Source organism: Erigeron canadensis, chromosome 3 (genome assembly GCF_010389155.1).
Source record: "Erigeron canadensis isolate Cc75 chromosome 3, C_canadensis_v1, whole genome shotgun sequence".
In the NCBI taxonomy this organism is placed as follows: domain Eukaryota; kingdom Viridiplantae; phylum Streptophyta; class Magnoliopsida; order Asterales; family Asteraceae; genus Erigeron; species Erigeron canadensis.
Window position 1 is genome coordinate 858,186 of NC_057763.1, and position 144,179 is coordinate 1,002,364.

At 32.8% G+C, this 144,179-nt stretch overlaps 13 protein-coding genes, 2 long non-coding RNA genes, 4 other non-coding genes and 2 pseudogenes across 35 annotated transcripts; 15 read left to right on the forward strand and 6 right to left on the reverse strand.

Annotated features, from left to right (window-relative positions):
• The first annotated feature begins 5,438 nt into the window (after positions 1-5,438).
• Positions 5,439-11,367, forward strand: LOC122592991 (probable amino acid permease 7). Its single transcript, XM_043765321.1, has 7 exons — positions 5,439-5,672; positions 7,132-7,368; positions 8,310-8,403; positions 8,596-8,810; positions 9,812-9,945; positions 10,039-10,263; positions 10,648-11,367. Exons 1-7 carry the CDS (start codon positions 5,576-5,578, stop codon positions 11,047-11,049), a joined length of 1,404 nt encoding a protein of 467 aa, XP_043621256.1. The 5' UTR covers positions 5,439-5,575; the 3' UTR covers positions 11,050-11,367.
• Positions 11,368-12,372: 1,005 nt separating this feature from the next.
• Positions 12,373-12,532, forward strand: LOC122594746. Its single transcript, XR_006323102.1, has one exon. It is a non-coding gene; the product is annotated as a U1 spliceosomal RNA (small nuclear RNA).
• Positions 12,533-14,358: 1,826 nt separating this feature from the next.
• Positions 14,359-14,518, forward strand: LOC122594703. Its single transcript, XR_006323076.1, has one exon. It is a non-coding gene; the product is annotated as a U1 spliceosomal RNA (small nuclear RNA).
• A 7,761-nt stretch (positions 14,519-22,279) lies between these two features.
• Positions 22,280-22,422, forward strand: LOC122594705 (annotated as a pseudogene).
• Positions 22,423-31,709: 9,287 nt separating this feature from the next.
• LOC122594696 lies at positions 31,710-31,868 on the forward strand. The gene has a single exon (XR_006323071.1). It is a non-coding gene; the product is annotated as a U1 spliceosomal RNA (small nuclear RNA).
• A 1,136-nt stretch (positions 31,869-33,004) lies between these two features.
• LOC122592872 (plasmodesmata-located protein 2-like) lies at positions 33,005-35,131 on the reverse strand. The gene is made up of 3 exons (XM_043765191.1): positions 34,061-35,131; positions 33,407-33,523; positions 33,005-33,307 (listed from the first exon to the last, which is right to left on the reverse strand). The coding sequence occupies exons 1-3, from the start codon at positions 34,893-34,895 to the stop codon at positions 33,300-33,302; spliced, it is 960 nt and encodes a 319-aa protein (XP_043621126.1). The 5' UTR covers positions 34,896-35,131; the 3' UTR covers positions 33,005-33,299.
• A 7,613-nt stretch (positions 35,132-42,744) lies between these two features.
• On the forward strand, positions 42,745-43,748 carry LOC122590734 (annotated as a pseudogene).
• A 779-nt stretch (positions 43,749-44,527) lies between these two features.
• LOC122591301 (probable amino acid permease 7) lies at positions 44,528-47,802 on the forward strand. Its single transcript, XM_043763542.1, has 7 exons — positions 44,528-44,659; positions 45,267-45,524; positions 45,877-45,970; positions 46,049-46,263; positions 46,426-46,559; positions 46,650-46,877; positions 47,363-47,802. The coding sequence occupies exons 1-7, from the start codon at positions 44,590-44,592 to the stop codon at positions 47,744-47,746; spliced, it is 1,383 nt and encodes a 460-aa protein (XP_043619477.1). The 5' UTR covers positions 44,528-44,589; the 3' UTR covers positions 47,747-47,802.
• Positions 47,803-47,886: 84 nt separating this feature from the next.
• On the reverse strand, positions 47,887-49,400 carry LOC122591302 (3-oxo-Delta(4,5)-steroid 5-beta-reductase-like). The gene is made up of 2 exons (XM_043763543.1): positions 49,262-49,400; positions 47,887-49,147 (listed from the first exon to the last, which is right to left on the reverse strand). Exons 1-2 carry the CDS (start codon positions 49,298-49,300, stop codon positions 48,014-48,016), a joined length of 1,173 nt encoding a protein of 390 aa, XP_043619478.1. The 5' UTR covers positions 49,301-49,400; the 3' UTR covers positions 47,887-48,013.
• Positions 49,401-53,171: 3,771 nt separating this feature from the next.
• LOC122594381 lies at positions 53,172-54,302 on the forward strand. The gene has a single exon (XM_043766847.1). It carries the CDS (start codon positions 53,288-53,290, stop codon positions 53,990-53,992), a length of 705 nt encoding a protein of 234 aa, XP_043622782.1. The 5' UTR covers positions 53,172-53,287; the 3' UTR covers positions 53,993-54,302.
• A 6,008-nt stretch (positions 54,303-60,310) lies between these two features.
• On the forward strand, positions 60,311-65,602 carry LOC122593788 (KH domain-containing protein At5g56140). The gene is made up of 7 exons (XM_043766237.1): positions 60,311-60,709; positions 61,762-61,847; positions 62,808-62,959; positions 63,635-63,754; positions 63,841-63,957; positions 64,431-64,574; positions 65,052-65,602. Exons 1-7 carry the CDS (start codon positions 60,600-60,602, stop codon positions 65,199-65,201), a joined length of 879 nt encoding a protein of 292 aa, XP_043622172.1. The 5' UTR covers positions 60,311-60,599; the 3' UTR covers positions 65,202-65,602.
• Positions 65,603-65,962: 360 nt separating this feature from the next.
• Positions 65,963-69,389, reverse strand: LOC122593789 (probable calcium-binding protein CML21). The gene is made up of 5 exons (XM_043766238.1): positions 69,192-69,389; positions 67,819-68,039; positions 67,289-67,491; positions 66,773-66,947; positions 65,963-66,380 (listed from the first exon to the last, which is right to left on the reverse strand). The coding sequence occupies exons 2-5, from the start codon at positions 68,015-68,017 to the stop codon at positions 66,265-66,267; spliced, it is 693 nt and encodes a 230-aa protein (XP_043622173.1). The 5' UTR covers positions 68,018-68,039; positions 69,192-69,389; the 3' UTR covers positions 65,963-66,264.
• Positions 69,390-73,931: 4,542 nt separating this feature from the next.
• LOC122594476 lies at positions 73,932-80,291 on the forward strand. 3 transcript variants are annotated; one of them, XR_006323015.1, is made up of 10 exons: positions 73,932-74,167; positions 75,809-76,107; positions 76,192-76,259; positions 77,021-77,226; positions 77,661-77,774; positions 77,855-78,108; positions 78,233-78,342; positions 78,632-78,764; positions 79,353-79,629; positions 79,824-80,291. It is a non-coding gene; the product is annotated as an uncharacterized LOC122594476 (long non-coding RNA). The 3 variants fall into 3 exon arrangements; XR_006323017.1 differs by having other exon boundaries at positions 79,857-80,291; XR_006323016.1 differs by having other exon boundaries at positions 79,869-80,291.
• Positions 80,292-86,160: 5,869 nt separating this feature from the next.
• Positions 86,161-90,576, forward strand: LOC122593244 (ubiquitin-conjugating enzyme E2-17 kDa-like). Its single transcript, XM_043765630.1, has 5 exons — positions 86,161-86,260; positions 88,132-88,219; positions 89,325-89,452; positions 89,594-89,698; positions 90,275-90,576. Exons 2-5 carry the CDS (start codon positions 88,150-88,152, stop codon positions 90,416-90,418), a joined length of 447 nt encoding a protein of 148 aa, XP_043621565.1. The 5' UTR covers positions 86,161-86,260; positions 88,132-88,149; the 3' UTR covers positions 90,419-90,576.
• A 17,815-nt stretch (positions 90,577-108,391) lies between these two features.
• On the forward strand, positions 108,392-112,777 carry LOC122590760 (phosphatidylinositol/phosphatidylcholine transfer protein SFH13-like). Its single transcript, XM_043762934.1, has 13 exons — positions 108,392-108,585; positions 109,389-109,523; positions 109,641-109,944; positions 110,059-110,158; positions 110,258-110,524; positions 110,624-110,701; positions 110,781-110,935; positions 111,019-111,118; positions 111,215-111,313; positions 111,403-111,516; positions 111,609-112,094; positions 112,185-112,259; positions 112,467-112,777. The coding sequence occupies exons 2-13, from the start codon at positions 109,517-109,519 to the stop codon at positions 112,482-112,484; spliced, it is 1,803 nt and encodes a 600-aa protein (XP_043618869.1). The 5' UTR covers positions 108,392-108,585; positions 109,389-109,516; the 3' UTR covers positions 112,485-112,777.
• Positions 112,778-114,365: 1,588 nt separating this feature from the next.
• On the forward strand, positions 114,366-115,822 carry LOC122590763 (GPI-anchored protein LLG1). Its single transcript, XM_043762937.1, has 3 exons — positions 114,366-114,575; positions 114,680-114,742; positions 115,235-115,822. The coding sequence occupies exons 1-3, from the start codon at positions 114,485-114,487 to the stop codon at positions 115,609-115,611; spliced, it is 531 nt and encodes a 176-aa protein (XP_043618872.1). The 5' UTR covers positions 114,366-114,484; the 3' UTR covers positions 115,612-115,822.
• Positions 115,823-115,979: 157 nt separating this feature from the next.
• On the forward strand, positions 115,980-117,794 carry LOC122590761 (pentatricopeptide repeat-containing protein At5g66520-like). Its single transcript, XM_043762935.1, has one exon. It carries the CDS (start codon positions 116,013-116,015, stop codon positions 117,534-117,536), a length of 1,524 nt encoding a protein of 507 aa, XP_043618870.1. The 5' UTR covers positions 115,980-116,012; the 3' UTR covers positions 117,537-117,794.
• Positions 117,795-117,824: 30 nt separating this feature from the next.
• LOC122590762 (actin-related protein 8-like) lies at positions 117,825-123,154 on the reverse strand. Of its 2 annotated transcripts, XM_043762936.1 has the most exons (12): positions 122,627-123,148; positions 121,929-122,008; positions 121,593-121,663; positions 121,399-121,466; positions 121,242-121,303; positions 120,954-121,051; positions 120,586-120,667; positions 120,283-120,425; positions 119,623-119,771; positions 119,035-119,168; positions 118,658-118,776; positions 117,825-118,136 (listed from the first exon to the last, which is right to left on the reverse strand). In XM_043762936.1, the coding sequence occupies exons 1-12, from the start codon at positions 123,004-123,006 to the stop codon at positions 118,059-118,061; spliced, it is 1,464 nt and encodes a 487-aa protein (XP_043618871.1). In that variant the 5' UTR covers positions 123,007-123,148; the 3' UTR covers positions 117,825-118,058. The 2 variants fall into 2 exon arrangements, 1 of the variants encoding a protein (XP_043618871.1); XR_006322595.1 differs by lacking the exon at positions 117,825-118,136 and having other exon boundaries at positions 118,686-118,776; positions 119,576-119,771; positions 122,627-123,154.
• Positions 123,155-129,962: 6,808 nt separating this feature from the next.
• LOC122590764 lies at positions 129,963-132,803 on the forward strand. 9 transcript variants are annotated; one of them, XR_006322598.1, is made up of 6 exons: positions 129,963-130,213; positions 130,519-130,916; positions 131,718-131,795; positions 131,898-131,960; positions 132,096-132,160; positions 132,442-132,803. It is a non-coding gene; the product is annotated as an uncharacterized LOC122590764 (long non-coding RNA). The 9 variants fall into 9 exon arrangements; XR_006322599.1 differs by having other exon boundaries at positions 130,527-130,916; XR_006322600.1 differs by having other exon boundaries at positions 130,673-130,916.
• A 2,726-nt stretch (positions 132,804-135,529) lies between these two features.
• LOC122593273 (guanine nucleotide-binding protein subunit beta-like) lies at positions 135,530-138,251 on the reverse strand. Of its 6 annotated transcripts, none has more exons than XR_006322815.1 (5): positions 137,901-138,251; positions 137,252-137,368; positions 137,003-137,079; positions 136,645-136,913; positions 135,530-136,084 (listed from the first exon to the last, which is right to left on the reverse strand). XR_006322815.1 is itself a non-coding variant. In XM_043765661.1 (4 exons), the coding sequence occupies exons 3-4, from the start codon at positions 136,652-136,654 to the stop codon at positions 135,688-135,690; spliced, it is 369 nt and encodes a 122-aa protein (XP_043621596.1). In that variant the 5' UTR covers positions 136,655-136,913; positions 137,003-137,079; positions 137,252-137,816; the 3' UTR covers positions 135,530-135,687. The 6 variants fall into 6 exon arrangements, 1 of the variants encoding a protein (XP_043621596.1); XR_006322816.1 differs by having other exon boundaries at positions 137,252-137,373; XR_006322814.1 differs by lacking the exon at positions 137,901-138,251 and having other exon boundaries at positions 137,252-137,875.
• Positions 138,252-142,157: 3,906 nt separating this feature from the next.
• Positions 142,158-142,229, reverse strand: TRNAW-CCA. Its single transcript has one exon. It is a non-coding gene; the product is annotated as a tRNA-Trp (tRNA).
• Positions 142,230-144,179: the final 1,950 nt, after the last annotated feature.

Consider the following 144,179-nt stretch of genomic DNA (forward strand, 5'->3'; position numbering starts at 1 on the left):
AACAGTTAAATTAATTAACTTCTGAAAGAAAAAAAAAAGATTGCAAAGTAAAATACGGTTGTTTATGAGTAAATTTAGGAAGAGTGTGAGTAAATGTAGAAAGTAACTACACGGTTAACAAATTCATTACTTAGTCCATTACCCCAATTTAGTGAGTAATGGTATATTACCCAATATTGGCCAATGATTACTTAGTGAATTACAAACTAAACACCACTAATGATAATCAATTCTATTACTTACCTATTAATACCACTAATGAGGCATGCCCTTAGTTTTTTCTGATACATGAATGACGATGGTGTTCATAATTGTTTTTTAAGACTCGAAACTAACGTAACTTTATTATCAAGACAACAATATATGAAACACTAAAAACAAAACGTATATAGGGAAATAATAAGACGTGTTTTCATTCTTGTATATGATACTCGTAATAAAAGGTAAAACCAGCTTATAATAATATCGGTTAATTAATTTAATATGAAAGACAACGTTGCAACATTTTTCATTCTTTTTGTCGAGTTTTCATCTTTTAGCAACTTCTTGAACGTTATTGTATCGGAAGCATGTCATTTTGGACATATGGTGAAGCATATTGAATACGTTGTTAAGACGTTCTGGTATATTCATTTCACTATATGCTTTATATCATATATGATCTTTAAAAAAAAATGAATACGCATTACTTCCTAATGTTGTAAAAATATGGCAGAAGTGGTTATTTATTATTTAATACGTGTACTTAACTTTACATTCAAATGTAAGTATGTTGCTAAAATGGTTGGAAAGTAATCTTGTTTCATCAAAAAAAATCGGAAAACTAACAATTAGATTATTAACAGTCATAAATGGGTGGAAATTTAAGATAAAAAATAGAAGGGCAAATTCGGTAAAATATAAAAGATGATGGTGACGACGATGTCGAGTTGACGGCAGAGAAAGACTGGGCATTCAGACGAGCCGCCCGGTGTAATTAATTTCAAATGCTAACTCTAATTAGAATGTAATGTCATAATTAATGTTTCTTACATATGCCCTTAGGGCATATATTAGAAAAGCCCATTATTAAATACAATTGATATGAGATATCATTATAGATTTTGCATTACGGTAACATCTTTATTGGTTTTTCTATCAATCTCTACACCTTTTTTTTAGCAACGGAAGTTGAACTTTTTTTTTTTGTGGCTTTCTTTGTTTACTTTTAATATATACCCTCAAAATTGTTCTCGTTTAAGGTTATCAAAAACCTTAAGCCTGTACTAAATATATGACAAAAGGAAAAAATGTGGTTTTTATTTGTCAATACCAATTCATTAAATACGCCTATACTTATGAATTTTAAAATTACTACACTATAACATATACAGTGATACTTTAGAAAAGACTATAAAAATTAGAATTTTTATAAACGTAATTGTTATGTCATACGAATAATTAAGGGCAAGGGTGTAGTGTTAAAACTTTGGAAAATTGGCTAGTTTGACAAGTTTTCGACGAATGAAAAGTCGACACGTGGCTTTGCCAAAAACTAGGCAAAAATTAGCGGTGTAGCAACAAAACTAGCCAAAACTTGCCAATTTGATAACATAAAAAGGTAACCAGAGTTTATAATCAAACTTGGGCTGTCAATTTGGGGTCGGGAATTTCGGAAGTCGGAGACGCTATGGCTGCTAACCTGAAGGTTTACCCCGCCAAGATACGTCTCGGGTCATCCAAATCCCATTTTTACGAACATTTGTATCATCACCGTCCACTTAACATAACACCAGCAACCTAACTGTTCAACGATAACATCATCGACTAAAACTACTTTTTCCGGCTACCTATTGCTTTAATGGAACAAAATCCGGCAACGCTACCAAGGAAAAATCCGGCAACGCTACTGCTAAGTTAACACTACCAAGCTAATCACAAACATGCAATTAACAGCAGTGTAAATAAGATAAATATACGTATAAGAGAAAATTTCTCGGATCGTCCCTGTGGTTTACCCTAAACATCACGTTTCGTCCTTTAGTTTTTAAAATGACATTGGTAATCCTTTATAGGTGGATAAGGTTCTGATCCAGTCCTTTATGTTAACGTCTGTTTACTAGGCTCTGTTTTCTCCCTCACATGCATCCCATGTGAGGCTATTTTCATCATTTTCACCCTTAAAGGACTAAACTTGATATTTTTTCAAGATTTCTTTTTCTTCCTCCATCATTCTCCAAACAAAAACATATCATTTTATCCGGATCTAGAATTTCAATCTATCATCAAATCCACAAAATATCATATACATCGTCTCATTTCAAACCCAAATTTCAATCTTTAACCAAATCCAAAATTATATATATATAGATAGATATATTGTATATACACATTTTTATAACCAAAATGTATATCTATGAAATTTTATTTCTTTTTCCATACCAAAAAATTTGCAATTGAAGATTTGATGAAAAAGTTGCAACCGTGAAAACCCATCTCACAAAAATGATGCTTGATAGAACACTATTTTGAACTCTTCAAGACCCGATGACGAAACTGCTGCTGTTACTTTTGTCTCTGCCTCACCTTCAAAACAGATTTATAACTGAAACTTGATACGTATATTTATGCTCAACGCAAACAGAAACATCAGATCCTGGTAGGAGCGATGCAGCAACAGATTCTGGCGGCGACAGCAGCAACATATTCCGGCGGCGGCGACAACAACAGATTCCGGCGAAACTAGATCTAACACCACCAATATATATAAGTATATACACACAAGATTGAAGCTCCATGCTTGTAGCAAAAAATATATCAAAAACGATGGGTTAATACTTGATAAGTATAGAATTATTATTATTATTATTATTATTATTATTATTATTATTATACAAGCATCGTGACAAAATATGATGTTTAGCTTAATCTATTTGGTGTTGGTGTTATAAGAAACAAGAGGTAGCAGAAGATAATGTGAATAGATATAAATCGCTCTATATGTGTATTCTAATAAATTGTTTTATATACTAAGGATTTTTATGTATTTGGGTAGGATTTATTGAAATTGGTTTATGGGTTTTATGATACTGTGAAAAATTTGAGATGAGTTCTAAAAGAATTAGATTGATAATTAAGATTTGAAGATTATGTGTGTATGTGTATGAGAAATATGAAGATCTGGTAGTGAAGAATTGATATTTTGGTTTTATACAATGTAGTAAGAAGAAAGGATAAAAGCATTAGGTTTAATCCTTTAGGGGTCATAAAAGACGTAAATACCCTCACGTGGGATGCATGTGAGAGAGAAAATGGAGCCTAGCAAACGGACGTTAACCTAAAAGACTGGATCAGAACCTTATCCACCTATAAAGGATTACCAATGTCATTTTAAAAACTAAAGGACGAAACGTGATGTTTAGGGTAAACCACAGGGACGATCCGAGAAATTTTCCCATACATATAATCATAAGCATATGCATATGCAACAGCAGCATACCGGAAAACCCAAAGAGGGCTTGCCGAAATATATACAGCTGCCGTAAGCAGCAACAACAAAAGTCAACCTGAAAATCCAAGAAAGGGATCGCCAGAAAACCCAAGCAACATGCAACATCACCCGCAGTTCACCGAAAAACCAAACAAATAAAGCAACAGGAAACCCTAATCGAAGCAACAAGTAGTCAAATAGCCAACTTCACCCCTGCACAAGCCAAACAAAGTTTTGGCCGTTAAAAAAGTGAACGGTTTCGGCCGGCAATCACCGAAAACCCCAAAAAGGGGTTGCCGATCTCACCGGAAAGGACGATATATAACGTTAGGAGCATCGACAAGTTTTATCGGCACGTATTCCGGCAATAGAATAAAAAAAACATAGATCTAACCTCAAAATCGAAAACCCCCAATTTTTCCGGTTAGGTTTCCGGTGAAGTCGAAAGATTAGCACAAGAACAAAAAAAAATGGTCACAAGTACACGCTCTCAACGTTCACAAGGATCGGCCAAAACATACCGATATATATAGCCAAAACTAGCCGATTAAACTTGTCAAAACTAGCCGATGCATGTGCTATAGGTTTGCCAAAGAGCCGATGCAAGTCGATGCTTTTTGCCGATATATATATATAACTGACTACACCCTTACCCCTTAAATTGTATCAAAACATCTAACATTAATACTAAAAGAGCACCCTAAATTCAAAGATGAAAAAATATGAACCATTGGATGAAATGTCTTATTAAATTTAAACCATTGGTCAAGAAAGATGATATCATGTTTGACTAATCTTTTAGTCAAAACCAACTTTAGTCCATCAATATCAATAGTTTTATTTAACCCCAAATAAATAAATTATATTATAGAATTAACTATATTATGATATTTTCAAAAACTCTAATATTTTAACATAAAATTTTCCAACTTATTTCATTTATGAAGTTCAAGGTATACATCTATTTTAAGTTAATGATTCGTACTTAAAAAATCAAATTTCTACAATATTAAATAGACTTAATTAAACATTAAGTATTAAATATATATAATATTGATATATTAGAGGTCAAATAGTTAAAATGTTTTAAAATGAATTTATTAACGCATTATGAAATTAAACAACAGACGATTATGAAATTATTAACGCATTATTTTGGTATACATTGACACATTGATGTTAAAATGAATTTGAAAAATGTTAAAAAAAGTTTAAAATATTATATTTAAGGCGTATAAAAAAATTGTAACTTTCGTATCAAAAGTGTACTTCCTTAATTTTATTGAAATATATAACTATTGTATGCATATACACTTTAACTACAGCCAAAATAGAAGATAATGAGACTATTAATGCATGAATTATTATTATTTTGGGTTTGACTTCTTTTTATTGTATTGTTTCACCTTAGATCTTTTGTTTCATTTTAATGTTACTCGCTTTGAACAATAAGAATACGTTATTTAGTAAGGATAAACGCCAAAAACTTTCGGTTGACTTCGCTCAACGTCCTTGATAGGTATGTATGATAAGAAATTATAATGTCAGTACATTATAAAGTTGATTTTTTTATTTTACATTCATTGTTATGTTGACGTCTTAATTAACAGTAAGTGCAGGATATTCTTCATGTAATAATATAATAAAGGTAATTCTTAAGGTTTACGATTATCATTGAATATGTGATTAGTTAAATAAGTTAGTCGCGTATTACGCGAGTCATTAATCTAGTAAAAGATATAAATAACAACTTTTAAAAAGTTATTTTCATATCATCACGTATAATGCTTTTAGCCACAAGCCCACAACACATAAATAATCAATCATTAACGAAAGTATCTAGTATAAAAAAAAGTAACACGTGTTTAAGTCGCTCTACTCACGCTGACCCCATCAACACAATCTGTCATTCACTTTCACTATATATACCCAAAAAAAAAAAAAAAACAAATTCAGCAGAGCAGTCCATTTGGCATTTCATGATTTCTCATTTCTTCCCGAAACCTCCACTCTCACACGACTCCCTCATTCTTCTTCCTGCTATACATATACATTCCCATTATATATATATATATACATAACAAACACACACAAAGAGTAATTTCCATGGCTGAACAGAAACAATTTCACTCTCCGTTACTTCAACACGCACATTCATCATCATCGTCATCTGATGAAGAATCACACACCACTCACAGAACTGGTAACTATAATTTTATTTTTATTTAGTTCAATATTTTTTTTTTCTTTTTCAAGTTACTTGTATCTAGACCAGGTTTAATTAGTACTTTCTTATTTCCGGTTTTATCGGAGTTTGAATATTTGATCTATGTATATTAAAATAATAATACTAAGCTTATTTAATTGTGAGCTGTACAAATCACATATGAACTGAACAAATCTATGTATATTTTATATTAGTACATTACGAGAGCAAGTACCTGCGCGTTGCGGCGGTGAGATGGTGGAGGTGATAGGTCATAGAGTGTGATAGCCAAATGTCTTAACCGTACGGGCTCCGTCCTCGGATTTAAAAATTCGTCGAAAGTATATCGAATGACATCTCTATAAAAGAACATTAAATTTTAAGAACACCCATACAATTTTTATAATTTATCGATGTACGGTTTTTGAGATAAAAGATTTTGAATGAGTTGGAGGAAAAAATGATTTATGAAGGAGAGAGAAAAAAAATGATTGGTTGAGATTTGAGGAGAGAGAAAGAGTGTTAGGTAAATATAGAATTGATATATGGGCATTTTGGAAAAGTAAATATTGAAACTTAAAATGTAAAAGTATAGATAAGTATAGATATTATATTATATCATATATTATTATTGTATTATATATTTGTGTTTGTGTGGCACTTGTGTACTTGTGAACGACCTTAATAAGATATAAACTAACACATATTTTTTTGTCTATATATACTAGTCATATGCCCGCGAGTAGTGGTGGTGTAGGTGGCGAAATGGCGATCGGTGTAGTTTATTAATGTAAAAAGGATAATGAATTTATTTTAGGAGTTAAAAGTAGATGTTGTAAGTTAATTTCATTAAATATATTATAGGTATTTCAAGTGGATATTATAGGTATTTCAAATGGATATTATAGGTATTTCAAGTGGAGATGTTTGAAAAATGAATAAAAGGGAGGGGCATTTTAGGGTTATCTACTACTAAGATGAAAAGAATGGAGGGAACAAATGCTTTATATTAACATGGTACCCGTGCATTGCAGCGAATACCATCGACAGGGAGTCTCATGTCGTGATTAATGGGAAGTCATACGAATATGGGTGTTGTTATATAATGTTGATGGCATCATTAACGTAGATATGCTTCTACAAGTATGAGATTGATATTTGCTAAAATTTTGGAAATAAGTTGGTGGTGACGAAATGGATTGAAATTTGCCAAATTTTGAGAAATTAAGTTATTTGTCGGCAAAATCGTGTTGGTGGCAAAAGGGCAGTCTAGACTGTTCATATGTCCTAATTCACGTAATTTCGAAAAGGGAGAGTAGAGATATATATATATTTATGCGTGTGTTTATACAAGAAACACATAATTTTGTAATTCTAGTGGCCTAATTGGACTTTAACTACTAACTAGCTGCTTTTGAAAGTTGTTAACCTTGATATTATATTTGATTGTATACAGGGACGATATGGACTGCTATAGCGCATATAATAACAGGAGTGATGGGAGCAGGAGTTTTGTCTCTTGGATGGAGTTTAGCACAGCTCGGATGGATGTTTGGACCTCCTGCGATAGTAATTTTTGCTTTGGTTACTGCAGTTTCGACGTCTATATTGTCAGATTGTTATCGGTCTCCTCATTCTGAGCATGGGCCAGATACGAATGCTTCTTTTTTTCAAGCGGTTAGCTATTATTTAGGTCAGTACTTACTCTACTGTTAGTCCGTTGCATTAACCTGTTATGCAATCCATTTGTTAAGTAATCGTTTAGATTTCAGTTTACTATAGAATGTAGTGACACTTTGGTATAGATTGAATAATATATGTATCTATGGGTGTCAGTTAAGTGTATGTAAGTATAAGGGCAAACTATATAGAAATGTATCAAATATATAAGCTTTGGATGTAACAGCAAACTTTCAGTTTGCTAATATGTCTCTGACCGTATAAACTTTTAAATGTTGATGTGGCTACAGTTTCAATAATGTAGCAATTTGGATAGTTGCTATGTCAGCAATAAATCGAAAATTTGCTGCTTGCTTGCTGAAAAGATGGCACAAATAAGTACATCAGCAAAAAAATTGAATGGTTTGTACCTTAAAATGTAAGTTTAGAGTTCAATATGTTGACACATAGTAAGAAAATATAGCTGGTTCAATTTCCTTGAATATAATGATCGATTGGTTAGTTAATCGAATTGGGTGATAATTTTCTTCAACTATCAGAAACTTTCAAATTTTCTTTGAAGTACATTCTATATAAGTGTGATCAGAAAAGAATGCGTGCTGCATGAAGTATTAGATAGTATATCTACGATGGCTTAAGCTGTAGTTAGTTATTCTTGAATTACTAGTTACTGGAAGGTAGTTACAAAGATGACAGTATCTGCAGTTAGTTAGTCTTAAGTTAGTTGCTGCAAGCTGATGCCATTAGGCTGTTTTAGTTGAGGAATGATATGGTGGAAGGTGTGCACGATTAGAATGTTGCATCACGTTGTTGACTTTGTCTTTGACTTGTGTTGATGCATTGGAAATGAGTTAACAACGTGTTTTAATAAGTTTTATGCTAATGCTTAGAAGCAAAGTGCATCTATTCCATTAATGGTGTTAAATTTGATCTGAGATAAAGTTTGAAATGCAGGGGAGAAAAGCCAGAGGATTTGTGCAGTGTTATTGAATGAGAGTTTATATGGTAATACTGTTGCTTACACTATTGCAACTGCTACCAGCATGAGGTGAATCCAATTTATTTTTTATTTGAAAAAAATGATTCTTTATGTACTTGAAGCAGATTGATGTTTGTTTTGTTGTTATTTTTGATGTATGGATTAGTAGATACTGTTTTACTTTGGTAGTAAATATTGGTTAAGCTTGACATTGGGACATCATAATAGTGAATTTTATAGCAGCTTACGATGTTGATGCAGGGCGATACTGAAATCGAATTGTTATCATGACAAAGGGCATGATGCAGATTGTAAGTATCCAGACAGCCTCTATATGATGCTGTTTGGACTTGTGCAGATTTTCATGTCTCAAATACCAAATTTCCATGACATGGCATGGTTGTCCATTGTTGCTGCTATCATGTCATTTGCTTACTCTACCATTGGTCTGGGGCTTGGTCTTGCCAATGTTATCGGTATTTTTCTTCTTCATTTTAGTTTTCTTTCGTTTCTTTATCCTAACTACCCAGATGTTGGAGAGTTAATTCAAATTAACATCAGCAAGTGCAGAAACAGTTTGTTTTCTAATATAGTTACGAGTAATACAATTGTGTGTGTTTGATTTAAAGCCATTATCATATTCTAGTTTAGGATTACAAACACACTCTTTATTCCAAGGAAATTATGAATAGTTAGTGATTCTGTTTTAATGGAACAACTTTTGAGAAAACCAAGTATGGCATGGAAGGGTTTGTAGCAATTAGCCAAGATAAGATAGTTACGAAAGGTAGCATTGTCATGATGATTTACCAGAGTCATTTGTCAATTAGTAATAAGTTTTAGGATAGAAGTGTTGTATTTGTAGCACATTCAAAACAAACATCAAACATTCAATGTCATAGTATTGGAACACTTTCTACATAGAGGTCAAGCTGGCTGGTCTGTGCTTGAGTCTTGTGGGTAACCTGGAGGTCTCGAGTTTGAATCCTACATTTGTCGAATGAATTGTTTGAAAGCGAAGTAAGTTGCCCTTTTGAGTGCGGTTTTGTGTAGAGGATGAAAAAGAAACGGCTCCGGCAGGTTGGATCATTGGTCAAAATGGGATAAAGTCAAATCACGCACCTTTATTTAACAAGCCACCATTCACCAGTTTTTTGTCATTGTACTTTCTAGCTTTGTGAATTATTATTGTTTTAAACATGATCAAAGTTATAACTTATAATATCAAAAATCAAAATAGTAACATATTATCTTCTAAGTACAATGTTTTGGGATGTTGCAAGTGTTTAAATAAATATTTGATTTTTCCTGTTTTACCAATTTGACCCCGTTTTTCATTTTCGTTACCTTTTCTGTAGTGTACCTGTTTACATGTTATCAAATAAACATAACCTGAGCTGACGTGTTTCCACATATGGTTTGAAATTGAAATGGCCACATCTTTTCTCTTTCTAAAATAAATATGTTTGAGTTTCAGTAAATGGGGAGATTAAGGGGAGCATTGGAGGAGCACCAGCAGCTTCTGCAGCTGATAAAGTGTGGCTAGTTTTTCAGGGTCTCGGAGACATAGCTTTTGCTTATCCATACTCAATAATTCTCCTAGAAATTCAGGTACTTTTCATATGGTTATAATATAACTGTTATATGTACAGTTCCAAACTTTTATTTACAAATACATAAACCTTGGTTACATTTTTAATGAAGGATACATTGAAACCACCATCTGTAACCAAAACCATGAAGGAAGCTTCAAGGTCTGCAATAGTTATTACCACCGTCTTCTATCTATTGTGTGGGTGTTTTGGTTATGCAGCTTTCGGTAACAACACACCTGGAAATCTCCTGACTGGATTCGGGTTCTATGAGCCCTATTGGCTTGTTGACTTAGCCAATGCCTGCGTCATTCTTCATCTTGTTGGAGGATATCAGGTACTACACATTTTGTATTTCACTATTTTGGGTTGAAATAAGTTTCTGCTATAAGTGGCATATTGGATGTGTTCTGATGGGTCAGAACTGATGGTTGACCCGAAACATTTTCTGAGTGAAGTATTTAGATTTTTTATAGGGGTAATGCCATATAGGTTATGATTTGTTTTCTCTTCTGATACTAGTATTTTGAATGAAATGAATTAGGAGGGGTTGTGCATTATTTTTCGACCGTTTACATATTTACTACTTTTTACATGCCTGGCCCGTTAATGATAAAGTCATAAAACACAGCCTAGTCCAACCATTCATAATTATATGGACCGAAATTGCCATCTCTAGTTCCAGTACTTATTCAAGGTTTTCTTTGTGCCTGTCATGCAGGTCTTCAGCCAGCCGATATTTACAAGTATTGAGACATGGTTTTCTGACAGATACCCAGACAGTCATTTTGTGAACGGGTCTTACAGTTTGAAGGTACCATTATTGATAACATTTCAATTGAATCTCTTCAGGCTATGTTACAGAACACTATATGTTGTGTCCACCACTGGTATCGCGATGCTGTTCCCATATTTCAACCAAGTTTTGGGAGTGTTAGGGGCTTTAAACTTCTGGCCACTAGTCGTGTATTTCCCAGTGGAGATGTACTTTGTCCAAAAGAAGATCGCACCTTGGACAAAAAGATGGGTTGCTCTTAGAACCTTTAGCTTTGGTTGCTTTCTTGTATCTGCCGTGGGATTCATTGGATCCCTTGAAGGACTTGTAACTGCGAAGTTGAGCTAAATCGATATTCCAATTTTTCATATACAAGATATACAAATAGCATTTCCGTAGCACTGGAATTGTGTTATTCCAGATCAATAGATCATATTATGTAATTTCAGAATCGGATTTCAAGCGAACTAGTTGAAGGCAGTTGTCATTGGCGTAAATCATTTCATCCTTGTTTTCAAATATATATTGTTCAATGTTTGTTTCATCTGCGTAATTTGTAAATGAATGTATCTTTCATTAAAATTTGTAAATGAATGAATGTTACATTTAACCACATGTAGAACTTTTTTACGCAACTTGAATAATATCAATCGTTAATCATTTTAATCAGGTGTACCGGATTAAAACGAATGAGTATCCAGTGATTCACATCTTCTAAACGATATTCTATTGCTATGACACTATTGTTTAAACGTGACCATGCATCCCTGACCCACCCCAATGATTTTGAATATCCCCATCGGATTCAGGTTTAGTTTATTGCCATCCCTATCTATAACGTAAACGTATATAGAGTAAATAATCTTTGCTCAAATGGGTATACGATATGGGATTCGGGTTTAATTTATTGCCATCCCTATCTATAACGTAAACGTATATAGAGTAAATAATCTTTGCTCAAATGGGTATACGATATGGGAGGTAATTCGTACATAACATAAACTATTTCACATGCCACAAACATCGTTTTAGTGTATCTATAGTCTGTATTAAGCACACCTTGTGGCATATCGTATGTATGAGTTAGTTTTCATGGTTTATGAATCATCGCCCATAAGGCTCATAGTTACTAATCTATATATTTCTCCCTATAAATATTTACTCAAACACGGGTCCAATACTCCAATAATATGGGGTTATCAAACAAATTAAAACAATAACTAATTAATACATCCAACTAGCCCAATCTTTCGCCCGCAACAAATTAAAACAGTTCCACTCCACTGCCTCTTTACAATCTCTACTTGATCACAACGCATTGCCAACTATATATGGATCATCACCTGCACATTATATATATATTGATCATGTAACTGGGGGTGTTTAGAAAAAAAGCCTCTTTAGATATGTGAATGGTTCTAGTGTTAATACGTATATGAGTGCTAATACGTATATGGTGCACTACGTTTCTCAATATACTCATAATTTTATCTAAGAAACCATTAATTATCTCAAAGATAATGTCTCAAACTTGAAATAAAATGAGTGCGAATACCATTGTCATATGCTGGAGGTGTATTTTTTTTTTTCTTTACTATCCCACATCGACTATTTAACAAAAAGAAAGAGAAAAACGTATTATATAAAAAGAGAGGGAAAGCAAAGGAAAACTCACTTACCTGGACGGGGTCTATGGATGATCATCAAGGTCCATGGCCTAGGTTGGTGACCTCCATTGCACTTTGTGAAGGGGCACTTGCCTAAGGTTGGCTCAAATGGTCAAGCTTACGTCATAATTTGTTGTTGGGGCATGCGTTCGCGCAGCCCCTCTTAATTCTGTAGTCAACTTATTTACATTTTTCTCTGGTCTATCTGAATGAAACTTTGTACCAACTCTACAAGTAACAATGAAGAAGTCTTCATGAAGTTAAATAATTATGATTTGTATTTAATTATATTCTTAAGATATACATAACTTTGGAAAGATTTATGTGGTATATTGATCAAAAGTATCTCGAAAGCAAACGTATAAGAGATTTTCACGATTTAGAGATTGATTAATTAGGCTGAATCCGGTTTGTTTATGTACTATACTTACATCTTGGGGAATAGCCTTAGTTAGGGATGCTCGTCTTTCTTTATCCGTTACCTTCTGGCCCTTGATGTGTATACTAACTAGCTTCTCGTCATACTTTTTGCGTGAAAAGGTTTTTCGTGTCTTGTCCATTCTTCTCTGCTAGTCCTTAGCGTCATTGTCATAGTTAGTTCGATCCGAATGAATGATGGCCAAAAGACTTAGCTTGAAATATTTTTGCTCTTTCATTAATTGTATATTTGTATGTGGTAAACAATATATGAACGTGATCCGTATGGCATTTACATAACATCTAACTTTGACAATTGATGGCACCAAAATATAGAATTGGCTAGTGACCATTGGTTAATCACTACCAATATAGTCAATGTCTTTATAGCCCTTTCTGGAAGACTGAAAATAAAGGCGGTAAGGGTTTGATCCTCATGTCCAGCAAGGACTGTCTACATCTAAATCTTTCTTGTACACCGTCGAAGACCGTATTTAAGACTCAAAACTCGTAAAAAACGGCATTAAAAGTTACTTAACTTTATCTTCAGTAAATAAATAAGTACATTGAAAGTCAAAACGCGCGATATAGTATTGCTATGACTCTATATATTGTCTACACCCTGACCCTCCCCAATGATTTTGAATATATCCCCATCGAATCCGGGGTGTCCCTATTATAACGTAAACGTATATAGAGTAAATAATCCTTGCTCAAATAACATAAACTATTTCACATACCACAAACATCGTTTTAGTGTATCTATAGTCTGTTTCAAGCACCTTGTGGCATATCGTATATATGAATGAGCCTATGAAGTAGTTTTCATGGTGTATGAATCATCGCCCATACGATATAGGCTCATAGTTACTAATCTATATATATATTTCTCCCCATAAATTTTTACTCAAACACAGGTCCAATACTCCAATAATATGGGATTATCAAACAACTTAAAACAATATCCAACTAGCCAAATCTTTCACTAGCAACAAATCAAAGCAGTTCCACTCCACCACTTCTTTACAATCTGTACTTGATCACAACACATTGCCAAATATATATGGATCATCACCTGCACATTATATATTGATCATGTAAGTGAGGTTGTTTAGCAAAAAAGCTTCTTTAGAGAACCATATGAATGGTTATTGTTAATACGTATAGGGTGCACTACTTTTCTCAACATACTCATAAGTTTATCTAATAAACCATTAATTATCTCAAAAGATAATGTCTCAAACTTGAAATAAAAGTAGTATTGATTTGATTAATTTATAATTTAATGGACTGCTCAAAGTGATTATGTGGGACATTTTGTTGTACGTGTCGGTAACTTATTATCGGGTCCTAACAAGTTTATAGGGATCATTTATGTACTAAATAGTAAGTTAAAGGGTTTATTAATAAGTGATTACAAAATAGAGGTCATAAATATGAGAGAATATCTTTGTCATTATGTCATATACGGGGAGGTAATATTTTTTTGTTTCTATACTGTTCCCACATCGACTATTTAACAAAAAGAGAGAAAAACATCATGTATAAAAAGAGAGGGAAATCAAAGGAAAACTCACTTACCTGGACGGGGTCTATGGATGATCATCAAGGTCCATGGCCTAGGTCGGTGACCTCCATTGCACATTGTGAGGGGCGCTTGCCTAAGGGTTGGCTCAAGTGGTCAAGCCCACGTCATAATTTGTTGTTGGGGCGAGCGTTCGCGCAGCCCCTTTTAGTTCTGTAGTCAAAGCTTATTTACTGTCTACTGGTCCGTTTTTATGAAACATTGCACCAACTCAACAAGTAGCAATGAAGAAGTCCTTACGAAATTTCATCATTGCTATTTTGTCCCAAGATAATTATGATCTGTATTAATTTGCGTTTTAAAGTATGTATATGGTGAACATAAGGACATTATATACCTACTTTTGGAAAGATATCTGGTATACTGATCAAAATTATCCCGGAAGCAAACAATCCAGGGGGATATTTACTCGTTACTAACTCATATTCTTTCAGGTTAAAGAACACTTTTCCTTACACTAATTAACTTAGTTAAGACCCTATAAGTACCATCAGGGCTCTTGGAGAAAGTGCTGAAAGGAGTTTGTAGAACAATGTAATTTTTTAAAATTTAATTTTAGTATAATGTAATTTTTTAAAATTTAAATAGTATATTTATAAAGTAATTTTTTAAAATATAAATGGTATATTTATAATTTTTTTTTAAAGTAAGAAAAAATAAGTAGGAAATAAATACAAATGTTACCTTCGTTGTCAACTTGTCATAAACTTATTATTTGGATGTCATTGGTCATCGAACATTATATTTAAGAAATATTTTTTCATTGAGAGATTAAAAAAAACTCGAGTTGTTTTTTTTTTTTTTTATAATCGAAAGAATGAAGTATAGTTTAAGAAAAAACTTTTGTTGTTTGGATATGTAAATTATTATCAAACTAGTATAGTTGTTTCTTTTTTTTATATCCGAAAGAATGTAGTCCATTATAGTGGAACTGTAAATTATTATATTTATTTATCATAAACAATTAATTATACTTATCATAATGTAGAAATATATATATATATATATATATACAAGCTAATTATATCCAAAGAAGTATATTTTTTGGGTTTCTTGCATTATATGATTGAATACGTTTTTATTTATTAAGACCTTAATCGACAAATGTGGTTATTATTTATTAAAAAAAACTAGTATTTTTAAATATGAGTGTTAGGCCCAGTGTAGAAAACAAATTCTTTTGAGGGTTCATTTTCTATTTTCGGGCTAAGGCCCGTTTTTTTTCATTCTCGGATATGACTCTTATAAGTATGACAAACAACTTTTAAAATTGCCCCCACGCAAAAAAATTTCTAGCTACGTCTCTGGCAAACATAAAAGAGATTTTCACTATTTATGAGATACCACAAACAATGTGTATCTATAGTCTGTTTTAAGCACCTTAGGCTGGGGGAGCGCCTCGCCACTCCTCCCCTCCCCGGTTTTTTAATAAGTACTTGTCCGCTCCCTATTGAAAGAATGTCTCGCCACCCCTCCCCACCCTTTTCTAAATTATTATAACATATAAAAAATAAATAAATAAAGAAAAAAATAAGAAAAGACAAAAGAAGCAAGAAAAAAAAAAACAATAGGCAGGGAAATCGGCACCACCCTCTCCACCCTACCGGTTGGACGGGGCGGTATTCAAACCGGTACCGGTCCGGTACCTACTCGCTGCCTATGCGTTCCGTCCAGCCTTATGTCCTTGTGGCATATCGTATATATGAGGTGGTACGTATTCATTACGATATAGACTCATAGTTATTGGGATGAGTTATTTTGAGAACTCACAAATAAAATAGAACGCGAGAATAATTCTAGACCACTCATTTTGTCTCATTTTCTTTCTCTTCTATAAAAAAGAAAATTCATCCAAATCATTTGAAATGTTTTATCTCACAAACCATAAATTGTTAGATAGAAAAAAAATATAGGTAATCTTAAAATTTCTTCCTTTTGCATTATACATGCAAATTACTTGTTACCCCCAATTCTCTATCACGTTCCCCCTTCAAATATATATCCTTATTTTTACTTCAATACTTACGATTTTCACCAGAAGCAAATTATAGCAGCCAGCCATATTCAACTCTCTAGTTTTGATCATCTTTTATTTGCGGTTAGTGTATACAATATAGTTAACATTATTTTTTTAAATAAATTTATGAATGTGTCTGGCTTATATTTGATAATTTTGATTATGATATATAAAGTTACATAGAGGCCAGACATATGTCGATCGGTTCACATAACCAATTGATCAAATAGAACTTTAATTTTGGCTTTTAATTCCTACTAACGTTCTTTACTTGAGTCTTTTTACAAAGATATTGCTACCTAATTCTACTTTTGATAGTAATTAATTAGTGTAGTTTGACAATGACTCAAATATCCATATAATGGAATCGTATATGTAGTCTGTTGATTAATTATTTTTTTTGTTGGACTTCATGAGAACCGTCCCATTGATTATCGAGATCCTGTGCCGTAAGGAAAATATTAAATATAGACCTTTTGCAGACAAAATTCTGTATATATACGCACTCCATAATTGATGTCAACTGTGATTTAGTTTGCCTACAGGAAGGTAAAAGCTACAGTCCGCTTCAATGGAAGTGTGCTTCAAATATATTTTAGCGTACATGGTAAAATTTTAGGCCCTTTGCAAAAGTGATACCTTATGCAATGGACCTGTTGGCACCGTAAGCCAGGCCTTCATTCGTCTTATGTAGTGTACCATTTATGGGTGACTTGGTCAATCTGCCAAGTTTACTTTTAAAGTGTCTAACCATGTTCCTAATAGTTATCAAGAAGACATGATATTTGCGGTAATGGAACAGCGTCCAAATTACATACCATGTGACAAACTTCATGATGTGTTGTACAACAAATTTCAAAAACTACTTTAAAAAAACGTCTAATGAGATGAAACATACTCAAGACGAGATTCACTTTGTTTTTATGTGTTTTTCTTGCATTTACTTAGATGTGGCCGGTGACATTTTTATTCTTAATATATTTTGTCCTTGTTGATCATTTTATACTTTTAAGTTGCAAACTACGGCTACCGTGCCATATACTTTTAAAAATTAAAAGTTTTTCCTACAACTTTGATGAAAAGCTACAGCTTACTGCTCTCAGTAAAAGCTACATATAACAGCTACAGTTATTTTTGCCAAACATACCCGAAATAAAAGTTGTATTGATTTGATTAATCTATAAATTATATATATTAATGGCTACCACAATTAAGAGAAAAAAATAATTTTGACTATTGATTTAAACCATTGAAATTCATAATCAAAACAATCTTAACCCTTCAAATTAAAAGTCAACTTAGTTATTTTATATATGGTAACCATTTAAATACTATTTAATCTACACTTTTTGAATCATGGATACTATATATAAATAAGTTACTTACCTACGTACAATTAGCAAATTTTTATGTTTTATATTTTTATATAGAACGACACGTACAAATTACCAATGGATTGAAAATGTTTTGAAGTTCAACAGTTTAGAGTGAGTCGAGCACTTTAAAATATTGCAAACAACCTTAATGTGTGATATGTATGGTGAACATTTGAGTTTCATGCTAACCGAGAGAATATGTATTATACGAGTGGTGTACCCTTACAATGCAGCAGTGGTGGTAGCGATGGGTGGTGGTGACTGTAACGTGTGGTTATTAATGTAAAAGTAATTGATGTAAAAGGAGGTAGTGTATTTATTTTAAGAATTAACGTAAAAGAATGTATATTGTAAATAAATTTCATTAAGAATACTATAGGTATATTAACTGAAAATATATTTAAATTAGTGGGGGAAAAAAGGTAGTTTGGATCGATAGGATTGAAAAATATTTTAGAGATTTTTTAGGTTAGATGTAGTGTGTGAGTTAAGAATGTGTTGAAAGTTAATGGTAGTTTAAATATTTTGAAGATTGAAAGTTAAAAAAAAGAAAAAAGAAAAAAAGAGGAGGGCAGTTTGTTTTATAAAGGAAAAAAAATAATTATATAATACAGATTGTCCATATTTCAAAAATAAAAAAAGTTATAAAAATATGTATGGTGAACATTTGGAATTCTTGCTAAACTAGAGATTATACGTATTATACGAGTGGCGTACTCGCGTAATGTGGCAGCGGTGGTGGTGGTGGCAGTGGCGGTGACGGTAACATACGGTAATTATTGTACAAATAATTGATGTAAAATAAGGTAGTGTAGTTATTTTAAGGGTTAAAAAATGTATATTGTAAATAAATTTCATTAAAAATACTATAAGTATATTAGTTGAAAATATATTTAAATTAGTGAAAAATGATCGAGTTAGTTTGGATTGATAGGATTGGAAAATATTTTAGAGATGTTTTAGGTAGATGTAGTGTGTCAGTTGAGAATATGTCAAAAATTGAGGGTATTTTAAGTATTTTAAAGATAGAAGTTTTTTTTAAAAAAAAGAGAAGTATTAGTTTGTTTTATAAAAGATTTTATTTACAAACTCAAATATGATTATTGGTTAACACAAAAGTTATTTGTCAACAATCCATAGTATGTGTTTCAATTTAAATTACAACATAATTTAATGTGTAACGAATATATTTACAACCTAAAATCGTACACCCGTAATGCGTAAGATGGTGAATGGTTTATCAAAAGATTTTAATTTAGGCTTAAATCAAATATTAAAAATATACTTAATAAACTTTTATCCATGAAAAGGGTGAAGGTGACAAAAATCAACTTCACCGGTTGTCGTTTTTAAAAGTTCCAAGCGTAAATAACTTCACCGACCCTTTTTTTCTTTCAGTTTTTTATTTATTTTTAACGATGAGGTTGATTGTAATAGGTTTTTGGATGATGTTAAGTTAGTAGACAATAACATCACTAAGATAAATGAGCAATATGTATTTAGAAGTATTATATATTTATTTGAAAATCTAGAACTTTTGATTTCAAGAATCTTATGTTTGGGTGTTTAACATTTTATGTTATCCGTCTCTAATAAAAGTAGGATATGTGTACTTTTGTTATTATTACATACTAGCATGGTGTCCGCACAAATGCGACGTTGGTGATAAAAATGCGGTGGTGACTGGTGTCGGCGGCGACTAATAGTGGGGACAACAAGTAATGTAGGTTATTGATGTAATTAATATAGTGGTTAGTGAAGTTATTTTAAAAGTTGAAGGACTGACAGTGTAATTTATTCCATTAAGGGTATTTTAAGTATATTAGTGGAGATAATTAAATTAACGAATAAATAGAGGATGATTTAGAAGAAGAGTAAGGGGTATTATTGTCATATTGCATAGAGTAATTTCAACACTTCCATAAATAAAAGAGACTATTATTTTTATATGTAGGTATAAATATAGATAAAGTTTAACATGTTTTGTGTACATTTAACTATATATATGTGTGTGTGTGTGTGTGTGTGGTGGAGACTCTTATTTTGAGAATCAATTTTTTTGTAAGAACCGTGAGAAATCCTAAATTTCATATTGAATCACATGTTTTTTTTGTTCATTCACATGTGAAACATTATAAAAATATATGTTGTAGAAGAAATTTTTTTTTTAAAACCTCATATATAGCCGTTTGTCACATGTGAACAAAAAACGTGAACAAATTCATTCACAAGCTCACAAAAGGCTACTTTGAAGGTTTCTTAAAAAAGTTTCTTTTACAACATAAATTTTTATAGCATTTCACATGTGAAAGAACAAAAAATTCATGTGAACAAGTATATTATTTATGACTTCTCATGCTTAAAAAAACGGTTCTCAAAATAAGGAAAAAATATATATATATATATAGGGGTGGGTTATTTGTAGTACATGTACTTTTTATAGTACATGTGTAAGTTAACTTACACACTTCTTCTTCCTTCTTCCTTCCATCTCCGACCACTACCATGATCATCTCCGACCACCGCCATGATTATCAGGCGACGACGACCATCTCCGGCGAGACTTACACATGTGTAAGTACAACTTTTTTACCAGTTTAGGGTTTAAAATTTCTAAGTTTTTTCCTTCGCGAGACAACCACCACCAGCCACCATCATCTCCGATCACCCCAACCACGGCGCCGACGTCGGGTAGCAAGGGTTTCGCCCGTACCGTAGCAAATCGTCACCATCTCTTAGATCGCCGCCTATCTTTGGTAACAACCAAAAGATTCAGAAAGTATGGTTTGCCAAAAGATGTACTATAGGTACATCTTGGTGAAAAGCCTTAGTTAGGGATGCTCGTCTTTCTTTATCTGTTCGTTACCTTCAGGCCCTTGATGTGTATACTATAACTAGCTTCTCCCGATTGAGTCATACTTTTTGCGTGAAAAGGTTTTTCGTGTCTTCTCCGTTCTTCTTTGCTGGCCCCTAGAATTAATCATTGGTCATGGTTAGTTTGATCCGAATGAATGGTTGCCAAAAGATTTGGCTTGAAAATGAAGAACTTAATTTGCTCTTCATTAATTATTGTATGTGTGGTAAACAATATATGAACATGATCCGTATGGCATTTCAACTGATCATTTGCATCATCTAAATTTGACAATAGCTGGATAGCCCCAAATATAGAATTGGCTTGTGACCTTTGCTTAATCAGTTAATCACCACCAATATAGTCATGTCTTTACATATGTATATTATATCTTCAGTAAATACAAAAGTTAAACCTTAAAAGTCAAAACGATATCGTATTGCTATGAAACTATTGTCTTAACGCGGCCATGCATTCCCGACCCTCCCCAATGGTTTTGAATATCTCCATGGGATTCGGATTTAATTTATTGTCATCCCTATCTATAACGTAAATTTATATAGAGTAAATAATCTTTGCTCAAATGCGTATCGGAAAAAAACCCTCCAAAAGGGGCAAAATTAAAAAATCCGTGTAAAACAAATTCAAAAGAAATTAAAATGTTAAAAACCTATAAGAAAATATAAAAAATCTATGGAAATTTAAAAATACATAGACAAAATTTAAATTTTGAGGGGGTCATTGGCCCCCCGACCTCTTAATACCGCCCTTGCTCAAATGAGTATTACGATATGGGAGGTAATTCGTACATAACATAAACTATTTCACATACCACAAACATCGTTGTAGTGTATCTATGGTCTGTTTCAAGCACCTTGTGGCATATCGTATATATGAATGAGCCTATGAGGTAGTTTTCATGTTACTAATCTATATATATATATATTTCTCCCCATAAATATTTACTCAAACACAGGTCCAATACTCCAATAATATAGGATTATCAAACAAATTAAAACAATAACTAATTATTACATCCAACTAGCCCAATCTTTCACCTGCAACAAATTAAAACAGTTCCACTGATCATTCAGACTTACTGCTGGATATTATGGAAAATGAGAAACGCGCGATCACATCTTCTCGAACAAAAGGCCGTCCCTTCGATATGCAGCCAAAGAACTTAAAGCACTTAGCTTCCTCTGGTTATCGAATAGATCCCGAAATCAAGAATTGAATGGCTTAAATGGTGTAGTTTTAATTTCTAATCTTCCTATTTGTAACTCTTGTTTATATTCCTCTTGTTTGTAACACATTGCCGACTATATATGGATCATCACCTGCACATTATATGTTGATCATGTAAGTGAGGCTGTTTAGGAAAAAAGCCTCTTTAGAGAACCATATGAATGGTTCTAGTCTTAATACGTATATGGTGCACTACTTTCTCAATATACTCATAATTAATTTACTTAAAAAACCATTAATTATCTCAAAAGTGATTAAAAAATAGAGGTCATAAGTATATGAGTGAGAATATCATTGTCATATACGGGAGGTAGTATTTTTTTTTCTTCTTTTCTTTAGTCTTCCCACATCGACTATTTAACAAAAAGAGAGAAAAACATCGTGTATAAAAAGAAAGGGAAAGCATAGAAAAACTCACTTACCTGGACGGGGTCTATGGACGATCATCAAGGTTCATGGCCTAGGTCGGTGACCTCCATTGCACCTTGTGAGGGGCGCTTTGTTATTTATATAGCTTAATTATGCAATTTATTATTTCTAACTTAAGTTGTTTAGTGCAGGATTTTATATATGAAGAAACTCAAGGACTGAAGCTGGACATACTCATTGAGGAATGATGAGGGACTCATCTTGACAAGATGGAAAGAAGAGGGGGCTTGAAGTGTTATCTCTGGGCTATATATGTGATACTACTGTGCTCCTAGGTTTTAGTGAACATTCCCTAGCAGTCATGTCTTGATGTAACCGTTGTGTCATTCAAACAATATTATTCGATGTAATCCTTTGTAATTGTTGTACGTTAGGGTTTGTTCAAAACTATTTTCTGTATTTTAAACATCTTATAATCTTATTAGTAAATTAGTACTTATGACTATATCTTGTGTGGATTATTGAATCATCATATATTATTACCAAACTCTGCTTAGGTTTTAATTATTTTTACATGGTATCAGAGACAGGTTGCTCATTAGCCTATCTTCTCGCTTCAGGCTTGTGTCTGATTCGATTAATTTTATGAAACTTCATTTATTTATTATAATTTTTTTTTAGGGTTTCTTCTTGATTTGGGGTTTTCTGATATAGAATCCTCCTGAATCGATTGATTATACCTTTCATCATCCCTTTCACACATAAACTCTTTAGTTTATGTGGATTCATTGACTGGTTACATTCTGATTTGCTCGTGTGTGGACTCCTCTTTCTTAAGGGTTGTAGGTTTACCACTTGAAGTGGGTTAATATCTTCATGTCCCTTAATATGTTAACTGGAATTACTGTTGGCGACCCCGCTGTAAGCATTCTTTCCTACCTCTTCTGTAGCAAACTGCTTTGTGCTTAGAGTGCTCTGAGTACAGAGAGTTTGGCCTATAGATTTGGATCTCTATTATTTTGCTTATTCAAAATCTGCTTATCTGCTTTGTGCTTCATGTGCTTGCTTATTTGTTGTGTGCTTGTGTTTATTTTTATCTGTTACTAACTTTTTTTGTAGCAGAGAGAATACTTAGTGATACTTGTTCAAGCACTTGAGTGTCTTGGAATCTGGTTCCTCACTTGGTTATTCTGTTAGGTGTCTTCTTTGTGTGTCTCTTGTGTTATTCATCTGTTTTCTGTGTAATCTTTCTGTGTTGTTTAAATGGCTGATGTGAATCCCTTTGTGGATGAGAATGTGTTTGGTACCCTTATTAGTAAATTGGATTTTGGTGATGAACTATATTTGCATGCTAGTGACACATCTGGAACACCTTTGATAAATTTCAAACTAAAAGGAACTGAAAATTACAAAGTATGGGCTTGTGCCATGGAACTTGGTCTGGAAACTAAAAATAAAATGGGATTTATAAATGGTACTTGTTTGAAACCTGTTGATAATGATGTGCTTGGTAGGCAATGGGATGGATGCAATTCTGTTGTTCTTTCTTGGATTCTTGGATCTATTACTGAGGAACTTTATTTGGGTCAAATCTTTTCAAAAAATGCTCAAACTGTTTGGGAGGAGTTAAAGGAAACCTATGACAAGGTTGATGGGTCCATTACTTTTGATCTTCACCATAAAATTAACTCTTTGACACAAAATGGAACCTCTCTTTCTGAATATTATCACAAGCTGAATTCCCTTTGGAAACAGTTTGATGCTCTAACTAAGTTACCAACTTGCACTTGTAATGCTGCCAGAGAGATTCAAGACCATCAAAACCTTTTAAAATTAATGCAATTCCTAATGGGGTTGGATAATACTTATGCTCTTGTTAGAAGTAACATTTTAACCAAAGACCCTCTACCTACTGTCAAGGCTGCCTATGCTATCATTTCAAGGGATGAGTCACTTAGAGGTGTTGTCTCAAGTGATGGTCTCTCTAAGACTCAAAACCATGCTTTTGTGGCCAGAACCTTTGATAACAAGGGAAGGAGGGTTGGTAATAAGGTTTTTAACAGAACAAATGAAAGAAACTTTGGAAATGATAAAACCTTTGAAACTGACAGGACTTCTGATTTCAGAAGAGGTCCAAACACTTCTCTTGAATGCAAAAAATGTCATAAACCTGGTCACACCATTGATAGGTGCTTTGAGATAGTTGGGTATCCTCCAGGATATGGAAGAGATACCCCTGCCAGAAGAAACTGTCAATAGTCTTACTATAAACCCTCATCTAATAATGTCTTGACTAACAATTCCCAAACCTCTGGATCCAATTACCCCACTAATACTCACTCTACTTCTTCAACTTCTACACCCAATGTTAATTCTCATTCTGGAAATGATTCCTTCTCTGCTATGGATCTCACACCTGATCAATATGCCAAACTGATGAACCTCTTGAGTGATAAACCCTCAAACAAGGGTGTGCATGCCAATATGGTAGGTATTTTCTTCAACTCAAATCATTTCTTTAACTCAAACTTTGCTAAATTCTTTTGCTCAAATGTTGCTGAAAAATGTGTTAAGTACATTAAAGGTTGGATTTGTGATTCTGGTGCTAATAAACACATGACATGTGATGATTCCAGTTTGTTTAATGTGTATGACATATCTGGTCTTGGTTTAACTGTGGGTCATCCTAATGGAACCCAGGCTAGGATTCTAAGAATTGGGGATCTTAAACTGTCTAACAATGTGGTTCTATTTGGTGTTTTATATGTGCCAGAGTATTGTGTAAATCTGCTCTCTGTTCATAGTTTAACTAGAGATAGCAAAGTTTTCATAGGATTTGATCAAGATAGTTGTGTGATACAGGATTTACAAACAAAGAGTGTGATTGGGAGTGGTAGACAAATTGATGGTCTATATTTATTCAATCAGTCCTTTAAAGGTAAAGGAATTGTTAGTAATTATGCTAGTTTTCAATGTCACCTGTCTGCCCAATTGTGACACAACAGATTGGGTCACCCTGCTGATCCTGTTCTATATGTTCTTAAAAACAAAATCAATCTGGAAACTACTTACACCTCTCCTTGTGAGATCTGTCACAGAGCCAAACAAACCAGGGACTCCTTTCCATTAAGTATGCATAGGTCACATACTCTTGGTGAACTTATTCACCTTGACTTATGGGGACCTTATAGGGTTCAGAGTAGAGAAGGATACAAGTACTTCTTTACCATTGTTGATGACCATACCAGGGCTGTTTGGGTGTTTTTGTTGAAAAGTAAAGAAGAAACTTTTGACAATTTTGTTATCTTCCATAATCTGTTAAGAAACCAGTTCAAAAGAAATATTAAAATGATAAGAAGTGACAATGGAAGTGAATTCCTTAGTCACAAAATGACAAATTTTTTGAATCAAAATGGTATTGTGCACCAAACCTCTTGTGCTTACACTCCTCAACAAAATGGCATTGTTGAGAGGAAACATAGGCACTTGCTTAATGTAGCAAGGGCCCTTATGTTTCAAGGGGGGTTACCCTTATACCTTTGGTCTGATTGCATTCTAACTGCTACCTACTTAATTAACAGGCTACCTTCCTTTGTGCTGTCTGGAAAGTCCCCTTCTGGTAGTACAATTGAATCTGCCAGGGATCACAATGGTGGTGCCATGGAATCTGCCAGGGATTCTTATCCATTAGAAACCCCTGCAACATCCCTAGATGATACTGCTCAATCTGAGGGTAATCTAGATGTTAACAATTCTGCTCCTACTCAAAGGGTTGACTATCCTCCACCACTTAGAAGGTCTTCTAGAACTACTAGAACCCCAAAAAACTTGGAGGATTATGTTCTGAATACTAAAACCAAGCATTCTATCTCCAATTTTGTGTGTTACTCTAAACTGAATGATGAAACTGCCTGCTTTGTTGCTAATCTTAATAAACATTCTGAACCTAATTCTTATGAAGAAGCATCAAAAGACCCTCTTTGGGTAGATGCTATGAATTCTGAAATTGAGGCATTATATAAGAACAACACTTGGGTTCTAACTGAACTCCCTCCTAATAGAGAACCAATTGGATGCAAATGGGTATTTAAAATCAAATATAAATCCAATGGTGATGTTGATAGGTACAAGGCTAGGTTAGTTGCTAAAGGGTATAGTCAAAGACAGGGGATTGATTTTGATGAAACCTTCTCCCCTGTTGTAAAAATGGTCACTATAAGATGTCTTATAACCATTTCTGTTAACAATGGTTGGCCAATCTACCAACTTGACATAAATAAGGCTTTTCTCTATGGTGACCTTGATGAGGATGTCTACATGACACCCCCACCTGGTTATCATTCTTCCTCTGATCCTAAGGTTTGTAAACTAATCAAATCTCTTTATGGGCTTAAACAGGCCCCAAGAAAATGGAATGAAAAGCTCAATTCCACCTTGATTGAACTTGGTTTTATACAAAGTAGGAGTGATTACTCTCTTTATATTAAAGATATTGATAATGTGTTTATTGTGCTTCTTGTATATGTTGATGATATCATTATCACTGGGAATAACCTTAAGGAAATTGATAAGTGTAAAGTCTTTTTGAATTCCAAGTTCTCCATTAAGGGTCTTGGTAAATTAACATATTTCTTAGGAATAGAAGTTGTTAATGTTGATAATGGCTTGTGTTTGTCTCAGAGAAAGTATGCTCTTGACCTAATTTCTGAATTTGGCCTTTTGGGCTGTAAACCTGCTCAAACCCCCATTGAACCTAACCCTAAACCCTCTGATGATCAAAACAGTGATGAACCACTGTCTAATGTTTGTGGATATCAGAAACTAGTGGGAAAGTTGATCTATCTAACCCTCACTAGGCCTGATATAGCCTATGTTGTGCATATCTTGAGCCAGTTTATGCATGATCCTCTTGAGTCACATTTAAAACTGGCAATGAGAGTCCTTAGGTATCTTAAGGGATCTCCAGGTAAGGGTGTCTTGTTTAAGCAAGGCACCAATCTCTCTCTCACTGGTTTTGTAGACTCTGACTGGGCCAAGAAGATTACCACCAGGAAGAGTACCACTGGTTTTAATCTCTTCCTTGGTGGTTCTCTCATCTCTTGGAAAAGTAAGAAACAACCAACTATCTCTAGATCATCAGCTGAAGCTGAATTTCGTGCTTTAGCTGCTATAACATGTGAAGTCATCTGGGTCCTTAAGATTCTGGATGAATTCAAGATTAAAAGGAATGAACCAGTTCCAATTTTCTGTGATAGCAAAGCTGCTATCCAAATTGCTGCCAACCCAGTTTTCCATGAAAAAACTAAACATTTCGAAATTGATCTCTTCTTTATAAGGGAGAAGATTGGGTATGGCATAATTGAAACTGTGAAAGTTCCATCTGAGGAAAACGTGGCTGACATCTTTACCAAGGGGCTTTCAATCAATCAACATCAACTTCATTGTGATAAACTGGGACTTCATAATGTGTACCATAATTAAGCTATAGGGGGGTGTTATTTATATAGCTTAATTATGCAATTTATTATTTCTAACTTAAGTTGTTTAGTGCAGGATTTTATATATGAAGAAACTCAAGGACTGAAGCTGGACATACTCATTGAGGAATGATGAGGGACTCATCTTGACAAGATGGAAAGAAGAGGGGGCTTGAAGTGTTATCTCTGGGCTATATATGTGATACTACTGTGCTCCTAGGTTTTAGTGAACATTCCCTAGCAGTCATGTCTTGATGTACCCGTTGTGTCATTCAAACAATATTATTCGATGTAATCCTTTGTAATCGTTGTACGTTAGGGTTTGTTCAAAACTATTTTCTGTATTTTAAACCTCTTATAATCTTATTAGTAGATTAGTACTTATGACTATATCTTGTGTGGATTATTGAATCATCATATATTATTACCAAACTCTGCTTAGGTTTTAATTATTTTTACACGCTTGCCTAAGGGTTGGCTCAAGTAGTCAAGCCTACCTCATAATTTGTTGTTGGGGCATGCGGCGAACGCAGCCCCTCTTAATTCTATAGTCATGCTTATTTACTGTTTACTCTGATCCGTTTTTATGAAACGTTGCACCAACTCAAAAGGTAACAATGAAGAAGTCTTTACGAAGTTTTATCTGCTATTCGATAATTAATTATGATCTATATTGATTTGCATTTTAACTAGATTATTACATTTATAATAAATGATTGTTAAATTTTTATAATATTATCAAAAGTTAATATTTGCGAGATAAGAATTAAACCACTAAAAAACATCAAATTACATTATTGGTCGTTTATTATTCCGGTTAACAATTACCAGGCAGTTAAAAAAAATAGATACATTATCTATTACATGCATCGCTAAGTAAGGTTTTCGTTTATTTAGATGTCTTTCATTCAACCGGATATGTTTGCATTGTCATTGTATTTGTGTTTTAACGTGTTATAAAGAAAACTTTAATGTAAAAAAATTAAAAATTTATTTTAAAGATAAAAATTATGTAAAATTAGTTATTAATGTCTACACACTTAAATAAGAAAATAACAATAATTTAAATTATTAAAATAAAATTAAATGTAAAAAAGTTAAATAAAGTATATGAAATTATCATTTGATCTAACGGTTCTAAACTTTTAATTAAGGTAAATTACTATTTACTAAGCTGTCAATCTACATATCGCGTATCGTGTTAATCTAAGTTAAAGTTAAGCATAATATCATTGCAACTTTCATATAATTATTATTCTGACATACAATTGTGATAGCTTACTATAAGTATAAACTTTGTATTTGTTTTTTATTTCTTTATTAAGAAAGCCGGTTTGACATCTGGTCGGATTTCCAAAATATTGATTTATTATAAATGTTATATGAAAAATTTTATAAAAAATCCTTTTAATGAAATTTTATCGTTATATGATAAAAATTTTATACATTCAAAGATATGTATAATTAATTATACATAAGGACATTATAAAGATATATATGTGGTATACTGATCAAAAGTATCCCGAAAGCAAACATAAAAGAGATTTTCACTATTTAATTAGAGATCGATTAGCTAGGCTGAATCCGAGTTGTTTATGTTCTATATATACATCTTGGGGAATAGCCTTAGGAACGCTCGCTCTTTCTTTATCCGTTACCTTCTGGGCTTGATGTGTATCCTGAGTACTAACCTGCTTCTCCCAATCGAGTCATACTTTTTGCTTGAAAAGGTTTTTCGTGTCTTTTCCATTGTCCTTAGCGTCATTGGTCATGGTTAGTTCGATCCGAATGAATGATTGCCTAAAGATTTGGCTTGAAAATAAATAACTTATGTTTATCGTTATTAAATATATGTGGTAATTAATTAATATATGAACATAATCCGTATGGCATTGCAACTGATCATTTACATCATCTAACTTTGACAATAGATAGCACCAAATAAAGAATTGGCTAGTGATCATTGCTTAATCACCACCAACATAGTCATGTGACTCATGTCTTTATATTTGTATATTGTGTCTGTTTGACAAGGGGCTTTTGGGGCTTATAATATAGCTTAAAAGCCCAAGCTATTAAATATAAAAAAAATATATATACAACTTATCATCAAAAATGTTTTAACTGGAGACAGTAGTACTGCACAAGTGGCTTTTCTGATACATCAAATGGTTAGTTTATCTCTTCTTAATCTGACTGTATTGACAGTATTGTTTTTTTTTTTTTTAATCATATATGTTTGATACTTAAGTTATCTTGTCAAAATCTGGTTTCTTGGATCTAGCCTCGTAGTCAATCTAAGTCTCTTTTATATATAGATCTTCGTTTCTCATAAGCTTTAGGCTGATCATTGCTATTTGCTCTTGGATTACTTAATTTTAGATATATAGTAATACGTTTTTACTTTATTTTGGAAATCATAAAAGTTTTAACTTTGAATCATATTTCTTGGTTAAATAGAGTTGGTTTTTCCTGTTCATGTTATTTGGGCCGGACGAGTTAGATTGTAGTATACTTTCTCTCATCCAATTTTCTAAAAAATGTGGCTTGTTTTAGTTTTAATCAATTTAGTAAGCATGGATCATGGAGTTTTTGATGGGATGGGCCTATCTTGCCCAATGCAAACATGAGGACCGCTAGAGAATGGAAAATATGGACTTGATCCTTTAAGTATTTTATTTTTTTCAAACCATAAAACCTCCTCAATACGTTTATTCAAAAATATTAGATCATCTAAATAAATATATGATTTGACCTAGTATTAAGTTTAATGGATTATCTAAACCTGAGCACCGCTCTCCCCACCTCACTCCCCTCACTCCCGATAGGTACTGGTGGCGAGGAATGGTATTACACCGAGTGACCGATCGGTACTGGTTTGGTCACCAGCGTACACCGCCCACTCTAAGGAGGGGATGTCACTCATGTATATCTCATTTCCCACACTCAAACAAATGATGGTCCATCTAACCCGAAACGATCTGTTCGGTTTTTAAAAAACAAAAATCATACCAATCCATTGGGTTTGGTATTCGGTTAAAGTTATATAGTCATGTTTGGTTGTTCATTTGAAATTATAAGGTCCAACTTTCAAAAGGTCTTAAAAGCCCCGAAAGGTCTTTAACATATAAGCTTGTGTGTAAGAAGGGTTGAAATAGAAGCCCCAACCCCCTAGCCCATTTTCAAGCTCCAGCTTCAAGCCACAAGCCACAAGCCCAACTCCAAGTTTTTTGTGTCAAACATACCAAATCTTCAGTAAATATACAAAAGTTTATATATTTTTCCCTATGATATTTCTCCCTATAAATTTTTACTTAAACACGGGACCAATAATATGGGATTATCAAACAAATTAAAACAATAACTAATACTACATCTATGTAGCCCAATCTTTCACCTGCAACAAATTAAAACAGCTCCACTCCACTGCCTTTTTACAATCTGTGTACTTGATCACAACACATTGCCAACTATATATGGATCATCACCTGCACATTATATATTGATCATGTAAGTGACGTTGTTTAGGAAAAAAGCCTCTTTAGAAAACCATATGATGGCTCTAGTAGTTTAGTGTTAATACGTATATGATGCACTACATTTCTCAATATACTCATAATTTTATCTAAGGAACCATTAATTATCTCAAAAGATAATGTCTCAAACTTGAAATAAAAGTAGTATTGATTTGATTAATCTATAAATTAATGGACTGCTCAAAGTGATTATGTGGGACATTTTCTTGTACGTGATGGTAACTTGGTATCTGTCCTAACAAGTTTTAGGGGTCATTTATGTACTAAATAATAAGTTAAAGGGTTTATTAAAAAGTGATTACAAAATAGAGGTCATCAGTATATGAGTGAAAATTTCATTGTCATATACGGGACTACGGGAAGTGTTTTTTTTATTTATTTCTTTACTGTTCCCACATCGACTATGCAACAAAAAGAGAGAAAAACATCGTGTATAAAATGAGAGGCGAAGCCGAGGAAAACTCACTTACCTGGACGGGGTCTATGGACGATCATGAAGGTCCATTGCCTAGGTCGGTGACCTCCATTGCACCTTGTGAGGGGCGTCTACCTAAGGTTGGCTCAAGTGGTCAAGCCTACGTCATAATTTGTTGTTGGGGCAAGCGTTCGCGCAGCCCCTTCTTAATCTATAGTCAAGCTTTATATATCGATAAACCAAATCACAAAGTATGCTTGGTCGCTTAAGCTTTGGTTACTTCGAATTTGCATACAAGAAATTTTACATTAAAAAAGAGGCTTCAAAAATTTCAGTTTTGATTACTACTCTTTTATATGCTGTGGTGGATCATAGTTCATCAACTCCCTTCCTATCTGATATGCTATTTGGAATTGGCCAATGTAGTTAATTGTTCGATTTTGTTGTTATAATTTTCTGATAAGGTTACTTTTTGAAGTAAATTTGGTTAATTATAACTAATTTAATTTAATATTCGAGATTTTAGAGCTGAGATCAAGCCATCTTGAATCCTTCTAGAGCCTGCATCATCAGGGCCCATTGAGAGTAGTTGAGCCCTGCAACCTTACGATATGTATGAACAGCTCTTGCACATATAATAACAGCAGTTGTATAATCAGGTGCTCTATCACTATCTTGGAGTGTGGCACAACTTGGACGGATTGCTGGCCTTTTGTCCCTCTTTTTATTTGCACTTGATACCCTTCTAGTCGACTTCCATCACTATGGGGACCCTCGCAATTTGTTAAATGTTTTCTTTTGGCAACAGAACAATCGAGCAGTCAAATTGTTTTCACCAACAAGGGCACAAAGCTGCTTGTGAACATAGGGTAGAATCTTATATGCTTCTCTTTGGAACTATTTATATTATAGCTTCCCAGATACCAAATATCCAGAGTGCTAAATGGCTTTCGTTTATGACTACAGCTATGTCGTTTGCATACTCTCTTATTGGATCGGAACTAGGTATCCTATCTTTGAACCTTAAGGTAAAGGTAGTAAACAAGTTGGACAGGTTAAGGGTACTTTTTGTGTGACAGTCAAAACGGGTCGGGGAGTGTTGGATAAAATTTTAACTTCCTAGTGACACCCCTTCCGGCTTTCGCCAAATGAGAGGGACTAAAAAACTGTTAATTGCATGACCTAGTAACGACTCGAATGAAAATATATGTTCAATTAAGGGTCCAAAAACATTCTCTGTACTAAGTAGTAACTACTAACCTACATGCCTATATAATATCTTCAAAGATATGATAATATATATAGCTTAAAATGATGGGTCAAAAATAGAGACAGAAAGAGATTGAAAGGATAAACAAGCACATGGCATTGGCTTTGAGCCATGAAGAGCCAATGTTTTACAACATTAAAATAAAACTAAAAAAATATATAAAAAAGTTACATCTTTCCTTCATCTTTTTCACCATTGACAAACATTCCTTCCCCATCAACACTAACATTTAATCCCCTTTTCTAAAACCATACTAAAAAATTGTACCTCCATTTGCCTTAATGAAATAGAAAGAGACCAATGAAAGAAGCCACCTCAAAAATTGGATCTTTGGTTCTTTTTAAAGAACTCCCATCTCCTCCATCTTTCAATAATCTAATCAAATAAATTACCAAAAATAATTACACAATGAGTAACATTCTTATTTAGCATAAACAAAATGTAAAACCATATCTTTATATCTTAACTACTTACCATCATGTTTCTTGGCTAAATTTTTAGCAAACATTGCACATATGACTATGAACCCAACTCCTGCTGCCCCTCCTAAGATAATTGCAACTGTTTTTCCAGTATTTGCCTCATTCCCTCCTACAAACCCATCTCAGTAATTATCAAAAAGTTTTAAAATAGATCAAATTAAGGCGATAAAATGTATACCTTCCGTCCCACATTAAATGTTCAATTTTGATTTGTAAAGCCTTCTACTTCAACTTTGACTTTAAAAATTGTTGTTTGTATTATATAACATGTCATACAAAAACAGACTGAGTTTTAAATATATTTTTCATTGATATAACTTTCATAAGTATTATATAATACAAAGATATTTATGGTCAAAATTGAAAGAAAAAGAGTATTTAAGCCGTAAATTCAGCTGATAAGCTCATTTTCATCTACTTATTGCCCTATAAATCCGTAAATTCAGCTGATAAGCTCATAACCAAAAAAAACTCAATGACTTCCCAAAATGTAGTTTTTAAACGTACTAGTTTTGCTATTAAAATAAAGATTAGCGGCACAACTTGTTACCCCATTTTGCCTTCTTCTATTTCAATCCAAAATGCATAAATGTCAATCTAAACAAACAAATATGAAATATCAATAAAGCTATTCAATTAGCCATACCTGATGATGACGAATAAGAAGGCGAAGAATACGAAGAAGAAGAAGACCCCGAAGACGATGTAGAAGAAGAAGGATATGTATTTGATGAAGAAGATTTCTTGGGTGGAATTCCATTAGGATAATAACTATAACTAATAAAACATCTATGCAAATATATCTGTCCAGAAATTGAACTCCCACATTCAACTTGTGCTCTTTGAACAGCATTTTTCACACATTCCCCACAATCAGAACTCCCTAAATCCCCTTGACATTGTCCCAAAACATACATTGATTCATAACTTGTTGTATAAAACCCACCATTTCCATTTCCAATACCACTTTCTAAAGCAGCTAATGCAGAATCCCTTTTTTCTTCAAAACCAACCCCACCATTATTTGTTGACCCACAAGTTTTATACAACATTTCCATACCTGAAATCTGAGCAAAACCATTGACTTCATAAAGCATATAACATCCTAAAAGTTGAAGTCTTGCAGCTACTGTTTTGCCACAAAGTTTGTCCATCAAGATTGGGAGTCTACTTACACATGTGTAACAATCAAGATTGCTTAGATCTCCTCTACATTGAAAAAGACCTGAAATTGAAGCTTGCCCACTTCCACTTGTGGTCTTGAAAAACTTTGCTTTTGAAGATTGTTGAATCAGGGTTCCAAAAATGGCTGAAAGTGCAGATGAGTAAACCCCATTTGGATCTTGAAATGATTGTTTTGCACACCCTTTGTATACTAAGTTTGTGTTATCAGATTTAGTAAGTGGGACTATGACCAAAAATAGCAACAACAATGTGACAGGGGATAAGGGTTTTACTGTTATGGGTTGTTGAGAATACATTTTTTTTTTCTTTTTTTTTTATGTTTGGTATTTTGATTTGTGTTTTTGGGTGGATTAGAGCATGGGTTAATGTGGAAATTTGAGATGGGTGTGTGTGTTTTTGGTAAAGCAAATGGTTTTTGATTCTTGAAGTATACTTTTTGGTTTTGGGTACCTTTTTAACTTTATGAGGATGTTGGATGTGAAGAAGAGCGTATCATCTTTACTAGGGCAGAGGACTACTTGAAAACAGTGGTGTCTATCATGTGAGTATTTGTTTATTCAGAAGTATCTTAACAATATAAGAGCATAGTGTTACAAATTTATTTTTCTTACCGTAAGTTAGTAATTATAACAGCATCTCCTATAAAGCTTTTTATAAAGTTTACTATTATTCAATATCTACATATGTTATCAATAATAGTTCAATAACATAAATTGAGCTACTTTTTTTTTTTTATCTTTTTATATACACTGTTTACAGTAATCTATATGTAATGAGCCGGGCCTTAAAAAAAAATTAAGTCGTCACCGTATCTATTTATAAATATAAATTATGATATTAGGCTACTACTTACGTTTTTTTATACAAGTGATTTTTGAATGAAAACAAACCCTTCGTCATTAAATGGTAAGGTTCTAACTCGACAATAAATAAGGAAGACAATTCCCTAAAGTTATCCCAACTTGACTAGTCAAGTTGGGAAAGGGTCGAGATTTAAATATCTGTTTTAAATTTTGACCCTTAATTTTCATTCAAGGGTTAAAATCTTTCCAACTTGACTAGTTAAGTTGGAATAACTGATTATCCAAATAATCAGTTGTCCCAATCGTATCTCATTACTACGAGCCGAGCAAAAGCGGAAAAAAAAAAAACTCCATTAGGCTCTCCTCACAACTAGGAATTAGTTAAATATGAATTTTTGCTTGACAAGATTCGAACATCCATCTCACAGGTAAGGCCTTAGCGTCTCACCACTTAAACTATAAATCATTGACATGTTACTACTTATGCGATCAATGACAGGTTACTATTTGTGTGATGTTCAGTTGGATAAATTTTTGCATATTTAAAATAATTAATGGAAAGGTTAAGTGTGAAAAGTTATATAAACTTTTGCATATAAAAAGTAAGTATGAACAAAAAAGGAAAGGTTAGATAAATTTTGCATATAAAAACTGTAACTAATGAACAAATTAAGTATGAACAAAGAATGAGATAATATCATATCGTCGCAAATTGTCATAAGTTATATGATTTTTGTGATGACATTCAGAATGTTTAGTTGTTCAATGTTCATAATTCTATATCTCATTTACGACCGTTTGTTTAATTACATTTATGCCTCAAAGGCTCAAAGCTAATATATAAAACAACTTTTATTTACGTTTTCAAAGATATTGAAATGATGACGGCAGTGATTAGTGTAGTTATTTGATATAGAGCTGTTAAAAATTTAAATATGGTAATGTATGTAATTTTAAGACAGATAACAACCTAAATAGGTGAAAATTAAAAGACATATTGATCATTTTGTATGTAAAAAACTACAAATTTCCAATATGAAATTTATTTTATATTGTAGAAATGATAATACTAATAATTAAAAATATTCAAACATCAAACATACAAATTTCATATAAAATATTCAAATTCAAATATAGATATTTAAATATCTAATACAAATTTAAGTTCAAAATTCAAATTTGTCTTTTGACATTACAATAAATCCAAAATTATAAACCAATAACAAATAAACTATGTTAGTTGTCACATGACACATAAGCTCAATGATGACTTGATATGGTCATATGGCTCATGAAATTTCATGTAAGTCTCACTTTGTCATACAATAAGATTTACTAAAAATTCAAAATACGAAAAATTTTATGTCGTTGTAAAATGTGAGTAAATAAATTTGACTTAAGCTTGGATCCAAAGTTTTAAAGCTTCTATCTTTTAACTTTTACTCTTATAAAAGTTTTGTTTTCATTTTTGACATTAAACTTTTAGATTTTTATGTTTTCATCATACAACTTTCACACAATTACAACTTCACTTTTAAACATTTAGTTTATGATTATTTTCGGTTGTCTTTTTATACATATAACATACAACAATTATTTACAATATACAACAATACATGTTTTATGCCGTTATAAAATGTGAGTAAATAAATTTGACTTAAGCTTGGGTCCAAAGTTTTAAAGCTTCTATCTTTTAACTTTTACTCTTTATCAAAGTTTTGTTTTCATTTTTGACATTAAGCTTCTAGGTTTTCATGTTTTTATCATACAACTTTCATACAATTACAACTTTACTTTTAAACATTTAGTTTATGATTATTTTCAGTCGTCTTTGTATGCATATAATATTTTTAATATATAATAACTTTCATTATATTTAACTCTTACGTTCTTATTATCTCTTTACAATTTTATTATTGTTATTATTACATGTTTTGTTGTCTTTTAAAATTTTGTGTTCGAATATTTAACATAAATTTGGGTCCAAAACTATATCATGAAAAAGACGTATCCCGTAGCAACTCGTGGGTAAATAACTAGTATATATACTGTTACGTATTTTAAAAATTGGTTAAGTTTATAATTCCCATTTTCAATTTCAGCTGGGCCAACGTATTAGATTAATTGGGCCAACATATATAACAAATTGGATCAAGTGATTGTAACTATAGTCCAACACAAAGGATGGCTGGCCTAACGTTGACCCAAGTGATGTGGCCAGCTTATTCGCGCACCCCCTCCCATCTTACTCTAATGCTACAAGCCTACAATGTTGATCTCAAACGGGTTGCTAGTCAAAACGGATACGGGTCAAAGGGGTCGTAACTCTTAAGTCGCTCAAAGACTTCTTTTTATGCACAAACATCATACTGTAGTGTAAAATTTAATGCAACATTTAAATTATATAAAATATCATTACTATTATATACAATATTACAACGATTGTAATGATGAACAGTAAATCCTAATTTTACCATATATATTTGAGGTGTGAAATAAGAAACAAAAACAATCTAGATCAAGTGGTCGTAACCTTGATGAAGTTAACTAGTTATGTGTTACCCATGCCCGACCATGAAATGAATTCCCAAACAAGGACATGTAAAGCCTCAAACAAGGAGATGCAAAGCCCCAAAACCAACTGTCATTCAAATCCTAAACGGAGAAAACATAGCTTCGCTGGAATAACCAAAAAGGAGTTTCACATCTCGCCGGAAAATGGTATAGTACGTCAAGAGCTCGATTAATCGGTGTTGGCATCGATTCCGGCAATACAAGCCAAGAAAACATAGTATTAAGCCTCAAAAATCGAAAAACTCAAATTTTAAAATTAAATTTCCGGTAAAGTAATAATTGGCATTACAACTGAAAAAAAAAATATCACACAACACGCTCCCAAATCACAAGCACCAGTTTATATGTTACAATTTGTATCATTTACTTTCTAAAAAAATTCCTATATTATTTTGATACAAGGCAAACAAACAACGAAAGTCACAAGGCTATTTGGTCATACCAAACCTTTCTCTTGAATTTTTGATGCACTGACTCGATTCTCAAAATATTTCCCAAAACTCTCCATCTCTCTCTCACACTCTGACCCCCACCCCCAAATTAATTTCTGATTTCAAAACCCTACCGCCGGCTACCTAGAAACCACCGTCGTCAACCCCATTTAGTTATTGAAGGTAAGTTGTAACAAATGAAAATGTTCATATTTTCCGCTTTCATATGTCTGTTTGTCTCTGCGTGTATAATAGAAAATGGTGCGACTTTAATCATATATATGCAATTCAAAATGTTATATATGTATGTTGGGAATGTGTTCGATAAAATGCCTGACTGAAATAGAACTATCTTTTTTGGTTTCTTTTTTAGTTGTCTGAATATAGTATCATCACTAGTATAACAAGAAAAGCTTTCATTGTTGTTGATAATAAAGGTTTTAACAGTTTCTGTAACCTTTCCATTACTTCATTTACGTTGTGATTTTCGTTACTCCCCTGTTTAAAATAAACAATAGATTACATAATAATAATAAGGAACGCGGGCATTCGTCTTGATGAAAAACCGGATTTTATGTTTTCAATTTTACTTCATTTGAACAAGTGACGGTTACTTATTTCGTTTGATTCGTAGAAAATTTATTGCAGTAGTAGTAGTATTGCAGTTTGATTTATAGAAAATTTAATAATTTCATTCCATTTGCCTGCAACTATTTCTCGTCTTGTCTGAGTGAATTTCGTTTAGGTCTTGTTACATATATAGGGTAACACTCCGGTGAGAACAATCTTAAAATAAGAACGGTGAGAACACTTAAAAAACATCATTTTGATGCATTAAAAGTCCATAAAACTAACATAGTGCAGAACTAATTATCATCATTTAAGTGTTTAACAACACATTCATCCGTCAAAATCGAAAAAATCACGTTTTTTGGTGGATGCATCATTTTGAAGAATATGCATCCAAGATGGATGCACAAAAAAAAAACATGATTTTCTTGATTTTGACAGGCCAATGTGTTGCTATACACTTAAATAATGATAATTAGTTATGCACTATGTTAGTTTTATGGACTTTTAATGCATCAAAATGATGTTTTTTAAGTGTTCTCACCGTTCTTATTTTAAGACTGTTCTTATTTGATTGTCTCCAGCAATCAAATGAGAACACTTAAAAAACATCATTTTGATGCATTAAAAGTCCATAAAACTGATATAGTGCTTAACTAATTATCATTATTTAAGTGTTTAACAACACATTGATCCGTCAAAATCGAAAAAATCACGTTTTTTGTTGGATGCATCATTTTAATAAACGTGCATCCAAGATGGATGCACAAAACAAAAAACGTGATTTTTTTAATTTTGACGGATCAATGTGTTGTTAAACACTTAAATAATGATAATTAGTTAAGCACTATATTAGTTTTATGGACTTTTAATGCATCAAAATGATGTTTTTAAGTGTTCTCACCGTTCTTATTTTAAAAGTGTTCATCCTTTCTGTTAATTCTTATTTCTCTGCTTTTCATTTTTTGATTTCAGCATTCGGGTTTGTTAATTCACAAGTTGGCAATTATATTTCTCCTGAAAACAAGATTACAAGTCCACATGGAAAGAATCTTTCAAAGTTTGTTGCAAATCTTTTTACGTTTGAAGGGTCTTATCTTTGGGGGTAGAGCATCAGATAAGCCGTTCACAAGTGCAGTAGACTACCAAGTCCCTTCATCTGTACATGAAGTCATCTCCGACGATGACCTTTTAACAGAAATCTTGCTCCGATTGCCTGTTGTCTCAACTCTTTTCTTCACATCTGTGTCTAGGCGATGGTTATCACTAATCACAGATGCTAGTTTCATCCTTCACCGGAGCCAAATCCCTAACCTAAACCCAGCGCCTGGTCTCCTTTATTCAGAAACCTCCATCTTCATCTGTTCAAAATGCTTACTTTGAATATGCTTATGTGTCGTTTGATATCACAATTTCTCCTAAGCTGATCACCCCCTTCCCTTTTGGCTCCTGAACGTTGAAATTGTGCAGTCTTGTAATGGGTTGCTACTCTGTTTTGACCGTCCTGAGGAATATTGGGTGTACAATCCATGCTTAAATCAGTTCAACAGAATCCCGCAATGTCCCTTTTGGGGATCCATTCATGGCATGAGGTTGGTGTACGATCCTACCAAATCACCTCGCTACACCGTCATGTGCTCTGGATTAAGACATCTGTACAGTTACTCTTCAGAAACACATAATTGGAAGGATTGTGGTGCAGTGTTTTCCTTTGAAAGTGGTCCAAACTTTTCATCGGGAATATATTGTAATGATGCCATTCACTGGCTCAATGCAATTGGGGCCGTGCATTACAAATTGGATGTAAATGGTCTACTGGTTACAAGCATACCAACCTTGTTAACCTTTGATGCGGAGTCGCGTCCTCTTAAATACAAGCTGTTCACATCCGGTGATTGTTTGTATAGTTAAAGACTCAAATTTGTCTATTCCGACTACGTGGAGGTTTACAAGATGATGGATGAGTATTATGAGTGGTCGTTGAAGTACCAAGTGAGTCTCGAGAGCATTACGAGGAAGTTCACCTGGAATATTTTTACCGGGGAGCTTCCTTCCGATCTTTTGGGAATTGTTGAGGGAGAAAGAGAAGAGGACTTGTTTCTTGTGATTATTATCTGGACCTAAGTAGTTAAGAACGAAAATTTCGGTGTTTCGGTCAAGGACTGGTATTTGAAATATCGGTTATTTCGGTGGTATTTCGGTAATCGTAATATTATGAAAAATGTTATATAAAATTATATATATACCAAAAAGATTGCAATTATACACACAAAAAGCAAGTATATTAAGTTAATACTCAATCTAAATATCAAAGTCAAGCTTAAAAGTGTCAATATTTGATAGAATAGTGTTAATGCTTCAAAATTTTAGTGTTTCTTATGTTGTTTTTTAGTTTGGAGAAAAATAATTTAATATAAAAAAAGATCTAAAAAACTGGTTAACCACCGAAATTTGGACTGAAATTTGACCGATTTCGGTGAGATTTCAGTAAATTTCACCGAAAATCTCGGTACCAAAATTGTAGACAAAACTCTATACCGGTATACCAGTGGAGGACCGAAAACCGAAATACCACCGGTATACCACCGAAATCGACTACATAGATCTGGACAGGTGGTCAAATACAGATTTGTATCGAAGACCCTCGATGTCCTCTTTGACTTGGGATCAGTTCCGCTCATTGAACCAACAACAACTTCTTCTTCTTCTTCTTCTTCTTGCTTTCCTTTCATTGCTTCTTTTGCCGCTGTGTGATTTGTTTACCATTTCAACTTTCAAGTATGTTTTTTTATCTTATATTTTGCTGCCACTTTATCAATTATGTGCCAGAATAGCTGTGATCTATTAGATCACTCTTTTAGTGGGAATATATAAGGAGGTTTGAATGGAAATGATGAATGTAAAAGCTCCTACAAGCTTATTAAGTTTGTTTCAACCCTGATGTTTATTTACTCCACAAATTTACTGCAAAGGCTGGTATGAATCTTAATTTTGGTGCTCTAAGCCATATAGTATGTGCGTTTAAGGTCTAGAATGCGAATGTACATCATACATGCAATAGAGAACATAAAAGACCTGCACTTTGGTTCTTTCCTTCTCTCTGAAAGATGTGATGTGCAACCCTTAATCTAGATGGGTGTATGCCTCAAGTCCTTGGCTCAAGTTTCGTTTTGAGAAATACTAGCTATTTTACCCATTAATTATCTTACTGAATCACTCGTCTAACTGATTGTTAAGCATAAGTCCTATTGCTAAATAGTGCATACTTTGCTATAAGTTGAACAAGCTAAAAACTGCTCTAACCTATATTCTTATACGTATATAATTTAATACTCCATCTGTTTTAATAGAATAATAGTGTTGTCATATTTTTGGTGCCAACTGGTATGTGTTTTAGCAAATATCATTCCGTTACTTCTGAACGAGTCCCTTGCTTTGTGTGATCTTAATACCCTTGTGATTCAATTTTTTATGGGTATATCGTCTTTCTGCCTAATGAAAACCATATGTAAATGCGTAATCTTAAGACTCTGTCTGAAAAATGTGGAACACAGAAAAGTATATTTACTGATATGTGAAATGTAATATGCAGGCTCTGGATAAAATTCGCTTCAAAGGCTTGACTGATAAGAGCAAGCTGGATGCTCAACCGGAGCTGTTCATCCACATTATACCTGATAAAACCAACAGCACAATAGCACATTGACCATCATCGACAGCTGTTGAGATTCTTTACAACGCTTTGACCATAAATTGTCAGTTAAATAAATGCATGTGCTGAATGGTTAAGTGCTACTGTTTATGCAGATTTGGTGAATAATTTGGGAACCATGGCTAGATCTGGTACCAAAGAATTCATTATCACCAGAAAACACAATGATGGTGAGCAGTATGTTTGGGAATCACAAGCTGTTGGTTCATTCACCATCACCATAAATGAAAGTGAGCCTCTGGCAGGGGTACAAAAATGACCCTTTACCTCAAGGACCAGCTTGAGTACTTAGAGCTATGCAGACTCAAGGATCTGATCAAGAAGCATTCAGAGTTCATTAGTTACCCAATCTATTTTTGGGTCGAGAAGACAACGGAGAAGGAGTTTTTTGATGATGAGGATGAGGAAGAGAAGAAAGATGAGGAAGGCAAAGTCGAGGAGGTTGATGAAGAAAAGGAGGACGAAAAGAAAAAGACAACTATCAGGGAAGTGTCACATGAGTGGGATTTAATGAACAAGCAAAATCCCATCTGGATGAGGAAACCAGTGGAGATCTCTTAGGAAGAATATGCTGCTTTTTAAAAGAGCCTCACAAATGATTGGAGGGAGCACTTGAATGTAAAGCACTTGAAAGATGGTCAAAAGACATTTACTATATAACTGGTGAGAGCAAGAAGGCCGTAGAGAACTCCCCATTCCTTGAAAAGTTGAAGAAGGGATATGAGGTGATTATTGAGGACTTGTACATGGTTGATGCCATTGATGAGTATGTTGTGGGCCAGCTGAAGGAGTTTGAAGGAAAGAAACTTGTTTCTCCCACTAAGGAAGGTCTAAAGCTTGATGCGGATGGCAGCTAGATGGAGGAAGTCGACTAATTTTAACCAGTGTGAAGATTCCTCTGCATTGCTTATTAACTATGTTATTTTTTCCTCCCTAGTTTGGATAATTATTTTTTCTCGTCTTTTAAAGTGGTATGTTTTTGTCTCTGTATGAGAACTTTTACCTTTGTATCGATGTTTACTCTTACAATATTTTAGCTTCAGATGACCTTTAGAATACTTCACTGGTTCTCCGGTTTTTGTGTGGGGGCATTAGCTATAATATGTTATTCTGTGAGGTTGGCATTGCCAATATGGTGGGTAGTTTTGCTTTGGACTACTTTCTGGGAACAGAGTAGTTTTTTGGTAAAATGCTATCTAAATACTTTTATAACTAAATTGCTTTAGAATTGTTGCCTTTATAACTGAAAACATGAACTGACATCTTCATTATGTGTCATCTTATGGTCAGCAAATTATTCATCAGAGAAACGTAAGCTCGTTGCATGAGACAGGTTTGAGTGTTTGACTCTCAAAATTATAGCCTTGCAGTGATAGTTCTGCCAAGTTAAAAACAAGTTTACCGAAAAAGTGATTTACTGGTTACATCCTTGAGCTTTAAACAATTGTTACGTATCTTTATATTCTGTAATGTGAGCTCGGCTGGCGCTATGGAATATTTTGGCTAAAGTTTTTGATAAATTGAACCAATTGTTTGTAACTACAGTCCATTCCTTATATAAAACCTTTCTTCTAATCTTCTTGGTTTGGTAGATACTTCAAATATATTTCATGGATGATAGTCACATAATGCATAAGTCTTTGTTATAATTAATCCTAACTTGTGTTCTTTTTATCACCAATTGATATTTAAGTGGATATGTTGGACAAGTTTTAGGGATTATTTATGTATTAAATAGTAAGTTGAAGGGTAGATTTAAGATGACTACAAGATAATAATGGTCATAAGTATATGAGTGGGAATATCATTGTCATATATGATCATGTAGTCAACTTATTTTTAAATATAATATATGTGGAGCTGAGCATAGCAGGGAGTTGGAAAATCTGATAGGTTTTAAATGAATGGTGTTTTAGAAGATGATTCTGAAACTCCTTTGTTACCATTTGCTCCTCATAATAATTTAGCAGGTTCTGTTTCAAATCCCTTTTGTGTGTGTGTGTTTTTTTGCAGTTTACTTTATGTTCCCTTCCGTGTGTTTCAAATCCCTTGTGTGTGTGTCATTTATCATTGTTTTAGTTTTCTGATAGGTTTTGGAATTTGCAAATGATGTTGTTGTTGGAATTTGAAATTCGCAAATGATATTTATTATTGTTCTAGTTTTCTGATAGGTTTTTGACTTACTTTTTGAAGTAAATTTGGTTAACTAAAAAAATTTCAATTAAATATCTGAGATTTTTGAGCTAAGATCAAGCCATCTTGAATCCTTCTCGAGCCTGCATCATGAGGGCCCGCTAAGGTGTCGAGTTCAAACTTATACTATAGTAGTTGAGCCCTGCAAGCTGCAACCTTACATGGTTAATAGTTCAAAAGAGATGTCCCGAGTTGCAACTTCTTGGGGCCACCACATCAACCTAATAATCTAGAATCGTTGAGGGTCAGTGACTTGTCTGGCTCTTTCAGGGTGCTATGTGGAGTCCGAAACCAATCAAACTATTTAGTAAAAGTGATTCTTTTCTAATGTACTACGTATGTCAGAAGTTTTAATAATGATTCATGGTTTTGAGTGTGCATCAGTTTATGCTGGTGAAGAAGGGAATGTATGGACAGCTCTTGCACATATAATAACAGCAGTTATAGGATCAGGTGTTTTATCATTATCTTGGAGTGTGGCACAACTTGGATGGATTGCCGGTCCGTTGTCACTCCTTTTATTTGCACTTGTTACCCTCCTAAATACAACCCTTCTCGTCAACTTTCATCACTATCAAGACCCTCGCAATGGTGTCACGGTTACCAATCATTCCTACTTGCAAGCTGTACAGAATATTCTAGGTGACAATTAAAACTTACTGCACTTGAACTTATCGATGTTTTATCGCAAATGGCACAGAATTTTATGAGTACTTCACTCTATGTTTTCACAGTTAAAGGCATTTAAGTTTGTTTTTAACCAACATGAGGTGTCCACTTCAGCTAAGAATGCTATGTCATAGAAATTACTCCTGGTTACCTGATTAACATGTAAAAAAGTCCTTATTTTTTAACAAAGTAGAAATTTTCCGCCCTTTATTGACAAGAAGAAATTTAGGCACCTCAAGTAGTAATATTTGTACAGTTGAGTATCTTGCTGGATAATTTGCCTATGTTTTTACTTTCTTGTCAAATAATATATACATATTAACAGGGAATCAGAGTGGAAGGATTTGTGCAATTCTGGTATACTTCAATTTATTTAAGTTGGGAGTTGTTTATACAATTACATGTGCAAGCAGCATTAGGTACACTCCTTCCTGATTACAGTCTAAGTCTACAATGGTTTTAGGTCTAACTTGTTCAATATTTTCTATTGGCAACAGAGCAATTGAGCAGTCATATTGTTTCCACGAACAAGGGCGCCAGGCTGCTTGTGAATATAGGGAAGAATCTTATATGCTTCTCTTTGGGGTTATTCATATTGTAGCTTCCCAGATACCAAATATCCAGAGTGCAAAATGGCTTTCAGTTATGGCTGCAGCTATGTCGTTTGCTTACTCTCTCATTGGATCGGGACTAGGGTTAGCCCAAACAATAGGTGCACTCCTATCTTTGAAGTTTGAACCTTAGATTTGAGGTGGAAAAAGGTGAAAGTTGGACAGGTTGGGTAAAGGGTACTTTTTATGTGCCAGTCAAAATGGGTCAGGTCATATTGGGCTGACGTGCCAACAGTTTTTACCCATTCAAAGTGAGATTGCAGGAAACGGAAAAATCAAAGGCGGCATTGGAGGAGTTCCAACTGATGAACCAATTCAAAAAGTATGGTTGGCTGCTCAAGCTATTGGAGACATTGCATTTGCATACCCTTTTCCCTTGATTTTTCTTGATGTACAGGTGATGGTTATATATATTTCATATACATATCAAAAATCTCGATGGCTCTTGTGAAACTTAAATGTCTAATACTGTCGTTTAATTATGAAGAGTACTTTGAAATCACCTCCCTCAAAAGAAGTCACAATGAAGAAGGCTTCAAGAATTGCAGTTTTGATTACTACTGTCTTTTATCTCTGCTGTGGTGGATTTGGCTATGCAGCCTTCGGGAACTCGACTCCTGGGAATATGTTGAGCGGGCTTGGATTTTACGAGCCATATTGGCTCATCAACTTTGCTAATGCATGTGTTTTTCTTCACTTAGTTGGAGGATATCAGGTAAACTTTTCTATTGCATGAACCGATTATTTATGTAGTATCTTTATTAAAAGTAGCAATGTGTACTGTTTGTATAGTTCTGGTCAAAACAGGCAACTTTGGTAAATCTCAAATTAATCAGGTGAAGTAGACCCAAAACACTTCTTGTAAGAAGTTAATTTTCATAAATAACAAGTGTCTCAAATATGAAAAATGATTGCAAACATTATATCATTTCAATAGTAAAATAACTTCTGGAACAAGAATGAGGTTTTATGCATTATAATACACTTTGGGTGGTTTTCAAGCTTCATCTGCTTGCCTGTTTGATCTGTCTCCCTTAGAACTTTCCTTGTTTTTATTCAAAATCTTACCTATTTAATTCATAAAGTATAATACATAACCTGATTCGACATGTTACAGTTGCTACCTATAGTATTCTTTGTATCATGTAAACGGGTCATGCAAAATGAAATTTAAGATTGCTTTACCCCTTTTTTTCTCAGATATTTAGTCAAACGTTATATGCTATTGTGGAAAGATGGTATGCAGAAAAGTACCCTGAAAGTGAATTCACAAGTGATTTTCACATTTTGGAGTTAAGGCTTAATCCTCTTCGGATATGTTTTCGAACATCATATGTGATTTTGACAACAGCCATAGGGATATTATTTCCTTACTTCAACGAAGCGGTGGCATTTGCAGGATCAGTGACCTTTTGGCCTTTGGTTATATACTTCCCAGTCGAGATGTACTTGGTGATGAAAAATATAGTACCTTGGACCGGTAAGTGGGTTCTTCTTCGTATATTCACCACAGTTTGCTTATTTGTAGCATTATTTGCCTTGATTGGATCCATTCAAGGGATAGTTGCCAAAAGATTTGGCTAGAAAACCACATTATGCCATTTATTATTGTATACAAAATGGAGTACTTATTATTTTTCCTTCTGGTTATTGGCTAGCTGTCTAGTTTCATACAACCGTAACAAACTATATATCGAAGGGTAGAATAAACGTTTCTAATTATTTTTATTAGTTTAAATTGGGACACTATTAATCTCTTTAAGGTAAAAGTTTATCTTAGAGAATATTATATAATCTCCTGCAGAAAACATATCCAAACACTCCCTAAGATAGTATGAAAAATAAGCAGCTCTATGGAACAATCTTGCAACATTTTATCTTATCAATCCAAGAAACCAAAGATGATATCGAGTTTCGAAACCCTAAAAAACCATGTTCTTTGCTCTTATTCATAATATCCAACATGCCCTCATTGCTAAGAATAAGATCCACAAACCACCATCCTCCGACTTGCTCTAACTTAGTCGGTAAAAGCTCATTCTCCGTTACAATAGCATCCCAAACTGGCCCTTTATCTTTCATCAGCTCGTTCAAGCTCTTCCTCTCTTCGTCTTCTTGAAGCCCTCCATTTTCTACATCAAATTGCTCAGCCAACACTTTCCAAATATCCTTCCATTTGAACACGTCGCCATTACTAATGTTAAAAGCTTCATTTTTAGCAATAGGATCCACAGCCGCCCATATATGGTGCTCGGCAACCAGGTCAGCATCAGAAGCATCACTATAGCTATTCCATGCTTCTTTTGTGCCTGGAAACTTTAGCGGTTCACCTTCATGCTTACATATCGATGCATAAACACATAAGCTTCCTAAAATATTCATCATACTGTTTGGTGAAAACCCAAAAATCAACCCTGGTCTATGAACAGACCATGTTAATCCTTCTTTTTTGGTAACCTCACTAAACAATATATCTTCAAGTGTGTAATAGAAATTTAGATTTTTAAGCCTAGGAAGATCTTCATAAAAAGGACCATCATGAAACTCATTAGTACCACATTGTTCAAATGGCCCGACATAATGCCTACGCCCCGTTTGTAAGGATACATGCTGTAAATTAGGGGAGTTAGGCATTACCGCATTCAGGACATTTCTGAGCATTTGCCCATTTACTTGGCAATTTTCTTCTTCAGTTGAGCAGTTGGCCCATGTAACATAGAATACATGGGTCAAGTCTGGTAAATTCGAGAGTTTTGATTCTGTTTCTTCTGGATTTGTTATATCACATTGGATATATTCCATTGGGTAATCAGAATTCCATGGTGGTCTAGGGCGACGGGCGACTCCATAGACCTTCCAAGGACCACCTGGGGTGTCATGGAGCGGTAATATTTCAGCAAGGCTATTGCCAACAATACCAGTTACCCCGACTATTAATGCAAATCTTTGGTACTTGCGTAATGGATTGCTGTCCTCGAGTTTTTTCTGAATGTAATTAAATGAGAAAAAGTTACTAAATGAAACACAAATTATGAAACGTCTTGTGTTGTGCGAATGTTACATACATTTGAAAGAAAGAGACATAGAGGAACGACGTACCCTTGCAGCCCCGACGAACCCTGATCGCCACCAGCTCATGGTTTATGGTCTGATCACCGAGATAACGATTGAATGATCTGCAAAAAGAAGAAATGTGTGATTCAACTTGCAAGTTTTGAAACAGGAAATGTGGAATGAAAACTTGGACGAAACAATGGTTCCTATAAACTTGGTCAACAGCCAAACACATGTTTTATAAATTCATGGTTGGCTTATGAAATTTTTTATTTTTTATTTTTATTACTAAATTGTATTCATATTCAATACACATTCACCGGATAACTGGCTTATGAAATTTATGACATGTACATATTGTATATTAAAAAATATATATTTGCATATATATTCCTAAACTATTTTCCCGCGTAATATGCGAGATAAACATATTACGTATTTATAATACATAGTTAATAGTTTAAATATAATGATATTATTATTATTTAAAAAATGTTTTATATCAAGTATAATTAATGAGATACGTATGTTATATTATATATTGTGACAAAAAGTTAAATATAGATAAAACCTATAAAAAATATGATATTGTTATTATTCGAAAATATTTTTTTATTATAGATGGTTCATTGGGTATTTTTTTTTTATCTATACCAGGTTTATATATGTATACGAAGCAAACAAAAAAGAAAAATAGAAAAAAATACCGTTGGCCCTACATGCAAGGCGTCTTCCAACTTCCTGGTGGAGAAATTTTTGAAGGACGCAGCCTCCAAGACAATGGCTGCCAATAACGGTCTTGCGTCCAAGACCCATGGGACGCACCCATGGGACAGTTATACGTACCGCCTTAAGCAATCTTAAATTTTAAAAGATCCTAATAATTATCAATTTATAGTTTTGTTGAGACCAATATAAATACACTTAGATTTCAGAAAAGTTGTTATCTTATTATTTTATTGATTGGGGTCCAATTTTGTACTAATCTTAAGTTGGGATCAGACAAATTATTAGTTTAATCGAAGTTATTAATTTTAGCAATTATTAATTTATAGAGGTTCGACTGTATATATAAATATGATAATAATATAATTATTTTCATGTAAAGATACGTTTGTAACTAAAAGATATAAGAAATGGAGTTGATGATTTTGATGTTTTCAATAACAAACATATTAGAACTATTTTTTGGGTAAAAAGATCGTATGATAAATGGTAGTATTATTTATTTATTTATTTATGGTACATGACTAAAAAGGAAGTTTTAGGCATTCATCTAAAGGTTTATTATTAGGGGTTTGCTAAATACAGCTCTTAAGGCTGTGTTTAAGATGCATAAATTGTTTGTATATTTATCATGAAAATCAGGGGACGAGCTTTTAATATGGAAGGTACAAGTTTTTTTATGCATGTTAAATAAGGGCTGTATTTAGCATTTCCCTTATTATTATTATTGTTATATTATTATTTATTTATTTGTGGTACATGACTAAGAAAGAAGTTTTAGACGTTCATATATATTATTTTTTTATTATTATTATATTATTATGGTTCATAATTTAAGGGCTTTTTTTTGTCTAATTATATAAAATATAAGTAGTAATACTGTCATTTAATAAAGATGAAATAATTAAATTTAATCTAATGGTTGTAAATCAAAGATAAAATCCATTTAAAGATTCCTCTATTTGTTTAATAATGAATTTAGAACTTTGTTATATATATATATATTTTTTGGTAGACTATCTTTTTACTGATCTCTTAATCGAGTATTTAATTTTTTTTCTATATATTCGTAAATAAGAATTCCCTAACAATTACCCTAAAATCTATGGTTAATACGTAGAATTTGAATGTTGATGTGGATTTGGTCGTCAACATTCTATTGGTGGAGTAAAATTCACATTAAATGTTTCTTTTTGTTCCTTGGCCATTTTAGTGAAAGAGAAAACCTGATAGATGTTTTACACTGAAATGTTCATTCTTAAAAGTTAAAATATACATAAATGAGTCACATGTTTGATTTGTCTTCTTGTTATAGTCAAACATGTGACCTTTTGAATGAACAACTTCTCTTTTCTTTTTTTTTGAAGGGTCAACAAAAACATGATATTACTTTATACTAGCAAGTTGCTAGTAAAATAATGCAACCTCCAATATACATCAAAAAAGCACCAAGACAGAAACAAAAATTACAATATCACATTAAGGTTGAAGTTTTTCCAGTGGTCCCAAGCTAAGCTTTCCATCCTTCCTCTATGTTTTATCCACAGAAAACTCATAACTTTGACTTCATCTATGATGCTTGCCATGTTTATAGCTTTATAGTTAAAGATCTTGTTATTTCTACCTATCTGCTAATGAATGTAATTGGTGGTTTTTGAGTCAACATATACTTAATTTTGACTTATACTCGCCGATGGTCGTTGATGACATACATTAGCGATTTCCATTAATGGACTAACAAGATACCTCCGTACCATTTTAGTTGTCATGTTGATTAATTTTGAACATAAATAACTTTGTTTGTATTATATAGCAGTTGATGAAATTTATATGAACGAAAATTACATTAAAAACTCAATTCATTCATATATTTTATATCAAGTGTTACATGACACAACCAAAGTTATTTACGGTCAAAGTTAGTCAACATGACAACTAAAATGGGACGGAGGGAATATAACGTAGATTGCCATGATATACTAATTCAAGTGATCGAGGTTGTTGTATTATCTATTCAGTTATCTGGACTCGACATAATGCACATACATGACTACTTAAAACTTATGGTCAAGGTTGTTTAAGATACGCAGCATGCCAGCATCGATACCTGGGATCCAATTGTCAAATAAGTGATCGAGGTTGTTGTATTTTCTATTTCTTTATTTAGTCAATGTTCTTATTATTGTGTACAGTAATTTTTTTTCATATATACGTACAAACACACAAGTTTTTTGAGTTATAAGGCTTATCCATTATGTATATTTTGAAGTTAACAGTTAATATATGTGAATGCAATGGTACAAATAAAATGAAGTAGAAAAAAGGGATTAAGAGCGCGTTTGGTTGTAAAAAATGTTTTCTAATTTTTCATTTTTAATTTTCTAGAAAATAAAATGGGTTTTTGTTTTCAGAAAACAAATAAAAATTTTGAAAACGCGTTCTAATTAGAAAACATGTTAGAGTTGTGAGGGGAGGGGGTGGAATGAATTGGAAAAAGAAAATGGAAAATAGAAAAAAAAAAAAGTGTTTTTAAGTTTTCTATAGAAAAATAGAAAACCTTGTTTTTTGTTTTCTTAGAAAACATTCTTAGAAATCTATGATTAAAACGCGTTTTCTGTTTTCCATGTTTTCTTGGAAAACAAAAATGAAAAACAAGGAGTGTTTTCTATAACCAAACGCCCCCTAAATGTTTCTACATCCAATATAATCTAGTCTCCAGCCTTAATTAGTTGGATATATTGCAACTTATGACATGTACATATTGTATTATTATATACGGGAGTATTAAAAAAAATTATGTTGTATATATATATACAACACGTTTATGCGTGTTGATTATGATTCTTAGGTTATGGTTAGTAAAGAATAAAGATTAAAGACGATACTGGGATCATCATAGATTTGTTAACTTAATAATAAGTTACAGGAGCATCTGCGAACGAAAGCATTAGTTGGAGGAGCTGTTTTAAAAGAAACAATTAGTAAAGCAATAAAGTAATAAGTTAGAAGCGCATTTATGGATAAAGGTGTAAGTTGAGGGGCTTTTTCTAAAAGAAACTAAACAGTAGATGTACAAACTAACATAGTTACAAAACTACAAGGTTCTAAACCGTAAATTCATATATCTGACCGTTGTGGTCAACATAATAATATGACCGTTACAATCTCAGGTGTTGATATAACACACAAACTAAAAATCCAACAATTCACAACTTAAAAAACACATCACACAAATCTCACATTCTTGATATCAAATCTATCCATATATCCTCACATTCCTTTCTTAAATTTTATCATCACTTCTTAATTTCGTTTTTTTTATATAAAACAATTCGAGTTCATTCGATGGCAGAAACAAAACCCCTAAACCATATCGTTGAAATCGCGATAGATGAGGAACACCAGAAACAAATATTTTCAGCAATGAATGCAATCGCGGCGATACAAGACCACCCGTTGATGGAAATATCCGAATCTCCAGGCCATTTGTTACTTTTAAAGCTTTTACAAAGAGAAGAAGACCTATCGGCCCGTCGAATTTCAAGAAAAGAAACAAGGTTGGATACTCTTAAAAGACAAGTATTCCAATTATGTTTGTTTTTCTTCACATTTCATGGTCTTTTTTTAACCCTTTTATTCACATCATATAATAATAATAATAATAATAATAATAATAGTACTAATGATGTTGACATTATTGATAGTTTATGTTCAAAATGGTGGATACCAATGATCACATCTTTAACATTTAGTCTAGTAATGGTGGTTTTGGTACAAATGAAGCTTTTCGGGTTTTGGAAAGTATATAGACAGATTCAAAGAGAAAAGAGCGAAAGTCGGGGTGTGACAAGATGTATACAAGAATTGAGGATGAAAGGGGTCAGTTTTGATTTATCGAAAGGGCCCGGAAATGGTAGCAGGATGAAAAGTTCTAGTGTTGAAATCAAATGGAAACCGGTTACGTGGTGTAGTCAGTATTTTGTGACAATTGGTCTTGTTATGTTCTCGGGCCTAGTTTTGCCCATTTGCAAATTTATGATTTGTAGTTAATGAGAAATGGGTCAGATGGGAATGAAGCGAATTGGTCCGATTAATGATGAACTCGGGTCGGTCCATGGAACGGGGCAACGGGCTGATTTGGGGGTGGGGCAAGTGTGTGTTTGTTCGACTGGGTTTTGACACAATGGTTAACCAGAAGTGTGACACAACTTGTGTTATTATTTGATCAATAGGGAAATAGACCCATAAATTCTTTTATGATTTAATTACGAGTATTATTTTAAATGAATTGTAGGTAATGATTTAATTTATTCGTTATTAGTCAATAATCTTTTATTTATACACAGAATATTTATTTATTGTTTTATTTTTTTGTAAAGTTTCTTAATATTATTTTTTTACTAGAAAGAGGGGTTATGATGAAAATCAAAGTTTTTCTTTTTGTGATGTTTTGCTTAATATAAACTACTATATGTAAGGAAAATATTACGAGTATTGGGTTAACTAAATATAGTCACTTTAAGTAGTTAAAAAAAGTAAGGACAACATATGTGATTGATTTGAAAATTGTGAACTTATATGTCTCGGGCTTCATAAGAAACGAGCTAACAGGAACAATCAAAAGTCATTTTAAGCTTCGCAAGATTTGAACTCATATCATTATTGGATCAAAAGTCAGTCAATAGTGTTACATACCAACGTACTCAAGGATGATATCAAGATAAAATTCACAAAACATGGACGGAGGTCCCTTCCACTTCGGTGGATTTGGAAGCAGTCTCTCTACCTTTGAGTATTTGAGTAGGAGTAAGGTCTGTCTACATCATACCTCCTTCATACCCCGCTTATGTAAGGATTGGGTACCGTTATTGTTATTATACAACAAAAAAATAGGGTTAAGTGCGCCAGAATGCATTTAACTAATCATGAAAAGTTATTGTGTGCACGAACTCTAGGTCGACTTTATTGTATTCAGGAAACTTGTTCAAGAGTCTCATAGTAAACAAAAGTAACCGGGTAAGAAGTTAGTCGGTTACCACTTTCATGTTGACCCGTTGACTGCTTACGTGACATGCACACAATAACTTTTTGGGATTAGTTTATGCACACAATAAAAATAATATATATATATATGTATGTATGTATATAATAAAACAAATGTTATATATATATATATAAACAGAGATGTAACGCGTAATGCGTCCATAAACCCTTCATTCACAAAACTCGGATGCCTCTCCCCATACTTAACGAATACGATAAGACACCACCAACTATCCATAAACTTGGTGGAGCGGCACCGTCGGTGGTGATTAAAACTGATTACTGATCGAAAGTGTCGATGGCAGTGGGGATGTAATCGGAATCTGAAGAAGTAGAAGTAATGGTTGAAATAGCTTCATCGAGATTCCAATTATGAGCGGAGAGGATTTTGGTTCATAAATCGGTATCTTCCAGACCAGTGATTGCTTGGAATTGAGATAATTTATCGGTTGTGGAGTGATGTGACTAATTTATACCCATTACCCACATCGTTATTGGCCATTTTACTATATGTTTTTAGTCGTTTTTGTATGCATTTGGCGCGTTTATGGTGTTTGTTAGTGTTTACAGGTTCTAAACAGGTTACGCGTCCATTTGGTACATTTTCGGGTGATTATTGGCCAGGAAGTACGTTATATTGATGAGAGTTGATTTAAGTGGACGAGACGGCAGAGCTTAGCAAATAATCGAGACCGAAATAAGTTGGTTCTGTACAAGTTCTTGACTGCGACGCAGTGGGGAACTAGCCCACTGCGCCGTAGCCCTGATCCACGGAAATTAATGAACAAACCCCCACTGCGTCGCAGTGGGGATGGCAACAGAAGGACTGCACCGCAGTCTGTTTAAGAAGAAAAGAAGTCGTGGATTCATACTGCGCCGCAGTGGTGGTCACACAAGCCACTGCGCCGCAGTCGGCCAAAGTCAAGTCAAACAATACCCCACTGCGCCGCAGTGAGGGAAGGCAAAACTCCACTGCGCCGCAGTGAGTGCACGGGGGAATCAGACCTGCCTTGTTCCTGCATCAGATTTTGGAGGAGTATAAATAGAAAAACCCTAGGTCAAAAATGACTATCAAAAAATCTTTCTAGGAGCTGTTCTACAAGGGTTCTTCTTCCTCAAACCAAGATTATTTCTTAGGCGGATTCGTTGAAGATTCACGGGCACCCATCTAGATCGTATCTACTTATTGTCTTGCATTTTATTTTCTTCAAACAATTGGTACATCTTGTTTCTCTTCTATTTTATTCATTATTGTGAATTGATCATGGGTGGCTAACTGTCTAATCATCCACCTTGATGAAACTAGACGGATAATGTGATTGCAATATTTTTAATTCAATAGGGTTTATTTAATTATCGTTGTTCTGTGATCTTGATGATATTAATTTTTTTCATTAATTAATTTCGATATTGGTTGCATATGATTCTTCGTTGGTGGTACCAGTTGAATGTGTATGTAATTTTAATACGGTTACTTGTCTATAAGTAATTATCACTAGTTCATGGTATGATAGTGAATATCGTTTTAAGAAAAGATTAATTTTGTCAACGTGATTGATATCGGTTGGTGGTACCACGTTATTGTCACATAGGTTCAATTGATGATTTGATAGTCAATAAAACTGATTGTTAGAAGAATTGTCTCGGTTCTGGTGGTACCGGCTTGGGTAATTCGACTAGTAGTTAGGTGATTCGATAGTTTATTCACGGTTGGTGGTACCACGTGAGTAGCTTAACCTTGTCACGATTATCTTTAAATTCTAGAGAATTTGTCCTTAGTTAAACGCAATCACATTTGAAGTCGAGGAAAGTCAAGGTGGATGACTTTTAATTATACTGTCTGAACTGTTCTTTTAAATTTATGCAATCATTTTGCGAACCATTTTATTTAATTGTCAAAAGGAATTTCGAAGCAACACCCGTTTTCCAAACCATTTTACAAGCAACTAATCGTTTCACAGTCCCTGAGAACGAACTCAGACTTACCTCTTAACTATATTACAAACGATCGGGTCCACTGCCCGTGAGTGCGTAGTAGTGAGTTTTTGGGTCGTTTTAGTTATAAATTTAAAGCTCGATTTTGCACATCATGGAGCTCATGTTATTTCTATATAGGTATATATTTGTATATATATTTGATTGATTGATAATGATTGAGATTGTTAGGGTTTGAGGGAAGTGAAGTTATGGGGAAACTCTCGTTTACCGGAAAAATGATTGCCGGAAAAACATGGTGGTTGGATTTATTGACTGGAAAAGAAAGGGTAGAAAGAGTAGGGAAGGTAAGAAAGAAAGAATAATTAAGAAGATAAAAAAATAGTATTATGTGAGGTATTCGGTCCCACATAGCCATAATCCCGTTTTATGTTCACAATAAACATAATTTCAAGTTTCTTGAATACAATAAAGCCGACCTAGAATTTGTGCACACAATAACTTTTCATGATTAGTTAACTGCATTCTGACGCACTTAGCCCAAAAAAATACATGTAATTTTAAACAAAATTTTCAATTATATTTATTAGTCATTTTAAATTTTAATAAATCGTTACGTTATACTACCTGTATCCACACAGAGTTAAAGACTAATAGGTACAGTATAGCGTATTGTTTGTATATAAAAGCATCCCCAATAGTAAAAAGCTATTAATAGCTTTTTTTGTTTATCACACTATTATTAAAAGAATATAATTTTCAAAGCTACATTGAGTGTGTAAGAAAAAAAAGTTTTTGCTTTAATAGGTTGAAGAATATCAATGTTTTGAAAAAAGTCATTCATCCTAGTGGTAAAAAACCTTTTCAATAGCTTTTTTGTATAAAAAAGAAAAATGCTAAATGCAACCCTATGAGTTGTATTTAACGTGCATAAAAAACTTGGACCTTTTATATTAAAAGCACACCCCTGAATTTTATGATAAATATACAAATAATTTATGCACCTTAAATACAAACCCCTAAAAAAAAATTATTCATCAACCTACCATTGTGGATGCCCCTAATTGTCCATTATTAGCTTATGAAAACAAAGATGCATGTCAAAATATAGATAATGCATGGCTTTAAAATCTTTATCAACTATCATAATGAAATTGGTTTAAATCGTAAAATCAAAAATTAACTTTTTTTAGTTCCTATTAAACCTTGTAATTTAAGCAAAGTAGATCCATTATCATATCTCCCTAACCATAGAACATTTACACATCACCATTTATCTCATTTTAATTATTATCATTAATTATCTTTCCAATCAATGTGATATTTCATTAGAAACATTAGATAAAATACATAATATCTCATACCATTATGGAGTATCAATCACATTTCCAAATATGCTTATTGATTGATATAAAAAGAAGATATAAAAAGAAATGGTTATAGTGGACTAGTGAATTTCTGGTGGGACGGGCTAAAGAAAACAAGGGCCTACTGCTTACAATCAATCAATCAGCCAAAACAACATAATAATGAAGCATGCCCAACTACATATATACGCTATAAATAAAAATATAAAAGTGTATAGGGTTCATCTTCACATTTTCACAATTTATTTTGTCTTTTTGGGTTCATATTCACATTCATATGGCTCGTTTTTTCCTTACAAAAGTTTGGAAGTAATAATACATCCAAAGCCTACATGCCTACAAGGCAACAAACTACGCTAACATCTAAATTTCACATTCAAATTCCTACGAGCTACACCTAAACCACCTTCTAGTGACCCAAACCTCTTTACAGGAGTTTTCAGATTCAAATCTCATTAGACTAATATCCAAAACGTTATGAGATATAAACATCTAAGTCAAGAAAGAACCCATCTTCTCTCATTAACTTGAATAAAAGAAAGTCCTTATCATCTAATTATCTATGTAAGTTGTAAATAAATGAATCATACAAACACAAATACAAACATAGTTTCACGGGCGGAGAAAATGGCGTTAGGTTAGTTATCTAAAGTAAGTAAGTAAAAACTCAATGTCGACTCTCACAAGTTTATGTCTCAATATCTCAACAGTGTATGAGGGAGATTGAGATTTAGACACTCTTATCTCTACTTAGGGGTTGCTTTCAGGTTTCATCCAATTGATGAAAAATGACCTTCGGCCTTTCAATATGATGAAGATTAAATCTTTGATTTTTGTCTCTAGATGCAAAAATATAAATAACTTAATCAACCATGCTACTTTAGTTTGTTTATCTCTATTATATTTATTAAATATAATATATATATACATTAGATATTTTTAACTAAACAAAAAAACAAAGTATTTATATTTTTATATATCGCTTAAAATTTTGAAATGTGAAATTACTTAAAAGTTTCATATATAACTAGACCTCATATGAGGTTGCGATTACCACAAATAAAGAATATCGAATCATCAGACATCATTTAGAAGAAAAAAAAATATGTATTTAAGCTCATAATCAGTGGCGGAACCAGAATCAAAAGTCATCCGTTGCACAATTTTTTTCACTAGCCTTGTATCGACATAAAGTAACGATAACAACGATAAACACTAAATTGTTACAGTTTTTGGCATTTTAAAAAAAGATTTTTGGTTATTTTTATTGAATTGTAAGAATTTTTGGTACTTTTAGTAGTTTTTCTTTATCATTTAATTGTACAGATACATCTTTATAAGTTTTATTGATAAAAAAATGTTTCAAAAGTTTAAAGTTAATTACCTTGACCGGTATCCCGTATTTATTTGACCTGTAGCATAAATAAAAAGAAAAGTATTTTTAAAAAAAATTTGAACTACATGAATTTAGCTGACCCGTACCCCGGACTATCCCTAATATCTATGTAGTTCCGCCCATGCTCATAATATCATATATTCTGCTAAATGCCAATACAATAATATTCTCAGTGGTATTTTAGTCCTCCCATATGGGTCTTTGGCCTGAGGAGGTCCAGGTTTTAACACTGAAGGGAACAAAGTTTACTACCTATTAATCACCGTGTCATTTGATGGATCAATAGGAATTTCCCCCTTTAGTGGTACCCTCTAAATTCTAATAGCATCCTGCCCGAAAAATGTACATGTGGAAAAATTATAAAACGATGACATGTGAAAAAATTAGGGAACAAAATTTTGAAGAGAATTAGTAGAATATACATGTCAAATTATTAAAATTTTAAGTTTATTTTTAAGCATATGAATTACATTGATTAATCATTTTTCAAATACAAATAGCTACAAGTTTATAAAACATACACATTTAAATTACGTAATAGTAGTAAAGTACCACATAATATATGGTGCAGTCTGTATCTATAGATAGATATATGTGTGAGGGAGTGAGTGAGTGAGTTGTTGTTGTTATTGTCACTGTATGTATAGATGTGTGTGTGAGTGTACGATTGGACCTTCCCTCATCTCATCAATCAATTTTCCATTTCCAATTCTTTTGCAATATTATTTAATTAATGCTACTCGTATAATAATAATAATAATAATACGTTGCTGTTGTTGTTCACATTCACATATTCCGTCTTCCCTTCCACCGACGCTATCTGTAATCTGTATCTATCATAACAGAGTGTGAATTATAATATTTAATTATTAATACTAATATTTGTTAATTGGATCGGTGATCTGATCTAAAAACGATGTCGTCCGGTAGATATATGGCTTACTCTCCCTCGCCGTCAGCTCCTCACTCTCCTCATATCTCCGGTCTTCGTTCCGCTGCCACCGTCATCGCCGCCGAACAAGAGAAGTATATATATATATATATTTCCTTATATATATTATATATATATACACTTAACTTCTCTTCTCTTTTTATACATATAGATAGATTGATAATAGATGTGTGTATACTTATATATAGATAGAATATATATATATATATATATATATATATATATATATATATATATATCTGTTCTGTTTAATCTGAATTATAATATCAATCATGTAGTTGTATATCTGTAAATCGGATCTAACTGACAGTCGAATTACACGAATTAAAGAAGTAATGAATGTTAAAGTTTGCGTGAAAACGTATATATTGTGTTATTTGTATGGACACACAGGGTTAAGTTAAGTTCTTTCAATATTCTGTTTTTTTCATTAACCGTGATAACTTTTAAATTACATGTAGACATGTAGTTAAGTTCGTTCAAATGTGAGAAGTAAGTTCCGAATTCTAAATGATTTCATTAGAGGAATTTACAAGAATTAAATAGGCTTTTTATACGCATGTAATTGAATCTGTTCATATGCGAAACATATAGTTGAATGACATGTTTTTAACTATTTTTTATACTTGTTTGATCATCTGTCGCTTTTTTACATGTGAATGGACTTAATCACATGTGATATAACTCGTGATCTTAATGTATTTATGTTCTTATAAAAAAAAGGGGGGGGCTCTCATATGAACCTTTCACTATAGACACACACATATATGTGTGCGTGTGTATGCATGTTCAAACGAGAACCCAAATTTACATGTTAAACCGTAGATACAAATAAAACCAACTAATGTTGGAAAACCTTATCTAGACTTGTTCATACGTGAATGGTCTAGACTATTCACAGGTGAGTAGCGTTTTAACATGTTTTCTACTGATTTTTATTCGCCATTTAATTCTCGGCATATTTTTACGTATGAAAGGAACTGTATATGTGGTTCTGCAATTGAACACTCCTGAAGTGTATTAAATTTGTATTAGTTTATAGAGTATATAATAATGATAATGATAATAATGCTGTAGTATTATTCATAGTATCTAACTGTGGTGTATTTTATATATATGTTGACAGGTATCTTTCAGAGTTACTATCTGAACGCAACAAACTTAGTCCGTTTGTGCCTGTGCTTCCACAATGTTATCGTTTGGTGAATCAGGGTGAGTTTGTTAGGCTTATTTTTATTGATTTAATAGCATCTTATTTTGTTCTGCTTCCGTTTTTTTACCAGTGGTAACTAGATTGATTTTTGAATAGGCACTTTTAGGCTTTTAGTCATTGTGTTAGGTCGGTAAGTCTATTGTTAGTTGTTTGAAGCTCAAGTGGGAGTGGAAGCATGATGCGTACTAACTAATGTGGTTCCAAAGGTATGAGTGCAAAGTCTGATCGACTAAGCCTGTTTTGATGAAAAGAGTGTGGACTTGTTCATCAGAGTGGCTTTTTTTTCTTTCTTTCGATAATTAGTCAGCTGAGGCATCTGTCATGACTCATACTATGACTATATGAGCGAGGCAAATTAGAGTTTTAAGTAGATATAAATGATCATGTTCCTGTAATCAAGTTGCACCTTCTAACATGCCGTCTTCATCTTTATGTGGGATAATTAACAATACATTAAGCATATAGGTACATGTCTCCCTGAAACGTCTTCTTAATAACATTTGGTAGTAGAGTTAGTATGTGACACTTGCATTGTTCTTTTTACCATTCATGGAAGATTTTGAAGTATGCTCCTGTATAACACATTGTCCTGCATCCGGGAGTGACTAATTTGGTTTGTCGACGACAAGTCAAAGGAGTTGCAAGATTCTTTCCAGTGGTTTGAAAAATTATAAAACTAGATATCTTGTATAAGGTGACCCTTCTGGATTAATCAGCTGTTAATTTAGTCACTCACTTTTCTTTTCAGTACCCGTCTGTTTAACTTTATGAAGCTTTAAATTTTTTTCTCCAGGTGAAATAGTTTGTTAAAGGTTGTTGGTTTGACAGGGGACGCATTGCTATTGAACTGACCCGTCAAACCACCAGTGTCATGTGTTGGTTTTTGTGGTGACTGCTAACAACTACTTTATTAACTGCTAACTGGTACATGTTCTTGAAAATTGACCTTTTTGGAGCAGAAATATTGCGTGTAACCACACTGTTGGGGAACACATCAGTTTTAGATCAAAGTGGGCTTGAACATGCTAGCCCCCTGGCTTCAGGAGGGATGTTTTCAAATGGAGGAGCTAACATGAACATGAACAGATGGTCTTCACCAATTCAATCAGAAGTACGAATTACTAACTATTAACATAACCTTTACTTACTCTAATTTCTTACTGCTTTTAGAAGCATTCCTGACAATAATACTCTTAGTTTTCATGCTAACTGCATTGACTTGTTTGACTTCTTGCTTCAAATCTTACATATATCATGACAGGTGTATGCAGCTAACACCATCCAGGTTGACTTATAAGTATAATGTAACCAGTAACCACAGTTAGATAGTTAACCCATCCTTCTGACCCATGATGCACCTACATGTATTTTTTTGGTAGTTTCTTCCATTGGTTACAGATCGCGTTACATGTATGTCATGGAGGAGACCTAAGAACCTTGAAACCTTTGATTACTATCGGTTTCTGATTCCATCAAGCTTTTAGATTTACTGCTCAAAGAGCTACTGTGGATGCTTTTAGCGGTCAAAACAGTCAGCATGAAGTTATATGAGCCTTGCTGAACATTGGTTTGCAACCGTACATTAATTGCTTAATATGCAACGTTCTGCTTAATACAGAGCATATTTCTGTCTCTCTTATCTGTTAAATTAAGAATTGTAATCCTTTTTTGACATGCGATCAAGACACATCTGTGTGACTGTCCACTACAGTAGTGAAATGAAATCACAAAAGACACCTTTTTATTCGGTTTATTTTTTAAGGATATTTAGAATTCTTTTGTGCAGATGTCAGCTTTATTGCAGCCCTCATCTGCACAGAGCTGGATTGGTTCCCAGGGCAGTTCATCTGGTCTTGTTGTAAAGAAGACAATCAGGGTTGATATCCCTGTGGCCAGTTATCCTAATGTAAGTTTACTTATTCTTTCACTCAGCCAATACATCTTGAATCCCCATCAATCCATGTATTTTGATTGATCTTGCTGAACATGCAGTTCAATTTTGTTGGGCGTCTCCTTGGGCCCCGAGGGAACTCTCTTAAGCGAGTGGAAGCAAGTACCGACTGTCGTGTCCTCATCAGAGGACGTGGAAGCATCAAGGATCCAGTAAAGGTAAATGGGTGGTCGGATAATATGTCAACACAGTTAATTTTGTTTGGGACATAACAGCTGGGTTGGGTTGACCATAAACACCTTATTTCCCAAAACTTGATACTTCTTTTTTAATAATGACCAAGTGAATGATTATTGAAACTACATTATATTATAACTAAAACAATTTCATTCTTGAATATAATGATTTAAGATATATGCACTGTGAGTACACCTTAGCTAACCCATTTTTTTTAGCTGGTATATTTTGTATTGCGTGGTTGACCCGTTAGAAATGTTACATAACCTGAATTGAACCTTTCTATCAATATATGGGTCAGAACTCCCAGTTCTATCTGTTAGAGTTGTGATGTAGAATAGGTTAGTTGCTTATGGAGAATCTTGAACAGTTTCCATTTGAGGTTTCATCTTCGATCATTTCTAAGATACAGGCTTGCATAATTCTTATACTTTTAATATTTTGCTTTGTGTAGGAAGATATGATGAGAGGAAAACCAGGGTTTGAACACCTAAACGAACCTCTACACATACTAGTTGAAGCAGAATTACCTGTTGATATAATAGATGCTCGTTTGATGCAAGCTCGTGAAATACTGGAAGATCTGCTTAGACCTGTGGTATTAACTTCATTCTCAATGCTTTTATAGAGGTGGCAAAAGGGGCTGGTTGGGTAGTTTGGGTAACGGATTATTACAGGTGTGGTCATCTCTGGTAGTTTTTGTTATGGGTTGAAGCAGGCGCACCAACCTGAAACACTTCCTATCCTTGTATATAATTATATAATTTTAATAAATAATCGCAAAATTTATTTATTTTTTAAGAAAAAAAATAGAAGAAAGAAACAAGAACTGTATTGTTGCATTTGTGATATAGGTGATTTACACGGTTGTGAACACAAAATATATTCTTAGGTGACTACTGGCTCATTTCTTTCCGTTTCCTTGGGAAAATCTCCTATGACCTGTTAGAATTAAAATCTAACCCGAAGTAACCCCTTATCAAATAACCGAGTTGAAATTCTCTCTCCTCTGCCTTTCTACTGTCACATTATTGTGTCCTTAGTTTAATTCAAGGATGAATGGTTTTATGTACAGGATGAAACTCATGATTTCTATAAGAAACAGCAGCTACGTGAACTTGCAATGCTAAATGGTACACTTCGTGAGGATACCTCTCAAATGTCGGGTTCAGTCTCACCCTTCAACAATAACCTCGGAATGAAGAGAGCAAAGACCAGAGGGTAATAAATAAGAATCAAATCATTACTAGTGGGCTTTCTGAGCTTGCATATTTTAGTATATGCATTGCCACAAAAGGCATCTGTGTTGCTGCCTCCAACTGCCATCGGGGCACTGGATACTATTTGCATCCTGTTCTAACGTGTTTATATGATATGAGATGTATGTCTTTTCTATTTGGAGTAGACGGTTTGTTCTTGTGAGTAAAATTGTAGTGAAAAGACCTTAAATTGAGGTAATATCGTAGTATGGGATGTGCATGCCCTCTGTGTTCATTAGATGTGTGTGAGTTTGTTTGAGAGCTTGTCAAGAGAGTTTTGGAATGGGAGTTATATGTGAGAATTCATACATGTTAGTAGTTTTGTAATTGTAGGCAACTTTTATGCCCTATTGCTTGAGTTTTCAGATTCTTTGCGTTGATGTAAATTTAGTACGGTTTGACTAATTGGTTAAACCTCACTATTTGGGGAAACCTCAGAATTTAACCTCACATGGTTCAGCAAAAAAGCCAAACCTCAAATTTCGGCTGACCTTGGCAATCAGTAATATTCAACACTAAATACCCAATTCAGCAGAACTGATCTTGTGTTTTACATTACAAAAGAATAGGCATTCAGGATTAAAGACGACGGAATGGCAGGGGGCTCCGAGTGCCAGATTTAACTGTAGAACAACATATATCAGATCGCCCAGCCTTCTGAAAAGAGAGAAACTTCACTTCAGATTTACTCTTTTGTGAGTGTTGGGTGGTATTCCGAACAGCCTAGTTCAAGCAAAATATTCTAGCAGAACAATGTACAAAAACGTCAGATTACAAATATTACATTACAACAATCAAAATATGTTACTGATAGATAAAGGCAACAAGTTCCACGTTCAAAGCTATTTACTTGTACAAGCAAAAGAAAACACAAAAATCGAGCTTGTTTCCCCCTTGATGGCTCAGCCATCAATATAGGGTGTGCGCGTGAAATTTCCACAGGTTGTTCCAAGGCTTGATATTCTCGCTTCTCACATTCCCAAACTGCTCGGTGCAAGATAGCAAGACACCATGCTTTGTTATCATTTTTTACTCATTTTCAGCCTCTTCTTCATCCTCCGCATCCTCAATTCCAACCCACTTTGTGAAGGCAAAAAGGAACTCTTTGAAGTTCACCATTCCATTTTTATCCCAATCCATCTCTTCTGCAAACACACAACAGCCAAATTTAGCGCCTTTTACAAGGATCCTGTATTCTGGAGGAGACATTTTTACCCATTTATAAATGGTTGATTTGGTTTATATTTGATCTCATGCAATTTGGGTAGAGATAGCCAAAAGGTAAATGGGTCGGAAGTCACTCAAAATGTACTTTCAATACAACATTCTAAATCATTTTTAATAGCAAATATATTCCATTACTGTAATTGTAAAGCAATATATACAGATTAATTTTCATAGATGGACAAAACTAAGTTTTGTGGGTTAGTTCAACCCGATATGACCCATTTTACAAAGTACTAAACAAATACCAAAGCCATATCCACCCATTTTGCCATCACTAAGCTACAATAAGCAACAAAACAGGAATACATACCGAATCTCCTCATGGCAATGCGGCCAGAAGATCGCTCTCCAGTAGTGGTCTCATTTATTGCACCAACCATCTCACTCCTGCTAACATAACCATCCTTGTTTTTGTCCAAGAACACAAATGAGTCAACCAAAGTCTCAAAAGTCGCTTCTATATTTGGGATTCCCATTCGTGAATTCTATCAGCATTAAGAATGTAACATGATGAAACCCAAAAACTAGACTCGACAATTTGGACCCATTTACTTGCAAAAGTGTATTCTAATGCGTAAAACATTAAAACTCCAATATTATTATTGAAAGTTACATGTTTTTTAATCATATTCGACACATTAACTATTTAAAGATTAATAATAATTTTGGACAAGTATTTCAGAATTCAGCTTATCCCTGACTCATCACTCATACCAGTTACCCATTTTGTGTTGTTACCATTCCACCTATTATTCTACCAGTAACAGAAAACCACAAAGCACGAGTAAATGATTGACCACATTTGTATGGGGTTGGTAAAGGATACAGAATGGAGAGAAACGGCATCTTTCTTCAGAAGATAAACGAGACATAGAAGCACAATGAACTCCTTAAAATTTATTCCCATATCATCATTTATATCACATTCCCGAAAAACATCGTTAATTTCTTCATCAGTAAAATCTATTTCCAGCTTACGGAAGCAATGATTCAGCTCTTTGGGATCAATTGTACCACTTTTATCTTCATCTATACTCGCAAAGGAAGAGCACAAAGTTTAACAAAAGAACAATTAAATAAACGATTTGTTCAGAAAGCAATATGACTTGAAAAATGAGAACTAATTTGAATTTGGTTAGAGCTAAAGATAGGTAGGTAAGTTTACAAGTATCTCAATTATCAGTTTTCCTACTACGACTTCACGCTTCTGTGAAACTATTTATTTTAATCACTTTGACCAAAAGCTAAAAATGTTTATATGCACATCTAAACATACCCGCATGCAATAGAAACCAGAAAACATGAGATACGAATAAATTTTCTCTCAGATTATTCACAAAATACTCATGTACTTACCAAATTCTTCAAAGATAGCTTTGCACTTTCTGAGACCTGTGTCAATTTTTGGGAATTTAAGGATTATGGTATTGAATGATTTCATGGACGTCCCTTTAGATTCTCTCTTACGCATTGTCTCCAAAATTTTGGCCTCAAGCTTTGTTGTAGGTACCGAAGTCATAGGTGTTTCATCGCTCTTAGTCAGCCTACCACCCATTGTCAAGTCGTAGTGTGGAGGCCTAATCATGTACGTTAAATCAAACATATATAATCACGGATAACAGTGCAAAAAAATAAAAGTAAAACATTACGACTTTGACTTTTAACAATACTAACAATTTGGGATCGTTTGGCAACACATGATTATAGTTTTTGTTTGCTGATTATATTCGGAGAAGTATATATGTCCCTAGAAAACTGAATACTTGCTACTTCGGCAAATAAAAACATTAACTAACTGAGCAATTGTCTTTAAAACTAAGCACCTTGTTGGATTATAAAATGATTAAATACAAACCCGATCCAGATACCCCGATTCTTATTTGGCTCTATCAACGGGTCAAGCCAAATTACACTCGCCCATACCAGATGCATGTTCCTAAATTCAAACTGCAGTTGCAAAAGATCAAAGCTTTACAGAATCTCGGGTCTTATGAAATACAAACTACAAAGATAGCTAATCTAGCGAGTCATAAATCTCCAAACTAACCTACAGCTGTCTGATTTGCATCATAAACTCCATTTTAACAAATCTTGTAAATATGAATTATTTTCTCAGAAGATGATATGAATGTCATTTTTCTTTGCAACCACAACCGATCCCACCACATGCCTATCTCGTGAGATAAACATGAAACTAACAGAACGGCCCGCTAAGATGGTGGGGTCCCACTAACCAACCCATCCTCATTAAGAAAAATTTTCTAATACCTCGTTCGCTTAGCAAGCGACAAACCTCGGCTATTTTCAAATACATAAACATCTAATCACCTACCTTATATTCCTATGCTCAAAATGAAGTTGGCAAATTTTAAAGATATTAATTAGTAGGTCCACTATAACCTTTGCTTAAAAGCAACTAAACATTTAATTCTATGATCCAACTTTTCTTATTCAAATATTGACTTGATACTAATCCAAAAAGTATAAATATATAATCCTATTACAATACAACAACAGCGATAAATAACAAAATCCTATCACAATAAAATCTTGAAAAACAATACCTAATAAACCTAATCATCTAAAGTACCAAAATAATCTATTCACATAAATAACAAAATCAAACCACAACTATAATCAATATTGTTTTAGTTATAAAAGAAAACTACTAACATATAACCAGATTTTATATATAAAAAAAAAGTAACAAGAATGTAAAAAGTTCTCACCAAAAATGATAATGAAATCTTGAAGTGAAGTAAACAAGACCCGCAAATGAAGAAAGATGAATGAAGGAATGGATCTAAGTTTGGATTTTTATAAGTGATATATATTAATTTTGAATTTAAAGAAGATGAAATGAAGTGGAGAGCTTGTGATAAAAAAATTGTCAACCTTTGTGTGTAAGTGACTACGTGTGTGCTATGTTTTTTTTTGTTATTATATTAAAAAACATGATCATGTGTTAGATTTTGTATGTTTTTTTTTATTGGTTCGAAAAAGGTGGGTGAGATTTAAAAGAATCGAATATACGGACCTCCGGCTTTTGTTGAGTGTTGCTGGCCAAGTATATGTTAAAAGCATATACAAGTTAACATTGCCGACTTATGGTTATGTCCATGATAACTATGATGTATCTAAGATTTTATAGACCTTAACTCGATAGACCTGAGGCAAATAACTCGTAAGAGAGTTATTTTTGTCATGTGAGTTTTTAGTTTTATCATGATTGTGAAAAGGTAATCTTTTCTGATCATAATGAAAATATCAATAATAGAAGTTATTTAGTGAGTTGTGACTTGTGAGTTGTATTTTGTTAGTAGAAACATTTGTTTTTCTTTTACAACAAAGGTTAAAACTCTTAAAAAAATTTACCACTACAAATATAGAAAGTAAAATTTGAAATCTGATTGAATACATTACAGTCAAAGACTTTACTAATAAGTCACTAACTTCATTGACAAATTTTGGGTTTTTTTTATAAGAACTCTTGGTTCATTAGCTAAAATCACATTCCAAACACAATGAATAAGTTTCATCAAATTCCAAACAAGTTTCATATCTTGAAACTCATGAGCGATGAAACTATGGACGAAGTGGCATCCAATGAAGTTACGCTCTTCAGATTCGAGGGACCTCGATAGCAACTTCGTATTCACCTTCAAATTTTGGTTGATAGTCAGGTGGTTGTTGTGTTTGATACTAGTAGAAATTTTTGTTGATATTGAAATTTTCACAGGGTAAGAGGACATACTGATTTGATAATAAAATGGTTGTAACCATGGATTGACAGCAAAATGGGCAAAATTGTCTTAGAGCCTGGTAAGGCATTGCTTTGTTTAGGATTTGCTAAAAAACTAGCGGGTGACGGCATAGAAATATTGAGTAAATTTTGGAACATATTCCGAGTCTGCAATAATTTAAATTGACTCTTATGTTTAGGGAGTTTGGAAACATCTCCTTAAAGTTTGAAAGAATTGTATTTAGTGAAAGTATTGCTTTAGAAATATTGAGAAGTGTGAAAAACAAATATACGAATGTGTGTATTTATACATGTAAAAAGATTTATAATAAAAATCTTAAATAATACGCGAACTTAGAAGAAGAAAAAAAAAATTTTAAAAATAAAAAAATACAACCTCTAAAATCATGTTCCGTGTATAAGATTAATTAAAATATAAAACTAAGTTGAACATAAGAAAATTAAAATATGCTTTCACTTTTGAGATTTAGATTTATGATTTTTAACATAATATAATCAAATTAAATATATTTATTTATATGATATGATATCTAATCAATATGTTTCTAACTATTATTAATTAAAGTTTAATATTATTATTCGTTTATATAAAAATAAGAGCCTTAGCTAAATATTCAACATAAATACTAAGATAATGTAATTGCATGTATAGATCCCAACGAATTCTTTTTTTACGGTTATTGCACGATACATGCGTTCAATCTATACATCATATAGAAATTAGTACTAATCACATATTATCGAAAAGTGTAATATTTAATATGGGAGTGTAGAGATAAAGAAGTAGTATAAATTAAAACATTAACAATGAAATTAGAGGGTGTTCGTGCAATGATGCGATGGCGACGATAACATTAGCGTTGTGATTATTAACGTAAAATTAATTGATGTAAATAAAGGTAATGTAGTTGTTTTAAAAGTTTATGGGTATATGTTATAAATAATTCTATTAAGAGTATCTACCAATATACTAAAACAGGATTGTGTATTTTTTAATCGCCACTTGACGATGATACAATTATATTTATTTTGAGAATAGAGATAATGTGGTTGTTAGATTACAAATCCTTTCATATATTACAAGTTTTTTTACCCGCACGTTGCACGGTTGTTAAATTAATTGATTTTTTAAAGTTAGTAATATTGATATTGATAATCAATAAAATTAGTTTAGTTAGCATAATTATAATGTGTTAATTATTTTACAACCGAAAGCTTTACCACGATGCGTTACTATAATAAAGTTGAGACTATGAGGTAAGTCATAAAAATATTACATTTAGAAGCAACCTGTCATGCGTAAACCTAATAATCGAATCAAATTATAAGAAACAAAAGCTCGGTTAAAAAATAAATAAATTTGAAAAATGTATCTGATTAAACGTTATCTAAAACCAAAAAGTATCTGTTTTAATTAAAATTTTGCAAACCAAAAAGAATGTGTAAAATAATAATATATAATTTGTGTTTATATCTTAGAAATTGAAATGTTGATATCAACTAATACAGTTTTTTTTTTTTAACATAAGACTAGTGCATTGGTAATGATCAAACACAATCAAACACGAAAGTTAAAAGGTTCTGAACTTTAAAGGTCCACATCTGAAATGTGTGGAGCAAACTGAAAATATAAATAAACACCCAATTCTAGCCCTACAAAACAGGTGTTGTAGATTATCATTGTCGTCAACCCTCGTTACGCTATGAGACAATGCAATGGTAATCTTACATATAACCAAACGTGAGAAGTATATCGAAGGTCTTAATTGATTGAATTGGACTACGATTCTCCTTCTCATCATTAATAAAATTAGTTTAGTTAGCATAATTATAATGTGTTAATTATTTTACAACCGAAAGCTTTACAACGATGCATTTCTATAATAAAGTTAAAACTGCGAGGCTATTCATAAAAAGATTACATTTAGAAGCAACTTGTCATGCATAAACCTAATAATCAAATCATATTATAAGAAACAAAAGCTCGGTTAGAAAAAAAAAATTAAAATATGTATCTGATTAAACGTAAAAAAATCAGATTAGATGGCCATAGCTAATCAATTATGAAAAGTAAAAAAAAGTATGTAACACATGAAAAATCAATTACCTTTTATGTTGTAAGTGAACAGGAAGAACATCAACAAAATAAAGAGAAAAACTACTTTAAACAATTTTTTATAATGTATACATATGAAATTAAACTATAAAAATTATAATAATAATATTACTAAGTGGTAAAACAATGAAATATACAAAACATACGATTGAGTAACAATGCATTGTAATTATGAATATAGTTAAATACAAATATTCTTCTTAAATGTATTTTTTCTTAATACGTGAGTTAATATAAAATTAGATAATTTTTTATTTAATTTATTATATGTACTTGAAATTAATTGGAAAAAAAAATATAGAAATGCCATGTAGGATAAATCCTAGGGAAAAATCCATAAAAAGGTAATCTATTTACACAAATTTCCTATTGAAGATTTAAAGGCAATCTATTTTGTTTTCGTTGATTTAAAGGACCCTATTTCCAAAATTTTCCTAACAAAGGGTATCTCATTAATTTTTGACAGACAACGCCCGTTAAGTGTCACGTCACCGATGACATATAATCAGATTTGCTGACGTGACAGTTGACTTTGACTAACTCATATATATCGGTTTTAGGGATGGTTTTGGTATGGTACCGGTACCGAACCGTACCGAAACCGGTGAATAACAAAAACGAAAATATCCAAAATCAAATCCTGATACCGTACCGAATTCACGATACCGGTACCGGTTTCGGTACCGAGATTTTCTATTTTATACCTTACTAATACCGACTTTTACAGCAAGCTTTGTCTGCTAAACTCGTACAAGAAGATTTATAGTTATCGATGGTCCATTTATTTACTCATTAATATTTAATTACTACAAGTAAATATTTGGATATTTGTTATATGGATATTTGTAATGAATATAAACATCTTATATCTTATATATATATAAAAGTTGTAAAATGGTATCAATGCTAAGACTTAAGAATTGATTAGGGGTTTAATGATTTTACTTACTTGGCTATAGATTAATCTTCTCTTAATGTTTGGTTTTTATTGTGTGGTAATTAGGTTAATTGAAGTGTATATATGAATGAATTGATCAATCAGTCAATGGATTGAATGAGGTACACCTCTTGAGTTTCCTCGGTTCATATATTTGGTTATTAATGTTGATTAATTCTTATGGGGTTATAGAATTCTAATGGGTTTCAATCTTCTCATTGTTCAAATAGTGGAAGATATGTCCCTCAATTTTTCATTCACTCCCTATATACTATCAGGTATCTGGCTATCATTCTGGCAAATGAAAACAGTATCTATGGTTTAGTAAATATAGTCAGGTTTTCATCTATCTTTTTTTTTTCATTTTTTAAAATTAATTATTAATTGGATGTTGATAAATTACTTCGGATTTTAACCTATCATGATCCTTTTCATTTTTCTTTTAATATATTATTATAGAGTTACAGGCCTTCTTTCATCAGTGTAAAATAACGGATTAAATGTTGCACTAAATACAGGATCGATGCTATTCTATCTGTTCCATATGATTGGAGACTGTCACCATCAAAGCTTGGTTTGGGATATATTTATGAGTTTATATTGGTTTGTGTAGATTTTATATAGCATGAATTTTGGTTTGCAATGTGGTTTACAGTCTATAAATCTATCTTTGATTATCTGTGAGAATAATGTTCATAAGTTGCAACCATTTCTTATCCCCGTTTTTTTATATATATTATGAATAGGTGCCCCTTTTGTTGCTGGCAAGCATTACTAACTCCAATACGGCTCCGCCGGGCCTGTATCTGTAATGGTTTGCCGGAAGTGGGATGTCAAGAACATTGACGGACGATACATGGGCACCTACTACATTATCTCCGATAAGAAGGTATAATAACAAATGTTAGTGTTATTATAAATAGAGTTCCGTGTTGTGATCGTCTTTTTGTTAATTTTGCTTTGTACATGGTTATATAGTTTGTGGAAAGAGGTTGATAGTAGCTTTTGTTTGGGATACTGGTATATAATTCTCCAGGAAATAGAAACCAGTATAAAGCCACATAATTTAAAAAAGGGAGCTATATAGAACTAATGATTTTGTTGATAATGAGGTAACACACTATTGTACGCTCAGAACTTTTTGTTATTTACTTGTATATGTATATGATCTCAAACGTTTCCTGTTTCTTTTTTGTTAAATGCTATGTTGGCGGTTAATAGCTTCTATCAAAGTAAGTCCTAATAATTATGGTTTGTTATGAAGTTAGAGATATAAGGTCCAATGTCAATGAGGCATTTTCTATTTCATTTTGTGATGCAAGATATTATAAGGTATTAATGGATAGCTATAAGCTGTAAGTATAAGAATAATATATAAAGTTAAAAGTGCAAAAGCTTAGCACATATATGGGCCACGTCTTATATCTTATTAATAGGGTAAATCTAACTAAATGTCATTAGGAAATGGGTCAAACAGTTTTAATGTTGCAAAAGTGTATTGTAGTGTTCGCCAGCTGTTGCAAGTTTTCAAATAAAAATAAATATAGCATTAGCATCTCTATGCTAATGCTATGGCAATCCTACACCCCTTCTCCAACCCGGTAGAAGGTAGGTTAATTGATGTGTGGTTTATATGAAGTTTTAGTTTTAACTTAGACCCTTCTCCAACCTGGTAGAAGGTAGGTTAATTAATGTATGGTTTATATGAAGTTTTAGTTTTAACTAATTGTTTTTTTATCTTCAGATTTCTAAACAACCCAAATGATAGATTATAAACCGCATTAGCATAGAGATGCTTCATTATGTGATGAGTAGTGTGTGATCGAGTGGTTAACCGATATCAGCATAAAAGTGCTTCATCATATAATGAGCGGTTTAAAATCTATGAAATTTTGTTTTTTGGAACTCTCAAAATCAAACTTAGTCAATGATTAATTTGACTTTCAATTTAAAGATGGTCAGATTTCAAAACAACCAAAATGATAGATTATAAACCACATTAGCATAGAGGTACTTCATTATATGATGAGTATTGTATAATTGAACTGTTAAACCACATGAGCATAGAGGTGCTTCATCATATAATGAGTGAGTTTAAATCTATGATTTATGTTGTTTTGAACTCTCAAAGTCAAACTTGCTTAGTTATTGATATAATCAAACTCAGTCAGGTTATTTTATAGAATGGTTAAGACAATCCTGGTTATGTTGACCCACATGTCTGCAAATACTTTAGTCTCCATTTTTCAAATACTTGATAAATAAAAGCGTATGAATCTGTAAAGAAGAATGAAGCAAGAGTTTAAATAGTATCCAATCGACTTTCGGCCCATTTGTAGTTCTCTTGGTCAAAATCTGCAAACAAACACATTTGTGTTGGAAATTTGCTTTGCAGTGTTCATTTCTATATCTGGTTTTGATTTATTCTCATCTTTCATCGGAAATATGCAGATTGGTAACTGAAGTTTCTCTAAATTATGCAAATATGAAGGTGTCACTAATTATCTGTAATGGTTGCTTTTTTTTGCAGACTTACATGTAGTCCACAACCATTAGATTGGAGGAGATGAGGGTGAAAAGATGAGATTCAGAGCAGTGGATGTCCAATCGTTTGCTTCCAGCCCCTCTTAAGAACGAATCAGGTGATATAAACAATATAAATGGCAGGAAACTCGAGGTGTTAATGAAGATAATTTGTTTCAAAACCTTTCTAAAGACCTTAGAAGAGATATAAAGAGCCAACTTTGTCTGCAACTACTAAAAATGAACACTTCTTATCATTTTTTATTTGTTTCCATTACAGATTCCACACAAATTTAGGCTTCCCGGGTCAGTTCTTTTGTCTGAATTTTTAATCTCTTTAAACTGTTAATGTACTAAGTATAATTATAAGATTTTGTTCTTTATTTGCAGGTGCCGATGTTTGATAAGATGGATGACCAGCTGATGGATGCTATGTGTGACCATCTGAAACGAGTTCTGTACGTCCCAATTTACATTAATTTTCTTTCTGGTCGTGTTTGTGAGTTCAGTTTGACTATTAACAGTTAGAAATCGATGTGAAAATCAACAAGATTAGATGGTAATTTACATATAAGAGTGCCATGTTTCTGATACCTATTGATGATAAGATCGTAAAGTTTTGGAACAAGAAAAGCATGTTGTCTAATAGCATAGTTGGCCTATTTGCTGACGTAGATATATTATATCCATAGGCTGTACAGATTATGTCGTTTCACCTGATAGGAGAGTTCAAATGGTTGTTTTAAAAGATGTGTGAGATATGTGTTTATTGAATTGATTGCTCAATTTGGGTAAGCGGGGACTCTAACACATACAAAAACTTCACGCTATATGTTTGTTTCACAAGCTCTATTTTTAATGTAGCAAAAGAAGTAATGGTTAGGGTATGTTCTTAGATCACTGAAGGTGTCAAAACAAGCCAGTTGCACGGTCATTTAAGTTAGGGTCTGTTCTTAGAGCACTAAAGTGGCAAAGTTAACCGTGTTGGTTAGGGTCTATTCTTAGGTCACTGAAGGATTTTAGCAGTTTCAGTTGTTTGGTGGCAAAAGCTCGAAACTGCATAATTGGGGCTAGGTTGGCCCACCAAAAGTTATGTTTACCAGGTCCTTAGATTATTATATCACTAATTGGCCCACCATTAGATGCTTTAATGTATTATTTTATATTTATAGTTTATGGGAGCGCAGGACCATGTTCGTTATTTTTTAATTAATGTCAGGTACTTGGTTTATGCAATAAAGCTACAATCCCATTTAGCCGCAATATTTCAATTGATGAATATGAACCTAACAAGGCAGTTAGAAGAGAAAAATTGGTGGAAAAGATGTACCATGAATCCAGAAGAGCAATGAAATACTTTTGTAATCAGGAGAAAGCTCGACGAGTACTTGGGCGCATGCCAAAAGCACACCTGATTATCACCTGGTTTAATTTCTAACTGAAACCCTATGATAACCTTCATATCGTTATCTGTTATTTTATGATAATTTTAATTTTATATGTTTATATCGGCAACTTCGTCCATATCACTTAGTTTTGTTTTAAAAACTTTGCTAATGACTTTTTCAGATGTGCTTTCTCCAGGTCTTCCATTGCAACATAGAATCGCATCTTTTTTAAAGGGTGTATGATTTATCTATCCTTTGTTAGTCATTTTTTTAATCGATCTACAATACTTTGTTTTTGATTTGAATTCTAATATGAACAACCATAAAGTTTAAAATTCAGCCATCACTTAAGAGATCATTTTGGATAGGCCGAAAGTCCAAAATAAACATGAGTTGGTACTTTCAAGGCTAGCGTAGAACCATTCTAATATGATTTAAGAACCAACTTAATGGGTTTGCATTGGTTGACAGGTATAAGATTTAGCTTGAGATTGATGATGGCATGATGAGGACAATTGTGGTGTTGTTTGATGAACCCAGCGAGAAGTTGCTCAATAGGACTGCCAAGTCCCTGGTTGCTTGAAGGTATAAATGGGATATTGTGTACAACAGGTGAACAATGTGCGCTTTGTGTTGATGTAATATGTCAGTTTACCCTTTACCAGGTGCAAGATGACCCACTTAATGCATCTGGGCAGCTGCTTTGAGAGCCGTAGTCTTCAAAACTTCCACTTTTATTCCACTGAAATGGGGTTTCCATACACGATGTGTCACTCATCCTAGAATGGCTTCCTCTACAAGTTACGACATCTCTGTTAAGTTATGGAAATAATCAAATAAACGTTCAAATGTGCCCATTTGTCCACTAACGGCAGGGCTCTGCCAATACACGCCAAGTCAAGTTTCAATTCTTTTGCAGGTATGTTACTCCTAATATAACCACCTTTATGTTTACTCCTAATATACTTGAATCAGGTTAAAAGTTTAAAATGTTGTTTCCGTGTGAACTTTGACATTTGAAATGACACCGTAAAAAATTTTAGGTGCAATTGCCCCTTTTCAGGATGTTGATAAGGAATATAGAGTGAAAGCTTAATGCATTAGTGGTGCCACACCGTAGCTTCAAACTGAAACAGGGATGTCAAGCTTGCAGGTAGCAACATTTTACTTTTATTAATATCAGTTGGTTGAACCATTAGTGATGTGATAGTAGCTGAAACTTGGTTCCACCTTAACTCTCTTACAGAACTTAAGAGGTTGCAAAGTTGGGAGATAGGGCGGGTTAAGTAAAGGATTCCAGTAAAAACGACCGGGTGAGGGGTTGACCAACAAACATCTTTTTCCAGATTTTATAAACAATGAATCTACTAAGTGAGATGTAGTATTTGTTGGAAAGCTTTAAACAGATGCTTTTTGATTGATTTTTGTTGTACAAATTTCAGGAAATATATATAGTGTTCTCTTTTGCCAACTTATGTATAATGTGCTGCGTGTTAACAAAGAACAAGACAACATGACTAAACGGTTTGGTAGATAGAGAGGTTGCAAGAATAACTCTCATATAAATCCTCTGAGGTATACATAATTTTTTCAGTTATTGTTCTTGGGGGAAAATATCACTAAGTTGCAGTCAGGGAGGGGTGGAAAGCAATGAGCACAAAATTAAGTAATAAAACATATCGAGAAATTGGATGCAAAAAGTGTTTTTTTGACTCAACGGACATAAAGTCTAAGATTTATTGGTTTCAAGGAATTTATTAGTGTTACTAAAAAAATGGGAATCATGGGGAAAGCATGTACTATTATTTGTAGATTAGCATTGGTGGTTAACTTTGGCCAAACTCATTAAACCGAGGGACCTTTTGGCTTTGACAATTAAATGAAAAAGAAAAACTCAGCAAGTAGTTTTTAAGACAAGAAATTAAATGTTGTGTTTGGGACGTTTTAGTCTCCTATCCCTTTGAAATAATCTTTTTCTGGGACTTGGAAATCTATACTTTATGGAATAAGCAAGGTAAAGGTTGCCGGAATCGAACTAAACAGGGGATTCAAAGGTGAGATAAGATTCTGGTTGGACTTGTGGGTCGGTAACCAACCACTAAAATATGAATTTCCACATTTGTTGTATACTGAAAAGGAGAAAAAATGTTGTGTTCGGGACAGGTACAACATCAAGGAGAATAAGTTTCGGGGAAAGGTGGAAATGGTGCGAAGAGCTAGAGGAGCGACTGAATCTGAGAAGACGGGTTATGGTTCTTGACACAATTCGTTCACTTATATAATTTAATGATGCAGAAGTTGGTTAAAAAGGGTGCAAGCTGTTGTACAAGAATTGTAGATATATGTCATGTTGAACTTCGTCATTAAGGACGGTGAAGCTCAAAAAAGTGTGCGTGCATTGCATTTTTGTTGATTTACAAATGGGAACAACAAAATATAGGTATGCTTTGGAAAGCATCCCAAAAGATGGATTTATAAACTGTTGGCGAAATTGGTCTATGATGTGAATATAGAGAATGGATTTATAAAATTGTTGACGAAATCATGAATTTTATAAATGAGGCATTTTTATCTGTTCTTATTTTTTTTTGGGTTAAATGACATTATTTTTTTTCTCATGTGTGAATATTGTAGATGTTAAAATGGTGGTTATAACATACGAGGCAGCCTGTGTTGTAGGTGTTGACAATGAAGCAAGGGAGATTTTGAATAGAAGCACCTGGTGGTGTTATTATTGATGAGCGAGCTAACAATCACTTCCCAGCTCCTTTTGAAGTTTCAAACAAAGATGATGTAGCAGTTGCATAAGTTGTCGGGAAGAGTCTCCAGATGGAAACTATTGAAATCTAACGCCTCAGAAAGGTCCATTCTATTCCATAATTATCTCTATATCTATGCCAATCTCCATATATATCTCCAGTTACAAAATTAGTTATTAGACACTCTAGGACATTAGATTTTAGTTGAATTTTATAGTCATGACCATGAAATCTGATATCTGGTTTATTCGAGATGTAGCATTAATATATGTCAACCGTTAGATATGCTTAAAAAACTTAGGCAGTGCATCAAAGCCATTTTTCGCGCTATGATGACGCCTTCAATCATAAATGTAATTGGAGTTGTAAATTTGCCTAACAAATCAGCATAGCATACGTGTTCAGCAAACTTTCGGACAATGGAATGGGCCAAATGGACTAAACAACCAGTTAGATATGTCAATAGGATTTTATTAGTCAAAACAATTGGTACGTAATCGTATATTTCCATGGTTAAGTGCTTTAAGTTATTTATCTTAACAATGGAGTTTGTTGTGAGACTATAGACATATTGTCATATTGATTTCTTGTGACTATATTAAATGCAGGGACTGTTGATCATAGGCAGTAGTGGGCTTCAAGCCATACTTCTCGCCAATTATTTCTTTGTAATAAAGTTTTTAAGTTGGAAAAAATTTTTGAAAATTCAGCCTGAAGTCTTATCATCAACCATCTTGGAAATGACATCATCATATTTGTTTTTTCACTACGACTTATATAATTTTCATTCTACAAATGGTAGTTTTGTGTTATTGGTTTGTAATTACTGAATGAGTCGTAGAATTGTAAACATGGGCTGGTGGGTGATAGGCTTAGATGTTAAAGCTTTTAAGATTAAGAGTAGTAAACTTCAATTTTATCTTTTTGGATTCTTATTAGTCAAATACATTTTCGTCTACATATTTACCTTTACCAAAATTGCATTTAGCTTCATCGTCAACCATTCATCGTAAACATATTATTTCATACACATATATATTTCTTTCAAGTACTCCCTCCGTTCCATCAAATGTGTCCTATTTTGAATTTTCAAAGTCTTCTTTTGCAAACTTTGACTTTAAATATTTTAATTTGTGTTAAATAATATTCGATGAAAGTTATAAGATTTGATTCGTGTTTTAAATGGCTTTTTAATTGCTATAACTTTTATCAAATATTATATAACACAAATTAAAATATTTAAGGTCAAAGTTTATAGAAAAAGACTTTGAAAATTCAAAATATGACACATTTGGTGGGACGGAGGGAGTATATATTAGAACCAATTACCTGGACTTTTTAGCACTTGCAATCTCCACTTTACGCTTACACATTATTCAACACAAAACATTGATGACTGCAATCGTTTTATGAAAATACTATAAACTACTACCAATTTTTATGTACATAAAAAAAGTGTACATTTAATAATCATTTTTATGAAAATATGGTTTTCCCACCTACACTATAGCTATATTAGTTATCAAAATTTCATCATCAACTCAATAAATATTTTAAATTACCATCAACGATAAATATACGATTTTATAAAAACCACCATGCTCTCTAAAACTTCCAAGTGTGGCATCTTAACTACAACTGTTTTTACTTTTTGGAACCAGAAACCTGAATATCAAACCTGTACGTACAACATAACTTTCATTGCATATATAAAAAAAATGGCAACAAAATGCATGCAAACAACGAATTTAAAACTCGACGTGCGTAGCACGGGCTTTTAAGCCCCCGTGAGAAAGTAATATCTCAAAGACTTTAAAGTCGAAACACGAAAACACGATGAACTAATGAATGCATTTTAGTCAGGAACAAATCAGTTTCTATATATACTTTCACCATGTAGGAAAATATCTATATTCAATTATCGTTATATTTAGTTGTAGGTCATCTACCATCTTTCATTGAAAAGACCCGACTCGACTCGACCAAAAGATAGAAATTTTTTTTTTTGTACTGGCTGTAAATTTACGGCTTAATTACAACTGACCGTAAAAACCTAACCGTAAAATTATGGTCCAAATTATAACTAGCCGTAAAAATGAGCCGTAATTTGCTCCTGGATTTTTTTCTTCTCTGAAATAAAGTACCTCAAAAATACAAGGGCCGTAAATTTACAGTTAGGTCTGCAGATTTTTTTTTGACTCAAATTTGATTCAAACTCTTTCCGAAGCTCAAATGCTCAAACCAAAACACCAAAAATAGTAAAATCACATATTACAACATAATGAATGCATCTGAAACCTTAAGCATTGAAATTTACACTAAAACGACCAAACGGGTCGCATTACCCACATTGTCATTATCCAAAGTCAAACATACAAGTTTATAAACCATAGACCTTCACATGATGTAATTTGCATAAACATACCAAAATAAAGTTTTACCAAAATGAAAAGAGTATCATGAGCCATAAAGAGGTGGGATAACTAAGTGTCTACACAAAATACCAGTCTTCATCGCATGGTCATATACCTTCCAAGACTTCTAGTTCAACTTCCTATCAACAATCTTCAATTCAACCAAGACTTAGTTCCCTCTTTCGGAACCACCTATAAAAAGGGTAAACATCTAAAATATAAGCGAATGCTTATAGAATAAACTTGCATATCATCATATATACGAAGGAGGGCCAATGTACAAAGGACTATCACATGTAGCCTATGGCACCGTCGTACCATATCTACATGCTCACCTTTGCACTTAACGCATTACATGGATCCATATAAGCAAATGATTACGATCTCAATCAAATATAAACATAAACATTGCCCCACATGGGCTATGGCCACTACTTAGGCCCGTAATCAAATAGGGCCCCTACTTAGGCTTAACGCCAAATCGATTACCATACACGGAATCCACCATCATATGGTAATCGACCCGACATACATACAAGGATATGCAAGAATACTCACCTCCTTCGCGACACAATCAACTCAAAATAATCGTAGGTGCAATAAACAAGCTTTCAACCTATAATCACATCATAATTCGCATATAAGGCAATATTCACAATCTTGACTAACTCAACTTGGTCACTCTAACATTTCACTAGCATTGCTAACCTAAAATCATCTTACTTTGTCATCGAGTTGCTTTTCATTCAAATTTTGCTTATTGAATTCAATCCATCATCAACATCATCACTTTCATCATCAAATAATTTAAGTAGTGGTAATCATCATTTTCTCAAAAATCAATAATTTCATGAAGCAACCCAATAACGAACTAGAATGAACAAGAATTTGGGGAAAAACTATACACAAATCAATTTCTAGCAAAATCCCTAAATTTGGGTACTCCAAGAACCCTAATTTCAATAAACTCAAAAGTAGGTTAGAAAACCCTTACCTTAAATAATGAAAAATAAAATTAAGGATTCAATTCACAATTCTTTTTCTTCCTCCTTCCTAATTTTCAGCCACCACCACACTACTCAAACCCTCACTTTTCAATTTTTTAGATGATTGGAGAAAATTATTACTATTGTTCTTGTTTGAATAATTCTCTAATTAGATTGATAGTAGGATTTGGTTTGCAAGAATCAAGAGAAGAAGGTACAAGAAGTTGGAAGAAGGAATAATGGAATGGTGACTAAGGAGGAAAAATATGGCTAGCACTCCCTTACAATGCCACGCCCTTTTTCTTTATTTGTGGGTAATTTTACCTGATATCCACTAAAGTACCAACTAAATTAACCTCATAACTAAAAATGAAATACTAGAAAACTAATTTAATGTTAAAACTACAAAACGGAATTAATTTATTTACCTTAAAAAATTTTGGGTGTTACATTCATAAAATGAAGTTAGAGAGTTGAGACATATATTTTAGTCAGGAGCATAGCAGCAAACATTACCACTTGCAAATCTTTAGTCAGAGTATATATTTAAGTTTGGAACAATGTAACGTAATACATGCAAAAAACAATACCAATTGTAACAATGTTAACACTTACGTATACAGTATAATTGATATATATAAGTTAGTCAATGTCAACTGCTACGTCAGCAAATCTGATGATGTGACATCGGTGATGTGGCACTTAACGGGTGTCGTCTGTCAAAAACTAACGAGATACCGTTTATTAGGAAATTTTTGGAAATAGGGTCTTTTGAATAGATGAAAACAAAATAGGTTATCTTTAATAGGAATTTGTGTAAATAAGTTACCTTTTTATGAATTTTATCCTATGTGGCAATGCTTAAGGATAGATTTAAATAAAAAAGAAGGGCTTAAAATGCTTGGATGACTACTCATTTATTAAATTAAAGATATGAAACCCCATGAATTGTATAATGATACATATTTGTTTAATTAGATGTGTAAAACTTAGCATATATCTTATCTTTTAAGATAGTTGTATTTCGTATTGATATATTAGTTGTTAACATTATTAATTTTTTTTATAAATATATATGAAACTTAGTATAATAATAAAAAAATATATGATGAGATATATATTAAATCTAAAGATTAATATTTGATTACAATTAGCTAATTATGAAGTATGAATCTTAGTTACACCAAAGTGACATTATGTGAAAATAATTAAATTAATGAATAAAGGAAAATGTAGTTTGGGTAGAGGAGAAATTGTAAAATATTTTAGGGGTATTTTAGTTATATATGTAATATATGGGTTGAAAAAGTGTTGAAAATTACAAGTATTTTGAGTTTTTTAAAGATAAAAAAGTTAAACAAAGACCGGTTGTTTGTTTTAAATCCTTAAAAATAAATTATAAATTTTAATATTTATGCTAGAATTTTTAGTGATTTTTTATAGGGGTGTAAGAAATGGACCGGAAAACCGAAAAACCGATCCGAACCGCGTGATCTGAAACCAAAAAAGAGAAACCCGAAAAAACCGAAAACAAAAAAACGATGTGTAACGGTTCGGTTACGGTTTTCAATATTCATTACCCGTGGTTAACCATACTGAACCGAATTTTGATATATACCTACATATAATCATATTTATGTATATTAAGTAATATCCTAGTGGCCACCAGTCACCACTTTCCAAGAGAGGTCCTGGGTTTGAGTCTTTTCAAAGGCAAACTTGAGATAATTAGGGGATTATTAAGTGGTTGTAATTCACCTGGACACTAGCCTAGCTGGGGGATTAGTGGGTACCAAATGGTACATAGGATTAGGGGTTCCCATCCAATTTATGTATTACACGAATACATTATTTACATATATATTTAGCTAAAATTTTGTATTTGTCGTCTAAAATATTAACAATTTTACAAACTTTATTTCACAATCCATGATTAGTTTTGGATATTCTAAGTAATTTTGTTATATATATATACTATTTTTAAGAAAAGTTGTTAACTTTGTTTAAAATATTTATCAAAAATATTAGTAATATCATGTAGAAGACATTTTAAGTAGTAAATCATGATACTCTTAAATAAAACTTGATTTGCATAAATATAACGTTAGAAAAAAGTAATTCAAAATTAGATGTAATATAGTTATTTATAAAAAAAAAATATTAATGTAGTTAAATAACTAAAAATTAGTTAATACAATGTAAATTTACTATTATAACTAGCGAATTTACCCGGGTTTAACCCGAACATTTTAATTAAAGTTATAAAACTAAAATATATGCAAGTAATTTTTGGAGATAGTGAATTGAATAACACAATATTTATAAATTAATAAAGTACCTATTGCATTAACAAAACATAAAAGGATATTATACTATATAAAATAATTTTCTTTGTTTGTAATAAAAAATTAATAACTTTCAATAAGCATTTAGTGACTTATTTTTAATTAAAAATAGTGTAAATTATTTATGACATCATAATTATAATAAAAACCTTTTAAGTAAAAATGAAGATTTGCCACATCACATTTTTTCTAAAAATACTTTTGAAAGACAATTATTTTTTATTTATTATAAAGATTGAAAACTTAAACTTTATATTAGCATAACTTTAATAAATAGATAACCAAAATTAATGGTTCAAAATTTCTAACTAACCGAATCAAACCAAAACTTTTATTTAACCGAACCGAATCGTTTACAAACTTAATTTTTTTATATTTACTATTAAGAAAAAGATTAAAATAAGTGACAGGTAAGATTGGCATCTGCCACACGGCCCAAAATCAGCTACCAACCTACTATACATATACTCCATAATAATCAATCACTTCACTTTATATATATCTCTCAAAAATCGAAATTCGATAAATCCACCACAATTTCAAACCCTAGTCCCCCCTCTGGTTCAGGTAAAATCGATTCAATTTTTTTCTTTAATCTATTAAATATTTAATAATTTCGATCATCGATCATCTTGTTTTATAATTCCTTTGTTTTATTACGTACTCAAAGCCAAAATTTTGGTAAATCGAGGCCTTTTACGGTCGATCGGCTCTATCTTTTATTAATAATAATATTATACTTAAGATATAGATATATGTGTATATATATATATAATGTAAGTATCTATAGTAGAATTAACAAAGGCTGCTTATTCTTTTATAGGTGCTTATTTGCTTAAAATTTAAGCATGTTTATTTTAAAGAAATTTATTTTATTTTATTTTTTATGTATATAATTAGCAGATAAACATTTTTTTTTTTAATATTTACTTTTATCACGATCACCGAATTATTATAGGAGAAGTTGTAACATGTTTCAATACATGTTACTAGCAGTATAAATAACCTAGTATTTACTCTAGAACTGTTATAGACCTGATACAAATATGCGCCGGAATTTTTACTTTGTTATCACAAAGAAATTACTGACAGTTATTTTTTTTAATCATTAATTCCGTGTTTCGGAGATAGGGAGTAGTTATCTAAAGTAGTTGATATGCATAAACTGTTCGTGGTTGCGGAACTTCAGTTGTTTTGTGTGTAACTGTATATATATCGTTAAAAATATCATGCTTTGAAGGAAGTATGATTGTCTTATCAAGATTCAGATACTTAACGATGGTTTTCGTTTTCTCATGAGAGCAATGCCTGGAATACGCTTATTTATAGGCATAGGCGTAGTTAAAGAGTGAATCCTTAAGCGTGTTCTTCAAAATTTAAATAGAAATAATAATTATCACTTTAGAAACTCCAATTATAATCAGTGCCTTAAAAATAGTCAATTTGTACAGCATGTCTGTGTCATCTCATTCTAGACGTGTTGCTGTGACGTTGACTCTTTATAGAGTTAGATAATTTTGTTTGTTCATTGCTTTTATAGAAGATAAAGAAAACTAAAGGTAGATGCAGAGTACTCTGCATAGAGTATATTTACTTTGGCCTGCAACTGTTTAGTTACATTCAGCCATTCAGGAAGTTTGCAAATTTGTCTACTTCGATCATTTGTGAATGTCCAAATAAACACTGTTTTTTCATGCATGCTTAACACTATTTTTCACTGTATGTTAGATACCTTTGCGCCCAAGCATATATGAGTTTATTAAAGAATTACCCAGTCTCATGTGGGGATGTTCCAGGCTGGACTGAGAATCAGTTAACCGATAATATCAGTTCATCGTTTACTTGAACCTAAACTTAAGCTGAGATAAATGATAGTCGGTTAACCATTATTTTCAGTATGATTCAGTTTCCTGTTAACCAATATATTGAGATATTAACTTTTAAGTCATTGTGTATTTTTATAAGTCGAAAAGGAGAATACGATTTTCGTTTAGATGATAAGTAATGATAAACAAATGTGTATACTAATTTTACTCTAGGTATAAATGATAATTATGAAATCATGGAACTTTAAATATTAGTATTAGTTTATACAGTGGCTTGGCTAAGACCATCATCTGTGAATTTTTATCAATCAGTGAATCAGTGCATTGTTAAAGTTATGGAGCTTTCTTGGAACTCTTTGTTGAGACGGGCCTCTCAACTCTGTGATCTGCCTCTCATACAATGCAAAAATTTTAGGTTTCAGATATATTACTTGCTACCTAAAAAATAGAAAGTGCACCAACACCATATACAAAATGCTGCATAACCATCAGAGTCTGTCCCTAATTGCTCTTTTTAAAATACTCAAATGTGCACAAGCTTTTGTAGCAATTTTAAGTTCTCTCTCTTTTTTTTTTCTCATGTGAATTGAAAGTATGAATTTGTTTCTGCAGGCATAGTGATCTCTCGCGATGGCCTCTAAACGAATTCAGAAGGAATTGAAAGACTTGCAAAAGGATCCTCCTGTTTCTTGCAGTGCTGGTTAGTTTCTCTCTTCCTGTTTCATTACCCCAACTATTGGTGTCTTCTTATATTAATGCTGCTTGTATGTCGCTAAGTGGCTATATTAAGGGCCTTTAAATGTCTTGCGATGATGAAAATACTTTGAATTCTGACATAAATAAAGTAAATGGAGCAATATTTTGTGTGACAATCTGACTTGATCTGTATCTTGGTTTGAATAAAATCTAACTTTCCATAGTTTGAGCTTTCACAACGCCAAATTGATTAACTGTAAATAAGATGTGTAAAAAGAAACATAAGCGTAGGATATTCAAAATTAGAAGCATGGATTGAGGAAATCAGCCATTGGGAAAGAGAAATTGAGAGAAAAGAAAAGATTGTCTTACACTCTTACCTTGGAATAAATCAGAAAAGAAAAGACACAGAGAAGCTTTTCTTTGTTAAGGTTGAGGATTTTGGTTATGGCAAAAAAATGAAAATTTGGGAACGGGCTTTTGAAAACTGATGGTGGCTTTAAAGTTGTCATGATGTTAGACTTGATTAAAAAAAAACTAACAACCTGATTTGGGTTCACAAAAGAAACCAGTTACGTGAAGCGACTGGAGCCAGCGCTTCTTGACTCTCTGAAAAATGTCTTGGAGGAGACGCCTCATACTCACTTCTTCTAAATGTGGTGCCTCCGTGCATAAGAGGCGTTTTCATGGTCACCTCACACCTTGACTTTCCTCGCAAGAGGCGTGCTCTTTCAAACCAAGGTTTGTATATGGCAGTCTGATTCTGCTACACGTTACAAAGTTTTGAACGTAGAAAGTGATTATTTGTGACACCTGTTGGCTGTCTTTTTTGCTTCCTTTAGGAGAGTTTAATGTTTCTAGTAAAATATGGCTGAATAACTCAAAATTAATATGTGTAATATGTTAGATGAGTTTTATTGACAGCCTGACAGGACCTGTGTAATCCATTAATATCTTGACATCAAAAACTTATGCTGATAAAGGTTGATCATCTGATAGTCATCTTTTTATCTGTATTTATTGGCATTGAGTATTTTCACTTAACTTGTTTTCTTACAGAAAGATCTGCCTTGTATTTCTAAATACTCAAAATTATATTTTCTCTTCAGGCCCTATTGGCGAAGACATGTTTCATTGGCAAGCAACCATAATGGGCCCTATCGACAGCCCTTTTTCCGGCGGGATATTTGTTGTCTCCATTCACTTCCCACCTGATTACCCTTTTAAACCACCAAAGGTAGTGATCACCATCTTCTATATCCAATTACTCTATAAATTGGGTCATTTGTTTTCCACAAACTATTTTTAGGTTAATGCAGGATAATCTAGGTTGATGATATGCTGTGAATATGACCGTTTACTGGTTTATGGCTGGCAGGTCTCCTTCCGAACCAAGGTATTCCACCCCAATATTAACAGCAATGGTAGCATCTGCCTTGACATCTTGAAGGAACAGTGGAGTCCGGCACTTACTATCTCCAAGGTAATATATTTTTTTCAATTTCTAAACTGACTAAACATAGGCTGAGTTGTACAGTTCGCCAACATTGATGTTTTGCATGACTTACAAAAGTGCACAAAGATTGGGCCTAACATCGTAGGCCTGCTATTAACCAAGTTGCTAAAGCCCAGCTCTTGGGAAGGAGGATGGTTTCACTGTTGTAGTATAAAAAGAATATAAACAAGTTATATAAAAATAACCTCAAAAGTAGTTCTATTATTTATGTTTGAAGAATAATTTAGCGCATATAAAAGTTGAAACAGCATCCGAAATATATACAGATTCGCTACATGAAAAACATAATTTTAGGTGATGGGGCACAGGAACTGCTCTTTTAGTAGAGATTGTAACCTTTCCAGGATCTTTTTCTCAAATAGAAGTGCTAATTGCAATTTATGTCTCAAGCCAGCCTGGAACCATTGTCCATTCCTAGGACGGTCTCGGGGCTGGGACTTTAGGTGCATGCCACATGGTATGGTGGTGATAGTAATGATGCTAGGCCTGGAGTTTTATGTGAATCTAATGTTTATGTGAATCTAATGTATTTGACCCTTGCAGGTTCTGCTTTCAATCTGTTCGCTTTTGACAGACCCAAACCCTGATGATCCTTTAGTCCCTGAAATCGCGCATATGTACAAGAACGACAGGGCCAAGTATGAGACCACTGCTCGATCCTGGACCCAGAAATATGCCATGGGTTAGGGTATCTGAAAAAGCTCGTGCTTAGTGAATAAACAAACCACATCATGATATAGAAAATTGGTTGTGGCTTGTTACCTTCTATCATCCTCCTAAGAACTTTGGCTACATAGTAATTATTATTATTATATTATATATAAATCTATCAGGTGTGACCCTTATATTGGTGCTTGGCTATGCTCTAAATCTTCTTTTACCGTTTGTTCTAAAATTAATAGATGTGTAAAATGTAGATGGTAGAATTGTAGAACCGTAGAACTGTAGAAGTGGCTAAAATGGTGATTTGGTTGGGTTGGGTTGGGTTACGGGCTGGAACTGGTTTGTTTGGTTGGCCCAAATCTTAATAAATCTTGTGTTAAAGATGGTATAACACTCTAATTTTTGTCTCAATAATAATAATATTAATAATATAATCTTTTTTCGGTTAATTTCAACCTCTAGCCTCTTTAACTTATTCGAACTTCAAAGTTCTCTACTTCTTTATTTTTTTGCACATATTTTTTGTAAACTGGCTCGAGTCCAGAACTTTTTGGTTAGTGTATGAATGTGAGAGTTGTTTTTATTTTACCGGCCTTTACATGAAACGTGGTCAAAATGGGTAAGTGCCAAGTTAATGACTCAATCTTTCCGTATATAATACAATGCAAGGGTAGGGACGAGGGACCATGAATAATGGAAGCATATGGATGTGATATTTGGTACAATATAAAAAACATGAAGTCGAGTGTCGGTTGTGATGTTCCTATTATTAGTACTATTGTTGTGTTGTGTGTATATCCATGTGTTGCCTGTTGCCTGTGGACATGGTGACAAAACATATACCCACTCTTATGTTTATCGTTCATCACTTATCACAAATATGTAAATGTTCTTTTTGTTGTAAGTTACAACTTATATCTATAAATATATATTGTTGAAAATATTCGAGGGCAATTATGTGATTTCCTACACTTTAATGGTTATTTTAAAATTGGTAGGTCAACCTTTTCTTGAGGTATCATACTATCCATAAATCAAACAATGGTCAGGTGTGTAATTGCATATACTTTTAGTATTTGACCATTGTGTCCTTTAATTAAGGTTTTTTGTGAAAATATGTATATGTTGGGGGAGTGATCTGTCTTATCATAGTTGGTGGGTGGGAAGTTTGTGGAAAGTATGGTGCTTTGTTACAGGATTTGGGTTGGTTTGGTATTTTCTGGTACAGAGAAAATTTGTGTGATCTTTAGACATTCCAATTTTTTCTTTTACAGTTTGACCTAAATTAGTTTGGCACGATAAAAGTCATGTTATGTAATTACCCATGTCATATTTGTAGAAGTGGCAACATGGGCGAGTTGCAAAGGCTAAATAAAAGGTGTAATTATATTGATTAAAATTGCCAGACCGTGTCAATCAGGTTGACAAGCCTACTCGTTCGTTTGGTATACAAATGTGTTACGAATAACTTATCAACTTGTTCGCTCGGTATGAAATTACATCACGTCACGTATAAATTTTAAAGACATATTGTTAGGTATATATTGTCAAAATTGTCATCTCCATCTTTGTGTTTGACAATAAATTGGTGTGTTAGAGTAAGGCCAAGTGAGAGTAATTTAATATGTTTAAAAACATGTCTAAAAATTTGATGTTTCTATATGAATTCTACTCATCCTCTTTCCCTTTAATCCTAATCTGTAATTTGTCATATATTAAGACTAAATTTGTAGACATGAATATAAATCTAACAAAATAATAACATTAATATATTTCGGGGTTACTACTTTTAAATGTCCATTGAATATTTCATAGTTTGTATAATACTGTATATTCCCATTTTATTTCTAAATCGATGGAATCCTATCTTTAGACACACAAGTTTCAACTTACTAGAGTCTCCTTTTTTTGGGATTAGTATATATATGGTCAAAAATAAGTTTTTATAGACTTGTAGTATCTTTAGTTAAATTCTTGAAAGTGATATAGGGGTACAACCTTTTGCCCATGAAGATCAAATAGTGTCTTCAAAAAGTAGTCAAAGGGTTATGGTCCTTATATTAGGTGTAGGATTATGGGTTATATGTAGGTTATGGGTTTGTATATTTTGCAAAATACACAAACATATATTGAAAATAGGGGGATGGGAATACAAGGCTATTAGATAACTAAGTTTAGATGTCGGACACTCACATATTAATTTTTTAAACCATAAAAATCATGGAGGCTCATGCATTTATTCATTAAACAATAAATAATAAAATATTAGTATATGAGGGGTTCCACACCTAAGCTTAGGTGTCGGACAGCCTTATATTCCGTTTTCCCTTGAAAATAAATATGGTGTTACATTAACTTGAGAATACAAGTAGTAATGTTGAAATACATAAAATGTATATATAATATATTGCTTCGTATATTTGTTATATATTTTCTCTTGCAATAATTATACCATATCTAATAAACATAAAATCTTCATAGTAATATGCAAAAAAGATAATAAGGTTACATCATTTTCTTGATGGACATATCTAAGGGACCATTGATAATTTATAAACCTAAGTTCAACTGTCATACGAAATGATTTAACAGTAACTATTACTAAATATAAAGTTAAAAATAATGGAAGATATGTTATATAAATATAAAATCCATATAGGGGACCGAGATATGAAAATGACTTCACTTTGTAGGACCTTACGATAGACGCATGGGTTAACCCAAGTCCTCATGAATCAAACATCATTTCCCACCAAAAACATTTAAAAAGTTTTGTTTTTGTTTAAGTATAGTTCTCTTATTATTTGTGTATAATAATCCCCTTTGTATCTGTATTGTGTTATAAATGAAAATTGTCTTTAAAAAAAAAAACAGATAAAACTATTATTTGAAACATTTATAAAGAACCAAAATAAGTTTGTGACACATATAATAAACATACATGTACGTGTATAATCATGTTATAGTTGTGACCTCAATGAGTTGCCAAATGCCAAGTACTCTTCCAATTTTCACCTCTATTTGTAATAAGATGTGCGTTTCTTTTCTCTAGCAAAACTTTTTCAAAAAAATGGTCAAACTAAAATCGACTTATTATTGGTTCTTAATTAAGGAACCGAGCCCCAATCAACATGGTAAATCACATATTATTGAACAAACATGAAGAATGTGATATGAAACCCTAACATTCGCATTTATGAAACATTATTTTCGGCCACTACAAAAGGGTTAGTGCGATAATTGTAAATTTTTTGAACTTGGTACTTGATAAAATTCTATGCATTACTACTCTTAACCACAAGTAATTTGGTTGGTTTGGCTATCGATTTATCTACAATACAACACAACATTTATTAACTTATGTAAGTGAATAAACAAGCCATTTATTTATCCACCACTAAGGTGGTCTAGTAGTAATGAAATGTCCTATCTCGTCTAAAAAAATTATGTTCAAAGTTCAAACTCTCATCAAGGAAACATCTTAAGATTACATACGTTTAAATTTTTAGAAGAAAAAATAGTCATCCTTATATATTTAAAGTAATATCTTAAAAATCCTCCTAACTATGATACATGTGGAAAAATCAAAGGGTAAAATTAAAAAAGAGAATTAGTGATATCCACATATCACCATTTAAAATAATTAAAAGAATTTTTAGCTAATAAGATAAATCAATTTCAGAAAAACTTCATCCTCAAATAACTCTTTGTTCATTAAATGCATGTGTTTCTCCCAAGATATCATTCATACACTCATGATGAAATAAAATTTGTCAAGTTTCAATGAGACAATGATGACATTCTTATTACCACACGTAGTAATAATAACACTAAGATTGACATAATTGGCACAAAAAATAATAATTTCACAAAGATGTAAAATATAACTAAATACAACATTTTTGTACCTATTTGGGGCAAAGAGTGTAGGACTATCTCTTGGTTAATACATAATAAATGTGATAGACAAATATCACTGTTGAAATCTAGTGACTCGTCATCACAACCATATTCTCTTTTTTGTCCTTTCACACTGACACTAGGCCTTCACCCTCCCGCCACCCACGTGATTCCTTCATCTCGATCATTTTCACAAGAATTCTACATACAAAAAAGTTAAAAATTGAAATCCTAACAACAATATTATCTTTTTCATTCATGTTTTTATTCGGATTCATTAAAACTGAATTTTATTAACAAGTAACAACAATATTTAGACCACCTTATATGCAATTTGTTTCTGGTCTTATAAAAAGTAATACATTGTTATTTGTTAATTAAGCTTGTTAGTTATGTATGCACACCGATATTGAAAACGTGTTTTAACTTCTTGTCATATGACTCGAACTTATATGATTGTTACATCAAAAAATACACTTGTTAACTGGCAAAAGTATACAAATACATAAAACATATAAGAATTATAAGTTTGTTACATAGAATACAGGTTTAGTCATCCTACATTTTAGTACATGATCACAACGATATAGTTATGTTATTAAACTCTATTTTTAAGAAGACGATTGGTTATGATTATGTTCATTTGTGTTTTTTTAAAAGCCAACATTTACTATTACAAGTTTAAAAAGATATAATAAAAATCCACATTTTAAATTTCTTTCGAATCTCTTAACTAGATACCACATCACAACGTATTTATTTGTGTTTTTAAGTCTCAAAGGAGTACGTACTAGCTTTATAGTAACAAGATGTACATCATGTACAATTTAAAACAGTTGGGGGACGAGATAGAGAGAGAGAGGGGGTAGAAAAGGTGAGAAAGACAGGGTAATGAATGTACGATGGACATCAAAGAAAATGACAGCTCTACCGAGGCTTACAGTGGGGTCGTTTTCACCCCCCGGATTCTTACCTTTTTGCTGCTCTTCTTCCCTTTCTTATTTTAACCCCACTCTCTCTATTCTTTATACTTTCATTTTACACCCTATTTTTTTAATCTCCCTTTGAGTCCTTACTTGAATTTAGTTGACATTTGACCACCTCCTACAATAACAAATATCTTTATCATCCGGTAGAGGTGGGCCGGTTATGGCATTGGGCAAAGTCGTCGACTACTTTAAGACCCGGAGAATGATTCCCTAACTAGTCAAGTTGGAGAAACTTGAGGGAATCCCATTCCTTAAGACCTGATTATCTAAGGATCTGTTTGATTCGCAGAGTTCCTTGAAACAATGAAACTAAAATCTAAATTCCATTATACACTTTGATTAAGATTTTGATAAAACATTAAATCAATAGAAGTGTGCTTTTTTTAACTGAACAAGTTAGTTAGTAGTAGTTAATTATCAATTAACATTCGGGACATCACATTAACATCTAATTGGAAAGTACGTGTAACTTGAACCATGCAAGTCTGTGATGAATTTGAATTGCATTTTATTTTATGAATTTTTAAAAAATGATAATGAGCAATACTAATAACTAAAATTTCTCTTTACTTTGATTTTTTGCTTTTTTTTATGTGATCAATGTATCATCAATGTGTTTTGTACTAATAGAAAAATGCATGAAACTTTACTTTAAAAAAGCTAATCCGAATCGAAACTTCGGTGTTGATAAATTTTATTTCAATAAGCATCACTTTCAACAAAGTAGTGGGCGTATCTATGTATGCTTCATGACTTGTGCCACTCTTCAATATATGTTTTCTCTATATCACATGTCTACATTCAGGTAAACATATAATTTTATTAACTTTATTTATCTTGTTAAGATTTAGAAAATCTTTGTAAAACACTATCAACTCAACAATACGAGCCTATTACACGTGTTTTATTAAGGGGTGTTCGGGATTTGCTTATTTTGGAATTTTTTTTTAAGCAGATTAACAATAAAATCCCATTCAGATTCCATTTATTTGTTTATTTTATTAGAAATAAGCACTCTTTTTTTATTTTTCAATAAAGCATTTATAGAAATTCAATATCGAAATTCAAACCCCCTTTTAGGTATCTGTTTGACTTTGGGTATACGATCGAGTTTATTTATAATCTTGAACAGTTGAACTCACAAATGTTGTTTGACGACACATAATTTCACGCCATCCGTTTCAAAATGATATGCCATTAGACAAAACACACAATGTAGAAAATCATAAACTATTACATTAATTCTTTTTTTCTTAGAGCGATAAATTTGGACGGTTTTATTTCTTTATATACACAATTCTAATTGTTTGATAAATTTATTCTAAAAGAACCCTTTTTTTATGATTAGGAATTGAACATTTTTGCTTATATCAAAATTTAAACTCAAGATTTGAAAGTCTTATAATACATTTCTAAGTACTAATCCATCTATCGATGGTTGTTGTATTAAATTAGTTATTGTAACATTTTCAATTAAATATCAGCTTACCCTCAATCATTTAGTTATTGGTTTCTTTTTATTTTGTAGAATTAATTTCAAAATAAGGGAAATATGGTAACTTATTCTTTTGTACATATTTACTACTTATTAAAAAAACACTCATCTTCGTTGAAAGTTACGTGGGAAAATATTAGGAATGTCATCCTTTATATTATATGATATTTTCACCTAATATCCCTTGAAATATGTTCACATACATTATCTCATAACATTAACGATTAAATTACATTATCAATCATCTATATTTTAAAATATCTCCATTAACTTTTTAAATCAATTACTTTTATATCAATTATATACATCACTCGACTTTGTCTGCATCACCAACAATCGGCCCACCACCACACCGTCGCCGTCATGACTACTATCGCATTGCACGGATACGGTGTTAGTGCCTAGTAACACCTAAGGAAAAACAAGTTCATAATAGGGTAGTCGAATTACCTTTTGAAAATAATCTAAGCTTATGATAAAGAGTTATAAATTTCCTAAGATAATTAATATTTTACTCAAGTTGGAATCAAATTTAGATCATGGAATTTTTTGTTTAGAAGAAAGACAAGGAAAAAGGAGAATGAAACGGTCTTTATCCCATTTCTGTATCTTTTTCCATTTATAAACTTGCTGAAGATAAACTTGAATATTTTCTTAGTAGAAACAGACGTATATATTCGAATTTTTCCAAAGAAAATCTATAAGTATTATAGATGACAATAATAGACAAAGTTATCTTTTTTCCTATGGAAGTTTATAGAGAATTGTAGTAGTATCAAGCCTTTTATTGTTTCTTTCCATGATGGAGAAATGTGTCAAATAAACACTACTACTTGTAATATGCATTATGCATATAATACAAAACTTAATCCATTATTTTATACATCCATAATAAATTATAATATACTAAACATATGTTATTTTAAATTTCTTATTTTGATAATAACAATATATATAAAGGGCACGAGTAGCGTATTAGCTAGTGACCTACTTTTTCTTTCAATTATAAACTCCAGAAACAACATATATACAAAATTTCAATACAAAAAGATAACGCAAAGAGATAATTTAACGGTGGAGGACTTGGAATTCTCTCGTCATCACTCACCAAATTTCAATATTTAAATGCTGCAACTTGGGGCCAAAATGACATACATTGGTGAAGCTAGAATTTATCATTCAAAGAAAATAATGTTGATTAGTTTTAAAAATGAAAACTTAATTATGGTTGTTCAAAAAAAAAAAAACTTAAATAAGAAGCTAGTTGTATTAGTTAACCATTTACCACTGAGCCTCATATTAACTCCGCATTCGATTACATATATAACTAAAAATAGGTCTAACCAGTAAGTGGTATTCTAAATGTTATTTCTCGTTGTATTTTTAGGTAATCTCAAACAGGGATAACACATGGGGGCAAAGGGACCCAATGACGCTCTAAAAATTTAGATTTTGTCATGTATATATAAATTTTTTATAAATTTTCTAACATTTTTTCTTCTTTTAGATTTATTTTATATGGCTTTTTAATTTTGTCACCTTGAGGTTTTTTTTTTTCTAGTACCACTTCTGAGTAATCTTTCCTCGTAGTGAAATGTATATCAGTTTCATTATTTGAACATTAGGGGGGAGGGAGTCATCTATCTCCATTTCCCCATCTCACTTAACTTAGGGTATGTTTGTCAAAAGTAGTTGTAGCTGTAGTTAGTAGCTTTTAGTTGCAGCTGTAAGCTATTAAGCTGTAGCTTTTAAGTAAAGCTGTTATATAGAGGTTTTATTTTTTTAAATTGTTTGATATGATAGTTGTAGCTGACACTTTAAGAGGTATTTGTGTACTTTTAATGACTAAAAGCTTCATCGAAAAGCTAAAGCTCCTGAAACGCTACTTCAAGAAACATTTCATTTTGGAGTTTTTTCTTTCAAATAAAAGGTAAAGCTAGTTGCATTCAAACAAAGTTTTAAAACAATAAGAGTTTTTTGTTCAAAATTAAAAGTTAAAGCTCCCCAAAATCTCTTGTCAAACATAGCCTTACCCAATCAAATTACTCCACCCCATTTCAACCCTCCAACCTTTTTTTCAACTTTTTTTAGTGGGAAGTGACAACCATCACTCTCAACCTTTTCTTCAAATTTTAATAATTTATCCTTAACATTATAAACTTTGCATAATTAACCTTTTTTAAATTATCTGTTTTATTAATAACAAAATACATTCATAATATTAAAAACACATTACATGATAAAAGTAAAAACAATACATAGCTAAAAAAAAGACTGTACATAATAAAAACACACAATACATAACTTAAAAAAAAAACATAACTACTGATGACAATCCTCTAGTGACACTTCCTATGCCATGGTGAGCGTTTAGGTCGAGCCACCATTGGTCATGTTTTGGGGCCGACGGTTTTGTCTTCACCACAATTATCATGGTACGATTCGACCCCAGGTGCATCAGTCTCCCAATGTGTGGTCGACATAAAAAACATCCTTGATTGTGGGCTTGACCCGCTTAATCTCCTCTTGCTATAAATAGGAATATTGGCCTTCTTGTTTTGAAATCTCACGATTTGGCGCTTGTATTTCCTTTTGTAACATCCTAATCTTTTTAATTAACGGTTGACTTGAGTCGTTAAGTCAACACTACTTGTCTGTTAAGTCTCTAGGGGATTTAACGCTTAGATGTGTTTGATGTGCTAAACGTGTGAGGCTTGAATGCCTTAATGATTGATGTATTAATGTGTTTAAGGTGTATTTATATGCCTTTAAAGGTGCTTAAAGTGTTTAATGTGTTGTAAATATTCCCAATAGGAGTTTTGAGCCAAATATGAGCTCTATGGAAGTTCGGGGACTCGTTTTGACATAGGTGGAAACCTAAAAACGGGATTAAGGGTTTTGTATCAGCTTATTTGCCCCTAATTGCAGAAAATTAATCCTCTCTTTGAACCCTAAACCACCCCCTAGCCTATATCAATACTCTATTTGATTTTCTACCGATTTCGGGTCCATTAGGAGCAATTAGTCACTTGTATATCGATCCGGTAATCATCTTCAAGGTAAGGATTGTATTCTCCACTGATTTTAGGTCATTCCTAAGTGTTCATCTCGTTCATACTTGAACTTGATCGGTTATTTGTGTTTCGTTGCTAGAATCGGTGATTTCAGATCGTTCGGTAACTCTTATTTCGATCAATTGAGGTTTAGTGATTTCCTACAGGTATGAACGTGATATTGATGATTTTTTTGATGATATTATGCATTTCATATATGTATGAACTGTAGAGGTCATGGTGGCTTGACATGGATGTTTGATGGTGGAAATTGCTTGCAAAACATAGGGTTTATTAGGTCTGAAAATTCAGTCGTATTGCAAAAATCATATTTTCTTTATATGAACGTGTTAAAAGATGAATCTTACATTTTTGAAAACTTCTTTGAGTCCCCTAGGTTTGTTAAGAACTGAGTTTTCTCTCATTTGGTTGTCTTGTATGCCAAAAGTAGTCTACAAAACTGAAAGTAGTCAAAATATGAAAGTAGTCTACAAGATATGAAAGTAGTCTACAAAAAGAGTCAAATAGTCTACAAATGAGTCAAGTAGTCTACAGAATGGTATAGTAGTCTACAATAGGTGAAAGTAGTCAACAAAGACTATTATACGACATGTATATAGACTGTAGGCCGGTTTAGCTTCATTCATGCTCGTTAATCGGTCCTATATTTGTTATAAGTAGTCGGGAATACTTGCTTTGCACGATAACCTTAGTTATCGTTTGTGTGCGCTTCTACGAGGTAAGATAACATCTTTTGTCACCTGGTGGTACAACAAAACACATTTTTCATAAATAAAACATTCCAAACGTTTATGTATGATTAAAAGTAAAGTAAAGGGGATTATGGGAGGTTGATATGGAATATGATGCTTACCTTTCTATGATGAATGACATGTATATGCAGGTTGCAAAGGCATAAGGTAAGTTCCCATATTATGGAATGAAGATATGCATATGAAATGTGAATATGATATGATGCCATGTTATGTTATATGGTCATGATACGATGTTATGCTTAAGTTAAATGATCATGATATAATGTTATGCTTTTGATATGTGAACACATAATGGTGGCATGTTTATGATATGATTACATGTGTGGCTTTATCACCTAGTCACTAGTCCTTTGATTAGGATTGCCATATTCACGTGCACGTTAAGGGCCCTAAAGTAAAGATGATATGTGATTAACTTAGGTGAAAGTGTAGCCTACGTTAATATAAAGTAAAGATAAAAGTGATTAGTTTAGGTGATAGTGTAGCCTAAACTAATGTAATAAAGAAGTCTCGAGCATATGTAAAGTTGTGTTAAGCTTAACCCGTGCTAGTTGTAAAGCTAGTGCGTACGTGGTCACTTGAGTTGCTCCTTGTGGCATAGTTATGTTTGTTTATTCCGGGTGGAGTAACTAACCATCAATGCGTAAAGGCATAAACGGTTTATTCAGTTGGAAATGACTTTGTCTTTCCTTAATGACGCCGATGGACCCCTTATTGGTTACCCATCATGTCGGGTGTGAGGACTCCCTGTATGGTCTATGACCGCCTACACACAACCCCACATCCCTAAGTATGTGTGGCTTATGTCTCATAGCCTACGTCTAGGCAAAAGAAAACTAAAGATATAAAGAAAGTAAAGAAAGATGAAAAGTAAAGCTTTATGATGACAGGCACACTTAGGATTATGATGTTCCTAATGTGTTATGCTATATGACGCTTACGATGTTTATGATGTTTCCTATGTTTATGATGCTCATGTGATATTAACATATAATGATGATATGATTTTGTTAATATATCTAATCGGCAAATGTTTTCAAATATGTTATTCTTACTTAGCTAATTTATTAGCTAACACTTGTTCTTTGAAAATGTTGTGCCATAAGATTAGATGAGTTTGGAGCTAAAGAAAGGATAGCTTGGTGAGCATGGGTAGAGACATTAAAGACGATAACATTTATGTTCTTGATGCTTAAGCTACCCTTAGCCTTTTGTTTGGCTACTTCGTTTACGATATTATGATTAAAGACTATGTAATAATGCTTGGCGTTAATGTTGGAGCCAAGACTTGGATTTTCCTTTATTATTTCGATGATGCATATAGTAACACCAAATGTTTTCAAATGTTTCATCCGATTACGGATGGGTAGCTTTGTATGAGATCCTTTTCCGCTATTATTAAATGCCGTTAGGTGAAAGTTTTTGAAAATCCAGGTTTTTAAATGACGGGTGTTACAAGTTGTATCAGAGCAACCCTTGGATTGTTAGGAGTGTATGACACACTTGCATAACTCAACGAGGACGTTGAGTTGTGTTGAGGGGGTGTGAAAGCATACATCTTAACATACAAGGGGGATCCTGGATATAAGTGACACCATTGGCCTTAAATAATACAACGCGTTTTGGGCGTATTGGCTGTGGATGAGAGGAGAGCCCCACAGTTAAGCGTGCCGGACGGCAGTAATGTCATATGGGTGACCCTTCTGGGAAGTTTACCCGAGTAACCAGAAACAAAGTCGTGAGCCTGTGGGCAAAGCGGAGAATATTGTGTTGTGGTAAGGTGGGGTGTTACACCTTTACCATTTCCTCGCAACGTCACCTTTTCTCTCACAGAAAGCCCATAACCCCGAGATTTGTGTTTGAAGGAGGGTGTCTTATTTGATATCGGCCATGATTAGTGTCTTCATTTCATCTACAATCATGCAAGGTCAATAAATGATGTTTGACGACGACATCATTTGGATGTGAAGAATGAAATGGAAATTGAAATGTGATTGTGAAATGGAATTGTGAAATGTGATTTGGGATGTCCATGGAATCGCATATATACATTGAAATCAATGCTTAGCCATTTCGGGGCTAAAGTTGTAACTTATTTGTACTTTTGGCCATTCGAGAGACTAAATGTGTAAATAAGTTGAAATTTGAATGTTGGGGGGTTTGGTTATGTAAATACTTTTGAATTTGAACGTTGGAGGAGCGTCTTGTAGCTTATCTATAAATACTGGCTTTTTCATCAAATATTTCTCTGACCCCAAAAAACAAACATTTCTACCCTCGAAATGGCTTCTTCATTAAATATCACTATCCCAAAATCACCAATGACTGTCGATCAGGTGGAGGACAGTATGATGGCCGATATCCTGAAGAACGTAATGTTTCAAGAGGAATTCATGGCGGTTATGCAAAAGCTAATTGCAAAAAAGAAATGGTGCCGAAAACAAGTTTTTACTTTACAAGCAAGGGAATATACTGATCTTGAGTGGAAATATATATCTTATTTGCAGGGGAAGATCGACTACATTGAAATTGCAATTGAACAACTTGACAGTGCGGTTTTCACATCGAACAACTTGAACAAATCGACGCAACGACAATATCAGATGGTTTAATTAGTTTGTAATGTCTTTTAATTTCTAAGTAGTTTTAATTAGTTTATGATGTGTTTCTCTTTTGATTAAGTAATGTCTTTTAAATTCTAGCCGTTATACTTTTTTTTAAAATAAAATGATATTTTTAGGACTTAATATATTATATGTGTTTATTTTGGTTGTTCTTGGAAGGTTAAGTTGGTACATATATATAAGAAAATTAAAAAAAAAACAAAAAATGTTTGGGCCAGTTTATAGTTATGGTCCCTGGCACGTGTAAACTTACAGCGTTGGTCCCTGTAACGGTCACTAGACCTTGAAATATGTTACACTTTCAGCCCTCCCATCTCCCATTTCCCTTCCAGCTAGGGCTGTCAATGGGTTCGGGTTCGGGTTGGCAGGTTCGGGTTGGGGGGTTGAAAAACTCCGACCCTAACCCAACCCACTAAAAGTTTCAGGTCAGAATTTCAACCCTGACCCACAACCCGCCAACCCATGACCCAACTCATGTGACCCGAGAAGCAAATATATATAAATATAAAATGGAATAAATCAACCAATATAAAGCTTTATCATTGATGGTGTAAGCCGAAAACGAAGAGTATAAAAAAGAAAGAAATACGAGGGTATTGTTAATACTTGGCACAAAGTTAACAAACTTACCGCCTCATCCTACATCACTTATCATCTCACAGAATTTTGAATCCTCCTTTTATTTTATATTTGAAGTTACTTTAGGTTAGAAATATAAAAAATGAGAATAGGACGTATGAATTAGTGTAATGTGGAGTATGAACTATTATATATAATTCAATTATTTTAAAGATATTGGGTTGACGGGTCGACCTGACAACCCAACAACCCAACCCGGACCCAACCCAGAAAAAATCAGGTTGGTGGGTTGGTGGGTCGAAAATACTCAACCCTAACCTGATTTTTTTTGGGTTGGGTTTCGGGTTGGGTCGTAATTGACAGCCCTCCACGAGCTCCGATTCTCGCCACCCCCCCATCTCCTTTGTGGCGGTCGAGTACCCTTCGATCTTGCGAGCTCCCCCCAATCTTACTCTCATCTCTCTCACTCAACCCACCCACCCACCCCCCTTTTTGCGTTTAAATGGGATGTAAGAATCATCAATCAAGTAATATGGCTATACGAAAATAATTTGGAAACAAACATACAGAGCATATCTTAATTTGGCGAACCTGTTAAATTTATAATCTTATTCTTATAAATTTTATTCTTATTATTTAATGAGATATGTGCATGACTAAAAGAGAAGAAAAGGAAGAAAGAGGGACTATTGGTGTTAAAGAAAGGAAGCTGCTCTTAAGGGACTTAAGATTAAGTCGGTTGCAAGATGGAGGACTAAAGATGTCATTAGTAGATTCTTGTTTGAGTATATATAGAAACCGATTTAGGGTTTCATAGGTAGATCAATTCAGTTTTTTGTTTATATATTTTCTCTCAATTATTCTCCAGAAAAGTTATAATAATAATTCTGTAGATAGTTTTAATCTTGTAATAGAACATTCAACAGATAGTTGAGTGGATTACGATCGTATAGCAGGAGTAATCTTTGTGAGTTTCTTCATCTAATTGAGATTAGATTGTTTGTGATTTTAAGAATCATAGATTTATATTTTGTAATTAGAATTTGTTCAGAACCAACTGACGTCATTCGTTTACTATAAGAATCAATCAAAAATGTTATTGTTTTAATTTATTGATATTTCCATAAATAAAAAAAAGTACTTGTAACTATTTTTTTTATTTTTTATATTTATTGTTATTGTTACAAGTTATAACCAGTTTAAACTCTGGTGCATGTAATTACAGCTCAATGAATTCTTACAATTATTATCTAATAATTTCTGTAATAATAACTTCTTTAAGCAAAGAAAAAAGAGAATGTAAGCAAAGAATTTTGTCGGTGGACCCACCATGCAACAGTTTCATTTCATAGTCTTAAATACAAGCCGTAGGATCAATAAATGTCTTTAGTATGTGTGCATAGGATGCCATTCCTAAATCTGACCGACATGTCAAGTATCATAGCCGTACACGTGTCATTAGGAACCACCCTATTACTAGTAAGCCAGATCATAAGTTTATCAGAAGAATCTGGTTGGCTATTTAAACTGTAATTAGATTCCCTTGTTTTTATATAATTAAAAAAGTAAATATTTGTTTTACCACGCCATATTATTTTTTAATTATATGTAACTCCTTTTAACATGATCAAGTTGCCTTTTCAGTCCAAAAGTTTTTTACTTTTGGTGTCGGATTGTAGGTGGATTTCTTGATCCACGTTGCTATAGAATAACTTATTTATTGAAAGAAGAAAAAGAATGGATAAAGTAATTGTTAGGAATGAGATTTTAATTGTTTTTTTTAAACAGTAAGTCGGTATTCGACATTAGGCGACAACTCACCATATAATGGTGAATCTTAGCACGTACTCTAGACTACGAGATGTAAACCATAAGCCGTTACATGTGATTCAAAGGAAAACCCCCAGAATATGTCACTCTAGAGAGTCGAACCCATAACTTGAGATAAAACCAGGAATGACTCCACCTAGTTGATCTTGTGCGCCTTCATTGTCAATGTGATTTTAATTGACAATAATAAACAATGATTTTAGTCTCATTTTTTATATTAATAAGAGTAACTTATTCACGAGTTTTTCGAAAGTTTTAAGATATTTACATATATGTGTAGAATGAGAGTCGATAATAAGATAATTTGTCATTTTATGTTTATTATAATAAACAAGTTTTAAGATTATCAAATTTAATGACAGTTTCATTACCTCCCATAATAATGGGAAAACCAGTACCTTTATATTCGAATTGGTGATGGTGAAAAATAATAAAATCGATCTTATGTGGTGGCTTATTTCTATTAAATCATTGATAGAAATTTCCTTTCCATGATAAAAACTAATCATTAACACACCATTAAGGTCTTGTTGAAATGAAATGACTTATGTTGATGACTTGATGTGGACTATAAGATTTACGGGTGACAATAGAGATTATAATTTTGGTTTTAAAAATATTTATATATTTGATTTGTATATTTGTTTAATCATCACTCATTAGTAATGTTACATTATTTACTATACTATGTTAATTAGAAATTTGATTATTATTATTTTTACACTTAATATAGATGCTAATAATACTGAATAACTAAATTGAATAATTTTCAAAACAGAAAACTGTGTGTGCCAATGTGCCATCAAATATTTGGGAACAATAATGAGTAACTACATTAACATTTTCTTTTTAGAGTGCATCTTAGAATAGAAAAAAAAAAGAAAAAAAAAAGAAGCATTTTTAAGCCTTTGAAGAAATGTAAAAATAAAAGTACCCTTTTAATTTTAAATTACGTGCATATTGATAGAGAAGTCACATTCCAATTTTCCGCATTAGCTCTTTTGTTATAATGTTATGTTCTATACTCTGTACACAAAGATGCATGTATGACTTGTTATTCACTTAAACAATATTTAATTCAATTAATAATGAAAGTAGCCTTGGTTTATAAGTCACACTCTTGTCCCAAATACAAGTATATCTGACTTACGATTAATCTCCTTTGTGTTCATTAACTTTTTTAATATTTGGTTTTACTTAAAAATAAAACTGAGATGTTCATCTATATTTTGTGTTTAGTGTATGATTCTTCTTCTTTTGCAATTAATCTACTAAACTTTTAATTTTACAAGAAAAAACATGCGAAATCACTAATAGATCACCACCATTTATTCTAACTGTATGATTTATATAACCACCATTAATCGCCAATTATATTAATACAAAGCTACAAATGTAAACCACTTAAGAATTAGCATAGAATTACACATTTGCAAATATACAACAAAACTACTTCTGGTATGGTTGACGTAGAAATGAGCAAAATTTAGTAGTTTTCAACTCGTCTGGATACCATTACGATTTTGATATCAAAAAGTAGTATCAAATTTCAAATGAGACTAAACCGGTAAGTGGTAACAAATAACTACTTTAGTGGTTTTTGAAATTGATAATGGGAAAATACTAAGTTACTAACACCTTACCAGTCCTGTACTGGTTTTTGAAATCAATACCTCATTTCACGAGTAACATATAAGAGCGCGTTTAGTTCATAGAATGTTTTGAGAATGAATGAAATCTGTCAAAGGAATTGAAATCTGTCAAAGGAATTGAAATCTGAATGAATGGAATTTGACGGAATGTTTTTGATTTTTTTAAGATTCAAGTGAGAAACGGAATAAAATTCCTTTCCCCATCCCCAAGGAATGGAGATTCCATCAAATGATGGAATGTTTACATTCCAACGGAATGTGATTTTTTCATCTTTAACCAACCAAACGGGCTAAGGAATGAAATTTAATTCCATCAGATTCCATCAAATTCTGTGAACCAAATGCGACATAAGAGTTTTGCATGGTTTCCTATCTAGTTTTTTAGGAAACAATAATGTACTAGACTTATATTTATATATTTATATACTAGTTAATCAATATGCATATTATGTGGGCATTTGAATAGAATTTGATTTGATAATGATATACCACAATGAACGTGTTTAACCTTTTATTACGTTGAATACTATTATATTGTATATTTTAAGTAAGCTGATATTATAATAATCAATTTCGATCTACATATTTGTTTCTCATTTCAATAGAAACTTTTCATAATTATCTACTAAAAATATTTTAAAATCATTACACCTTAGAAGAAATTTCCATTATTTTTTTTTTTTTTACCTACTTTTAATCATTATTGGATAATGTCATAAAAAAAATTAAGATTATATATTAAGAAGTTCTTTAATATAAAATAACATAATCACAATCTTGTTATATTAATATATAAGATAAGAGATATGTAACAATTTCATCCATAAATACCGATTATAACCAAGCCAATTACGTATCAAAAGGTTAAAAAGGTCTTTACATAAAACATCCAAAGTTTATTCTAGAATATTAAAGGAGTTTTAAAGTGACACAACAACTAGAATCAACAAAGGATGCATTATGTATCTTTCTAATTGAAAAAGGACCAAAAAGTAAAAATAAAACGTACAAAATAAAAGAGAAGAGAGAGGTGACAAATAAGCAAAGGGAAACAAGCAGCAGGCTTGGTGTATAAAAAAGTTTGTTCCTTTGGAGTGTGTGTGTGTGATAAAAGAAGAAAAAACCTATACATACAATCTATACATACACCAATCTCAATCTTTCTCTTCATTGAAAGATTTGTTTTCTTGAATCGATATAGATTCACAAGATTTACACTTTCTTGAAATTATATAATATATTGAAATACCATCTTTACAGATTGTGATCCCACGCTTATTTTCTTGGTATTTGGTATGTTTTTTTTTTTATTATTTAGTATAAAGTTTTGATCTTTATTCTGTTTTCAAAGAAATTTTATGACATGGGTTTTCTTGTTTAAGATCTGATTAATGTTGGTACATTTTCTTGAATGTGTATGTATATATTGTATGTATATTTCTTGAATTGAATATTTGATTTGTTGAATATTTGTATATGGGTAAAAATACTGAATTTGCAAATATTTGCTATTTTTAGTAAGTGTGTAGATTAGTCTAAAATAATGGCATTTTGGGAATTTGGAGAAAGTTATTGTGATGGTGTTTGGGAATGCGTTTTGGTAGAGATTATCTGATTATCGCGTTTGTAAAACGCAAAGTGGTTGACAAATCATATGAAAAAAGTGATTACTTTTATTTTTAAAAAAACGTAGTTTTGAAAAAGCATGTTATGACCTACTTTTTGAAAATGCAAAATCTGTTTTACAAACGCAATCTCATTAAGTTATAGATCTGCATTGTTAATTTATTGTCTCAGAATATGTATAGCTTATTTCTTGTTTTAAAAGTTAAAATGTAGTTTGAAGTGCTAAATTATCAGTCCCATTTTAGCTTAATTTATCAAATAAAAACATTTAAACCATAATATTTTGGTTTTCATGTTTTTTCCCAGAATTTTGTGTATTTGTGGAATTGGGTATTGTTGTTGTTTTGTTCACTTTTTATGAGAAGAATCTGAATTTTGATTACTTGATGCTGTAATCTTCTTGTTATATTTTAATATATAAAAAAGTTTATATACTTGCTTGACATATTACATTATGTATTATACTGTAGGATGCTTTTTTTTTTTAATGGTGGTGAGTCACTTTGATAAGCATTGGTACCAGTGAAAAAATAGAATATTATTGCCTGCATTGAAGTCTTTGAGCTTATTTTCAACCTTACTGTACCATCTGGGTAAAATGTCAGGTAAGTTTGTTAAACTTTAATTTCCTGGTACGATTAGTTATGTACATAGTTTGGTTTTTTTAGTAACATAACTGTAAAAATTCTTAGGTGTTTAGTTTTTTTTTTTTAATGTATTAGGCATAGAAGGACTAGATGGTTTTGATGAAATAAGAGAAAGGAGGTTAGATCTTGAGAATTCTGAAGAGGAGAGACGACGGTCTAAGATCGGAAATCTAAGGAAGAAGGCGATAAATGCTTCAAATAAGTTCACTCACTCACTTAAGAAAAGGGGTAAAAGGAAAGTTGATTATAGGGTCCCTTCTGTATCGATAGAAGATGTACGCGATGCGAGTGAGGAGAACGCCGTATGTGAACTGAGGCAAAAGCTACTTGAAAAAGACTTGCTCCCTGAAAGACATGATGACTATCATACATTGCTGAGGCTAGTGATTTCTCTTAGCCTAAAAAGTCATTTTTCATAATAAGACATGACATGGAATAATTTTAGTTGAATTTATGATGCATATACTAAACTTGTTTGTTAAATCTGCTATAGGTTCTTGAAGGCAAGAGATTTTAACGTTGAGAGAACAATCCGAATGTGGGCGGAAATGCTAAATTGGCGAAAAGAGTTTGGAGCAGACACAATATTAGAGGTTAATAAATTTGTTTCATTTTAAATGTTTTTTCATAAGTGTAATTATGTTCTTAATGTAAATGGTTTAATCTTGTTTTGTATGTTATATTACACTTAGGATTTTGAATTTGAAGAACTAGAAGAAGTATTGCAGCATTACCCTCAAGGGTACCATGGTGTGGATAGAGAAGGGAGGCCAGTTTATATAGAAAGACTCGGGAGAGCACACCCCGGTAGGCTTATGAAAATTACTTCTATCGAGCGGTATCTAAAGTATCATGTCCAAGAGTTTGAAAGGGCTTTTAGCGAAAAGTTTCCTGCTTGCTCGATTGCAGCTAAGAGGCAGATTTGTTCAACTACAACGATTCTTGATGTGCAAGGCCTGGTATGATGTGATATCTATGTTTAATTACTCGTATATGACTATTTTATACATCAAACAGCTATATGTATGGACGTATGGTATTAAAAGTATGATATACAGGGATTGAAGAATTTTACTCCTAGTGCTGCAAGTATTCTAGGAGCTATGGCAAAGGTTGACAACAACTACTATCCGGAGGTAAGTCACTTGACATTTTAAAGAAATTTCTTACATCTGCAATTGTGTTTGGGATAACGCTTTTCCGTATTTGTTGCAGACGTTACACCGTATGTTTGTTGTCAATGCTGGGTCGACCTTCAAAAGATATATATGGCCTGCTGCCCAAAAGTTTCTGGACGCGAAAACCATTTCAAAAATTCATGTATTGGAACCAAAGTCATTGGGAAAATTACTTGAAGTCATTGACCCAAGGTTTGTGAGTTATTAAGGTTTGTATTTGTTTTACTTTGTGAGTATAAATTTATCTGATTCTCTATCGATGAATGATGGTCCAGTCAATTACCTGATTTCCTTGGCGGTTCCTGCACGTGTCCTAATGAGGGAGGCTGCCTTAGGTCTAACATGGGTCCATGGAATGACCCTGAAATAATGAAGGTATACACTAGCTAGAGGATGATTTGCTCAACCCTTAATATACAACTTTTATATAACTAAAGTGCAATTTTGTAATTATTATGTTCTTCTTTGCAGGTTGTGAATAATGCTGAAGCCACATTTGTGAGACAAATCACCAGAGTTTCTAGTGATCAACAGAAAGTTGATACTTATGTTCAGATACACCCAGTAAAGGCACGTATCCTGGTCAAAATCTTGAGTACTAATTTGTGATAAACTCACTTTCGATTATATTAAATTTGTCAGTTACTTTGTGTTTATAGGGAAGAAGAAGTGATTCATCGACTATAGAATCAGGATCAGATGTAGACGATCCTTGTTCTCTAACTACCCGAACTAGTTCTGTAATTCCAAAATTAGCATCAGTTTGTGAAGAAGTAAGTCACTTAATTTCAGTTCTGTTTGTTTTTCCAGTGTTCATGTATCTAAGAAACCTTATAACTAATTGATTTATATTTGTTATATGCAGGCTACGTCATCTGATTCGCCAGTTTATCATAGTTGCCATGAACAATTTAGTCCTGTAAAACAACTCGTTATTTCTCCCAGTGACTCTCCAACTCTAGACAGTAGAGAAACAGCTACCGGCATATTATTAGTTCAATGGCTGGATATCATTCATGAGAAAGTTGTGAAGAGAAGCTTCAATCGTATAGGCAGACCGCTAGTCTCGTTAGTTGAAAAGTTGGTTGCAATCATAGCAAGTCTTCCCATTATTTATTGGAGAGGACAGAACAATGTATATCCCACTAATGCAGTGGAAGATGAACCAGAACCAGGGAGTATCACAGTAGATCGTATGCTTCCGTTTGTTGAACGACTTCAGAAACTTGAAGATTTACTAGAAGAGCTTAAAAAGAAGCCGGCTCAAATACCTGCTGAGAAAGAGCATATGTTGAATGATTCTTTGGAGAGGATCAAATGTGTCGAGTATGATCTCAACAAAACTAAGACCGTAGGCCCCTTAACCATTACTTTTTATCATTAATTTCTTTTTCTTGTCGCGGTTGACTTAAACTTGGTTTCCCAACTTCTATATAAACAGGTACTTCATGCCACTGTGTTAAAGCAACTTGAGATTGCAGCTTTGATGGAAAATATGCAGGAGTCTAAATTACGTGTAAGCCTATACTTATGTTATTTTAGCGACTATTTTTATCTTTTCATCCCAAATTGCTTTCATCACAAGTTCTTCCTTTGTCAGGGCAAAAGGTGCCCGACAACTTAGAAATTGACTTGTTTTGATATAGAGCCATAATTACCCATTACCCAACCTGCCCAACTTGACCATCTATATATATTGATAACGGCTGTGTTTTGGGTGCAGCGACGAAGGATCTGTTGATATCTCAGGGGCGGCTGTGTTTTTGGCTCATATAAATCGAGAAGGTGCACCCCTCGTGACGTGTATAAACTAGTAGAGCAAAGGCGGAAGAAATCATAGAGATTTACGGTATAACTTTGTTTTAGTGGAGAAAAAAATGAAAAGGGATAGAGATAGGTTTACTTGGTATAATAGCATGAAATGAAATGAAAAATCAAAGGGAAAAAAGCAAAACAGAATTCATGAATATAGATCATTCCTGGTTTTCTGGTTTGCACTTCACTTCTTCAAATAAAACACATTCTTGCATTTGATGTTTGACGAACACCAAAATGTTTGACACATTGCAATCGAAGCACGGACTAACTACTGCAACGACGCCCCAAATTAACAAACATACAAGCTAACGATGACATCGAAATGGCTGACCAGAGCCGTGAGCCTAACTTTTGTTTGTACATACAAGAAACATACAAATATGTCCGTATAGCTATAACTATAAGAGAACCCAAATATGGTTGTGTCCAAGTGATTGAACATTTATTACCCTTGCAAACAAACACATGTCCAGCTTTCAAATAAAGATGGAATTAACATAAATTCAATACATTGTAGCTCTTTTTATTTGGTAGATTTATTCTTTGCTATGGTTCTGATGCCTGGTTCAACTTCCTTTCTAAATTTATATGAATTCTGCTTTGTTAAATTGAAAACAGTTTGTATTTTTCAAGGTTCCTTATTTTCTTTTGATATGATCAAAGAAATATCACTATACATGCGGAAATAGGATGTGAACACAATCATACGAGTACGTTACGTTACCTTAAATTACAATGATGGTGACGTTTAAAATTTCCAAAACCATATATTGTATGTAGTGTTGTACAGTAATTGTTTATGAAATATATATGTAATTTACGTTCTGATTCGCATAGGATGTTTATACAAACCTTATTACAACTTTTGGTCGTTGCCAGATGATAGAAATAGTGGTATTCAGAGATCAACAAAGATCGGGCATTATTCCAAACTTCTCAGTATGCAAATTCAAAAGTTTCTTGATAAAGTTTTGCTTGGCGTTTGCTTAGAGATCGACTCCCTACTTGTTTAACCTCTTGATGAGAGGTGGTCTGATGGATTTCATACGCTGTCTGGTTTGTGATATAGGAGCGGAACATGCAGCGCATTTGTCCCGGGGACCAGGAATGCGACATGGCTAGAGAGATACGAGGTCATATGTCTTATTGGATTCAATTGGATATTCCGGCCAGATGGAGGTCCTAATGAGATAGTCGAGTGGTTCCAAGCCATTTGTTTTGTATGGTGGTGGGCTCGTTGGAAATATCATTACCAAACACAATTCAAAATCGAGTGGCCCATTAAACACATTTTACATTTTTTCTGTGTGGATTTCGAGTAGATATCGTAGTCCCTTTTAAACGTGGTCATGGTAAAATGTTGTCCTTTTGTTTTTTTTACTAACAGCTTGTGAATAAAGTTTCCATGTTTTGTTCACAAAATGTTTTTTTTTTTGAAAGAAACAGAATGAAAATCCTTCTCCCACATAAAAAACTAGAATTCTATTAAATAAGAAAATGTTTACATTTCTATCGGATGGAATTCCTTTCATTTCTAAGACAATCAAACGCAGTAAAAAATGAATCCAATTGAAATTCAATCATATTATTACATGAAACCAAACACGAGCTTGAATTTTCAAGTCGACCCATGAACCACCCTAAATAACCCATATATGACCCTAAATCAATTTTACAATCCATCCATGCATTTGACCCATGTATTAGTGTGGAAAAGGTCCAGCAATGACACCGCGTGAAACAAAAATTGATAAATAAAAAAATAATATAACTAACAATAACTGGTTTCCATGAACATGTCTTTTCCTGGATCTATCTGTGTCTCTCTCTATTTCTCTCTCTATACGTATACATATACATACATACATTGAAGTTTCTTCTTCTCTAAGTTAGTTAGTTATTATTGAATTATATATTGGAATCATGATGAAAAAGAAGATAACGATCTCATTTCTGCTCGTATTTTGCTGCTGTTTAATCTCTTTTTCTACTTCATCTCCACTTTCCATTTCAGGTTTCATTCTTTCTTTCTTTTATTACTCTTTGATACGTATATATATAGATATATATCTTGGTCAACTTATCTTTTTTTTTTTTTTGACTTTTCTGTATTTGCAGATGGTGTTTTCAGCAGCTCTGATTCTTCTTCATTTGGACGGGCTCTTCTTCAAGCTAAAAAACGTATTCTGTTTGTTATCTTTACTCTATTTATTTTTGTGCAAAATATCTATTTTTAGAAATAATTACTTAGATCAATATATATATATATATTTTTGTGGAAAATATCTATTTTTAGAAATAATTACTTAGATCTATATATATATATATTAGGCTTTTGGATCATAATTATGTTTTTAGGTTAGTATGAATTCTACAACTACCCAATTTTGATCTCAAAGCCATTCATTAGTTTACATAAGATATCTCTATTAATAATTTCAAAGAAAACGATCACCGTTGACTGGTCAACACGCCCCGCCCTTAGGACGAGCTTAATCTTAACCTTGCTTTCAGTTATGTGAACCTTTCAGTTAACTTCCTTTCTGAACTCACTTTTGAATCAAATTTATAAATTGCATACTTGCCATCTCGAATTTGGCAATAATCAAAATTTACCGGTATCATATTTATATTTTGTGCTTTTTCGTGACGTTCGTTTGTATTAACTTACAGCGTGCCCCGTGAACTTTGAGTTCATGAATTACACAATCATAACCAGCCAATGCAAAGGACCACGATACCCTGCTGATATATGTTGTCAAGCTTTTAAAGACTTTGCTTGCCCTTACGCTGATGACTTGAACGATTTGTCAAATGAGTGTTCGACTACCATGTTCAGTTACATCAATCTCTACGGTTCTTATCCACCTGGGCTTTTTTCTAGCTTGTGTCGGGATGACAAAGTCGGGCTCATCTGCCCTGCTTCAGCACCAGGATCAGGAAGAAACGGTGTCGGGGCTGATACTAATAACAGCCATAACATCCGCAGCCCGTCAATGCTGTTAACATTAACTATGGGATTTATAGCATTCTTGTTCCGGTGGTTTTAAAAGCTCAAGGTCTTGTTTACCCACGTTAAACTACGCCTGTAAGTTTGTTTGAGTTATATTGTTGGTTATTGTCGGAACTACTGTATTAGATATAGCCTGCGGATGAAATCTTTACATTCATGTATAATTATATTTATTTATTATTAGTATCTTTCGGTTTTTCATACAGAGAAATGATAAATCTTATAACAAATTTGTGTAATTGGTTACAGTTTTCTTGTGTCATTTTCTCATACAATCATGCTGTGTGGTCCTACATGTATTATATTACGAGTATAATATTACAACCCTTAGTCTTGTTGATAGTTGGATAATGTTTATATGGCTGTGATTAGATAGCAAACTCATATACCGAAATATCTCTCGGTGACTTTAGACAAAAAAAAAGAAGCCACTCACTTATGACAGCGAAAGGTGTTCCATTCCCCGTTACGTTGTTGCAAATGTGCAACAACTTGAAAGAAATTAGGCAGTTACATAATCATTTAGTGGTGTCGGGATTGATTGTCCGTCGGGTTAATTCAGGTAGGTTGATTGCGTCGTATGTTTCCTGTGGTGAAATCGTAGAAGCTTTGTCAGTGTTCCACACTATTCGTTCTCCTGATGTATATTCCTACAACACCATTATCAGAGGCTTAACGTTGGCTAAGTGTCCACACGATTCCCTTTTACGTTACCATGAACTCTTAGAGAGAAACCTAACACCAGACAATCACACTTACACTTATGTTCTGAAAGCATGTTCCCACCTAAAAGCACTTTCGGAAGGGAAACAATTGCATGCCCAGGTTATCAAGGCTGGAAAGAAACCTGACACCTATATCCACAGTTCATTGATAAACATGTATGCAAATTCAGGTGAGATGGATTCTGCAGAATGTGTTCTTGCAGAGTTTTCAGAAGAGAATGTGGATGCAAAGAACTGCATAATTAGTGGTTATATGAGCCAGGGCCAAGTTAAGATTGCTGTCCAAATATTTGATAACATGTGCATGAGAGATTCCGCCTCTTGGAGTGCGATGATAACAGGGTACACCAGAAATGGTATGCATACAGAGGCTTTAGGTATCTTTCAAGAAATGTTGGCTTCTAAGATTCTGTTAAATGAGTCAACCCTTGTGAGTGCTCTTTCAGCGTGTGCCCATTCAGGAGCACTGGATCAGGGTAGATGGATACATGTTTATATCAACAAGATGTGGGATGAAGTTAGTGTTAATCTCGGCACATCTATCGTTGACATGTATGTTAGATGTGGGTGTATCGAGTTTGGTTATGAAGTTTTCAAAAGTATGCCCGACAAAGACGTCGTGACCTGGGGTGTGATCATTTCTGGTTTCGCGACACATGGGCTAGCCAAAAAATGCTTTCAACTTCTTGATGAAATGGTTGCTCATGGAACACAACCAAATGAAGTCATTTTTGTAGCTATACTCACCGCATGCTCCCACGCAGGGTTAGTAAACATGGGTTGGTTTTATTTCCATCAAATGACCACTTTATACAACATCAGACCATCAGTCCATCATTATGGCTGCATGGTTGATCTTCTTGGTCGTGCGGGAAGGTTAGCCGAGGCAAAAGAACTCATCTTAGCAATGGTGGAAGAACCAAATACTATTATATGGGGTGCATTACTCGCAGCTTGTAGAATCCACCAAGACTTTAGGCTAGCGGACTATGCTTTCAAGCAGCTAGTTAAGTTAGAACCACTTTCAAGTGAACGGTTTAAACTAGCGAATCACTTGCTGGTAGATACTGGGGAACATGAAAGTATACATAAATTTAGAAAGGATATTAGTGACAAGAATCTGGAGACGACTCAAGGATTAAGCTTGATTGAGGTCGAGGGGGAGGTTCATAAATTTGTCGTAAATGACATCAATCATAGAATGTATCCAGAAGTATATAATGTGTTCCAAGGATGATTCAACCATCTAAAGCTTAGAGAAAGGATGCAAGATGGGTATGCTCGGTAGTGTGTTTGGGTTTAAGTACGAGTCATTTTACTTTGTTTATTATGATTACAAATATACACTAGGTATGATAATAACAATCAAGACAATTTAAAATAGAATGCATAAGAAAATTTCACTAAACCCTTGTTAGACCCATGTCATGTTTCACCTTTATCTTTTCTTTTGATTTGACCCATTTGAGGATGAAGAAAAGCTGAATTTGCCACCTGCTCCTTTGCTATAGATAAATTTATAGAATTCATCAAAATTTATTTGTCTATGGAAGGCTTATTATTACAGAGTTGCATTACCCATAACAGGCGTATTATGAATTTATGATACACAGGCTGCACAAGTCAATAATTACATAACATGACCCTTTATTGCCTATAGTGGCTTATGATGTGTTGTAACTTAATTAATGTTAAGATTTAAGAAGCCAGGATTACGGACAATGATCCTGAAACTTCTGACTCAGAAAACAATCGAACTTCACCATAAGAAGTTTCTTCTGGACTTGGGTCGAAAATCCCTTTTGTCGATGCACCAAGAATCCGGAAAGGTGCTCAACTGCAATAAAAAGGAACATGTGGTTGTCAACACTTGTGTGAGTCTGAGGGTTAACAAATGGGTCAAAACCCTAGCCTATTGTACAAAGATATGTCAAGGTTGACTGAAAAACAGAGTCAAACTTAAACAATTCACACACAATTAGGGCATCAAGTATTTAGTTTTTTTTTTTTGAAGGACAGATTTACACACAATTTTATAAACTTTTGTCCCAATTGAAACTAAAACCCACAATCTATTGGTCACTTACTCAATGGGCCAAGACCCTTTGGTTACAGAATTATATTTTTTCACTACTGGAAAAAATCAAGGTTCTTTGCATTAAAAACACCACTTTGACCAACTGCCAACCCATTTCTTTGTTAGCCATCCTTTCTTATTTTACATCTTTGACCTTATAGAGATCAAACGTAACTGAAGTGACCATTCATAAAGAAATTGGGTCAAATTTGTCACCCTTAAAAGAGAAGAATGAATAACCGAAAATAAGACTGTATTAAGCTATTAACACACGAACTTACATTGCTGAGAAGCTTTGCCCCATACCATGCTGAATCTGCACCATATGGAGGTGGAATGACTCGTAATCCATTGGATACAGATGGAGGAAGAGCAGCACGCAGTTCTTTCTCTAATCTTTCTACACAAGGAAATAGGAAGTTCAGGAGTTAAATATCACCTCCATCCAGGGGCGGAGCCAGAAATCTTGTCAAGCGGATTCATCATTAGGATTATGAAGGCTTATGGATAAATCAGGGGGTTCAAACAATGATTTACATTAAATTACACCAGAATTATGGGAAAAAATTTGTTCAGTGGGTTCGGTTGCACCTTTTCTGCTGTATGCCTCTTATCACTAAATAACTAACAATATATACATAAAAATACTGATTTATACCTACTAGCCCTGGTAAACACGCACTGCCTCCAGCCAAGACAACGGTCTTGAACCAAGAGTCATCAGGGGTCAGTCCTGCCACATGGCAACGTTCAATGCAAAGTTGCACTGCTTGATGCAAACCCATTGCATTCCTGTTATCCAAAAGAACAAAAGCACCTTGAAATGTCAAAATGAACAGAGATTGGTATGGAGGTGGAAAAGTGGGTATGTCAAGCGGACAGAACAACAGGTCAGAATGGTTTTATCTTCCATTTTTTCTATAAAACTGGTAAAACGTTGCACAAAGTCTAATTTAATAAGAAAGGATGGCTAAAGGATGGCTAACAAAGAAATGGGTTGGCAACATAACACAAAGAAATAAAGGACACTTCAGTAGTGAAAAAAAAATATCACAAGCATATTTTTAATAAGAAAGGACGTTTCACCAGTTTAATAAGAAAGGACTTTGTGCAACGTTTTACCAGTTTCCCTTTTGACTAATATTTTTCACTTGGCACGTTTCAAACATAGCACAAGCATAGAGGTAAAAAAATATCACCTCTAATTGATATTGACAACAAAGAAATAAAGGATACTTGCACGTACAATCCTGCAATGTGTGGCTGGAATAAAATCTCTCCTGTTCGATAACGCTCCTGCTTAAGAGTAAACCAACCTTCAACGGGAACTTCATATGATGCTTCTGTAACCTTCCGCAATTCAGCTTCATAGTCAATAGCAACATAACAAAGGTTCTGCAAGGCAATTCAATCTGACATGATCAGGCTATATCATGAAATATCTTAGCCGTGATTGGTTTAGTCTATTGTTGTTGCTGTTTATACATGAAATGTAATTGATTGCTTATTTTTATTAGATCAATTTTGGTGCATGATGCAACATACAGTTCTTTATTAAGGTTCCACCAATTTAATGCACGCTGTAACCAAGTACCCTTTAAATTCTTGTGTCAACTGTCAGATGAATCCGGCAAGGTTTGAATTGCTTGAGCATTGCGCTAAGACAGAATTCGCATTAGGACATGCTTGATTTCTTTATCTTGTTTTTATTAGATAACAGAAGTTTGTGGGCCTGCCTCTTATGGTTATATACATTTAAGTGTAGGGTCTGTGTAGGCTGTAGCCCAGGTCAACATGGAACACATACTAATTTAATCAAAATCACAAGAGCTTGAACAAATCTCGTGAAAAAAAAAAACATGATGAAGGAACTATATACTAAAAGAACTGATATATAGGTAGCTACCTCTTTTAATGTGCGCACTGTGTACAATGAAGAAAAATGTAGATTTCTCTGCTGCATCTGCTCCCTAAGGTATCCAGTAAGCTTCAAAGCTCCAACTCCCATTGCTTCCACACCCACTTTGTACATTATCTTACCATGTAAAACTGGAAACATAAATCAGATTTTATATAACAAATGGGTTCAAAGTGACTTCAAGTTTACACAAAAATCTTTTTTTACTCTATAGGGGACCATGGAACAAAAGTCGCAACATGCTTATCGATGCCAAAAATGGAATTACAGAACGGGCAAAAAATAGCATACTTGGCACGACAGTTGTCTGATTAAATCCGATATTGACAAGAATTCCTGATGTTTTTCTTGCCGCAAATAAAGCTAAAGTCGCCTGTCCATAGTGCAAAAGCGACATTAGAGGAGCAAGAAGCAGGAGGTAGAAAGTACCCAATTAGAAACAAACACTTACTCTGTAATCTGTTAGATATGTGTGCTTTTTTTTATTAAGTTAGATATATGTGTTCTTATCGCATCTCTTTCAATCAATTTAGTTTATTTTTATGCATATGTTCTTGTTGTGGAAATGGAAGGAGGCCTTTGACAATATATGCAAATCGAGCATATCTGAGTATCGTATTTTAAAATCTAAGAGTGTAAGAGAGAGTATTTAGACGAACCTGGCTGACTGCACAGACTGAAGGAACATTCATGTCAAACATTGCCAAATAGATGGCCTCTTTTAGTCGCCGTCTAGCAGTTTTTGCTGCTTGTGTATCTGAAACAAATTCACCAAAAGAGAGTAAGGAAGTAGATTATAGTATCACATCACAAACATAATTATATGACACATAAAACTTTTCAATCTAGGTGACTTAAGTTAAAACCCCTAAACAAAGTGAGATTGTCAACATACAATTGGTTCCATTAATCATACAACTTTCTACAAAATATCATCAGAAGCTTACCTTCATAATGGATAATTGGAATCGAGAGAACTGTTGGCTGTGTAGATGATTTCACCTGCATCCTGCAGATTCAGATGAAAGGAAGACAAAAAGAAAATAAAAGTTAATGTGCCAAGCACTGATATTGAGTGGAAATGCAAAAGACAAGGAAGGACACCTGCTATATATTGTCGCAAAAAAGTGACGAAGCCTGGAGTACATTGGAGACTCGAGGTTACCAAATTCCTGCACATACATACAATCTTTTATAATACCAACTTACTGAAGTAAATTTTTGTACTGGGTATAGAGCAAAAAGATAACCCAAAGCCACCTAACAAAGTGTCATTGCAATAATTTCTAAGCACTGACCAAAAATGTTGCAGCACGCCCAGATGGAGAGTCGTATTTGCTCCAACCAAATTTGCAATAGCCAGAACCACCTTTAGTGAGCATAAGGAGCAAAAAACAGAATTTTTGAGTGACCATGAAGTCGACATCAACAATCAAGTAACATGATCATAATATCTCATTCAATTGGTCCCATATAACATACTCCGTGTATAAAAATATGTGATTATGCACTCCATTTTACTTGATAAGAGAAGACACCCACAAAATAAATTATAAAGAAAAGAGGAAAATGGTCAGAAGATGAACTTCCGTCAAATTCATCTACTAGTACAATGACAATGAAAAGATACATACCGTCAACGATAATAGCTCCAGGAACCCGTGCTCGTTGACCATAAATTTGCATAAATGATTGCATCTGAGAAGGATATGTTCTGTAACCACAAATCATGTATGTCAAACATGCCAACATATAACTTGTTCACAGTACCAAACAACGAAAATGATAAAAATTGTAAACAAACTTTGCTTATTTCACATTTAGTTGTATCATCTCTGCAGCTTACTCACGTTATTGAATTAACATAAGTTGGATTTTTCTAGATAGAAACATGGATAGCAGCTATAGTTGATAATGATTTGGGACGACAATATGAGCATTCTGTACCTAAAGGCTAAAATAACGCTCGTGAAACTACAAAAGCGTCTACATTTCAACTGATTCTTTTCATAAATAAACAGAATTCTTCTTGCCTTACAGACATACGCAAAGCATCTTCATTTCCCGCAACACTAGTCCTAAATCAAAGTTGTAATGATATATGACAGAATTTTTGCAATCCGTTTTGGTGACACATCTACTTTGGGAATCGAAGTTTTTCTATGTACGCTATAACTAACAAACTAAACCATTTAAAACTACCAAATTCTTATCCTCTGACATTCAAAAAGCAATCTAATTTAAATTCCAACTACAAATTCTAACACAAAATTCTTGTGTATTCCATAACTTTGATATAATCAAACAAACCAAAATCTCATAAAAAACATACCGAAGAGGATACCCAGACCGCAGACTAGTTTCTGCGAAAAACATAGAATCCCAAGGACCCTCCAACTTCTGCAAATAAGAAATCCAAAACATATTATCTGAAACTATCAATTTCCATGACTTACAAATCACAGTAAGCTTAGCAGCTTCTTTTGGTCCCAACAATTTCAGTATTTGCATAAACACATCAACCGGAATTCGGTCGAATTCTCCTGTTGATGACCCACAAACAACAATTCGATCAGACAAAGATTCATTGTTGTTTGAATTTGAATTTGAAATGTTTGATGAAGTTGAAGTTGATGTGGGGTTGGTTGAATTAAAAAGATTTGCAGATTCTAGAATCTTTTTGATTATATATGACATGTTTGTTTGGATCATATGATTTGGTCGGAGATGTCGGTGGTGGTGGTCGGAGGAGGGAAGTTTGTGGCGGGATGGCGGTGACGTTTGAGCCGTCCTAACTACCACTTGGAGTTGTTGTTCTCGCCATTCATGTGTTACAGATTTGAATTGTGGACTTCATGTTTTTCTGTTTTTTATTAGTGAGGTCCCATGTGGTGTTATCGACTAATCGTTGAATGAGCTAATACTACACTATTAATTAAGATTAACTCGTTATTAGTTACGGATTTAGAGTAGTGAAAATTTATGTTAGAAAAACTTAAAAATTCCAAAACCCATACGAATTTCTTAAATCATATATTTACCATTGATAATTTTTTACAAGGTGATGATTGTTTTTCGAGTTAGATGAAATTTAAGTTTTATAATTATCTAAAAACATCGAACATACTCGCATGTATAATGTTATTATGTGGAGACATAGAACATACATACATGAATAATTTTATTACCATGTGTAAGTCGAACATATATATGCAACAGAGACGGCTCAACCAAATAAGAAGCCTAAAGCGAATTTTATTACACGGTTTTTCATATTAATAAAATTGTTCATATTTAGTACACTTGATTTATTCACACCTATATACATGTAAGTGTATATGGTCACATATCATTTAGCACATCATTTTATACGTATTTCTTATTTTTCTAAGCTATTTTAATTCTCGTTTGTACTATAATCTATGTATAATTATTAAATTATGAGGCCTTTAAAATTTTGCGGCCTAAAGACTTTGCTTCACTTGCTTTACCCTTGAGCCACTACTAATATGCAAGTATTTTATAAATAAATATTTAATGAGATAATTGGTGTTAAAATGTATATCAATATAGAAAATACATATATACATATTTATATATTTTTATATAAAATCAATAAATTTGTTGTAAAGTACAACTTGTTGTGAAGTGCGGACCAGAGACGGAGCCAGGAATTTTTTAGTAAGGGGGCAATTTTAAAAATTGTTGTCATATAGTCGTATCTGAAAATGTAAAAAAAAAACGGGTCTTATCTCGAGAATAGATAATGGATCCTAAAAAGAATTTGTTACCACACTGGGTGTAACAATCATACTTAAAAATACCAATTTTTTTAATAAATAAAGATCACACGTGTCAGACAAAGTCATATTGATTGAAAACGTAGTCAATCATAATGCAACCAACCCAAAAAATATATTTTTTTATGAAATATTCAGCTTGTATATATATCTTTCCTATATAATTATTATGATTATTATAACTAGTTGATTGTGATAAATATATATTATATTTTGAAAGAAAATAAAATTTTCAAATACAGCTTCACTATTATGTGCTACACATTTACATACCTTGTTTAGGGAAACACATTTACATACCTTGTTTAGGGAAGACTTTTTCTTAAACCTCTCTTAATCCCTACCAAAAATCAAAACAACTCACGTTTTTTATTGTCCCAATGAAAAGATATATTTCAAAATTAATGTTTCAATGACCAATGACTTCCAAAGAATAAACTTATGAGAATGAAATTAATATTTGTATTTATTTCTACTTATTCCTTTTTACATTTAAAAAAAATTACAAATATACCATTTAATTTTTTAAAAAAATTACATTGTACTAAAATTAGAGTGGGACAGCTGATCCCATTACCCCATGTTGTCTCCGTCCTTGGTGCGGACGACCTATTTCGTATCATACCAAACATTGCAAAATTTGTATTTATTATATACATTACTAGATGATTTAAAAAGAAAACAACATTCTTATATATGATAGGTTTAATCTCTTTTTGAATCCTTAATCATTTAGTTGAATATGTACCTCAATCACAATTTGGACCTTTATATATACTTGCCCATTAAACTATTTGCCAGTTGTTAATCATATGAAAAATGGTAAAACACAGAACAATGTTAACGAGCTACAAATCATATATAGATTTAAAAGAAGGATTTATTAAGGGAGGTGATATTCGTACCATTTGTTTTGATTGATGTACCACACTTGTGCAATACTGGCTTGTACAGTCATCTGTAAAACTTGTACATTGTAGTATATCAATCAAAAACAGTGGTGCGAATATCACTTCCCATTTATTAAGGACAAACATCACTCATGAGGGGCTTAGGCATAAGACAAAGTGGACGACCGTACAAGGTCCAGTTATTTAAGGGCCCAAAATTTTAAATTCTATATATTCATATATGTAAAAATTATATTAATATAACGTTATACTTTTAATAATTAACTATTATCATCGTGATTATGTGGTTAGATATAAACATATTTTTATATCATTTAAATTTTTAAAAAATTACATTGTATTAAAATTGGAGTGGGGGCAGCCGACCCCACTACCCCATGTTGTCTCCGTCCTTGGTGCGGACGACCTATTTCCTATCATACCAAACATTGCAAAATTTGTATTTATTATATACATTATTAGATGATTTAAAAAGAAAACAACATTCTTATATATATATGATAGGTTTAATCTCTTTCTGAATCCTTAATCATTTAGTTGAATATGTACCTCAATCACAATTTGGACCTTTATATATACTTGCCATTGAAACTATTTGCTAGTTGTTAATCATATGAAAAATGATAAAACACAGAACAATGTTAACGAGCTACAAATCATATATAGATTTAAAAGAAGGATTTATTAAGGACAAACATCACTCATGAGGGGCTTAGGCATAAGACAAAGTGGACGACCGTACAAGGTCCAGTTATTTAAGGGCCCAAAATTTTAAATTCTATACATTCATATATGTAAAAATTATATTAAATATAACGTCTATACTTTTAATAATTAACTATTATCATCGTGATTAGGTGGTTAGATATAAACATATTTTGGGGGCCTTTTTTCAAGCTCGTCCTAAACCCAAAATCTCTCTGAGTCGGCCTGCAATCACTATAAGTTATTTGGCTGAATTAAAATTTATACTTTGTTGTGTGAAAATACAGAAGAGTAATTTTTAATGTGAAAAGTATAGTTTTTATGTGTATAATTGTAATTATTCTTTTTCTTTAAAAAACGATTGCGAAAGGCGGAAACAAAATTCTGGTAGTTGGAATGACCATTTGTTGAACTTATAAAAGTGACTTACACATATTTTGTTTTCTTTCACAACAAATGGCAACTTATAGCTTTACTTTAAAAAAAATGTCAAGTACGGTATTAAAAAGAAAAAATGTTGTACATTTGCCAAGTATTCGACAAACAAACTAGTCAAAACTTATGTCATATGTTGGTTAGTCAATAATGGATGGTTGCTTCAGCCGATCAACTAGATTGGGATGGATTTTAATTATTGACTTTTTCTGTATAATTTTTTATATATATATGATTTATCTTACAATTACAATTGCAATGTAACATATTTGACCAGTTATATGAATATTTTAGTGATTAAATTATGTAAAAATAACAACTAAATTCCTTGGTGTGTTTGGAATGGGTTTCATACGGTTACTGAATAATCATTAATTATTAATTTTTCAATGATCAGTTCCACAATTTAGAAAAATGGATTAAGATTTAAAATAATGCAACTTTAGCTATAAAATTATAATATTTATGAGTGTTACAAAATATGTAGGGTTTTTAATGTGAAATATCTCATCTCATTGAAGACATCATCATTGTTTTTATAGAAAATATAAATTTATATTTATACTGTCTTATAAAAAGAATAATTTCATGTTGAAAGTTATATGAGATAAAATGTTTAAAATAACCTTAATGATTATATTACACTATCCGTTCTTTATTTTTGTTTTTTAAATATCTCCACTAATCCTTTTACATCAATTATCTACACCACTCGACGTCGTCTCTACCACCAACAGTCCTCCCCCACCACTATAACAACGCCGCCACAAAGCGCGGGTAGCATGCTAGGCTAACACTTATAAATTAATAGGTTCACATTGAAAAATGAAAGACAAGTTTCTATAAAAAGTAAAAGAATAATTTACATGGATGGTACCTAAAGTATACCCAAAATTATTCTTTTGATACAAACTTTTGAACTTTCACTCGGACCATACCTAAACTTGTAATTTTCAATACTGATCATACTCAAAGTTCTACTTTTCTACTCGGACCATACCTATCACTAACGATCGTCTATTTGAGCGTTAAGTCAAGCCACATGTCGTGCACGTGAGGTATCAAACACGTAGTTTCATGTATACTTCAAGTATCATCCATGTAATTTATCGTAAAAATGATTAAGAATTTAAGAGTTTTATTTATATTAATTTATTTTTTCTTTTACTAAGTTGGGTAAATATATTTTTTATGAAGAATTTTTTTTTTCAATGAAAAAAAGTTTATTATTATTATAATTATTATTATTATTATTATTATTACAATCATGCATATTAAGTTTCGTATTATTATTATTATTATTATCATTATCATCATTATTATTATTGATGAATCAAGGGTGAGAATAATGAGGACGTTTTTATTTTTTGGTTTATTTTTTTTTTTTTTATTATTTTCACAACTTATTTGTATCATTTTTTGTTTTCATTATTTTCATTTGGGATGACTGTAGAAAATAGAAATGAACTTTACTCGATTTCACGAAATTAAAAATATCCTTTGAAAACTTTACTTTTTAGAAAGCATCTTTTGTTTATTAGCAGAAAAAGTAACATTTGACCTGGTAACCTGCTGACGTGTCAGTTTCATTTTTAATTCACAGAATTAGCAATGTTATTATTTTAATTAATTAATAATAATAATAATATAGTGAATAATTACTTTATATTTTTAAAATAAATCTAATAGATAAATTAATATTTGATATTTCACTCATTTAATTTTCTTGCATTTTCTTGCATGTATCCATACAGTTGAGAATTACATTAAAATTACTTAAAACTTAATTTAAATATCATTATTATTATTACTATTTTAAAGAAGTGGTTTATTATTATTATTATGGAGAATTACATATATCTCCAAATATGCAAGCAAAATTACAAATTTCTCTAACTAAAAACTTAAATAACAAATATACTCATTATTTTCTTTTAAACACATGTTTACCCATTTCATCAAATAAATTTTATATCATGGCCATTAAACCCTTTTTTATTAACAAACTTGAATTCAAGCATCTCATATTAGCTATCTAAAATTTACACCCATACATAGAATATATCCAAACTCAGTCACCACTCCAGTCAATTGCAGATTACCAAGTTACAGAATTGCTATTCCAAGCTACGTCCCAACCAACCAAAATGATGGAGAAGATCCCGGATCTGTTCTTCTGATGATATACCGATCTGAATGATCATACGAAGGATGTTTTTTACAAAGCATAGTAGCGAAGGCCATAAACTCGAATGAACATAATTAGAAAAGAAGATATTCTATGAAAAAAGACTAGTTATCTGGCCTTAATTAAGATCATCTCATAAATAAAAAAGATTATCGTCATAAAAACATAAGAATCATGCGTACGCCAAAGAATGAATCTTTATTATATAAAACGAGAAGTATACAATAAATAGCGTCATATTAGTGATTTAGAGCAGTATGTGATATTGGAAATAATGACTTATTCTAGAGAGAAGTCGGAGAGCGCACGCGATAAGTTGTCGTCTAAAAAGAGAAGAGTATAATTGTCTAATTAATAAGATTAGGGTTATTTTAATATTTTAGTTGGGATCTTTGTAATTTGATAACATAGATGGGGATATATGCAATTCCCCCTTATTATAGAGAAAAGTGAGTATGGGGCTGTTATGCACCTAACTTGGGTGAAAAATCCCTCACATATCAATATTTTAATATTTTGAAAAAACCATTTGCCCCCCCCCCCCCAATGATTTTTATAGTTTAAAAAAAGGTATGTGAGGAGTTTTTCACCCAACTTAGGTGCCTAACAGCCTCATTTTCTATTCCCCTTATTATTATTATTATTATTATTAATTAATTAATTAAATTAATAACATTGTTAATTCTGTGAATTCATCCAAAGTTCATTTCTAATTCTGTGAATTAAAAATCAAACTGACACGTCAACAGGTTACTAGGTCAGATATTACTTTTTCTGCTAATAAACAAAAGATGTTTTCTAAAAAGTAAAACTTTCAAATTACAAGTTTAGGTATGGTCCAAGTGGAAATTCAAAAGTTTGTATCAAAAAAGTAATTTGGGATATACTTTAGGTACCATCCGTGTAATTTAGCATAAACTTTATAATCGACATTTTACAAATACGAATTTATGCAACGAATTTGTATGAAATATTATACATTCAAACATCATATTTAGTTAAAATCAGAATGGTTGAATACGTGGTTAACAATTTAACATCTATACCTCTCAAAATAGAAATTAAAGGTTCTATTCTTATACCTTGCAATACTAAAGATTTTATTCAATCTTAAATAGAATCTGGAAGCACTTCTTTACGGCATAGTGTTTACTTACGTTTTACCTACTTACAAATTTAGCACCCAAAGTAGAATTTATTTTACGTTTTGATAATTACGTTGGTTATAAAACTCTTATAAGTACGTTATTTTTTTAATTTATTTTTTGACTAATACTGAACTTATCTATACTAATACATGAGTATAAATTATAGCACCACGTTAAAATTTAAGATATACGAATTAATCAAACTACCCTTATTGAATTAAATTATCATTAACTCTTAATATTAGATTACATCATCTGTTTCATTAAGTTGCATTATATAATTGGTGAAAAGATCAAATGCAAACTTTTGTTTTTGAAAACCAGGAAACACATCCTGGCCATCTATCACTTCTTATCTACGGCTCAGATTAAAGGACGCCCCATCTTTATAATTTTAACACGGAGGGGTATATCCGTCTTTTCAACTCTTAAACAAAACCCCCAAACACCTTCACTGTTTCACATTCTTTCCCGATCTCAAATTGTTCTAACCCTAATTCCCTCTCACACTCCCTCTTTCTCTGCCCTCCCTTTCTTCTCCGGCCGCTTTTTCTTCTCCGGTCGCCGTCTCTTCTCCGTCGGATGTCGCCATTAGTCATTGATAATCGTTTTTAATCTTATCTCAAATCTCACAATCAACAATAATTTCAACAGAATCTTCTAGGGCTCATAAACAACAAAAGATGAAGGTTAAACTATAATTAACTTCGATCAAATCTTCAGTCAATTCCAGTAAGTTATAATTTGATTACTCTTTTTTTTATAATTTTAAACTTAATTTTCTTAGGTTATTTATCTGATTTATTGATTATGATGGTGACGTTATCTAGTTATTTTAGTTTTCTGCAAGTGTAATCTGTATGTGTTTTATTAAATATATGTGGCTGAATCTGTATGAATTTGCTCCAAGTGACACTTTGAATTCGTTTTGTTGTACTTTTTGATTTTGGAATATATTTTGGTTGGATCTCTTTGTGTTTTCATCCGAACACACTGTGTTTTTGGATTGTATAAACGCATGACCAAAGCAACAATAGCTTTGCAGCTGCACAAGCAACTGAAGACCTTACGGACCCACAAGGACTGAAATCACCATTTCTGCTCATCAGATATTGTATTTGCTTCAGTTTTTAAAAAGAGACATTTTCAGGACTGAGAATCATGATTTTAGTTTGTATGATTTGTAAACAGGTTTCATTTTAAAGTAATGCAAAATGATGCTCGCATTTAGGCATCTAGCTAACACGCGGGCTCTTGGTCAGATGTTCTGGTGAGAATTCTCATAAGTTCCAAATTCAAGCTCCTAACTAATATCGATAACCTTTGTTATAGGAGTTGAATGACATTGACTTGCTAGTTGATAGGAGGAGCAGGGGCCCGAGCTGGTATACATGCAGGGAACTTATAGGGGGAGCACAGGCCCGAGCTACTCATTGTAACTTTCTATGCTTTAACTTGTATTTAGATTCTAAAGATGTGTTTCTCTATTATGCTTCCAAATATTTTATAAAAAATTTTCAAGTTTCAAAGGAATCTAAGAGGTTTTTAAAGTATTTGATGCTTGGAAAAATAGACTTTTATTCTTATCATCTAAAGGCTAAACAATCACTGTCGGAAAAGCCATGTATAGTTGGGGTTTATGCTCCCTAACTTGATTAAGGTTTTTCCCATATTCACAAATGTAGTGTGCAATACAAGCATTCCTGAACTTAAGCAATCTGTGGAAAAAGCCATTGATGCACTAAGGAGCCATTACAGGGCTGTATCAACTTAGCATTACCTTAAAGAATAATTAGGTGAGTAAACTACTATTACTATTTACTAGACATTGGTTGATTAAACTTGATATCCTATGAAAATATCCTCTAGAATGCATGTATATATGCACACTTTTTAAGATGCACTATGACTAAGTTGTGATTAATCCTGCTATTTCTATGACCATTTGGATAATAACTGTGACTAAGTAGATTTTCTGTTTCGCACATAACTAGACCACTTATTAATTACACAAGCGGTAATAAATTGTTCGAATCCTTTTACTCCAAGGATAAACTGTTGGAATTAATTTTATGGTGAACAAATATTTCGTGTTTTCTTGTGTAATGTCCGATGCAGCCCGGATCCACTGAATATGGTTATTATGTGTTAAAGTTTAAGAAGGAGATAGTTGAGCAAAGAGTTCAAGTACTTGAATATGACAATGTAAGTAACTCATTATCATGTGAATGTGTAGGCCCTTAGTTGGTACGAAAGTAAGTAATTTAACTGCTATATCGGGCAAGGACCTGAAGGTGGTCAATGAAGTGAAAAGGTAAGATAATAGTCAATGAACTTTTCTGTTTTTTGATTATCTCTTTGCCCAGGTTGTTGTTGCGATTGTATTGATCGCTATCTTTCTTTTTTATCTCTTTAGAAACTAAGTGCAATCGCTCTCGCAACAGAAAAGCAGACAATAGTAAAAAGTGCGATCAGTAAGGTAACAACAATATTGCCATTGGCCTACAAAAAGATAGATGTGTCAATTTTCATGTAAATGTTGCATCTGGTATATTCCATAGCCTTTAGTGTTAATATATTGTCTCTTTATGAGATCCTTTGTTTTGCATTGCAGTTTCATGCAACGATACAGTTGCAATTTGATTTTCATAGGGCCTTATACAACCTCGGCACTGTTTGGTGAGCTTATTACCCCTTGCTGTTTCTTAATATGGATAAAATGGTGTACTTATAGGTAGCACTTTTGACTCATTTTACTTGGCATTTGGCAACGGGTTGATCAGGGTCTACTCTAAAAGTATAGTTAAAATGAAATGGGCCGAATAGGTTGAAATTGACTCACCTATTTTGACCTGATTCGGTTTTGACCACCTTCAGCTTGCTTGTTATGCCGCCTTTAATATGCTTGTTTTGAAAACTGAATTTGGCATGATCTTCTTTCATTGATCTTGTCTCTGTAGTATGGGTTAGCAGGAGACACATCAAGAACTGGAGGGACAACGGGAGGATATGATGTTTTCCCGGATAAATTATATAGTCAGACAGCCATCTACATTGCTGCTGCTCATGCATTAAAGCCAAGTTACTCTGTGTGTATCTTCTATGCATCAAGATCGGGGAAGATAAAAAAGAATACACGGATGATATTTTGGATGAAATTCGTGAAGAATGGGCAAATTATGTGGCAAACTTCATTTACCGGTCTTGAATTCTATATAATTTAGCAGTTGTAAACTTTTATGGTTATATTTAGAATTTTAAAATAGCTTGTAGTTGTATGAAACGCATTGCTTTCATATATATGAAATGCGTTCTTTTGCTATCTGTGTATTTATTTTTATTAATTGTTATTTATTTGTTTGAGCCCGATGCATAGTTGAGCTGTATAGCACGATGACTTAGGAAAATGATGGATTTGATTGTTATAAATTGTTTTTTTTTTGCTGATTTTCTAGTAATGGATACTTTCTTTAAGTTTTTCTTTCATATGTCAACTTCTGCTTCATTAGCAATACTACTGGAAACCGCAGCAAAATGTGTTTTCGATTTGAAGCATCTTGTGTATAGCCATTTATGAATTTCCGAAACCAAAACACAATATTGTGTTTTGGACTTAAAGCATATTGTGTATGGCCATTTATTAATTCTCGAAACCAAAACACAATGTGTTTTCGATTTGAAGCATCTTGTGTATGCCCATTTATGAATTCTCGAAACCAAAACACAATGTGTTTTGGACTTGAAGCATCTTGTGTATGGCCATTGTAGGGACCCTGAACCAAAACACAATGTGTTTTAGACTTGAAACATCTTGTGTATGGCCATTGAAGGAACTACCTGAACCGAAACACAATGTGTTTTGTATTAGAAACGCCTTGCGTATTGGGTCTTTGGCCCACTCTAGCATTTTAATCTCCATCAAATATGTAATCTTCATCAGATATGTAAAGACTATTGGGCCTTTGGCCCATATATTTTAGCCATTAGGGTTTAGATTTTTTCCAGGCTGGCTAACCCTCGACCTTCAAACCCTAAACCCTAGAGCGGGAACCCTCATCCTCTTTAGATTTTTAGGGTTTAGGGTTTAGCATTTAGGGTTAGGCTAACCCTACGACTTCAAACCATAAACCCTTAAGCGTACCGTGATTTCCGTCGCCCTCTTGTAGCCTTTAGCATTATTGGGTTTAGCATTTAGGGTTTAGATCTTTCCAATCGGATTTTAATGGGTAGCTTAGGGTTTAGGGTTTGAAGTCGTAGGGTTAGCCGTTAGGCTAACCCTACGACTTCAAACCATAAACCCTTAAGCGTACATCGGCTAACCCTACGACTTCAAACCCTAAACCCTTAAGCGTACTGTGATGTACGTCCCCCTCCTCGAGGGTTTAGCATTTAGGATTTAGATCTTTCAAAATGGTTTTTAATTGGTAGCTTAGGGTTTAGGGTTTGAAGCTATAGGGTTAGCCAACCATAAACCCTAAGCGTACCGTATACATCCGTCCCCCTCATGTAGCCTTTAGCATTATAGGGTTTAGCATTTAGGGTTTAGATCTTTAAAATCGGTTTTTAATGGGTAGCTTAGGGTTTATGGTTTGAAGCCGTAGGGTTAGCAACGGCTAACCCTACGGCTTCAAACCATAAACCCTAAGCGTACCGTATACATTTGTTCAAACCCTAAACCCTAAGCTACCAATTAAAAACCAGTTTGAAAGATCTAAACCCTAATAGATAAACCCTAGAATGCTAAAGGCTACACGAGGGGGACAGATGTATACGGTACGCTTAGGGTTTAGGGTTTGAAGATGTAGGGTTAGACGTTAGGCTAACCCTACGGCTTCAAACTATAAACCCTAAGCGTACCGTATACATCCGTCCCCCATCTGTAGGCTTTAGCATTTTAGGGTTTAGCATTTGGGGTTTTAGAATGTAACTTTCCCCTCGGGTTTTACAATGTAGCTTAGGGTTTGGGGTTTGAAGTTGTAGGGTTAGTCGTTCAAACTATAAACCCTAAGCGTACCGTATACATCCGTCCCCCATCTGTAGGCTTTAGCATTTTAGGGTTTAGCATTTAAGGTTTTAGAATGTAACTTAGGTTTTAGGGTTTGAAGTTGTGGGGTTAGCCATCAGGATATAGTAAGAATGGAGCTCAAGAAACAAACAAGTGAAAAATGGTAATAGTACCTTTTGAAGGCCATTGGTTCAGACAGCTCTTTGCAGGTTGTAAGGGCTGATATGGAACGTTTCTGTTAAATCTCCTGTAGGCAGCTTCAAGGAGCACGAGAAGTCATCATTTTATTATAGCAAAAATATGGATTTAGTAGGAAGCATCCAATGTACATCACGCAACATGTAAACCATTTTAGCAAATAACGCATATTAGCACTGAAAACTAGTTGAAGGATGAACAGTCAAAATTGAAGGGTAACAACACCTTTAGAAGTCGTAGAAGGATCAAGGTTCTCGGCATAAAGGGGAGCAAAACCCACATCTCCCTTGCAAGCCACTTTCATATTCTCTTCAAGTGGAAGCGAAAAAAACTTGCTACTTTCATCAAACACATTTTGTAACAGTTTCCCCTCGGATTGGCAGTTAAGCTTTAGGTTTTAGGGTTTTTATATTATACACATTATGTTTGCGTTTCGAAAAATTTATACAACTTCTAAACACAATGTGTTTGGGTTTCGAAAGACTCATACAGTTTCTCAACACAAGGTGTTTTTATAGATTATACACAGTGTATTTGGTTTCGAAAAACTCATACAATTTTTAAACACAAGATTTATTTGTGCATTATACACATTATGTTTGGGTTTCGAAAAAACCCATACAATTTCTAAACACATGGTATTTTTATACGTTTTACACATTGTGTTTGGGTTTCGAGAAACTCATACAACTTCTAAACACAATGTGTTTTTTTATAAACACAATGTGTTTTGCATGTTGAATCTCTTATAATGCCAAAACACAATGTGTTTAATTCATTTCCCCCCATTTTTCCTTGATTATAACCTGGACAAAGTAATTGGGTAGTAATTGAGACATCATGTGTTTTAAACAAATGATCAGAAAAATTCAAAATATCAAATACAATCTGTTCAATGACTACTACCCGAACAGATAATAATTAAACAATTAAAGCAATATGAAAATAAAAATCCATCATAGATTGCTCACAGCAACCTCAAATAATGTATTTTGTTTCTTTGTTACTCGTTCTCTACCACACGTCCTTGCATTGTGTTTTGTACCTCCACACTTGCTACAGTTCTTCTTTCTTTTATTCCAAACTCTTTGCCGTCCATGACCTGCCTATCATTTGCACAGCCTTGAACTGGTGGGACATTAGCACCACCCTGCTGCTGTTGTTGGAGGTAAACTTGTAGTTGTTGTCCAGTTCGAATATCATATAGTTTGCAAGTTCCATCATCTGATCCCGTTCCAAATCTATTTCCATCTGGGAAGAACTTTACAGAATTAACATCCTCCTCGTGACCATGGAATGTCCTTACAGCTCTACTTGCAACATGAGTGTCCCAAAGACGTGCAATTGCATCACAAGACCCAACTACAAACATTCATGAGTTTGGAGCACAGATTGAAACACTGGAATAATCAAGAGTGCATACAACATCTAGTAGTTAGAAACTATAGATTAAGTGCATAACCCAGTTTTTGTAGAGGTGGCAACTCAAGCTATTTACTTATGGACGTGTCGATTCAGGCTATGTTTTACCATAAACAGGTCAAACAAAGTATAAATTAAAAGCAAACACGTCAATACTTGCAAAAGTATACTTTTCCTAAACTAGTTCATTCAAACTCTAGACTATACTTTTATGAAATCCTAAGTCATTACATTAAGATCTTTAGATTATTAATGATACAGTAAAATCTTTGCAGTCACACTTGAGAAGTATATTTACAAAAAAAAGAACCTGTACTGTTCTGGCCTTCCAAGTTTAACAAGCCACATTTTGCAAAAATTAACCCCTTTTGACCCATTACCCAACCACCTCATTTTGGGACGTTTGCTACTTTGCTATAAGACTTAAAGGTCAAAAACCCTCCAAAGTGGTGAAAGTACCAAACAAGAATAATATAAAATCACTTCCATTGATAGCAAGTATTAGAGGCTTGATAAGCTATTTGGGATAACAAGTTACCTGAAAACATCAGCAGTGTGTCCAGATTGAAACTCTCCTCCAAACACTAAAGTTCTGAGCCCCGTAGTTATATCCCACAAGACACAAGTCTGATTGCCAGAGCTTGTTATCAAATGAGTATCTTCATTGGGAACCTACTGACAAGACGATACGTAACCCTTGTGTCCACTAAGCGTTCATGAGACTGACTGCCCTCCCATCTTTCTTAGCCCACATGCTCGGTTGAATCGAATCTGTTAATTGCCCTCCCATTTTGCCATCTTTAAAGTCTAAACAAATGAATATAATACCTGGGGTCAAATTACATACAAAGAGAACTCATTGAAACAACTAATAATTATATGTTGAGTATCCATACTCTTATCCATGTAGTTATTAGCTCTGTAAATGCTGAGTTTGAAATATAAAAATACAATCTTTAGCATGAATCACAACCTGAACTCCAGATTCAATAAAAGAAAATGAGTCATTTATTGTAACGTTTGACAATTTATATGCTCTATACTCTGTTTACGAAAAGTTTAACTAACTTTTAGTTTGGTTATCAAGAGCATGAAAATCTTGCAGCCATAAGGACTTGGAAGGAACAACATACAGTTTTATTTACCTTGTATTTCACAATCATTGAATTTTGCCGATTCTCTTTTATGATGGAAACTTGCACAGACTCCTCTATAGTCATCTCTGCCAATGAACATGAATAAAGAGCGGCCTCTATCTCCTTCTGAACTACCTCAAATGTTTTATGTGTTAAATCAACACGAGGTTCACAATACAAGAACCCTTCTGGTGTTTCATGATTTATAGTTATAGTTGTTTTTTGTGTAACATTCGAGTTGCCGACACATGTAGCAAAAGTATAAATGAATCATATGCTGCTTGAATACATAAGCGACACTAGTGACATGTAATTTCTCTCTGGCATTTGATCAAACAGTTCATGTGCAAACACGGATTAAGCAATTAAATACGATTTTCAAGCAATAATAATGTGATTCCATACAATCCTACTTTCATCGAATACGTTAAGCTACACAAACACCTTATGTTTCACATTCTAAGCATGTCGATTGTCAACCAGTTTGATTCATACCAAACAATAATAACATGATTTCATAAAATCTAACTGTCATTAAGCAATAGAAACACCTACTGATTCAAGCAATAATATTGTGATTATATAAACTGTAACTGTAAACAAATACAAATACCTTTTGTTTCAGATTAATTGTTTGTTGTAATTCAGATTAACATACCTGTGGTTTGTTCGATTTCTTCATTGCTTATCATATCTTCTTCCTCTATTGATTAACAAAACGAAATCAAAAGTTAGTGTTTTAATTGACGGCGGCAAGGTTAATTGATTTTGAATTCCGCATCGATGAACCATAGATCGTACAAATAGAATCAACGACGATGAAGATGACGGTGGCGGGAGTGTTTGAAGTTGATAACCGATGGAGATGAAGAATATTAGTATAATAAAGATGACGGCCGGCGGTGGTTTGTGGAGGTTAGGGTTTTGGTCGACGGAGGAAAAGAAGAGGGAAGGAGGAAACAATTTTTTTTTCTGTTTTGATAGAATGATCAAATTTACGTTTTTGTCCTTCCAAGTTTCCACATGAATACAACTCCTAATTCTATTACATTCTTTCAGCTACTGATATACCCAAAAATAAAAATGAAAAAAATACATAAAAAGGTAACCTATTTACTTAAAATTCTTAAAAAAAAGGAAACATATTTAGTTTTTGTCTATTTAAAGGATTTAATTTCATAAATTTTCTAATAAGGAGAAAATCGTTAGTTTTTGACGCCAGACCTCCGTTAAGTGTCACGTCACTCATGCCACGTCATCATTTTTGTCTACGTGGCATTGACTAAAACATAAAATATATTAAAAACAAAACCCACTATTTTTCATGAAAAAAGGAAAGAAAATAGTAATAAACACACATCCCACCCTGTCAAACCAAGATCGATCGATTATTCGATCAATGATCATGATATACTAAACCTTCAAACAATCAAACTTGCATCACTTTTTTGCTTACAAACTGGAAGAGATATATAGATATAGATACAATATATATATATATAGATTGAGAGATCATGGGTGTTCCTGTCCGGATGATGGGTGTTGATAATCTGAGCGAAAAAGCAGCATAAATGAGAGAATCCTTACAAAAAAGTCAGTCCATTACTGAAAATATGGTTTCCATTTTGGGTTCTTTTGACTACCGTCTTTCTGCCCTTGAAAGTTGCAACCGCCATGAGACCCACTCAGGTTTTATGATCTGTTTCATTCAATTGTATATACCCACTTATGTAGTTTTTTTTTTTTACAATTGAAAACATTAAATGAATTTAATGTATTGAGTGAATGTAATGTATGTTTGTTTTTTTTTACTTTTCATTTTTTTTTCCTCATATAAATGGCATTGATCGATTGATATGAATTATTAGTGCTATTGATCGTTGTATGGATATCAATGACTGACCCCGATGCTATTGATTCTTCAAGTGATAATGAAGACGAACTTTTTGGAAGAAGGTGTCTTAAAAGGTATGTCAACGAGGTTAACATCCAAACTTCGTGCAAGCCGGCGGCGTTTGGCGACCGGAAAACGAATAATGGGAAAATTGTTAATAATGAAGTTCAATTAGTAGTAAAGCAGAAGGTGGGGATGAAGGGCGGCTGAGATAAGGGACCCAACCAGACGTGTACGTTTGTAGTTGTCACACCACTGCCTAAAGAAGCCACCGTACCGGAAGTCAGTGTTAAACTACACCGGGTTTATCAATCGTACTATTTTCTTTACTTTTTAATGAAAAATGGTGGATTTTCTGTTTTTAATATATTTTATGTTTTAGTCAATGCCACTTAAGCAAAGATGATGACCTGACATGGGTGACATGACACTTAACGGAAGTTTGGCGTAAAAAATTAACGATATTCCCTTTATTAGGAAATTTATGAAAACTGAATCCTTTAAATAGACAAAAACTAAATAGGTTTTTTTTTTTAAAATTTTTGAGTAAATAGGTTACATTTTTATGTATTTTTCTCAATTAAAATTTACAATAATAGTATTAGTAACATCACGTATGTAGTGTAATCTTATTATTTGCTTTTTTTTCCATTAATAATTTAATGCTTGACTAATACATATACCGTTTAGTTTGGCCAAAGAATTTATTGCAATTGCGAATTGTAGAATGAACCAAACAAACTCAATTCCCCTGGAATTAATGACGTAATCATGCAAATTAAAAACGATGTATAGCTGAACTTGCTAAGAAGAAAAGAAATAAAGAGAATGGAGAATTATATCTTATTATACTTATCAATACATGTGTTTATATACATACATGATGAAGTTTTCTCCAAGAAACATATTTTTTTAATATAATATAAAGATATTGTTACCATATATGAACATTTATCAATTATTTATTTATAATACTCCCCTCCATCGATTAAAGACATTATGCCTCGTTAAAACATTACTAGAGAAAACCCAATGAGACAAAATTCTAGTGAAGAAAAAAGAGTACATAATTTGTTTGATACGCCTGGGGATGTTGCCTCATTAAAAACCTTGACAAGAAAATCTAGTAGAACAAAACCTTGCCCAATGGGAAAAAAGTGGAACGCGTATCTTCTCCACACATGTTCACTTCACTGAAAATTCTCATTATTACCAAATGTTTTCAATGTCTGACAAATTAAGCCTCATACGATGTACGGTAACTAAACCTAAACTATTATGAAATATATAATGATTAATCATCTATATATTATTATAATCTTAATCTTATCTTAATCTTAATCTTAATATATACTAAAAGGCAACTGATCTAACCTCAATTAACCAATTACAGCCTCTAATTTCATCAAATTAATTAATTCAACACATGTCTAAATTAATTTACACATTTAAGTTTTCCATCAACAATTTACACTTTTCCATCAATAATTTAGAAAATCTAGTAGAACAAAACCTTGCCCAATGGGAAAAAAGTGGAACGCGTATCTTCTCCACACATGTTCACTTCACTGAAAATTCTCATTATTACCAAATGTTTTCAATGTCTGACAAATTAAGCCTCATACGATGTACGGTAACTAAACCTAAACTATTATGAAATATATAATGATTAATCATCTATATATTATTATAATCTTAATCTTATCTTAATCTTAATCTTAATATATACTAAAAGGCAACTGATCTAACCTCAATTAACCAATTACAGCCTCTAATTTCATCAAATTAATTAATTCAACACATGTCTAAATTAATTTACACATTTAAGTTTTCCATCAACAATTTACACTTTTAACCCTTTATTAAATAATTAATATTTTATTTATTCATTAATAAACTACAACACATTTGGATTAATACAAATGAATATTCATATCAATATTTTATTTTATATTATTATTTTGTAGTCAAATTAATTGATATTGTTATTATTAGTAATTGTAATCAGACTATGATTAATATAATATTATTAATAATTGTAATCAGTATAGATAATAATTATCCTAATCATAGTCTGATTACAATTACTAATAATAACAATATCAATTAATTTGACTACAAACTAATAATATAAAATAAAATATTGATATAAATATCCATTCGTATTAATCCAAATGTGTTGTAGTTTATTAATGAATAAATAAAATATTGATTATTTAATAAAGGGTTAAAATGGAAATTGGTGATAGAAAAGCTAAATGTGTAAATTAATTTAGACATGCGTTGATTTAATTAATTTGATAAATTAATTAGAGGCTGTAATTGGTCTATTGAGGTTAGATCAGTTACCTTTTAATATATATTAAGATTGTGATCAGTAATTGGAATTAAACTATATTTAGGATACATATTATTCTTATATAAACTGAACCATACAAATAAAATCACAACACACGAAATCATTGGAAACCCAATGAATCAGCTGCTACTTTTATTGTTATTAAAAGCTAGCCATGACTATCAAAGATAAAATTACTTTTTTTTAAGACATCAATGAAAACTTAGTCAATTGTGTAATCAAAGTTAAAATATTACTTTTATCGAACAATTTGAATAAAAGAAACTCTGGTATACCTTCAGCCTTGATATGATTAGCATTTGGTATTAAGATTTGAATATCTTAATACCTTTTTAAGTATATTTTTAAATTTAACATATAAGATATATATTTTTTTTAAAAATATTAATTTTTATATTGATAATGTTGTAAAACACGTGTATTTGATACTGGTCTAAAATCTAATTTTTGACCCGTGTATTGGATTGGATGTGTGAAAAAAAAGCCTAGCTTGCAACTTGAAGTATTGTTCAAAAAGAAATATTAATTAGTCGACTAGCTTTGCAATTATTGGATTGGATGTGTGAAAAAAAGGCCTAACTTGCAACTTGAAGTATTATTTTTGGCCCAAAAGAGATATTAAACAATTTAGGAAAAAAGATAGACACAACATATTCAGGGATTGAACCCTACGTGAATCGAACACGCAACCTTCTGATCTGGAGTCAGACGCGCTACCATTGCGCCAAGGATCCTGGTGTTATACGTAGAGGATTTCACTAATAAATACGTTAAACACTCTGATTAAGCAATTAGTTTTTATAGTTTGTATATAATCTTTAGTTTGCAGATTAAAATACAATATGGGGAGTATAAAACGATATCACTCTCTATCTTGTGGTAATGAAGATGGCAATACCTCCAATCGTTTAAGCTCTTTATGATCATATGAAGAATCATTCGGATTCTCGTCGGTATAATATGATATGCTACATGCCCGAATGCGCACAACCATCAACATTATTTTCGAGTTTGAGTTTTATCAATGGTATCAAGTCATGATCGTCAGGAGGTTGATTAGAAGATAGAAACACGAAAATGGTGAAGTATTAGATTAGACATTTATGTTGTTTCGAAATGAGGTTAATTCGATCTATTAATCATATCAAACAAATGTGTAAATGGAATTTTTTAAAGGCAATTTCTCTTTTTCTGAATAGTAATTGCGTTCTCAATATTTTTAATGCCCATTTGTTATCTTATACAGAGTTGTTTTATCGATTTTAGTGTCAGTAGTCTGTTTTCATTTTGACTGTATCAAAATAGATATGTTTTTTTGAATTATCACAAAATAGACAATATCCTGCAAGAATTGTAATGAGAATCTGGGAATCGCAATAATGGAAAATTGCAATGAGATAATGGAAGATTGCAATGAGAACCTGATAATCGCAATGAAAGAATCACAATAATCGAAGAATGGCAATTCTATACTCCGAGAAAAACAATCAGGCTCTCAATTTGTGATTGGGACTTGCTTGTTTTATAGTCATAAATCTAATAAGAAAAATTCTATACTCCGAGAAAAACAATCTGCCTCTACATGATCTAGAAATCACAAGCCCCAATCACTAAAAATTAGAAAAGCTTATACCAACAATGAATAGAATTAACCTAATCGTACATACAACAAAACATGAGTATGCTCGATACGCAAACATGGTTTAAGATGTATACCTCATGAGAATATTAATACGACTTTGCAACAGCTAAAAACGAACTAAAAGCAACCTGTGGACGAACACGAAATGTAGCTTGAAATTCGTCAAATCTATCATAATATGTACAATTTTAATGTTCAATGGGTATATTGGTTAATAGAAAAAGTAAATGTTAAAAAATTATATACAAAATAAAAAATATGTTGATATTTCGGGTGTTAAACCACCTAAATTTTATGTGCATGTTTTCTTATTAACTATTTTAGTATTATTTCATTCAACTTTTAGATTGAGTTCTGATTACTTATTATCAAGGCTCTCATACTCAACAATCATTTTTTTAATTTACAAATACTATGTTGAAAAAAAAGCAAAAAACTAACTATATTAATTTCCATATCTCTTTTTTTTCTTTCTTTCTTTGTTTCGGCAAAATTCCCATATATCTCAATTGATTCCTTGTTGGGCCTTCGTTAGCCCGGCCTTATATCATTCATTCCGTATCTTACTTGTTGGGCCGTTATATCTCTCGGACAACGATACGTGTTAAAAAAAGGTAACTCAAATTGGTGGGTGGTATCCTAATTTAAAACCAACTATACTTCCATAAATAAATCAATCTTTATATAAAGCTAGGACGTATAATAGAATAATTATATCATTCACAATACCCAAAAACAATAACCAAAAAGAAAAAATCGATCGACTTGATCGATCGACCCATCTTGATTTTAATCTTGGTTTGAGTTAAAATATATATGCATGGAGGGTAAAACTAATTACTACTTGCCATGTAAAGATGACGATGACATCCTTACATGTTTCATATGTCAAAAAAAAGTCAAGTCATTCAAGGAACTTTACATACATATAGAGAATAAAGATGACCACTCAGATGAAGATTGGTATCCCATTTTGCCATTGGATGATCCCATGAATGCAAACATCATTGTTTGTCATAAATTGCTTGATGTAATATCGATG

What these genes read in the sequence shown, in the direction of transcription:
- LOC122590760 (XM_043762934.1), top strand. An exon ending in GAGCAGACACAATATTAGAG is followed by an intron (nt 110,159 to 110,257) that starts GTTAATAAATTT and finishes TATTACACTTAG; the next exon opens with GATTTTGAATTTGAAGAACT. An exon ending in ATCTCAACAAAACTAAGACC is followed by an intron (nt 112,095 to 112,184) that starts GTAGGCCCCTTA and finishes CTATATAAACAG; the next exon opens with GTACTTCATGCCACTGTGTT.
- LOC122593789 (XM_043766238.1), bottom strand. Translation starts at nt 68,017, where the DNA reads ATGGGTGGTAGGCTGACTAAGAGCGATGAAACACCTATGACTTCGGTA. An exon ending in AGCTATCTTTGAAGAATTTG is followed by an intron (nt 67,492 to 67,818) that starts GTAAGTACATGA and finishes TTGCGAGTATAG; the next exon opens with ATGAAGATAAAAGTGGTACA. An exon ending in ATGCCGTTTCTCTCCATTCT is followed by an intron (nt 66,948 to 67,288) that starts GTATCCTTTACC and finishes TAATGCTGATAG; the next exon opens with AATTCACGAATGGGAATCCC.
- LOC122591301 (XM_043763542.1), top strand. Translation starts at nt 44,590, where the DNA reads ATGAATGGTGTTTTAGAAGATGATTCTGAAACTCCTTTGTTACCATTT. An exon ending in AGCTGTACAGAATATTCTAG is followed by an intron (nt 45,525 to 45,876) that starts GTGACAATTAAA and finishes ACATATTAACAG; the next exon opens with GGAATCAGAGTGGAAGGATT. An exon ending in AGGGTTAGCCCAAACAATAG is followed by an intron (nt 46,264 to 46,425) that starts GTGCACTCCTAT and finishes GTGAGATTGCAG; the next exon opens with GAAACGGAAAAATCAAAGGC.
- LOC122592991 (XM_043765321.1), top strand. Translation starts at nt 5,576, where the DNA reads ATGGCTGAACAGAAACAATTTCACTCTCCGTTACTTCAACACGCACAT. An exon ending in AGCGGTTAGCTATTATTTAG is followed by an intron (nt 7,369 to 8,309) that starts GTCAGTACTTAC and finishes TTTGAAATGCAG; the next exon opens with GGGAGAAAAGCCAGAGGATT. An exon ending in ATCTTGTTGGAGGATATCAG is followed by an intron (nt 10,264 to 10,647) that starts GTACTACACATT and finishes CCTGTCATGCAG; the next exon opens with GTCTTCAGCCAGCCGATATT.
- LOC122592872 (XM_043765191.1), bottom strand. Translation starts at nt 34,895, where the DNA reads ATGTATTCTCAACAACCCATAACAGTAAAACCCTTATCCCCTGTCACA. An exon ending in TTCTTATTCGTCATCATCAG is followed by an intron (nt 33,524 to 34,060) that starts GTATGGCTAATT and finishes ATGGGTTTGTAG; the next exon opens with GAGGGAATGAGGCAAATACT.
- LOC122590761 (XM_043762935.1), top strand. Translation starts at nt 116,013, where the DNA reads ATGACAGCGAAAGGTGTTCCATTCCCCGTTACGTTGTTGCAAATGTGC.
- LOC122590763 (XM_043762937.1), top strand. Translation starts at nt 114,485, where the DNA reads ATGATGAAAAAGAAGATAACGATCTCATTTCTGCTCGTATTTTGCTGC. An exon ending in ATCTCCACTTTCCATTTCAG is followed by an intron (nt 114,576 to 114,679) that starts GTTTCATTCTTT and finishes CTGTATTTGCAG; the next exon opens with ATGGTGTTTTCAGCAGCTCT. An exon ending in TCTTCTTCAAGCTAAAAAAC is followed by an intron (nt 114,743 to 115,234) that starts GTATTCTGTTTG and finishes ATTAACTTACAG; the next exon opens with CGTGCCCCGTGAACTTTGAG.
- LOC122593244 (XM_043765630.1), top strand. Translation starts at nt 88,150, where the DNA reads ATGGCCTCTAAACGAATTCAGAAGGAATTGAAAGACTTGCAAAAGGAT. An exon ending in ACCCTTTTAAACCACCAAAG is followed by an intron (nt 89,453 to 89,593) that starts GTAGTGATCACC and finishes TATGGCTGGCAG; the next exon opens with GTCTCCTTCCGAACCAAGGT. An exon ending in CGGCACTTACTATCTCCAAG is followed by an intron (nt 89,699 to 90,274) that starts GTAATATATTTT and finishes TGACCCTTGCAG; the next exon opens with GTTCTGCTTTCAATCTGTTC.
- LOC122590762 (XM_043762936.1), bottom strand. Translation starts at nt 123,006, where the DNA reads ATGATCCAAACAAACATGTCATATATAATCAAAAAGATTCTAGAATCT. An exon ending in TTTGCGACAATATATAGCAG is followed by an intron (nt 121,304 to 121,398) that starts GTGTCCTTCCTT and finishes CTGAATCTGCAG; the next exon opens with GATGCAGGTGAAATCATCTA. An exon ending in CAGTGCGCACATTAAAAGAG is followed by an intron (nt 119,772 to 120,282) that starts GTAGCTACCTAT and finishes ATTGCCTTGCAG; the next exon opens with AACCTTTGTTATGTTGCTAT.
- LOC122594381 (XM_043766847.1), top strand. Translation starts at nt 53,288, where the DNA reads ATGGCAGAAACAAAACCCCTAAACCATATCGTTGAAATCGCGATAGAT.
- LOC122593788 (XM_043766237.1), top strand. Translation starts at nt 60,600, where the DNA reads ATGTCGTCCGGTAGATATATGGCTTACTCTCCCTCGCCGTCAGCTCCT. An exon ending in ATCGCCGCCGAACAAGAGAA is followed by an intron (nt 60,710 to 61,761) that starts GTATATATATAT and finishes ATATGTTGACAG; the next exon opens with GTATCTTTCAGAGTTACTAT. An exon ending in CTTCACCAATTCAATCAGAA is followed by an intron (nt 62,960 to 63,634) that starts GTACGAATTACT and finishes TCTTTTGTGCAG; the next exon opens with ATGTCAGCTTTATTGCAGCC.
- LOC122591302 (XM_043763543.1), bottom strand. Translation starts at nt 49,300, where the DNA reads ATGAGCTGGTGGCGATCAGGGTTCGTCGGGGCTGCAAGG. An exon ending in GGTTCGTCGGGGCTGCAAGG is followed by an intron (nt 49,148 to 49,261) that starts GTACGTCGTTCC and finishes AATTACATTCAG; the next exon opens with AAAAAACTCGAGGACAGCAA.